Raw genomic sequence first — 144,179 nt, forward strand, 5'->3', positions numbered from 1 at the left:
CATAGCACCACAGTAGTATGTAGCTGAGTCCCCTGACTCTGTCTTGGAGATGGTCAGGTTAAAGCTGTCAACTCCTTTCTTCACACTCAGGTGTTTAGTCTCAGTGAAATCCTTGGTAAAGTTGTTGAAGTAAAAATATTGTCCACTGGAAAGCGTCGATGTCATGAGAAGGGGTTTTTGTCCAAGAGTCTGCTTGAACCAAACAACATCGGTATTCACATCAGTTGGCCAAAAGCAAGTGATGTTCACACTAGCTCCCCGGTGAGTAACCATCACTGGGTTTGGTTGAACAATGTCCTTGGTTAATGCACAAACTGTAAATCCAAACAAACATGGATCAAAGATCAAGATAAAGACTGAAAAACATCTAAAATACTTGCTTCAAAGTAATTCAAATGGATTCGAAATGCCAATAATATATAGATTGTTTTAAAGGATCTAAATAAAAATGTCTTACCGGAGTTGGCATAAAACAAAAAGATTGCCCAATGTCTGATCATCATTGTAACATCAATCCTTTCTGCACTGTATAGAATGAGGTTCTGACAACGGGGCACCTTTTATATGATGACACTTTACATAGCTTTTATACAGTGTAGGAGGGAACTCTGAAACAAGAGATTGTATTGGCTGTCTGAACAAGAATAAAAAGTACTGTCTAGCAAATATGTCGTCTGGTTACCACAGTTTGAGCAAATAGTGGCTTGATACAGCTGGTCACTTATTTGGGAAATTTTACTTTTATTACATACCAGTTCTCTTATGATGTTTGGACAAACAGTGTGCCTCTGATACTGATTCCATCCCAACCCAGCCCAGCCCAGCTCAAAGGTTAAATGAATACATAGTATGTTTTTAGTCTGTCTGACACCTAACTCATACCAAAGACTAAAAATGGGGACCGATAAGCTTTGCTAATTAAATCAAAATCAAATTCACTTGTCACATGTCACATGCTTCGCAAACTAAAAGTGAAATGCTTACTTGTGGACTCTTCCCAACAATGCAGAGAGAACATTTGTTAAATAATAGAAAATTATAGCATGAGGAATAGATACACAATGACTAACGATAACTTGGCTATATCCACGGGGTACCACTACCGAGTCGATGTGCAGGGTTACGAGGTAATTGAGATAGGTATGTACATATAGGTAGCAATAAATTGACTAGGCATCAGAATAGAAAATAAACAGTGACAGCAGCATATGTGATGAGTCAAAAGAGCGTGAAGCAAATAGTCTGGGTAGCTATTGGTTAACTATTTATCTAAGTATTTAGCAGTCTTATTGCTTGGAGGTAGAAGCTGTTTGGGGTCCTGTTGGTTCCAGACTTTGTGCATCGGTACCGCTTATCATGCAATAGCAGAGAGAACAGTATGACTTGGGTGGCTGGAGTCTTTGACCATTTTAGGGCCTTCCTCTGGGCCTGTTATAGAGGCCCTGGATTGCATGGAGCTCGGCCCCAGTGATTTACCCTTGCGGTCGAATGCCAAGCAGTTGCCATACCAAGCGGTGATGCAGCCATTCAAGATGCCCTCCTGAGGGGGAAGAGGTGTTGTTGTGCCCTCTTCACGACGGTGTTGGTGTGTGTGGAACATGGGAAAAATTGTGTTTGACCCGACACAATGGTATTTTACTGTAAAAAACTGAGAACAGACTGTGCGGGTTTTGACATTATCGATCATAGTCTGCTGCTGGAAAAATGTAAGTGTTATGGATTTACAGCCCTGCTATATTGTGGATGAAGAGTTACCTGTCTAACAGAACACTGAGAGTGTTCTTTAATGGAAGCCTCTCCAACATAATCCAGGTAAAATTAGGAATTCCACAGTGCATCTGTCTAGGCCCCTTACTTTGTTCAAACTTTACTAATGACATGCCACTGGCTTTGAGTAAAGACTGTATGCGGATGACTCAACACTATACCCGCCAGCTACTACAGCGAGTGAACTCACTGTAACACTTAACAAAGAGCTGCAGTTGGTTTCAGAATGGGTGGCAAGGAATAAGTTAGTCCTAATTATTTCAAAAACTTAAAGCATTGTATTTTGGACAAATCATTCACTAAACCCTAAAACTCAAATAATTCTTCTAATAAATAGTGTGGAAATTTAGCAACTTGAAGTGACTTAACTCCTTGGAATACCCCTGGATTGTCAACTGTCATTGTCAAAACAGTAGCTAAGATGGGGAGAAGTCTGTCCATAATAAAGCACTGCTCTGCCTTTTTAACAACACTATCAACAAGGCAGGTCCTACAGTCCCTAGTTTTGTCGCACCTGGACTACTGTTCAGTCATGTGATCAGGTGCCACAAAGAGGGACCTAGGAAAATTACAATTGGCTTAGAATAGGGCAGCGCGGCAGGCCCTTATTAAATGTACACGTAGAGCTAACATTAATAAAATGCATGTAAATCTCTCATGGCTCAAAGTGGTGGAGAGATTGACTACATCACTAATTGTTTTTGTAAGAAGTGTTGATATGTTGAATGCACCGAGGTGTCTATTTAAACTTCAGGGATACAGCTCGGACAATCATGCATATCCCACATATCTACACAATCTACACAAGTATAGAACAGAGTATGGTGCGCAGTACTACGTAGAGCCATGACTACATGGAACTCTTTTCAACATCAAGTAACTGATACAAGCAGTAGAATCAGATTTAAAAAAACAGAATAAAAATAAACCTTATGGAACATCTGGGACTGTAAAGAGACGCACACACACAAGCACACACGAACGCTTACACATACACATGATAGGGTGTGTTTCAGGCACTCTACACACACGTACACATGGATTTTGTATTGTAGATACAGTGGGGAGAACAAGTATTTGATACACTGCCGATTTTGCAGGTTTTCCTACTTACAAAGCATGTAGAGGTCTGTAATTTTTATCATAGGTACACTTCAACTGTGAGAGACGGAATCTAAAACAAAAATCCAGAAAATCACATTGTATGATTTTTAAGTAATTCATTTGCATTTTATTGCATGACATAAGTATTTGATCACCTACCAACCAGTAAGAATTCCGGTTCTCACAGACCTGTTAGTTTTTCTTTAAGAAGCCCTCCTGTTCTCCACTCATTACCTGTATTAACTGCACCTGTTTGAACTCGTTACCTGTATAAAAGACACCTGTCCACACACTCAATCAAACAGATGCCAACCTCTCCACAATGGCCAAGACCAGAGAGCTGTGTAAGGATATCAGGACAAATTGTAGACCTGCACAAGGCTGGGATGGGCTACAGGACTACGGTCAATCACCCTCGGTGATTGACCGGCACCCTCAATCACCCTCAATCACCCTCAATCACCCATTGATGCCCCACGACGTGAGATCTTGCATGGAGCATGCAAGATCTCACGTCGTGGGGCATCAATGATCATGAGGAAGTTGAGGGATCAGCCCAGAACTACACGGCAGGACCTGGTCAATGACCTGAAGAGAGCTCGGACCACAGTCTCAAAGAAAACCATTAGTAACACATTACGCCGTCATGGATTAAAATCCTGCAGCGCACGCAAGGTCCCCCTGCTCAAGCCAGCGCATGTCCATGCCCATCTGAAGTTTGCCAATGACCATCTGGATGATCCAGAGGAGGACTGGGAGAAGGTAATGTTGTCTGATGAGACAAAAATATAGCTTTTTGGTCTAAACTCCACTCGCCGTGTTTGGAGGAAGAAGAAGGATGAGTACAACCCCAAGAACACCATCCCAACCGTGAAGCATGGAGGTCAGGGAGAGGTTGAACATGGCAGTGAATACACTTGCCAGCTGGTCAGCGCATGCTCTGGTAATCCGTCTGGACCTGCTGCCTTTTGAATGTTAACCTGTTCAAAGGACTTACTCACATCAGCTACGGAGAGCATGATCACACAGTCGTCCGGGACAGCTGGTGCTCTAATGCATGGTTCAGTGTTGCTTGCCTCGAAGTGAGCAGATATTTAACTCGTCTGGAAGGCTTGGACAAACTGGACAGTTTGCAGCTGGCTTTCCCTTTGTAATCTGTGATAGTTTTCAAATCCTGCCACATCCGACGAGCGTAAGAACCGGTGTAGTAGGATTCGATCTTGGTCCAGTATTGATGCTTTGCCTGTTTGATGTTTAGTCAAAGGGCATAGCAAGATTTCTTATAAGCATCCGGATTAGTGTCCCTCGGATTTAGCTCATTGCAGATGTTACCTCTAATCCATGGTTGGGATACATACGGTCACTGTGGGGACGACATCCTCGATGCACTTATTAATGAAGCCGGTGACTGATGTAGTAAACATATTCAAGTCTGTGCTAGCGAAACAGTCCTTTAGTTTAGAATCAGCTTCATCGGACCACTTCCATATTAGGGGTGCCACTGGTACTTCCTGTTTGAGTTGATGCTTGTAAGAAGTGTTACTTTCCCCAGTTTCTGTGTTGTGGTTTGTGTATTTGTATGTGTTTGTTTCAGGATGGCTTCCTGAAATTCTCCCCAAGCAGCTGATTGGTCGGCCCTCATTGATGATTGGAGAGCTGACCCCGCCCCCTCGTCAGGACGCAGCTGTCTTCAATTACCAACTCCTTCTGAAGCTATTTAAGCCAGAGTTCTGTTGCTCAGAAGGGAGAGGATGCTGATAGCTGAGGGTTATCCTATGTTGGTTGTTCCAGAGATGAGTGTGTCCTGTGATGATTATTGCTGGGGAGCTTATTTTATGTCCTGTCTTGGTTGTTGCAGAGAATAGAGCTGATGGGTAAATTCTGTGTTAGTTGTCGTTCAGAGTTTTGTTAAGTATTGTGTGGCCGCTGCTTCTGAGGTATGTGTGTGCCAATAGGATGCAGTGGTTTTGATTATTGAAATTGTTTGTGTTATTCTGTTTCATTTGTTCCCAGGGGGGAAGGGGAAGGCACCTAGGGAGTGCTTAGGCAAGAGGCCTGCGGGCATACATAACCCGTAGTATTTACTGTCTATACACACTAGGTAAGACCTGGGCGGACCACCCCCTGTATGTTGGTTAGTGCACCAGGTGGTGCTAGTTAGGTAAGTAGTGGGTAGGCAGGTAAGGTAGGAGAGGGGGCTTAGATATTTACTATCTTTGCTTTTGATCCGTCCAGCCCCTTTTCCCCAAAATAACCGTGTGATGGAATAAATTCCCTTTAAACGGTACTTATCTCTGCCTTTCATCCTTACTCACGCCTACAATGACCATATACTTTTACTCCACAGGGCGTTGCGTTGTAGCAGGGTGTTGCGTTCCCTCTTCGGGCCTCCCTCAGGTGGTCAGGGTAGGTAACAACAAATCTGCCACACTGTCACGCTGTGTCACACTGTCACGGATTACGAGTATTATGCTCCTTCAGTCTTCCAGGCCTTCATCATCGAAGTGCTTCGGTACATGCTGGGATGGGGTGTAGTGGTCTATATAGACAACATTTTGGTCTATTCTGCTGACTAGCATGTCTCGTTGGTCAGGTCTGTGCTGGAAAGATTGTTGGAGCAGGATCTATATGTTAAACAAGAGACATGTTTGTTTTTCCAGCGGTCTGTGTCTTTTTGGGCTTCATCATATCCACGGAGGGAGTGGAGATGGAGGAGCAACGTGTCAGCGCAGTCAGGTCAAGGCCCATCCCCAACTCCGTGAAAGCAGTCCAACGATTCCTGGGGTTCGCCAACTATTTCCGGAGGTTCATCCGGGGCTTCAGCACGGTGATCGTGCCTCTTACCTCCCTGCTGAGAGGAGGTCCCCAGCGGCTTCTTTGGATGGCGGATGCGGAAATGGCGTTTGAGACGCTGAAGGCACGTTTCACCACTGCTCCTGTGTTGGTACATCCCTACTAGAGGTCGACCGATTATGATTTTTCGATATCGATAATTGGAGGACAAAAAAGCCGATACTGATTAATCAGACGAATTTTATAAAATGTATTTGTAATAATGATAATTACAACAATACTGAATGAACACTTATTTTAACCTAATATAATACATCAATAAAAATCAATTTAGCCTCAAATAATTCCATTTGGTTTAAATAATGCAAAAACAAAGTGTTGGAGTGGTAAAAGTGCAATATGTGCCATGTAAAAAAGCTAACGTTTGAGTTCCTTGCACAGAACATATGAAAGTTGGTGGTTCCTTTTAACATGAGACTTCAATATTCCAAGGTAAGAGGTTTTAGGTTGTAGTTAATATAGTATTTATAGGACTATTTCTCTCTATACTATTTGTATTTCATATACCTTTGACTATTGGATGTTCTTATAGGCACTACAGTATTGCCAGTGCAACAGTATAGCGTCCGTCCCTCTCCTCGCTCCTACCTGGGCTCGAACCAGGAACACATCGACAACAGCCACACTCGAAGCAGCATTACCCATCGCTCCACAAAAGCCAGAGCAAGGGGAATAACTACTCCAAGTCTCAGAGCGAGTGATGTTTTAAACGCTATTAGCGCACACCCAGCTAACTAGCTAGTCATTTCACATCGGTTACACCAGCAATTAGGCTGATAGGCTTGAAGTCATAAACAGCGCTGTGATAGCGAAGAGCTGCTGGCAAAACGCACGAAAGTGCTGTTTGAATGAATGCTTATGAGCCTGCTGCTGCCCACCATCGCTCAGTCAGACTGCTCTATCAAATCATGGACTTAATTATAACAATAACACATAGAAATACGAGCCTTTGGTCATTAATATGGTCGAATCCGGAAACTATCATTTCGAAAACAAAACGTTTATTATTTCAGTGAAATACGGAACCGTTCAGTATTTTATCTAACGGGTGGCATCCATAAGTCTAAATATTCTTGTTACATTGCACAACCTTCAATGTTATGTCATAATTACGTAAAATTCTAGCAAATTAGTTCGCAATGAGCCAGGCTGCACAAACTGTTGCATATACCCTGACTCTGCGTGCAATGAACGCAAGAGAAATGACACAATTTCACCTGGTTAATATTGCCTGCTAACCTGGATTTCTTTTAGCTAAATATGCAGGTTTAAAAATATACACTTCTGTGTATTGATTTTAAGGAAGGCATTGGTGTTTATGGTTAGGTACAGTCGTCCAACGATTGTGCTTTTTTTTTTTTTTTTTCGCAAATCCTTCCTGAACATACGCAGACAAAGCAACACGCCTAACGTCCCGAAAAAAATTCAATAATCTAATAAAACTATATTGAAAAAACATACTTTACGATGATATTGTCACATGTATCAAATAAAATCAAAGCCGGAGATATTAGTCGTCTATAACGACAGCTGTACAGAAGGCAAAACCAGGTCCCTTCACGCGCTCTCCAGAAAACAGGAAACTGGTGACACGTCATACAAAGAGCATTTATTCGACCCCAGATCAAGTTATACACTCCATTTCTTCTCTCACTGCCTGTCGACATCTAGTGGAAGACGTATGAAGTGCATGTATACTGATATATATGAAGGACATTTATAGGCAGGCCCTAGAACAGAGCATCGATTTCAGATTTTCCACTTCCTGTCAGGAAGTGTGCTACAAAATGAGTTCTGTTTTACTCACAGATATAATTCAAACGGTTTTAGAAACTAGAGAGTGTTTTCTATCCAATAGTAATAATAATATGCATATTGTACGAGCAAGAATTGAGTACGAGGCCGTTTGAAATTGGCACCTTTTATCCGGCTACTCAATACTGCCCCTGCAGCCCAAACAGGATAACTAAATATATAGAGTCTGTTTTAAAAATGACTGTTTTGCTTTGGCTGTAAACTGTCAGGGGCATCATGAACAGCAAGTAAAGATAGAGAGAGCAACAGTGACACCACATAGACATCCTGCTGAAACCACATGGAGACACAGAGAGTAGGTAGGACGGTCCTGTGTGCACAAAGCCAGCATGCACACCTGACCAAAATGTAGATACGACCTCATATTGTGCTTACAGAAGACTGCAGAGTACCTGGGAATTTGTTCACTGTGTGGGGGTGGGGGTGAGTGACATGCTATTAACACAACCAAAAGAGGACAACACATTACAGAGGAGAGATGATTTGACACAATAGGTTGACTCCCATTCTTATTCAACTTCTCCCTGGAACTCAATACAACATTACACACAAACACCAGTCATAGAGATCACTTTTCTATCCATTTTATTTTGAGTGATTGTTTTGCTCCAATTTATAACATAGTAGATGTTCGTAGTAATAATCTAGAGATGACGATTACCTAGCCTGTTTGATGCATGTTACTCTATGATGCTGAAATGGATTCATAACCTGTAATTGATGTGTAAGCATGTAAATATTACCTTGTTACAGAGTTTGACATTTTGAACCTTTTGACAACTTCAAAAAGTTGCTGAAACTCTATTGTTGAACCAGTCATGAGGACTTCCATGTATACTCCTGCTCCATTGAAAGATAATATAATTGCAATACTTCAATGTGCACATTAAATACATTAAAACTGCTCAATTACAATGTGCACATTGTCATACTTGAATTATTATTTTCAACATTATCAACTGTAACATACTCAGCTACAAAGTCTATTTTTCAGGCTTTGTTCAGGCTTTCCTCATGAAGAGAGTGAGTTGTGCTCTTAGTGACATGGATGTTTGTGGTTTAGATGCACTGAGGTGTGTGAAGACAGTGTGTGGTGAGGATTGATGGCCATTTCTATGGTTTAGAGATGAGTTAAGCTGAGTGGAAAATCTATTTAGGGCCGTCAGAACACCACAGAGATCAGATAAAGGATACAGCTGAAAAGAGAGTTTTAGAAAAGCTTTGTTATATTGAGCATAAGCCGTATATGGTTGTTGCACACTGAATCTGTGGGTGAAATAATCAGCACCTCACAACCCTGAGCTGCACACTCCACTCCCCTTCCCCCATGACCGTCCGGAACCTACGAGTCTAGCGGGTACCATAAACCTGCCTCTCAAACTCTCTCTGACCTGTATGACCTGTGCCCTGACAGGTTGTTAGGGAGGTTATTAGGGGGTCGGACAGCTGCCCATCTTCTTGACGATGGAGGTCACACAATACTTGCACTCTACCTCCATCAGTGGCAGAGAGCAACATCTCTGTCTCTACCCATCAACAACTGGACTCAATAACATCTATCTGGGCTTGTGGGATGGTGTGCGTGCACAGTGAGTTATGTGATATTTGTTGCTTGTTCTTCATAGTTAGTTACAATTGTTGTATGCTGCCTTTGTGTATAGCTGTATTGTAATGTGTAGGTAGCATATACATTTTCATACAGTCCTTCCCTTTTTAATAGCCTTGATGCTCTACTTGTGCTATTCGATAGTAGTGTGTTCCGTGGATTCATTACCACTGTTTAGAACCACTACCATTCCTCTACCTTTCCCACTTTTTATTCCCATGTACATTCCTATGTCCATCTCCATATTCATATTCTCCAGTCTTTCTCACTTTTTATTCCCATGTACATTCCTATGTCCATCTCCATATTCATATTCTCCAGTGTGTGTAAATACATTTCCTGTGTGTGTCAACTCTTGGACTGGCTTATTCCCCTCTAACTGGGGGCGGTGTCAGTGGGTCAAAAACCAGTAGAATACTGGTTCACTCTCTTTCACCACTGTTCTGTCCTGCCGATGTATTGAAAAAGCAGCTAGATTTTTATTTACCTTGTCCTTGTCAAAATCAAATCAAATTTTATTTGTCACATACACATGGTTAGCAGATGTTAATGCGAGTTTAGCGAAATGCTTTTGCTTCTAGCTCCGACAGTGCAGTAATATCTAACAAGTAATCCAACAATTCCACAACAACTACCTTTTACACACAATGTAAAGGGATGGAATAAGAATATGTACATATAAATATATGATTGAGCGATGGCTGAGCGGCATTGGCAAGTTAGCAATAGATGGTATAAAAAAATAGTATATACATATGAGCTGGGTAATGTAAGATATGTTAATATTATTAAAGTGGCATTATTTAAAGTGACAAGTAATCCATTTATTAAAGTGGCCAATGATTTGAGTCTGTATGTGTCACAATTCCAATGGTGAAATGAAGGAGTCAGGTGCAGAGAGCAGGGTAGTACTGAGCAAGTGGAATTTATTATTTCAACCAGAAATAATCTATGAGACGGCTACGCCACACAAGAAAGGGCGCGTCAAAAAATACAGTCCAACATAAATTAGGACAGAATCCACTATACAAAATCACCACCACAACAAACAGAATAACAAGCCCGCACAAAAGTCGGCGGGCCAACTGGGTTTAAATAACACCCTAACCCTAAACACAAAACAGGTGTAACCAATTAGACAAACCTAAATGAAAACAGAAAAGGGGATCGGTGGCAGCTAGTAGGCCGGAGACGACGACCGCCGAGCGCCGCCCGAACGGGAAGAGGCACCATCCTCGGCGGGATTCGTAACAGTATGTAGGCAACAGCCTCTCTCTGTTAGTGATGGCTGTTTAACAGTCTGATGGCCTTGAGATATAAGCTGTTTTTCAGTCTCTCGGTCCCAGTTTTGATGCACCTGTACTGACCTCACCCTCTGGATGGTAGCGGGGTGATCCGGCAGTGGCTTGGATGGTTATTGTCCTTGATGATCTTTTTGGCCTTCCTGTGACATTGGGTGCTGTAGCTGTCCTGGAGGGCAGGTAGTTTTCCCCCAGTGATGCATTGTGCAGATTGCACCACCTTCTGGAGAGCCTTGCGGTTGTGGGTGGTGCAGTTGCCATACCAGGAGGTGATACAGCTCGACAGGATGCTCTCTATTGTGCATCTGTAGAAATTTGTGAGGGTTTTAGGTGACAAGCCAAATTTCTTCAGCATCCTGAGGTTGAAGAGGCGCTGTTGCGCCTTCTACACCACACTGTCTGTGTGGGTGGACCATTTCAGGTTGTCAGTGATGTGTACGCCGAGGATCTTAAAACTTTCCACCTTCACCACTACTGTCCCGTCGATATGGATTGGGGTTGCTCCCTCTGCTGTTTCCTGAAGTCCTCGATCATCTCCTTTGTTTTGTTGACATTGAGTGAGAGATTGTTTTCCTGACATCACACTCCGAGTGCCCTCAGCTCCTCCCTGTAGGCTGTCTCATTGTTGTTGGTAATCAAGCCCACTACTGTTGTGTCGTCTACAAATTTGATGATTGAGTAGGAGGCGTCATGGCCATGCAGTCATGGGTGAACATGTCTATATAGGATATGTCTATATAGAAATATAGGATATTACAGTTCTTCAGATCACTTTGATAGGCTAGTCTCGAACGGAGCTCATTCAGTTTCTTCTCCAGTGACAGCACCTTCGTAACTAGAACGGAGGGTAGAAGTGGTTTATCCACTCTTTGACGTAGTCTTGCAGGCATCCTGCACGCCAGCGTCTATATTTGGGTCGCCTCGTCCGTCTTCAAGTGTCGAGATGTGGGCCTGGTCCTGGATAATCAATATGGTTTCGCCTCCGACTCATTGAAGTAGAAGTCCTCATCCAAATTGAGGCTAGTGACAGCTGTTCTGATGTCCAGAAGCTCTTTTAATCATAGGAAACCATGGTGGAAACATCATGTACAAGAAAAAGTTAAGATCTGCTCCAAAAAAAATTAAAAATAGCACAATTGGTCGCTCCAGCGCCATTCCACATAAACATCCGCATTATGCACTCAGTATTATGGAAATAGATTGTGGATAAGGAAATGTGATAGACTACAGTCCTGTCAAGGGGGTGTACTTGTACATCAAGCTGCCTCCTGCTACAGAAACAGGATATAGGTTGTGGTTCCTATGAGCTGTTCTGGCTCGCAAAAGCCAAGGCTCATGCTAGGCTACCTTCTTTTGACAACTAACTAGAACACCTCCTGTCTTCAGAGTCGATAATGAAAGGGGCTGTGCTTTTTTACTGATAGGTTCTCCCCTTTATCTTTCTCACTCAAACACCCACATGGACAGCCACACACAACCCCATGTGTCTACTATGATACAAGGGTGCCCTACGTCTTTGAAAGAAAACGAAAACAATTTTGACCGGGACATTCAACAGTTACTGAAAAACAGCAACCCAGCTTTACGTGTTTACTAGTCTGTGACCAACTGACAGCCAAAGAGTTGACACACAGGAACTTTATTCACACGCCCAGGAGATGTACATGGGGATGGAAAGTGGGAAAGGTTGTGGTTCTGTAGAAGGAATTAAAATGCAATCAATATACTGTAAATACGATATTACAAGAGCTGTAGTAAACAGTAATACAGGAATGTATAAATGGCATATAATCCCTGAAAATGTTTACAGGCCACAAACTGTACAGAGGCAGCATACATAATGCAACAATAGCTAACTATTAAGAACAATATAGACATGTCCCACAACTCACTTCGTGCATGCACACCATCCCACATATCAAAAGAGATATGAGTGTGTCCAGCTTTTGTTTTGAAGGACAGAGATGATCTTGCTGCTATTTCTGTTACTGTTGAAGGAGACTGAGAGGGGGAGACAGGAATTTGGGATCTGGGACCCAAGATGACTGCCTGTGATCGGCTGACACCATGGTGTGATAAAGCACCTGGCAACCATGACCCCTAGCAACCAATCGGTTTGGCTAGGGCCAGAGGTGTGAGGGGCCAGTTTATGACCCATAGCCTAGCCTGCCAGGCTCCGGAGGGGAGGGGAGGCTACTGCAGGAGTTAGAAAGTTAAAGAGTTTGTCCCTGGGAGAGGGCTCTGAGAATAATATGATGGGCTACGAGTCAACAGCAGGGAATTTGTAACAGTTACAATACTCCAGGTGACCCATACCTGGGTGGGTAGGGCTCGTGGCTGTAACCTGGATACACATTCTACTCTGCGCTCTGTAAACTAATGATTACAGTTTAAGAATTTACAAAACCTTTGAACTTGTATATAATAAGATACTTTGTTGGTCTGCTTGGCAGTGGTCTGTGCTTCTAATTGTCATGGGCGTGAACAACGAAGAATAAGAACAACTGACTGACACCACATACAGTAGACTTCCTGCTGAAAACCACACACTGTGCACAGGGGCTTCAGTCCTATCCAAAGCGTAGTGATGGTGTCGTTTTGAGCTCACAGTAAACCAAGTGTTCAGGTACCTGTGAACAGCTCACTGAGTGCATGATGCGTGGGTGGGTTTAGCATGGTAGCAGTAGGTTGTTTCTTTCAGAAGCCCTCTATACAAACATTCATACAGACATACTGTATGTACAGAAGACAAGAGAAGGAAAAATTCAATTCAAATTGGTGTCAGTTGTTTAAGTTGTTGACACAGCATGCTGTAGAATGGTCTTGTAAGTAATTATCTTGAAGGTTTTACTTGTTTGTTGGTTTATGGTTGTCTCACCACTCTGGACAGACCTGGGTTAAATAGTAGACTATCTGTTTTCGCACACTTTCTTTAGGTGCACTTGATTTATCTGGCCTCCATTGCGCCGGTCAAGCTAAACAAGTGTACCTAAAGAATTGGAAAGGAAACTAACACTATTTTGACCATGTCATTCAACAGTTACAATACTCCAGACGACCAATAGGCGGTCTGTAGTGCACAGAGCATGTCTTGTCTTGTCATCTACAGTATAAGGGTGAACAGGGGTGGAGCGTCATGAGTATATGTGGGGGAAATACCTACAGAATGAATCAAGTACATTTTAGTCAGTCTTACATTCCCTGTATATCATTTACAGAATCATGCACTAACTCCTGAGAGTGCATGGCTGACATGACACCCCAGCTTAACTAATAAATGTGACACATTTTATCTAGTCTGTTTCACTCTGTGGTTAGTGTTGTTCTCATAGGAAGCAATCTATCAGAAGGAGGCTCCTCCTCTATTGGTCTCCTTCTGAAGTAGTCTTATAAGACTTGTCTGATTCAGAATGCACTGAAAGTTCTCCCATGACATCATCATAAATTGTCCCTTCTCCCTGAGCCCATAGATCTAGAATAGATGGTGTCACACATGACACAGTTAACTCAGAGAGTTCAAATAGGGTTCATCAGCAGTTCTTTGTGGTTTGTAACTGATTTCAGATAACTAAATATATAGAGTCTGTTTTAAAAATAGCTGTTTTGCTGTGGATGTAAGCTGTCAGGGCCAACATGATCAAAAAGTAAAGATATTGAGAACAACATTGACACCACAGACATCCTGCTGAAAACCACATAGAGACACAGAGAGCAGGTTGGAGGGTCCCGTGTGCTTACAGCAGCCAGCAGGCCCTCCCACCAAATGTAGATGCAACCTCATCTTGTGCTTACAGAAGACTGCAAAGTACCTGTGAAACTGTTCACTGTGTGGGGGTGGGTGTGCGTGACATGCTATCAACACAACTAAAAGAATACGTTAGAGAGGAGAGAGGACTTGAATAAATAGGTTGTCTCCCATACTTATTCAACTACTCCCTGGAACTCAATACAAAACCACACCAAACACGAGTCATTGTCTCCGTCATATACAGTAGAGAGCACTCTGCTACCCATTTTATTTTGAGTGATTGTTTTGCTCCAATTTATAACGTAGTTGATGTTAGCAGTAACGATGCAGTGATGATGACTACCTAGCCTGTTTGATGCATGTTATTCCATGATGCTGAAACTGATTCATAACCTGTAATTGATGTATAAGCATTTAAATATTACCTTGTCATAGAATCTAACATTTTAAACATTTTGACAACTTCTAAAAGTTGCTACAACTCTTTATTGTTGATCCAGTCATGAGGACTTCCGTGTATACTGCTGCTCCCTATTGAAATTTAGTAGAATTGCAATACTTCAATGTCCACATAAAATAAATACACCGTTGGTAGATTATTTATTAAAACTGCTCTGTTACAGTGTGCACATTGTCATATTTGAATAATTTTTTTCAACATTATCAACTGTAATATACTCAGCTATGACATTTATTTTTCGTTCAGGATTTTCTCATGAAGAGAGTGAGTTGTGCTCTTACTGACATGGATGTTTGTGGTTTTGATGCACTGAGGTGTGTGAAGACAGTGTGTGGTGAGTACTGATGGTCATTGCTGGGAGTTTGAGATGAGTTAAGATGAGTGGTTAATCTATTTAGGGCCGTCATAACACCACAGAGATCTGATACAGGATACAGCTTAAAAAGAGTTTTAGAAAAGCTTTGTTAAAACACATGAAATTCTCTCGATTACCAAAGCCAAACATTTTGAATTGCCTGCGGTTAAAGTGAACATATATAAGGACTCCCACATCACTGTAGTCAGCTGCTACAGACCGCTCTCGGCTTGGGGAGACGCACCAAACTCTCTTTCTGATGTCCTGCACAAGCTAAATGACTCTGAATTCATTATTTTAGGAGATTTGAACTGGGACATGCTTACATCTGTATCAGACTATTTTAAAGAACTGTGTCACTCTCTGAATCTCACTCAATTAATTAATGCGCCTACAAGACCAAATCCCAGAGCACCTAACAAATCAACGCTATTGGACATTATTCTAACGAATACCCATCACAAATACACATCGGCTGGGATATTCTGTAATGATGTCAGTGATCACTGTGCAATTGCTTGTGTTAGAAATACAAACATGACCAAAGCCAAACACATTTTTAAAAGACATTTTAGACAGTTTGATGAGCAAGCATTCTTACATGATCTGTACCGTATAATTGACAGAGTAAGTCTGATTCCCGACACTGCCCGGGACTATTTTTATATGAAATTTGTGTCGATTTGTGATAAGCATGCCCCTGTGAAGACATTTAGAATCAGAGGAAGGGACAATCCCTGGATTTCAGATAACTTGGCAGAATTAATTAGAAAGATAAATATATCTTGGGCTCAAGCTAGACATACAAAACAGGGCTCCGGGCAGCCGAGCGGAAATGGAGGAAAACTCGCCTCCCTGCGGACCTGGCATCCTTTCACTCCCTCCTCTCTACATTTTCCTCTTCTGTCTCTGCTGCTAAAGCCACTTTCTACCACTCTAAATTCCAAGCATCTGCCTCTAACCCTAGGAAGCTCTTTGCCACCTTCTCCTCCCTCCTGAATCTTCCTCCCCCCCCCCTCCTCCCTCTCTGCGGATGACTTCGTCAACCATTTTGCAAAGAAGGTCGACGACATCCGATCCTCGTTTGCTAAGTCAAACGACACCGCTGGTTCTGCTCACACTGCCCTACCCTGTGCTTTGACCTCTTTCTCCCCTCTCTCTCCAGATGAAATCTCGCGTCTTGTGACGGCCGGCCGCCCAACAACCTGCCCGCTTGACCCTATCCCCTCCTCTCTTCTCCAGACCATTTCCGGAGACCTTCTCCCTTACCTCACCTCGCTCATCAACTCATCCTTGACCGCTGGCTACGTCCCTTCCGTCTTCAAGAGAGCGAGAGTTGCACCCCTTCTGAAAAAACCCGCCCTCGATCCCTCCGATGTCAACAACTACAGACCAGTATCCCTTCTTTCTTTTCTCTCCAAAACTCTTGAACGTGCCGTCCTTGGCCAGCTCTCCTGCGATCTCTCTAAGAATGACCATCTGGATCGAAATCAGTCAGGTTTCAAGACTAGTCATTCAACTGAGACTGCTCTTCTCTGTGTCACGGAGGCGCTCCGCACTGCTAAAGCTAACTCTCTCTCCTCTGCTCTCATCCTTCTAGACCTATCGGCTGCCTTTGATACTGTGAACCATCAGATCCTCCTCTCCACCCTCTCCGAGTTGGGCATCTCCGGCGCGGCCCACGCTTGGATTGCGTCCTACCTGACAGGTCGCTCCTACCAGGTGGCGTGGCGAGAATCTGTCTCCGCACCACGTGCTCTTACCACTGGTGTCCCCCAGGGCTCTGTTCTAGGCCCTCTCCTATTCTCGCTATACACCAAGTCACTTGGCTCTGTCATATCCTCACATGGTCTCTCCTATCATTGCTATGCAGACGACACACAATTAATCTTCTCCTTTCCCCCTTCTGATAACCAGGTGGCGAATCGCATCTCTGCATGTCTGGCAGACATATCAGTGTGGATGACGGATCACCACCTCAAGCTGAACCTCGGCAAGACGGAGCTGCTCTTCCTCCCGGGGAAGGACTGCCCGTTCCATGATCTCGCCATCACGGTTGACAACTCCATTGTGTCCTCCTCCCAGAGTGCTAAGAACCTTGGCGTGATCCTGGACAACACCCTGTCGTTCTCAACTAACATCAAGGCGGTGACCCGTTCCTGTAGGTTCATGCTCTACAACATTCGCAGAGTACGACCCTGCCTCACACAGGAAGCGGCGCAGGTCCTAATCCAGGCACTTGTCATCTCCCGTCTGGATTACTGCAACTCGCTGTTGGCTGGGCTCCCTGCCTGTGCCATTAAACCCCTATAACTCATCCAGAACGCCGCAGCCCGTCTGGTGTTCAACCTTCCCAAGTTCTCTCACGTCACCCCGCTCCTCCGCTCTCTCCACTGGCTTCCAGTTGAAGCTCGCATCCGCTACAAGACCATGGTGCTTGCCTACAGAGCTGTGAGGGGAACGGCACCTCCGTACCTTCAGGCTCTGATCAGGCCCTACACCCAAACAAGGGCACTGCGTTCATCCACCTCTGGCCTGCTCGCCTCCCTACCTCTGAGGAAGTACAGTTCCCGCTCAGCCCAGTCAAAACTGTTCGCTGCTCTGGCACCCCAATGGTGGAACAAACTCCCTCACGACGCCAGGACAGCGGAGTCAATCACCACCTTCCGGAGACACCTGAAACCCCACCTCTTTAAGGAATACCTAGGATAGGATAAAGTAATCCTTCTACCCCCCCCCCCCCCCCCCCTTAACAGATTTAGATGCACTATTGTAAAGTGGTTGTTCCACTGGATATCATAAGGTGAATGCACCAATTTGTAAGTCGCTCTGGATAAGAGCGTCTGCTAAATGACTTAAATGTAAATGTAAATGTAAATGTAAATGTTCCTGTTGACTGGGCCTCCTTCAGAGCACTAAAAACAAATGCACAGGATTGACCAGGAAGTCCAAATCAGATTACTATTTAAATGCAGTCACAGAGAACCTAAAACAACCCTAAGAGGTTCTGGAAGCTAATCAAATCAGTGTCAGGTTCTAATGTATCCTCTGGCCTTCCTGACCATTTAATGATGGATTCTAATGAAGTGAAGGATGAAGCAGATATTGTAGGGTTTTTTAACAAGCATATCTGCTGGTTCAGTTTTTGATAATGGTGGAGCCCAGGCCTCTAATGTAAGCTCTGTTACAGCCAACTATGATATAGGTCCTCATGTGAACAATTTTAACTTTGAGCCTGTTTCTTATACTGAGGTCTGTAAAGCACTAAAGGCTATAGACACTAAAACGTCTGCAGGTCCAGACAGCCTGGATCCCTACCTCTTAAAGATAGCAGCTGGTATTATTACTGAACCTGTGGCTCACATTTTCAACTTGAGTCTCTTGACCAATTCCATACCCAGCATTTGGAAATCAGCTTATGTCCTTCCTCTGCTGAAGGGTGGAGATCCCTCAGATGTTAATAACTATCGTCCTATCTCTAAACTCCCTATCCTGGCCAATGTCTATGAATCCCTAGTGAACACACAATTAAAAACGTCTTAATTGAAAAGAACATACTGAGCGGTGTTCAGTCTGGCTTTAGATTGGGGCACAGCACCACAACTGCAGCAGTGGCAGTGGCACACGACATCATTAATGCACTTGATAAAAAGCAACATTGTGCTGCTCTGTTTGTGTATTTATCAAATGCCTTTGATTCAGTTGACCATAAATTGTTGCTAGGTAGACTCAGAAACATTGGCCTCAGTGAAGATGGCAGTAAATTGGTTTAGGAACTAACTTTCTGGCAGAACACAATGTGTATATACTGACAATCACAAGTCTAGCTTTCTTGAGATTAATAGAGGTGTGCCCCAGGGATCCATTTTAGCTGCTGTGTTGTTCTCAATTTTTATTAATGATTTGGAAAATGGGATGCAACCAGCAAAGTTACATCTACAGTATATACAGATGATACAGTCATATATTCATGTGCTCCTTCTCTGGATCAGGCTGTTGAAGAGCTCCAGACCTCTTTTCAGTCACTACAGGCCTCCCTTTATGGTCTGAAACTGGTCTTGAATGTACAAAAAACTAAATTCATGACCTTTACCAGAGCAAGAACTCTGCCAGAGAATGTTAGCATTGTCACATCTGGTGGATCCATTGAAAAAGTGTCATCCTACAAATACCTAGATGTCCTTTAAAACTTCTTATGGCTGCAGGGGGCGTATTGAAAAACTGGAAAATATGTGCCCATTTTCAAACGGCCTCTTAATCAATTTTTGCTCTTACAATATGCATATTATTACTACTATTGGATAGAAAACAGTCTCTAGTTTCTAAAAACGTTTGAATTATTTCTCTAAGTGGAACAGAACTATTTTTACAGCCCATTTCCTATCCGGAAGTGAGATTTCCAACATCGATGTCTCTCTTCAAGACCTTGTCTATAAAAGGGCATGTCACTTAGGACTGTAGAAACACGTCATACGCCTTCCCCTGGGTGTCATGCGGAAGTGAGAGCAGAAAGGACTTGAATATCTCGTCCAGGGTTTGAACACAACCTCTTGGAGTGAGACTTGCGCACTTTATTTTTTTTTTCTGGGCGCGAAGTAGGACCTGTACTCGGCTCCTGGAAAACGCTCGTTAAAGGTGAATATGACCTCCGGCTTCGATTTTATTTGATACATGTCACAATATCATCCTAAAGTATGTTTTTTCAATATAGTTTAATTATATTATTGAAATTATTCTGGACTTTAGACGTGATGCGACGCAAGAATTTTGTCAAGATGGAGAGGTTAGCGTCGCACTGCCAGTGTGCTTGCTAATTCAAGAGGGAAATCGTTCGTTCTGGATCGAAATAAAGACGTTTCTGAACAAAGGACCCCTTGGAGAACATTCTGATGGAAGATCAACAAAGATAAGGACCCAATTTGGGATGCTTTTTCATATATCTGTCGAACTGTGCTATGCTACCGTTCGACTAGAATCAATGCTGCTGTGTGCTAGCTAATGTAGTAAGCTAATATAACGATATATTGTGTTTTCGCTGTAAAACACTTCAAAAATCGGAAATATTGGCTCTTTTCACAAGATCTTTGTCTTTCATTAGCTATCCACCATATATTTTTCTGAAATGTTTTATGATGTGTAATTAGTAGTTGACGTTGGTGTCTGTATTTTCTCTGGCTACTCCCGTGCGATTTCTGACTGTTGCTATGATGGTAGCAGTAATGTAAAACTGATTTATAGCTAAAATATGCACATTTTTTGAACAAAACATAGATTTATTGTGTAACATGTTATAGGACTGTCATCTGAGGTAGTTTTTTCTAGGTTATTTAGGTTGGTTCTAGGTTAGTTAGGTTGGCTTGTGCATGCTACTTGCATCCTACTTGTGCTGTGAAAAATGTCTGTCCTCTTTTTTATTTGGTGGTGAGCTAACATAAATATATGTGGTGTTTTCTCTGTAAAACATTTAAAAAATCGGACATGTTGGCTGGATTGACAAGATGTTTATCTTTCAAATGCTGTATTGGACTTGTTAATGTGTGAAAGTTAAATATTTAAAAAAAATAGATTTTGAATTTCGCGCCCTGCACTTGAGCTGGATGTTGTCATAAGTGTACCGATGTCGGGACAGCCCGCCTAACAGGTTAAAGTTCATGTGGATAATCTTGTGACAAAGCTTAAATTTAAATTGTTTTTTTTTTTTCGTAATAAGGCTTGCTTCCCACTTATGGCTAGAAAAAGGCTTGTTCAGGCCACTTTTCTCTCTGTAATCGATTATGGTGACTTGTTGTATATGCATGCAACCTCCTCCGTCTTACAGATACTGGACTCTGTTTATCATGCATCCTTGCGCTTTATTACAAATGCCAAGTCACTCACCCACCATTGCACATTGTACCAAATGGTAGGTTGGACCTCACTTTATATGCACAGAAAGATACATTTGTATGTTCACCTACAAAGCCCTTTTGGGTAAACTCCCTCTTTACCTCTGTAGTCTGGTCTCCTTCACCACCATCAGTTACCATATCCAGTCTGCTAGGTGGTTGCTACTGAAAGTCCCCAGGACATTCACAGTATGAGGCAAGACTGCCTTCTCTTCTTGTGCACCAGACGCATGGAAGAATCTACAATCCATGGTTCATCAAGATATGTTAATGCCACTGAATAAATGTAAATTATTGATGGGAGACTCTGTTAGAGGAGTGTAAATGCCTTTTTTAGGCTGGATCATGTTGTTGTATGTTTTAATTATGTAATGTATTGATTGTTGCTGCTTTCTTGAAGAGGTATCCCAGTAGAAAAAAAGACTGGGTCTCAATGGGCTTTTCCTGGTTAAATAAGGTTAAATAAATAATGTATATTATCTGTGTTTCAGGTTTGGTTATCTCTCTCTCTCCACACCACTCTCTACCTCTCTCTCTCTCTCTGTTCTCTTCACACCACTCTCCCTTTCAATTCAAGGGCTTTACTGGCATGGGACACATATGTTAACATTGCCAAAGCAAGTGAAGAAGATAATAAACAATAAAAATTAACAGTAAATATTACACTCACAGAAGTTCCAAAAGAATAAAGACATTTCAAATGACATATAGCCTTTGATTCATTTGACCATGAATTGTTGCTAGCTAGACTAGATGAATCTCTCTCTCTTTCTCTCTCTCTCTCTCTCTCTCTCTTTCTCTCTGTCTCTCTGTCTCAGTCTCTCTCTCTCTCTCTGCGCACCTTAACCACACACTCTCTTCTCACCAATCAGGCCCCACATCTCTTTCCATCCATACTGACAGACTATAAATACCTGACCAAAACCAAAACCGAACTACCCCAGGCTCTAGACTAGATGTGTGCACAACGTGGGAGGAGTACAAATAAAGACAAACATTTATCTACTGTTGTTATCATAATACAGTTGAATTTAATTGAATGCATCATGTACAATGATACTGTATGTTGGACACCTGAGGTTTGGGACACCTGCACACCACCATCTTCTCTTTAGTACAATAACCATACTTTAGTGCCCTATGTTCAAAAGACCATAAATGTGTTGAGCACTTGTAGGCCTACTTCAGTCATAGTGCATCCTTGATGTATTTGCATGCAGAGTGAATCCATCCATAAACAAAAAACCTACTGCTGTAATGTTGAGTGAACAGAGGCAGGTGCCAATCCTCTCTGCAGGCTCACATCTGATGCATTCACTGCAGACGCAACATCCTCGGCCTGTGGTCAGTGTCAACTCGCTGGTGTGAACAGGGATGGAAAACAACACACACCTCATACAAAGATCTCTGTGGTCCAACGTTTCCACTCAACAACTAAACAAACTGACATCATGCCTCCACACATTTGGCTTGAACTTTTTTTTTCTTAGGTACTTTTGAGTTCAAAACCTCTTCTGTTACTGTGACATTGAGAGTTTGTTATGGTTTGCTACCAATGCAGTTTGATTTGCACGCATATACTTTGTCTCACTGTGTTTCTAAGGCCTGTGATAAGCCTTGTCACTTTTTCAATGTCACTATTTCTGCTGGACAGAGGGATTCTGAGGAGGTTGATAACCAACCCTCAGGTCCAACACTTTCAGACCATAGTTTTCACACTTTTCAGGTAGGTAGGGCCATGCACTCTGTTTGCTTATAGATAACAAAACCGTTACCAACCAAATGACAAGTGTGCTTCTGAAATGGCACCCTATGGTCCCTGGTCAAAAGAAGTGCCTCTGGTCAAAGGTAGTGCACTATATAGGGAACGAGGTCCCATTTTGGATGCAACCAAGGTCTCCGTCCTCACCCTCTGCACCAAACCCTCTGTCTGAATCATACACACATCACATTTATATGCAGACCACAACCTGTTGTTGTCATGAAACATTGTCTGACAATGTTAACAAAATACTTTCTCTTAAATGTAATTTAAAATGTAATCTATGTAATCCCCAAAAGTAGTAATTTATCATGAGAGGGCCATAAACAATAATTAGTAATGCTGCATACTCCAAGAAAGGTTAAAATATCACCTTTCTGGTAAAAATAGTTATATATTGCTTAGTCACTTTTGAGGACAAAAGCTCAAGAAACAGTACAAATATGACAAAAATGTGAAAATATGAAATATTGCATGACATCAATCAAGTTTATTTTATATAGCCCTTCGTACATCAGCTAATATCTCGAAGTGCTGTACAGAAACCCAGCCTAAAACCCCAAACAGCTAGCAATGCAGGTGTAGAAGCACGGTGGCTAGGAAAAACTCCCTAGAAAGGCCAAAACCTAGGAAGAAACCTAGAGAGGAACCAGGCTATGAGGGGTGGCCAGTCCTCTTCTGGCTGTGCCGGGTGGAGATTATAACAGAACTATGCCAAGATGTTCAAAAATGTTCATAAGTGACAAGCATGGTCAAATAATAATCATGAATAATTTTCAGTTGGCTTTTCATAGCCGATCATTAAGAGTTGAAAAACAACAGGTCTGGGACAGGTGGCGGTTCCATAACCGCAGGCAGAACAGTTGAAACTGGAATAGCAGCAAGGCCAGGCGGACTGGGGACAGCAAGGAGTCATCATGCCCGGTAGTCCTGACGTATGGTCCTAGGGCTCAGGTCCTCCGAGAGAAAGAAAGAGAGAAGGAGAAAATTAGAGAGAGCCAAGATTTTCAAAATGTTCATAAATGACAAGCATGGTCAAATAATAATCAGGAATAAATGTCAGTTGGCTTTTCATAGCCGATCATTAAGAGTTGAAAACAGCAGGTCTGGGACAGGTAGGGGTTCCGTAACTGCAGGCAGAACAGTTGAAACTGGAATAGCAGCAAGGCCAGGCGGACTGGGGACAGCAAGGAGTCATCATGCCCGGTAGTCCTGACGTATGGTCCTAGGGCTCAGGTTCTCAGAGAGAGAGAAAGAAAGAGAGAACGAGAGAATTAGAGAGAGCATACTTAAATTCACACAGGACACTGGATAAGACAGGAGAAGTACTCCAGGTATAACCAACTGACCCTAGCCCCCCGACACATAAACTACTGCAGCATAAATACTGGAGGCTGAGACAGGAGCGGTCAGGAGACACTGTGGCCCCATCCGAAGATACCCCCGGACAGGGCCAAACAGGAAGGATATAACCCCACCCACTTTGCCAAAGCACAGCCCCCGCACCACTAGAGGGATATCTTCAACCACCAACTTACAATCCTGAGACAAGGCCGAGTATAGCCCACAAAGATCTCCACCACAGCACAAACCAAGGGGGGGCGCCAACCCAGACAGGAAGATCACGTCAGTAACTCAACCCACTCAAGTGACGCACCCCTCCTAGGGACGGCATGAAAGAGCACCAGTAAGCCAGTGACTCAGCCCCTGTAATAGGGTTAGAGGCAGAGAATCCCAGTGGAGAGAGGGGAACCGGCCAGGCAGAGACAGCAAGGGCGGTTCGTTGCTCCAGAGCCTTTCCGTTCACCTTCACACTCCTGGGCCAGACTACACTCAATCATATGACCTACTGAAGAGATAAGTCTTCAGTAAAGACTTAAAGGTTGAGACCGAGTCTGCGTCTCTCACATGGGTAGGCAGACTGTTCCATAAAAATTGAGATCTATAGGAGAAAGCCCTGCCTCCCGCTGTTTGCTTAGAAATTCTAGGGACAATTAGGAGGCCTGCGTCTTGTGACCGTAGCGTACGTATAGGTATGTACGGCAGGACCAACTCGGAAAGATAGGTAGGAGCAAGCCCATGTAACGCTTTATAGGTTAACAGTAAAACCTTGAAATCAGCCCTTGCCTTAACAGGAAGCCAGTGTAGGGAAGCTAGCACTGGAGTAATATGATCAAATTTCTTGGTTCTAGTCAGGATTCTAGCAGCCGTATTTAGCACTAACTGAAGTTTATTTAGTGCTTTATCCGGGTAGCCGGAAAGTAGAGCATTGCAGTAGTCTAACCTAGAAGTAACAAATGCATGGATTAATTTTTCTGCATCATTTTTGGACAGAACATTTCTGATTTTTGCAATGTTACGTAGATGGAAAAAAGCTGTCCTTGAAACAGTCTTGATATGTTCGTCAAAAGAGAGATCAGGGTCAAGAGTAACGCCGAGGTCCTTCACAGTTTTATTTGAGACGACTTTACAACCATCAAGATGAATTGTCAGATTTAACAGAAGATCTCTTTGTTTCTTGGGACCTAGAACAAGCATCTCTGTTTTGTCCAAGTTTAAAAGTAGAAAGTTTTCAGCCATCCACTTCCTTATGTCTGAGACACAGGCTTCTAGCGAGGGCAATTTTGGGGCTTCACCATGTTTCATTGAAATGTACAGCTTTTTTTCTATTCTATTCTATTCTATTCTATTTTTCTATTTCTATTTTTCTATATTTTCTATTCAACAAAACTGTATGAGTAAGGCTTGAAAATACTTTCTAAATATAGTATAATTAAATTATAAAACCACTAACTATAGATTTAAACTTCCTTATAACTGTAAAATACATATTTGTATGTTTAGTGAACTCGCCTTTCATCTCATACTAATCTTGTCCATCTATGACAAACAGAAAGTGTTTTTTGTTTAAAAATATATTAATTATTTTAGATGAATGGCTATAAATCGATCTCTTAATGTGCTATAGTGAAGAAACCATTCTCTCCTGCTGCGCTGTGATGTAGGGTTCAGCCAGGAGTTGATGGACAGTCGGAAGAGCAAATTAAATGGTGGGAGGGACATCCCAGCTTTGAGTGGTTTCAGAACTCACATCATAAGTCACACTAAAATATACTACTGTATCCGTGGGAACCAGGGTTATTGCTCAATGCAAGACATTTTTATCTATGGTGTCCACAGGTTGATTTATAAGCTAAAATGTTGGTCGGTCGGAACCGGGACCAGAACCAAGCAGGTCCCCTAAACATGGACTTTTATCACATGATGTCAGACAAATATCAGAATGCTTTCAATAACTTGATAAAGTATTGAGAGGATACAATAATTAAGGAGATGTCTATATACAGTGCCTTCGGAAAGTATTCAGAACCCTTGACTTTACCCACATTTTGTTACGTTACAGCTTTATTCTAAAATTGATATATATATTTTTTCCCTTATCAATCAACACACAATACCCCATAATGACAAGCAAAAGCAGGTAATTTTTTGTTGTTATTGCTAAATATCACATTTACATAAGTATTCAGACCCTTTTCTCAAGACTTTGTTGAAGCACCTTTGGCAGCGATTACAGCAACGAGTCTTCTTGGGTGTGACACTACCAGCTTGGCACACCTGTATTTTGGGAGATTCTCTCATTCTTCTCTCAATTAGTGTGAGATTGAGGGCATTTCACTTAGATTGTAGGACTTCCGTGGTGTTAAGCATATCCCAGTTTAGGTCACCTAACAGAACAAACTCTGAAGATAGATGGGGGGCAATCAATTCACATATGGTGTCCAGGGCACAGCTGGGAGCTGAGGGGGGTCTATAACAGGCGGCGGCAGTGAGAGACTTATTTCTGGAGAGAATAATATCTTTCTGTGTTAAATATATGTCCAAAAAACCTAAAGCTTTCTTATATCTCATAGATATAGGACAGACACTTCAAAACCTTATTCTTTTTATCTCCATTCATAAATCTGTAATTCAATGCGCCTCAATGGACTATAGCAGTAAAGGCCACATTCAATATTTTTTCAAATACTTTATTCGTTTTTGATACCTAAAGGGTTCTAAAGTTCAAAATCAAATAGGTAACTGATCCATGGTATGACCATCTTAAAACAATTCCATATGTTATCTTAGTAGAACCCCCCCCTCCACCACAACGGCTTAGTCTCTGAGATGTTTTAAACTGCTTGGGAAGACATTCACTGGCATTTGTCATACTCATGAATAATGTTACTGATATGTTTATTAAATTACACTTCTATGAGTGTGTAGATAGGAGCCTGCCAATCATAATCAAGCCATATTATCATAAACACTTACATTCAGGAACTGAAATGTGGACAAGAATATATACGCATTTGGTGTCCATATCTCTCAATCACTACTAAGGCGATAGCTTTCTGAAGAAAACGGAAAGTGTACTCATGTAGCATGAGGATAGAAAAAGATCAGAGGGGAGGGTTGAACTGTCCTGTTCCGTGTCTTTACTAATGTCACAGCAGCCAATCAGGCCTGTGGACCATCTCTCCAGTCAGGTATAAAAAGACAGCCATAACCTCTTGACTCTCACTCTTATCTGACACACAGGACGACAAAAGGACATGCTATTCACAGAAGATGACGATGACAAAACTGTGTCTCATAATCTCTCTTTTATTTAGAGCAGGTAAGACATTGTGTGGACAAGATTTTTAAAAAATTCTGGTGGAATAAGGGTACATAATGTTACGGACCTGTAAACGCATGAATCTGATGTGTAGACTTTGATTGACATAAAACATGTCTTTTTTTCAGTGTTGTCCATTGGTATCATTACTCAGTCTGATCTTTTGAAGACCTTCATCCCTGGAGACACTGTTGATTTGAAATGCTTCATCTCTGGGACTGGCGGAGACTACTACAACTGGTTCAAACTAACAGTAGGACAAGCTCCAGCGATGATAGTATCTCTTTACCTTGACTCAAAAGATCCAACACTTTACGGGGAGTTTGACAACAATCCTCGGTTTTCTGCAGAGAAGAACGGAGACAGTTTTGTGCTGACCATTTCAAATGCCAAGCCATCGGATGTGGGGATGTATTACTGTGCTGCACGTGATTATGATGGCATGATCTTTGGAAATGGTATATTTCTGATGCATAAAGGTGAGTAACACAGAAGTTAATATGGAATGTTACTGTCTCAGTGGCTTTGCATATGGAAATTGTGAATTTCATTTGTAATTAGAAGTTCATTAGGACTTTGGTTTTATTGAGTAAAAGGTGCAGGGTCCAGGAACCATCATCTTACTCAGCAGTCTGTGTCTGAGTCAGTCCAGCCAGGAGACTCTGTGACTCTGAACTGTACAGTACACACTAAGACCTGTTCAGGAGATCACAGTGTCTATTGGTTCAGACATGGCTCAGGAGAATCCCGTCCAGGAATCATTTACACACATGGAGACAGGAGTGATCAGTGTGAGAAGAGCCCTGAGGCTGGGTCTCCTACACAGAGCTGTGTCTACAACCTCCCCAAGAGGAACATCAGTCTCTCTGATGCTGGGACTTACTACTGTGCTGTGGCCTTATGTGGGGAGATACTGTTTGGAAACGGGACCAAGCTGGAGATCAATGGTAAGTGATACGTCTTTACAGTTTTTGTTTATATCTTTGTTTAATCTACTGTGTCCAACTACATACAGTACAAGTTATTTATATCACATGAGAAAATGTTTTCCCAGACATTTACGGAGACCCTCTTCTCTTGGTGTACTGCTTGAGCTCAGCATTGGGTCTCTCGTTTATCCTGATAATTTTCCTTGGTTACATCATGTACAAGATGAACAAGAGAAAGTGTCTGCAGTATAGAGGTAAGAGATATCCAAATTAAATGAACTAATGATGTATGTAGCAGGTAAAGTCCTTCATTGAAGTTGCTCTTCTTTGACATCACCAGATGTAGAGTGGGGCAAAAAAGTATTTAGTCAGCCACCAATTGTGCAAGTTCTCCCACTTAAAAAGATTGAAGATGAAACGTGGCTGGGTCTTTCAGCATGACAATGATCCCAAACACACCGCTCGGGCAACGAAGGAGTGGGTTCGTAAGAAGCATTTCAAGGTCCTGGAGTGGCCTAGCCAGTCTCCAGATCTCAACCCCATAGAAAATCTTTGGAGGGAGTTGAAAGTCCGTGTTGCCCAGCAAAAGCCCCAAAACATCACCGCTCTAGAGGAGATCTGCATGGAGGAATGGGCCAAAATACCAGCAACAGTGTGTGAAAACCTTGTGAAGACTTACAGAAAACGTTTGACCTCTGTCATTGCCAACAAAGGGTATATAACAAAGTATTGAGGTAAACTTTTGTTATTGACCAAATACTTATTTTCCACCATACTTTGCAAATAAATTCATAAAAAATCCTACAATGTGATTTTTTCTGGATTTCTTTTCTCATTTTGTCTGTCATAGTTGAAGTGTACCTATGATGAAAATTACAGGCCTCTCTCATCTTTTTAAGTGGGAGAACATGCACAATTGGTGGCTGACTAAATACTTTTTTGCCCCACTGTATCTGTAATGGAATGAGAAGTCGTATCTTTATATTTTCTGTCTTTCTTTTTAGGACCCGTCTCTCAGACAAGAAGTCCAGCAGTCTCTTATTCAGATACAGGGGTAAGTCAAATTCATAATATTTTCTATTACTATGTAAAAAAAAAAGATTTAATAATAACGTGTAGTCATATTCTCCCTCCATTTTGTAATTGTTCTTCACAGGCCCACGATGCAGACAGTCTCCATTATGTAGCTCTGAATCTGAGCAACAATCAGAACAGGTCTAGAAGACAGAGAAGCAACATGGAGGAAGAGACGGTGGTCATGTACTCTGGGATCAGACAGTAGAACTGGATGAATGAAACAGTTGTCCTTTCATATCAGATAGCTCTTTAACTTGCCCTAACTTCATTAGCTTTGTATTGCTTCAGTAAAATGTGTTGAAATCAGTGGTCATAGTTTTTCAAGTGTAATATAAAGTGCAAATAGAAAAATAAAACATTTCCATCTGTTAAACCAAATTAATTTGAATAAGTTGAACTCAATGCATTCTGTTCACACACCTCTGTGGTCATAGTGGATGGTGTTACAGTGACTTTCCACCATTGGAAACTAACCTTTCATAGACCTTTAACCCAGGAAGACTGACCTGCAGCAACACACTGCACTCTACTTTTCCTCTCAGGGCCACCGTACTGTTCATACCCCTGAGTGCAACAATGGTCTCTAAACACAGAGCTTACAATGTAAAGGTCAATGTCTTTACATTTATGTGAAGTCAGGTAGTCCCTTGCATCATGTTACAGTAAATAACGTAGACCTCTTTCAACATAATTACTCATAGTGAAAGTGGCACAACAGCCCACACCACAGAAGGAGAACAGGCCAGTTATAGTGTAGGAGGTTTTCTTCTTTGTTTTCTCTTTAAGACATAGGCCTAATGATTGCATGCCACACACCCCCTCACATACACAGCAACATATTTACATGTACTCTGCGGTCTGCTATGAACAAAACATTAAGCTGTAGCTATCTACACTTTGGTAAGGCCTGTTGGCCTTTTGCACAGGACCCTCTCTGTCTTACTCTCTCTCCCTCTGTCTCTGTCTCTTTCTGTCTCTCTTCATGTGGTTTCAGCAGGATCTCAGTGGTGTCAGTCAGTTGTATGACATACTCTTTTACTCTTCATGTTGCCCTTTTTATCAACAATATAACACTATTTTTACGAGGCATCTAGTTAATTATACATAGTCGACTGAAATCTGTATAAAAACACAATGAACTATTTATTAGGTCATTTGACCTAGACATCTGAAGTCCGTAGTTAAACACAAACCGTGGTTTGAAGTGTGATGTAAAGTATCATCATCATCTGGGCCAAGAAGAAAGAGCCTCCTTCTAATTATATAATGGGAGGGATTTTATCTGTCAATACATTACAGAATAAATAGTATTTGAGGTATTGTTGTTTAAGTAAAGACTATTGACATGTTTTCTGTTTCTCTGTGTTACTATGTGACTGTGTGGAAGTGATAGAGGCCCTAGAGGATGACAGTGTCATAACATGTGGCCAACCAGGTCCCAACTACTGTATGACTCCCATGGACCACAATGGCAAGAAAAACATTAAGTAAAGGATCCACTGACTCTTGCTGTTGTGTCTCTTATTTTGGGTGGACAAGCCCTCTGTTGGCCAGCTGCAGTACATAGTATTGTAGACAGTATGAGCTGTAGTTAGACCTAATAAAGCATAAATCCACAGTAGTCACATTGTTAAAAAAATTAAACTGAACATCAACATATTCAAACTTGCTATGTGATAAAGTTGTTGGGCAACACAGAATCAAGCTGTACAACAACATAAGAGGACAGTGTTGGTTCCATTCATGGTCTACTGGGCGGCCTACCGAGTGTTCAGCCAATCAGATTTGACCATCAAAATTAGACGGTACCTGAGATGAACCAATGAACGCAAACGCAAGTTTCCATTCTTTTCTGTGGAGAGACTGCATTTTACACAGGTCAGTCTCGTCCCGTGAAAGCAGGATAAATACACTACTCACATTTCTTTTGATATGGAAAGCATGTCAATAACATCTAGCTCAATTGACTAATGTTATACAAGTTCTCTATACATGTAAAGTGCTCACTATAGGCATTTGGTAAATGTAATAAATGCAGTAACTATAGTGTTTTTTTCAGGTGCATCTCAAACACCAGATCTTGTTCAGTCCACTTCTTCCCAGAAAGCAGAGCTTGGAGGCAATGTGACTATTGAATGTCACATAACTAGTGAAAACATAAACTACATGCTATGGTACAAACTCACCACTGGCATGGTGCTTCAGTACATCGCTAAATGCTCTAAGTACCTGGGTGATGTCCTATTCAACAATTAATTTGATGGCTGATTGACTGTGATGGCAGGCAAAACCACATTTCACCTCAAAATTTCTGCCACAAAGGGACCTTGGGACCTACCATTGTGGGAATATTTTCTTGAAACACATGCTCGTTGATGATGGAACCATGTTAATGCTGACAGGTGAAAATATTACAAATACTCCACCTTTTATTATTATTTATATTTGATTAGTCATTTTCCATAACCATGCTTTTTTGTGATCTACCATTCTTAGGCACAAAGTCAAAACGCAATACACAATGAGACGTGCGCAAGAGAACACAGTGTCTGTTGGTTCAGACATGGCTCAGGAGAATCCCATCCCATCTAGGAATCATTTACACCCATGGAGACAGGAGTAATCAGTGTAAGAAGAGCCCTGAGGCGGGGTCTCCTACACAGAGATGTGTTTACACCCTCCCCAAGAGGAGCCTCAGCCTCTCTGATGCTGGGACTTACTACTGTGCTGTGGCCTCATGTTGGGAGATACTGTTCGGGAACAGGACTAGGCTGAAGATCAAGGGTAGGTGATACATCTTATATCTTTGTTCATATCTATTGTATAATCTACTGTGTAAAACTGTATACAGTACTAGTTATTTAGATCACATAAGAAAATGTGCAATCATCCTGTAAGGCGTGTGTAACTGGTGGCAGGGAAGTCAGACGCAGGAGAGCAGAATAGGTAATAGCCGGAGCAGTTTAATTGTAAAACCAACGGCATATTGAAATAAATAAACATGGGTACAAAACCCGATGCACACCAGTAACATGTGCACAAGAACTTACAATAAACCATTCCACACAAAGACATGGGGGAACAGAGGGTTAAATACACAAACAATAAATTAGGGAAACTGAAACCACTGTGTAGGAAAACAAGACAAAACAAATGGAAAATGAAAAATGGATCGACGATGGCTAGAAGACCGGTGACGCCGACCGCCGAACACCGCCCGAACAAGGAGAGGAAACGACTTCGGTGGAAGTCGTGACACATCCATAGTTACTTTACTTCAATCATCATATTAATTTTCCCAGACAATGGTGCAGACCCTCTCCTCTTTGTTTACTGCCTGACCTCAGCACTGGGTCTCTCGTTTATCCTGATCATTGTCCTTGGTAGCATCATGTACAAGATGAAGAAAAGAAAGTGTCTGCAGTGTAGAGGTAAGTGAAGTCCATATAAAATAAATGAATATTGTATGTAGCAGGTGTCACGTTCCTGACCTGTTTTCTGTTATTTTTGTATGTGTTTAGTTGGTCAGGGCGTGAGTTGGGGTGGGCATTCTATGTTTTGTGTTTCTATGTTTAGGTCATTTGTAATTAGCCTTATATGGTTCTCAATCAGGGACAGGTGTTTGACGTTTCCTCTGATTGAGAACCATATAAAGGTAGGCTGTTCACACTGTTTGTTTGTGGGTGATTGTCTTCTGTGTCTGTGTATGTTGCACCACACGGGACTGTTTCGGTTTGTTTGTTCGTTTGTTGTAGTCTGTACCTGTTCGTGCGTTCTTCGTGTTATATGTAAGTTCTCATAGTTCAGGTCTGTCTACGTTCGTTTGTTATTTTGTAGTTTGTTGAAGTGTTTTCGGTTTTTCGTCTTTTCTTTAATAAACTTCATTATGTCCACTTTCCACGCTGCGCTTTGGTCCAATCCCTACTCCTCCTCTTCTTCCGAAGAGGAGGAGGACAACCGTTACAGCAGGTAAATTCCTTTTTAGAAGTCGCTCTTCTTTGATATCACCAGATGTATCTGTAATGGAAGAAGCAGTTGTATCTTTATATTTCTGTCTTTCTTTTCAGGATCTGTCTCAGACAAGAAGTCCAGGACTCTTTTCTTCAGATACAGGGGTAAGCAGAATTCCTGATGTTGTATTACCATAAAAACATATAGTAATATTCCTCACCATTTTATAATTGTTCTTCACAGGCCCAAGATGCAGACAGTCTCCATTATGTAGCTCTGAATCTGGAAACAAGAAGAACAGGTCTAGAAGACAGAGAAGCAACATGGAGGATGAGATGTTGTACTCTGGGATCAGACATTAGAACTGGATGAATGACAGCCTTAATTGTTAACTTCATTGGCTGTAACTGTAATGAATTAGGTGCATTGCTTCTCTGCCAAACTCATTTGACAATTACTTTCTTGTGAGAAGATACATGAAGCATTTAACAATAATCAGAACAAAAGTGTAACATATATGCTGGGAGTCGGAAAGTAAGTTCAGGTGGTGAGTTTAATAATAAACGGAACATAGAACAATATAACAAACACGAGTAGCGTATAGACATGAAACACATAGTCAACACTTTAATTTTATTTAACCTTTATTTAACTAGGCAAGTCAGGTAAGAGCTGTCTGTGGAATGGAACTAAAGGAGTGACAGACATAGGGGAGGTAATCAGTGAAGTGATGGAGTCCAGGTGTGCCTAATGATGAATGCCAGCTGGGCGTAATGATGAAGGCCAGGACCGGTGGTTCCTAAACCTGCGAGAGTAGACATGACAAAAGGAAGGTATTTATTTAGGCCAGACTCAGGCATCTTTATGTTGCAGTGATGAACCGTGTTTTTCTCTTCTCATGCCACTAACATCCGCTCACACACACAGCAACCTATTTACATGTACTCTGGTGTCATTTCTTAATTAAGAAGAACATTAGACATGGTAGTATGCCTTTAATTAGTAAACAAGAAGCGGTTTCAAGTGTTTTAAATGTTTTGTCATTTTTCTTTTAGCGGGTACCCCTTCTCAGCAAAGCCAGAATGTGAAGCCTCACGCCAACACATCAGACCAACAGGTTAGCAGGATGAGACAGGGATAGAGTATTGAAGAAAAAGATTACAGCATTAGATTTGACCCATAATCTGAATTCTCTGAGTCCTAAACGGTGATAATGACGCCCTGAACTATACTGCCCTGTAGTTCAGTGACAAGAAGAGTACCAAGCCCAGGAGACGGTGGAGAGAACAGAGGAAGAAACCATCAACTCTGGTGTGAGTCATCAAGACAGTATGTGACATATGAGGGTTCTTCAATTAGCATCATTCTAAATTAAGCCCCGCCCCTCTGAACTCCACATTGATCTTGACAGAGCCAGCATGAACTGACTATTATATACATTTCTCATTTATTGTAGGATGTTATTGCAGGGGCCTAGCTATGCCTAACATAAATGTAAAAACTGTCAGATGCTGAGCATAATTGTCCAGCAAGTGTGAAAGCTGATACTAGGATGATTTCAGAAGTCTCAAATCCTTTGCAATAGTGGTTGAGGTTGACTGACTGTTTAATGATTTTTGCAAATGTCTGAATTCTTCCTTTTGATGATATTAGTTGTATCATGGAACTCTGTAACCTGCCTTTATGCTTGTGTGATATTTCAATAAACATGTTTTTATTTCCTAGTTTAATGACTTGCCCAATTCTTACCACTTCTTTGCACCAGTTATCAAAGGATCACATCTTTGTTTTGTCAAAAAGGTGCCAACCTCACCAGAGTTCACTTCCGCCTGAAAGCTTGAATTGCCTTCTTCAGACATGAAGTGAGAAATACACAGTGGCTTTACATTGTATGTCAAAGAGGACATATGTACCAGTAGTCTCAGCCACCGACCCAAATGATGAAAAAATACAAACCAGTAACTCTGACTTTACATCATTTGAAGGGCTGCTCTAACTATGGTATGCCACAGGATACATGTTAGATTGTAGCTTTTATCAGATGTTTTATGCCTGTTCAGACAGCCAATAAAATCACTTAGTTCACTGTTTCCACCTAAAAGGTGCCCTGTTGTCAGACACACACACTATACAGTTCAGAAAGGACATTAACATGATGATTATATATTGGACAATCTTTTTGTTTTAAGCCAATTTGGGTAAGTAAGTAATATTAATATGGTTCCTTTTATGTTTTATGTCATGGTCTTTTTCATTCTTTTGAATGACTATGTAGTCTGAATAATGATAATAATGTATAATTCTGTACTATAACTTTGTCTGATTTATTTTGTTTGTTTGTTTCACAGGTTGTGCACTTAACACGGATGAAATCCAACCAGACCCTTTGATAGTTACACAACTGGGACAAAGTGTATCTCTCACTTGCTTTTGTCGATCTCATTTGATCAGAGTCTCTTGGTACAAGCAAACTGTTGGACAGAAGCCTCTTCTCATGGCATCATCATATTATGAGACTGAAAATAGTTTTTATTTCAAAAACTTTACCGAGGACTTTACTGAGACTAAAAGTTTGAGTGTGAAGAGAGGATTTGACAGCTGTAACCTGACCATCTCCAAGACAAAGTCAGGGGACTCAGCTACATACTACTGTGTTAGTTTGTCAGCGAAGGGAAGTCAAATTTGGAGAAGGAACTGTTTTAATTGTCAAAGGTAACTTAAGTTGCTTTAAAAATGTTGGTACTGAAGTGTGTTCATATAATGCTAAAATAATTAATCAAGCAATAAAGAATGTACAAACCATGATCTTATTCACTCTCATCAGATTCAGGGTCCAACAGCATGTCTGTGCTCCAGCAGCCTGTGTCTGAGTCAGTCCAGCCAGGAGACTCTGTGACTCTGAATTGTACAATACACACTGAGACCTGTGCAGGAAAACACAGTGTCTATTGGTTCAGACATGGCTCAGGAATATCCCATCCAGGAATAATTTACACCCATGGAGACAGGAGTGATCAGTGTGAGAAGAGCCCTGAGGCTGGGTCTCCTACACAGAGCTGTGTCTACAACCTCCCCAAGAGGAACCTCAGCCTCTCTGACTTACTATTGCGCTGTGGCCTCATGTGGGGAGATGCTGTTTGGGAACGGGACCAAGCTGGACGTTGACTGTTAGTGATATTTCTGACATTTCTAAAATGTTTCTAACATTGTACGCCTGGATGAACAAAATGTCCTGAATCTCCTCTGTCACTGTCTGTTTTTCCACAGATGGTTGTAAGGAGGACCAGGTTCTCTTGGTGTACTGTTTGGGTGTAGCGTTGGCTCTTTGTGTCATCATCATCATTGTCCTTGGTTGAGTTACGTACAAGATGACCAAGAAAACCTCTCTGCTGTCCAGAGGTAAACGTTGTCATTGCCCACAATATATGATTAAACTGTTGGTGCAGTGTAAAGTGCATTTTGAAAGTATTCACACCCCTTGACTGTTTCGACATGTTGTTACGTTACAGCCTTATTAAAAAATTCCCATAATGACAATGTGAAAAAAGTTTTTTAGAAATGTTTGCACATTTTTATTTATTTAATACAGAAATACCTTATTTACATAAGTATTCCGACCCTTGGCTATTTGACTCAAAATTGAGCTCAGGTGCATCATGTTTCCATTGATCATCCTTCAGATGTTTGTACAACTTGATTGGAGTCCACCTCTGTTAAAGGAATTGTCCGTAGAGTTCCGAGACAGGATTGTGTGAAGGCACAGATCTGGAAAAGGGTACCAAAACATTTCTGCAGCATTGAAGGTCCCAAAGAACACAGTGGCTGTCATAATTCTTAAATGGAAGAAGTTTGGAACCACCAATACCCTTCCTATAGCTTACCGCCCGGCCAAACTGAGCAATCGGGGGAGAAGTGCCTTGGTCAGGGAGGTGAACAAGAACGCGATGGTCACTCTGACAGAGCTCCAGAATTCCTCTGTACAGATGGGATAACCTTCCAGAACCATCTCTGCAGCACTCCACCAATCAGGCCTTTATGGTAGAGTGTGCAGATGGGAGAACCTTCCAGAACGACAACCATCTCTGCAGCACTCCACCAATCAGGCCTTTATGGTAGATTGGCCAGATGGAAGCCACTCCTTAGTACAAGGCACATGAATGCCCGCTTGGAGTTTGACAAAAGCCACCAAAATACTTTCAGACCACGAGAAACAAGATTGTCTGGTCTGATGAAACCAAGATTGAAGTCTTTGGCCTGAATGTCAAGTGTCACGTCTGGAGGAAACCTGGCACCATCCCTACTGTGAAGCATGGGGGTAGCAGCATCATGCTGTGGGGATGTTTTTCAGCGGCAGGGACTGGGAGACTAGTCAGGATCGAGGGAAAGATGAACGGTGCAAAGTACAGAGAGTTCCTATATGAAAACCTGCTCCAGAGCCCTCAGGACCGCATACTTGGGCGAAGGTTCACCTTCCAACAGGGCAACGACCCTAAGCACACAACCGAGACAACGCAGGAGTGGCTTCAGGACAAGTCTCGGAATGTCCTTGAGTGGTCCAGCCAGAGCCCGGACATGAATCCGATCGAAAATCTCTGGAGAGCCATAAAAATAGCTGTGCAGCAATGCTCCCCATCCGACCTGACATATTTTGAGAGGACCTGCAGAAGAGAGTTGGAGAAACTCCCCAAATACAGGTGTGCCAAGCTTGTAGTGTCATACCCAAGAAGACTTGAGCCTCTAATCATTGCCAAAGATACTTGAAAGTACTGAGTAAAGGGTCTGAATACTTATGTAAATGTTATATTTCAGATAAAATATAAACTGTTTTTGCTTTGTCATTACAGTATGTGGTATTGTGTAGATTGATCAGGGAAAGAACAAGGTAATCTATTTTAGAATGAGGCTGTAACGTAACAAATTGTGGAAAATGTCAAGTGGTCTGAAGATATTCCAAATGCACTGCACATTACGTTTTAGTCATGAAATTGGGTTATTTTATTGTGTGATGATGATGATGATTCCTTCATGTTTGTCTAAAAGGAACGCACCCTCAGCCAAGTGGTCCGACAATCCACAGTTATCATAACCAGGTATGCAGATCTTATGACGTTGATGTAAACAAATGATCAGGTCATTTCCTGATGTCTTTGAAATTTGTTTTGCTATTCCTCTTAGGATCAAGAAGATGATGACACACTCACATCGGTCCATTATGCTGCTCTGAATGTCATCCACAAGAAGCCAAAGACCCAGAGACAGAGGAGCACCTTGGAGAGAGACACTGTGTACTCTGGGCTGAGGTGCCAAAACATGGACTGAAATGTCAACTTTTACTCCTTAAAGACTTGCATCGCTTTTTCTGTTACACACTGTGTTTTTATTATTATAATTGTGTTTCAATTGCTTGTATTCTGTCAAACTCCTTTTTACATTACTGTTGTGCATTTTAGATCAAATAAAGCATGAATTCACTGTAATTTAGATGTATTGTTTGATTTTCTCTCATATTCTTCAAGTTAAATTGGTATGTTTGCAGGGACATTGCACCCTGATTACATGATGTGCATATAAGCATGCATAGAGTTAATTCTATTGACTATCACTTTCAGTTGTCTCAAAGCTCTATTTTTTATGCTGTATACTGCATCACATATCTGTGGTGTTCTGACAGCCTTAAATATATGTTCCACTCAGCTTAACTCATCTCTAACCCCCAGCAATGACAGTTAATCCTCACCACACACTGTCTTCACACACCTCAGTGCATCAAAACCACAAAATAATATGTCACTAAGATCACAACTCACTCTTTAATGATAAAAGCCTGAACTAATAATAGACTTCTTAGCTGAGTATATTTTGAAGAGAGCTGATATTGTTGAAAATATAATTCAAATATCACTACGTACACATTGTAACTGAGACGTTTTGACAAACAATACAAAATGTTAATATGCATTTGTTCAGGTTGAAGTACTGCACTTAATTTCTCTTTCAATAGGGTGTAGCAGTGTACATGGAAGTCCAGATAACTCCCTTAACAGTAGAGTTGGCAGCAACTTTTAGAATTGTCAACATTTTCAAAATGTTCACTAAGAATTGTTGAAAACGTACTTTCCTGTGATATTTCACGTGTGTAACAGTGGTGGAAAAAGTACCCAATTTTCATACTTGAGTAAAAGTCAAGATACCTTAATAGAAAATTACTAAAAGTGAAAGTCACCCAGTAAAATACTACTTGAGTAAAAGTCTAAAAGTATTTGGTTTTTAAAAATATTTAAGTGTCAAAAGTAAATGTAATTGCTAAAATATGCAATTAAGTATGCAATTAAGTATCAAAGGTTAATATATAAAATTGTTCACATTCCTAATATTCAGCAAACCAGACGGCACCATTATCTTGTATTTTTTATTTATTTACGGATAGCCAGGGGCACACGTCAACACTCAGACATAATTTATGAATGAAGCATGTGTGTTTAGTGAGTCCACCAGATCAGAAGCAGTAGAGATGACCAGGGATGTTCTCTTGATAAGTGCGTGAAATTTCCTGTCCTGCTAAGCATGCAAAATGTAACGAGTACTTTTGGGTGTCGGGAAAAAGTATGGAGCAAAAAGTATATTATTTTCTTTAGGAATGTAGTGAAGTAAAAGTAAAAGTTGTCAAAAATATAAATAGTAAAGTACAGATACCCCAAAAAACAACTTAACTAGTAATTTAAAGTAGTTTTACTTAAATCACCTTACACCACTGATGTGTAGTCATAATATCTGTCAACAAAGGCCCAACAAAGACACTGTGGTGCTGTTAAGAATCTATAACAAGGTAATATATACATTTATTACTTACATATTACACGTCTGTATCATGTTATAAATCCATTTCAGAATAATAGTCACATGCATCAAACAGTCTAGTTAGTCATCATCACTGGATCATTACTACTAACATCAACTAAGTTATTATAAAGTGTAGCTTAGTTACCAGGAGGAGCCACACAGACACTCAAAATAAAATGGGTAGCAGAGTGATATTTAAATGACGAAGACAATGACTCATGTGTTTGTGTGTAGTTTTGTATTGAGTTCCAGGGAGTAGTTGAATAGGTATCGGAGACAACCTATTTATTCAAGTAATCTCTCCTCTGTAATGTGTATTTTAGTAGTGTTGATAGCATGCCACTCACACCCACCCCCACACAACAAGTTCACAGGTACTCTGCGGTCTTCTGTAAGCACAAGACGAGTCCGTATCTACATTTTGGTCAGGTGGGCCTGCTGGCTTTGTGCACACAGGACCCTGCTAACTGTCTCTGTGTCTCTGTGTCTATGTTTTTCAGCAGGATGTCTATGTGGTGTCACTGTTGTTCTCACTATCTTTGTTTGTTGTTCATGTTGCCACTGACAACTTACAGTCACAGCAAAACAGTTATTTATTAAACTGACTGTAATATTTATTTAGTTATCTGAAATCTGTTACAAACCACAAAGAACTGCTAATGAACCCTATTTGAACTCTCTGAGTTAAGCATCTCTTGTGTGATACAGCACCATCTATTCTAACTTATGGTCCATGGGGAGGGGCCATTTTGTGATGATGTAATGGAAGAACTTTCACTAAATGTTCAAACAGACATGTCTTGTGAAGCACAAAGACAACTGCAGGTTCCTCTGTCAGAATGAGACCAAAGAGGAAGATCCTCCTGATAGATTGCTTCCTTTTAGAACCACAATAACCACAGAGTAAATCAGACTAGATGAAGTGTGTCACTAGATGGTTGGCTGGGGTGTCCAATCAGGTATGGCACTCTCAAGTGTTACACTTAGTGAATGTTTCAGTGAATGATATACAATCAATGTAAGACTGACATGAAATGTACTTGTTTCATTGTGTAGGTGTTTACCCCACATGGTCAACACTTGTACATACAAGGGCTCCCGAGAGGCGCAGCGGTCTAAGGCACTGCATCTCAGTGCAAGAGGCTTCACTGCAGTCCCTGGTTCGAATCCAGGCTGCATCACAACCGGCCATAGGGTCCCGTAGGGCGGCGCGCAATTGTCCCAGCGTCGCCAGATTTGGCCGGGGAAGGCTGTCATTGTAAATCAGTATTTGTTTTTAACTGACTTGCCTAGTTAAATAAAGCTGTGGTGTAAAGCTTGCCGCCATTGGAACCTGGAGCAATGGAAACGTGTTCTATTAATTACTGTTCTCTATCTGGCAGTCCGACGGACGAATCTGGGTTTGGCGGATGCCAGGAGAACGCTACCTGCTTGAATACATAGTGCCAACTGTAAAGTTTGGTGGAGGAGGAATAATGGTCTGGGGTTGTTTTTCATGGTTCAGGCTAAGCCCCTTAGTTCCAGTGAAGGGAAATCTTAATGCTACAGCATACAATGAAATTCTAGACGATTCTGTGCTTGTAACAGTTCCAATGGTGGACTTGAAAGAGTCAGGTGCAGAGAGCAGGGTAATCTCAATCGAGTGGATTTATTATTTCACCCAGAAATAATCACATAAACGGCGACGCCACACAAACAACGGGCGCGTCAAAATACTGTCCAATAAAAGTAGGACTGAAATCCACTATACGAAACACCACCAACACAAACAGAAAAACAAGCCCGCACAAAAGTCGGCGGGCCAACTGGGTTTAAATACCCCCTACCCTAAACACAAAACAGGTGATACAAATTAGACTAACTCAAAAGAAAACAGAAAAGGGGATCGGTGGCAGCTAGTAGACCGGAGACGACGACCGCCGAGCGCCGCCCGAACGGGAAGAGGCACCATCCTCGGCGGGATTCGTAACAGTACCCCCCTCCCGACGCGCGGCTCCCGCAGCGCACCGACCCCGGCCTCGAGGACGACCCGGAGGGCGAGGAGCAGGGCGATCCGGATGGAGGCGGTGAAAGTCCCTCAAGAGGGACGGATCCAAAATGTCCCCCACCGGTACCCAGCATCTCTCCTCCGGACCGTACCCCTCCCAGTCCACGAGGTACTGCAGGCCCCTCACCCGGCGTCTTGAGTCCAGAATGGCTCGTATCCTATACGCCGGGGACCCCTCGATGTCGAGAGGGGGAGGAGGGACCTCCGGTACCTCACCTTCCTGCAGGGGACCAGCTACCACCGGCCTGAGGAGAGACACATGAAACGAGGGGTTAATACGATAGTAAGAGGGAAGTTGTAACCTATAACACACCTCGTTTATCCTCCTCAGGACTTTAAATGGCCCCACACACTGCGGCCCCAGCTTCCGGCAGGGCAGGCGGAGGGGCAGGTTGCGACGTCTGTGAAGGAGCTGGTGTAGATGTCGGGATACCACTCCTCTCCCATCGCTCCATCCTCTCCATCATCATGTCCATCGCCGACCCAATCCGATGGAGAACGGCGGTGTGATGAAGGACACGCTCCTCCATCGATGGAAGAGGGGTGGTTGCTGCTTCTGCTGACTCCATGAGTGGTGTGGGCTTCTGTAACAGTTCCAATGGTGGACATGAAAGAGTCAGGTGCAGAGAGCAGGGTAATCTCAATCGAGTGGATTTATTATTTCACCCAGAAATAATCACATAAACGGCGACGCCACACAAACAACGGGCGCGTCAAAATACTGTCCAATAAAAGTAGGACTGAAATCCACTATACGAAACACCACCAACACAAACAGAAAAACAAGCCCGCACAAAAGTCGGCGGGCCAACTGGGTTTAAATACCCCCTAACCTAAACACAAAACAGGTGATACAAATTAGACAAACTCAAAAGAAAACAGAAAAGGGGATCGGTGGCAGCTAGTAGACCGGAGACGACGACCGCCGAGCGCCGCCCGAACGGGAAGAGGCACCATCCTCGGCGGGATTCGTAACAGTGCTTCCAACTTTGTGGAAACAGTTTGGGGAAGGCCCTTTCCTGTTTTAGCATGACAATGCCCCTGTGCACAAAGCGAGGTCCATACAGAAATGGTTTGTCGAGATCGGTGTGGAAGAACTTGACTGGCCTCCACAGACACCTGAACTCAACCCCTCGAACACTTTTGGGATGAATTGGAACGCCGACTGTGAGCCTGGTCTAATCACCCAACATCAGTGCACGACCTCACTAATGCTCTTGTGGCTGAATGGAATCAAGTCCCCGCTGCAATTTTCCAGCATCTAGTGGAAAGCCTTCACAGAAGAGTGGAGGCTGTTATAGCAGCAAAGAGTGGCCAACTCCATATTAATGCCCAGGATTTTGTAATGAGATGTTCGACAAGCAGGTATCCACAAACTTTTGGTCATGTAATGTAATTATTAATTTGTGGTATCAACTACTGCCCATAGCAATATATTGGAGTGATACTGTATACACTGAATAAACCAAATATTAGGAACACCTTCCTAATATTGGCTGTATGTCCTTTGTGTGGTGGACCATTATTGATACGCACAGGAAACTGTTGAGCATGAAAAACCCAGCAGCATTGCAATTGTTGACACAAACCGGTGTGCCTGGCACCTACTACCATACCCCGTTCAAAGGCACTTAAGTCTTTTGTCTTTCCTATTCGCCCTCTGAATCACACAATCCATGTCTCAATTGTTTCAAGGCTTAAGAACCCTTCTTTAACCTGTCTTTTTCCCTTCATCTGACCTGATTGAAGTGGATTTAACAAGTGACATCAATAAGGGATCATAGCTTTCACCTGGTCAGCCTCTGTCATTTAAAGAGCAATTTTATTATTTCATGTTGTGACGTTGATCCACAGATGAGAATCCTGGTCTTTTCTCCATCATAAGAACTGGAATTCTCCTCTGCTGTCTGATCATCTTAATCATCGTCTACACCACCAGGAAATAGATACAGCTAAGACCATTGTCAATAGACTAGAGATGGGTTTTGGAGTGAAGTAGGGCACACTGTATCAACGCTGTACATTGCAAATTGAATAATTGAGATTGCTTAGTTGCTCTTTTTTACATTTGAAAAATATTAGCCTGCAACTTCTAATTCAATTGATCATCATCATCCTTGCTTATACTGTATGTGTTAATTGATTGAACTGCTCTCCTGAAATCCCTGTGTTCAGAATGTGCCTTCTTGCATTAATAAATATATATTTTAACAACTGATACAGACTAAAATAGAATTCTTCTATCTCTTAGTTTCTGTACATAAAGTATGTCAGTATGTTTGTTTGTGCTGAGGGCTTCTGCAGAGACAACCTACTGTTTCCATGCTAAACCCACCATCACATCATGCACTCAGTGACCTGTTTACAGGTACCTGAACACTTTGGTCTAATGTGAGCTCAAAATGACGCTGTCTCTGCTTTGGACAGGCCTGGTTGGCCTTGACGCACTATGTAGTTTCAGCAGGATGTCTATGTGGTGTCAGGGTGTTTTCTCTCATGTTTACATTGTTAATCACGACCATGACAATTAGAAACACAGTCCACTGACATACTGCATGCTATATAGCCTCTATGTTATCACATGGGCCAGTTTCCCAGACACAGATTATGACTAGTCCTGGACTAAAAAGCATGTTCATGTTCATTCTTGAACTACGATAATTGATTTAAAGTAGAAGTTGTATTCATGTATACTAGGCTACAGCTAAGAGCCCTACCAACCCAGGTACACCCCTGACCCCTGACCCCTACTAAACTGGCAGGTGTTACACTTCAGATAGAGCATGATTCTGTGAATGATAGTGAACGAGACTGACATACAATAGACTTGTTTCATCCTGTAAGTGATTCCCCCATATACACTCATGATGCTCCATCCCTGTTCCTCATGGTACATATCAAGTTATGTTCTATGTATAACAGTCCTCCTATAGGTCATCAGGAGAACTGTAACTGTTGCATGGGGTGGGGCCAAGTCTATCACAGTATAGCACTATGACAGCATAAATTTGATACTAGAGCATAGAGGTACATTCTGTAATGTATGCTTGAAAATGTTCTGCATGCTTACCAAACAGTATTACTTTAAACTAATTTTACTGATGGACATTTATATATCTCTTTCCACAGTGAAACCTCAGGATTAGACATCTTTGTCCAGACAGTGCTTTCAATTTACACCATGTTCATCAAGACACCAATAACTGTGATTCACCCAACCTGCACAAAATATTATATAAAGTAATAATTGGTCCACTTTAAACATTGATTATATGAGTGATTTTCAGTTATGCAGACCATGGTGGGCTGAATAAGGCATTTACAAAAATGACGCACACGTCCAGTCCAACCAATCACCAATAAGCCCATTGTAGAAGTGTTCTGTACATACTGTATGTCTGTATGAATGTTTGTCCGGAGGGTTTCTGCAGAGACAACCTACTGTTACCATGCTAAACCCACCCACTCATCATGCACTCAGTGAGCTGTTCACAGGTACCTGAACACTTTGATCTGCTGTGAGCTCAAGACAAGGCTGTCTCTTTGCTTTGTACAGGCCTGGTTGACCTCTCACTCACTATGTGGTTCCAGAAGGATGTCTATGTGGTGTCAGTCAGTTACTTTCTTTGTCCGTTGTTCACACCCATCACTATTAGAAACACAGATCCACAGACATACTGCATGCCATGTAGACTAAGACAGTATCTTATCACTTACAAGATCATAGGTTTTATTAAGTAATTGAACTGTAATCATTAGTTTACAGAGTGTGGAGTAGAAGGTGTATCCAGGCTACAGCCAAGAGTCCTAACCACCCAGGTAGACGTCTAGACCCTACTGAACTCTAACGTGTTATACTTCATGTTTCTGTGAAATAGTGAAAGTAAGACTGACATAAAATAGAGTTGCTTCATCCTGTAAGTGTTTCCCCCGTATACACTCATTATGCAACAGCCCTATTCATCCTGTATATAAGTATCAAGTCATGTTCTATGAATAACAGTCCTCCTATAGGTCATTAGGAGAACAGTAACTGCTACATGTGGTGGAACCAAAGATATCTAAGGCACACAATTGATGTTGATACCAAGAGCATACAGGTACATATCATGTATGCTTAAAAAATACAAAATGTACAAACTACTATTTAAAAAACAATAACAACCCTTTTAACATCAGCTGATGTCACAAAGTCCTGTACAGAAAATTATGATTGCCAAAAAAGAAAAATGATTGTTGTGAAATAGATAATTAACAAAAGTGAATTGAACAATAAAAAAGTCCCTTTTTTTGTGGCAACAGGTCACAAATATTGCTGCTGTAATTGCACACTGTGGTATTTTGCCCTAAATATATAGGAATTTATCAAAATTAGATTTGTTTCAAAATCTTTGTGGGGGAAATAATCTGAGGGAAATATGTTTCTCTAATATGGTCATGCATTTGGCAGAAGGTTAGGAAGTGCAGCTCTGTTTCCACCTCATTTTGTGGGCAGTGCGCACATAGTCTGTCTTCTCTTGAGGGCCAGGTCTGCCTTCCTTTCTCAATAGCAAGGCTATGCTCACTGAGTCTGTACATAGTCAGATTTTTGTTCAGGTATTCTGCCACTGTGTACGCTCTGTTTGGGGCCAAATAGCATTCTTGTTTGCTCTGTTTTTTTGTAAATTCTTTCCCATGTGTCAAGTAATTATCTTTTTGTTTTCTCATGATTTGGTTGGGTCTAATTGTGTTGTTGTCCTGGGTCTCTGCGGGGTCTGTTTGTGTTTGTGAACAGAGCCCCAGGACCAGCTTCCTTAGAGGGTTCTTCTCTCTAGGTGATGGCTTTATTATGGAATGTCTGGGAATTGATTGCTTTTTGGTGGATGTAGAATCGAATTGCTCTTTTCTGGATTTTGATAGTTAGCGGGTAATTCAGCTCTGCATGCATTATTTGGTGGTTTACGTTGTACACAGAGGATATTTTTGCAGAATTCTGCATGCAGAGTCTCAATTTGGTGTTTGTCCCATTTTGTGTATTCTTGGTTGGTGAGCGGACCCCAGACCTCACAACCATAAAGGGCAATGGGTTCTATAACTGATTCAAGTATTTTTAGCCAGATCCCAAATGGTATGTCAAATGTTATGTTCCTTTTGATGGCATAGAAAGCCCTTCTTGCCTTGTGTCTCAGATGGTTCACAGCTTTGTGGAAGTTACCTCTGGCGCTGATGTTAAGGCCGAGGTATGTATAGTTTTTTGTGTGCTCTAGGGCAACGGTGTGTAGATGGATCATCACACTCTGCCTGATATTTCCACTTCTCAGAAAGATGGGTAGGTCCAGCTTTTATACTACTGTGCTTTTATACTAAATTTGAAGACACCCAGGAACTTTATTGATGCAATTCATATTTGTCTTTGTGTGTATTCTATCTGCGGTACAATCCTCAGCCATGCGCCTTGTGTCAGCCAACATAGGAGACACAGTGACTTTGCACTGCTCCCATGAAGGCAACTTGGCATTGCACTTCTTGTGGTTCAAGAAAACCTTGGGTGATAGTCCTCAGCTTACAAGTATGACAATAATGCTACATTACACAATGAATTTAAAGGCAACCTTTACTTCTCAGTGCAAAGTGGCAAAGTAATAAAACACCTAAGGATCTCAGACGTGCATCTCTCACATTCAGCAACATTTTACTGTGGGAGTTCTTATTCCAACAAGGTGGAATTTGGAGAAGGATCCATTCTTACTGTTAATCTACCGCTTCTCTCTCCCGGATCCGGGATCCTCCTCATCAAAAAAGCTGACTAGCATAGCCTAGCCTAACGGGACAGAGATATCATATAATATAATTTCATGAAATCACAAGTCCAATACAGCAAATGAAAGATAAACATCTTGTGAATCCAGCCATCATTTCCGATTTTTAAAATGTTTTACAGCGAAAACACAATATGTATTTATATTAGCTAACCACAATAGCCAAATACACAACGGCATATTTTCACCATGTTTCCACCGCATAGGTAGCTTTCACAAAACCCACAAATAGAGATAAATTTAATCACTATCCTTGAACAACTTCATCAGATGACAGTCTTATAACATCATGTTATACAATACATTTATGTTTTGTTCGAAAATGTGCATATTTATAGCTACAAATCCTGGTTTTACATTGCAGCCACCATCACAAATAGCACCAAAGCAGCCAGAATAATTACAGAGAGCAATGTGAAATACTAAAATACTCATCATAAAACATTTATGAAAAATACATGCTGTACAGCAAATGAAAGATAAACATCTTGTGAATCCAGCCAATATTTCCGATTTTTTAAGTGTTTTACAGCGAAAACACAATATAGAATTATATTAGCTCACTACAATAGCCAAACACATAACGCCATTTACTCCCCGCCAAAATAGCTTTCACAAAACCGACAAAATAGAGATAAAATTAATCACTAACCTTGAACAACTTCATCAGATGACAGTCTTATAACATCATGTTATACAATACATTTATGTTTTGTTCGAAAATGTGCATATTTAGAGCTGCAAATCGTGGTTATACATTGTGAATACGTAGCAACAATTCACCAGAATGTCCGGAGATATTTTGGACACTCACCTAATCTGACCAAAGAACTCATCATAAACTTTACATAAAAATACTTGTTGTATGGCAAATGAAAGATACACTGGTTCTTAATGCAACCACTGTGTTAGATTTTTAAAAATAACTTTACCACAACATACAGCATGCGTTATTGTGAGACAGCGCTCACCTATTCTCCGCGGTGTTGGAGTCAACATATTACACAGAGATACGAAATAACATCATAAATGTCTTACTTTTGCTGTTCTTCCATCAGAATGTTGTGCAAGGAGTTCTAGGTCCAGAATAAATCGTTGTTTGGTTTTAGAATGTCCATTTCTTCTGTCGAATTAGCAACTTTGGCTAGCCATGTGGGGCGAACATGCCCATCATCTCTTGACGCATGGAGCGAAAAATTCCAAAATTCCCAATAAACGTTGAATAAACTGATCAAACTCGGTTGAAAAATCCTACTTTATGATGTTTTTCTCATATGTATCAAATTAAATCAGAGCCGGAGCAATTCGCCGTGTACCGAACGCTCTTCAGAAGACAATGTCGAGTTCCCCCGCTCGCCGTCGAAAACTGACAAAATACCGGACTTGCCACTCCAAAAGCTCTTATTCGGCCTCACATCAAGCTAGACACCCCATTCAACCTTCTACTGCCTGTTGACATCTAGTGGAAGGCGTATGAAGTGCATACATATCGATACATAAAAGCCAGTTGAATAGGCAGGCCCTGACACAGAGCCTCGTTTTCAGATTTTTCACTTCCTGTATGGAAGTTTGCTGCCAAATGAGTTCTGTTTTACTCACAGATATAATTCAAACAGTTTTAGAAACTTGAGAGTGTTTTCTATCCAATAGTAATAATAATATGCATATTGTATGATCTAGAACAGAGTACGAGGACGTTTAATTTGGGCACGATTTTTTCCAAAGTGAAAACAGCGCCCCCCTATTCACAAGATTAAAGGTACAAAATCTGAATTTAGAGAGTGTAACGCTCGTCTTCGGGTGAAAGAGAGGAGGACCAAAGCGCAGCGTGGTAAGTGTTCATGATGATGAATTTTAATGCTAATCCAACAAACAGAACACTACAAAATACAAAACAACAAACGAAGTGAACAAACGAACGAAACAGTACCGTGTGGCAAACAAACACTGACACGGCAACAAACACACACAACTCAAAAGTGAAACTCAGGCTACCTAAGTATGATTCTCAATCAGGGACAACGATTGACAGCTGCCACTGATTGAGAATCATACCAGGCCGAACTCAAAACCCCAACATAGAAAAACACACATACACTACCCACCCCAACTCACACCCTGACCATACTAAAACAAAGAAAACACAAAAGAACTATGGTCAGAACGTGACAGAGAGAAGATAACTAGAAACGAATGTTCCGAAACTAATCTTCAGCATTTTTGCACTTTACGTTTTGGATATTCAATGTCTTAATTAAATGTGAGGTATTCACACAATCAAACATTACTGTCGCTTAAGTTTTCAATAAATGTTGAGTTAGGACACAAAATAGGAAACACATTTGCTGACGTAAAAACCTTTTCGTTCAGCGTCCGGAAACACAACCTTTGTTCAGCAGTCTGTGTCTGAGGCAGTCCAGCCAGGAGACTCTCTGACTCTGAACTGTACAATAGACTCTGAGACCTGTGCAGGAGAACACAGTATCTATTGGTTCAGACATGGCTCAGGAGAATCCCGTCCAGGAATAATTTACACCCATGGAGACAGGAGTGATTGGTATGGGAAGAGTCCAGAGGCTTGTCCTCCTACACAGAGTTGTGTCTACAACCTCCCCAAGAGGAACCGAGTTACTACAAAGCTGTGTCCTAATGTGGGGAGATACTGTTTTGAAACGGGACCAAGCTGGACATCAAGGGTAGGTGAAATATCTTACATTTCTGTTTATATCTATTGTTTAAAAATACTGTGTCAAAATGTACACAGTTGTAGTTATTTACATCACATTAGAAAATGTCCAATAATTTTCCAGGACAATGGTGCAGACTCTCTTCTCTTGCCTGAGCTCAGCATTGGGTCTCTTGTTTATCCTGCTCATTGTCCTTGGTAGCATTATGTACAAGACGAGCAAGAGAAAGTGTCTGCAGTGTAGAGGTAAGTGAAGTCCATAACAAATAAATGAATGATGTATGTAGCAGGTAAAGTCCTTCATAGAAGTTGCTCTTCTTTCATATCACCAGATGTATCTGTAATGGAAGAAGGAGTTGTATCTTTATCTTTTCTGTCTTCCTTTTCGGGACCCGTCTCTCAGACAAGAGGTCCTGCAGTCTCTTCTTCAGATACAGGGGTAAGTAGAATTCCTGATGTTGTATTATCATAAAAAGAAGTGTGAAAGGGGTTACAATAAAATAATAATTTTCTCCTTAATTTTATAATTGTTCCTCATGGGCCTAAGATGCAGACAGTTTCCATTATGTAGCTCTGAATCTGAGAAACAAGAAGAACAGGTCTAGAAGACAGAGAAGCAACATGGAGGAAGAGACGGTGTACTCTGGGATCAGATAGTAAAACTGGATGATTGACATAACTGTTAACTTTATTCACTGTGACTGTAATGAATAAGTTGCATTGTTTCTCTGCCAAACTCATTTGACAATGACTACCTTGTGATATGATAAACAAAGCATTTAACAATAATCAAGACAAAGGAAGTTGAAGGTATTTATTTGGGCCTTACTCAAAAAAAATGTATGTTGCAGTGATGAACAGCATTTTATCTTCTCATGCCACTAGCACCCCTCACACACACAGTAACCTATTTCCAGGTACTCTGATGTCATTTCTTAATTAAGAAGAAAATAAGACACGGTAGTATGCCTTTAAATGAGTAAACAAGAAGAGGTTTCAAGTGTTTTAAATGTTTTGTAATTTGTGTTTTAGATTTGAATGCTTCTCAGCAAAGCCAGTGTAGGAATCCTCATGCCAACACATCAGACCAACAAGTTAGCAGAATTGTTGTATCAAGAGTGAGACTGGATAAGAGTATTAAAGCTAAATATTACAGCATTAGATTTGAGTCTGACTTGAGTGAGTTTGTGTTTCATCCCCATAGCGCCACGGTGACAATTATGACCTGAACTATAGTGCTCTGAAGATCACTGACAAGAAGGGTACTGAGCCCAGGAGACAGAGGAGAGAACAAAGAGAACAGAGAGAGGAAGAAACCATCTACTCTGGTGTGAGTCATCAAGACAGGATGTGACATGTAAGGGTCATCCAATCAGCATCATTCTAAGTTAAGTCCCACCCCTCCTCTGAAATCAACTTTGATCTTGACTGTTCCAGTTAGAACTGGCTATTATTTACATTTCTCATTTGCTGTAGGATGCCTTTGCAAGAGCCTAGCTTTGCCTAATTTAAATGTAAAATAACTAATTTGCTGACCCTAATTGTCCTGCAAGTGTGAAAGCTGATACTAGGATGGTTTCAGAAGTCTCAAATCCTCAGCAATAGCGGCTGAGGTTGACTTGGTTTTGTAGAAGTGTACAACAAAATGTATATCATGATTTTGCAAATGTCTGAAGTCTTCATTTTCATGATAATGGTTGTAACACGGAATTCTATAACCTGCCCTTATACTTGTGTGATACATCAATAAACATGTTTTTATTTCCTAATTTAATGACTTGCCCAATTCTTAACAATTATTTGCACCAGGTATCAAAGGATCAAATCTTTATTTTGTCAAAAAGGTGCCAACCTCACCAGAGTTCACTTCCTCCTGACAGCTTGAACTGCCTTCTTCAGACATGAAGTGAGAAATACAATGTAAACCCCATGTGTATGTCAAAGAGGACATATGTACCAGTAGTCTCAGCCACCGACCCAAATTATGAAAAAATACAAACCAGTAACTCTGATTTACATCATTTGAAGGGCTGCTCTAACTATGGTATGCCACAGGACACATGTTAGATTGTAGTTTTTATCACATGTTTTGTGCCTGTTCAGACAGCCAATAATATCACTCTGTTCAGAGTTTCCGCCTTCTTCATAATGATTAACCAATGAGTGTCATCATATAAAAGGTGCCCTGTTGTCAGACCCACACACTATACAGTGCAGAAAGGACATTAAAATGATGATTATATATTGGACAATATTTTTGTTTTACAGCAATTTGGGTAAGTAAGACTTATTAATACGGTTCCTTTTGCTTTTTTATGTCATGGTCTTTTTCATCAATTTGAATGACTATGTAGTCTGAATAATGATAATAATGTATAATTCTGTACTATAACTTGTCTTTTATTTATTTAGTTTGTTTGCTTCACAGGTTGTGCACTTAACAAGGATGTAATCCAACCAGACCCTCTGATAGTTACACAACTGGGACAAAGTGTATCTCTCACTTGCTTTTGTCAATGTGATTTGAGGATCAGAGTCTCTTGGTTCAAGCAAACTGTTGGACAGAAGCCTCTTCTCATGGCATCATCATATTATCACACTAAAAATAGTTTTTATTTTACCAAGGACTTTAATGAGACTGAACGTTTGAGTGTGAAGAGAGGTGTTGACAGCTTTAACCTGACCATCTCCAAGACAGAGTCAGGGGACTCAGCTACATACTACTGTGGTGCTATGGATGCGGGCGAAGTCACATTTGGAGAAGGAACTGTTTTAATTGTCAAAGGTAACTTAAGTCGCTACCTAATGTGTGTTCATATAATGCTAAATTAATGAATCTAGCAAAAAATTGGAATGTACACACCATGATCTCACTCACTCTCTTCAGATTCAGAGTCCAACAGCATGTCTGTACTCCAGCAGCCTGTGTCTGAGTCAGTCCAGCCAGGAGACTCTGTGACTCTGAACTGTGCAATACACACTGAGACCTGTGCAGGAGAACACAGTGTCTATTGGTTCAGACATGGCTCAGGAGAATCCCGTCCAGGAATCCTTTACACCCATGGAGACAGGAGAGATCAGTGTGAGAAGAGCCCTGAGGCTGGGTCTCCTACACAGAGCTGTGTCTACAACCTCCACAAGGGGAAAGTCAGCCTCTCTGATGCTGGGACTTACTACTGTGCTGTGGCCGCATGTGGGGAGATACTGTTCGGGAACGGGACCAAGCTGGATGTTGACCGTAAATAATCATTCTGATATGTTCTGATATTCTTTCATGGTGCTGTGAATAAACTCAATGTCTGGTGTAGCAAAATGTCCTGAATCTCCTCTATCACTGTCTGTATTTCCACAGATGGTTGTAAGGAGGACCAGGTTCTCTTGGTGTACTGTCTGGGTGTAGCGTTGGCTCTTTGTGTCATCCTCATCATTGTCCTTGGTTGTGTTATGTATAAGATGACCAAGAAAACCTCTCTGCTGTGCAGCGGTAAGCGTTATCATCGTGCACAATATATGATTAAGCTGTTGGTGCAGTATACGATACGTTTTAGTCATGAAACTGATTGTATGATGATGATGATGATTCCGTCATGTGTTTTTCTAAAAGGAACGCAACCTCAGACAAGTGGTCTGGCAGTCGCCAGTTCTCATAACCAGGTATGCAGACCATAAAGATATATAACATTTTTGGATGAACTGTAAACAGATCCTTCTATCAAAATATCAGGTCATTTCCTGATGTCTTTGGAATTTGTTTTGCTATTCCTCTTAGGATCAAGAAGATGACACACTAACATCAGTCCATTACGCTGCTCTGAATGTCATCCACAAGAAGCCAAAAACCCAGCGACAGAGGAGCACCATGGAGAGAGACACTGTGTACTCTGGTGTGAGGTGCCAAAACATGGACTGAAACATCAACTTTTGCTCTTTAATAATGTGCATTGATTGTTTTGTTTTCTACACTATATGAATAACTATGGCTTTTTCATTGTGTGTTACAATTTGTTGTATTCTGTTCAAGCTCCTTTTAATAACTTTTCATGTTCAAAATTGTGCACTCTCCTCAAACAATAGCATGGTATTCTTTCACTGTAATAACTACTGTAAATTGGACAGTGCAGTTAGATAAACAAGAATGTAACCTTTCTGCCAGTATCAGATACGTCTATGTCCTGGGAATTTTTCCTGTTACTTATAACTTCATGCTAATCGCATTAGCCTATGTTAGCTCAACCGTCCCGTGGAAGGGTCACCGATCCCGAATTAAAACCTCTTAAGGATTACCCCGTTTTCTTTCAATTTTCGCCTAAAATAACATACCCAAATCTAACTGCCTGTAGCTCAGGCCCTGAAGCAAGGATATGCATATTCTTGGTACCATTTGAAAGGAAACACTTTGACGTTTATGGAAGTGTGAACGGAATGTAGTAGAATATAACGCAATAGATCTGGTAAAAGATAATACAAAGAAAAAAACAACTGTTCTTTTGTATTTTTTTTGTACCATCATCTTTGAAATGCAAGAGAAAGGCCATAATGTATTATTCCAGCCCAAGGACAATTTAGATTTTGGCCACTAAATGGCATTAGTGTATGAGCAAAGTTTTAGACTGATCCAATGAACCATTGTATTTCTGTTAAAAATGTTGTATCTAGATTGCCCAAATGTGCCTAATTTGTTTATTAACATTGGTGTGGTTGAGCATTTTAGAGTAGATCCAATAAAACATTAAAGTGCTTTCATATAGAGACATTGTTTGGGTTGCATTCATATTTGTCTCAGTTCTTAAATTTCACCCACAGATTCAGTGTACAACAACTTGGGCTTGCGCTCAAAGTCACAAAGCTCTTTTTAGTTGCATAATGGACTGTAAATATGCATCTATTGACTGGTGTTTAAGTTTGTCTGAAACTATTTTTTAGATGTATCCTGAAAACATCTCTGTGGTGTTCTGAATGCCTTAAATAGATTTAACACTCAGCTCAACTCATCTCTAACCTCCAGCAATGACTGTCAGTCCTCATCACGTGCTCTCTACACACACCTCAGTTCATCTAAACCACAAACAACCATGTCACTCTCTTCATGAGAAAAGCCTGAACTAAAAATAAAAATCTTAGCTGAATATAATTTGAACAGTATATTGTTGTGAGACTGATTTCAAGTATGACAATGTACACATTGTGATTTAGCAGTTTTCAGAAACCGTTGACAAAATGTGAACGTATAAGTCTACCTTGCAGGACTGCAATTCATTTATCTTTCAATAGGGAGCAGCAGTGTATATTGAAGTTCCTGTGACTGCTTCACCAGTAGAGTCGCATACATTTTTAGAAGTTGTGAAAATGTTCAAAATGTTGACTCGTTGAAAACGTACTTTCCTGTGATAGTTTGTGTCTAGCTGAAATAGTTGTCAAACAAGTGCCCAATTAACACAACGTGTGGCTGTTAATAATCTAAAACAAGGTAATATAGTTAGTACATGCTTATTAGAAGTATATAACATGTTTCAAACCCATTTCCGCATCATGTATTCACATGCCTCAAACAGGCCTGGCATTCTACATCACTGGATCAATACTACTAACATCAACTAAGTTATTATAAAGTGTAGCTTAGTTACCAGGAGGAGCCACACAATCACTAAAAATAAAACTGGTAGTAGAGTGATCTCTATATGACGAAGACAATGACAAATGTCTACGTGTAGTTTTTTTTAAATGGAGTTCCAGGGAGTGGTTGAATAAGAATGGGAGACAACCTATTTACACCCACCCCCACACAGTGAACAGTTTCACAGGTACTCTGCAGTCTTCTGTAAGCCCAAGACAAGGCCGTATCTACGCTTTGGTCAGGTGGGCCTGCTGGCTTTGTGCACACAGTACCCTGATACCTGCTCTCTGTGTCTCTGTGTCTCTATGTGGTTTCAGCAGAATGTCTGTGTGGTGTCACTGTTGTTCTCACTGTCTTTACTTGTTGTTCATGTTGCCCCTGACAGTTTACAGCCACAACAAAGCAGTTATTTATTAAACTGACTATAACATATATTTAGTTATCTGAAATCAGTTACAAACCACAAAGAACTGCTGATGAACCCTATTTGAACTCTCTGTGTTAACTGTCTTATGTGTGATACGGCACCATCTATTCTAGATCTATGGGCTCAGGGGGAGGGGTGAGTTTATGATGATGTCATGGGAGAACTTTCAGTACATTCTCAATCAGACATGTCTTGTGCAGCACAAAAACTACTGCAGGTTCCTCTGTCAGAAGGAGAACAATAGAGGAGGATCCTCCTTTTAAAAGATTGCTTCCTATAAGAACCACACTAACAGGAGAGAAAAACAGAGTGGATCAAATGTGTCATGTACTGGTTGGCTGGTTGACTGGTGTCCAATCAGACATGCACTTTCAGGTGTTACACATCAGTCAGTGCATGTTTCTGTGAAGGATATAGAGGGAATGAGACTGACATACAATATACTTTTTTCATTCTGTTGGTGTTTTCCCATACGCACTCTGCTCTTCCCCCATTCAACTTTATACTGTACACGGCAAGACATGTTCTAGACACAACAGACCTTCTACTGGTCATCTGGAGTATTGTAACTGTTGAATGACCAGCTGGACAAATAATATTTGTTTTCTTTCAAATACTTAATGTACACTTATATCAAAGAAGACATGTATTACAAAGACAAAGTACTACAGAGACATAATGTACTTAAAAGAGACATGCACTGTGCAGTGGCACTACTGAGGTTAATTAGAGGATCTGGGCTGACATAAAAAAAGGGCAAAAATATAGCTATGCCATATTTAAAAGGGCATTAGTAACCAACAAAGGTCTGAAATTAATAGGCCATGCTATTGCCACACTAATAATACTATTTAATGTTGGAGGCCTAAGATGAAAAACATGAGCCAAAAATGGAGGTTGTATACAGTATGCTGTGGGTGAAAAACTTACTACATTTCTGATTCATTTTACCTCTGGGCTAGGCTGGGTTGGGATGGGCTCAGTATCAGAGGCACTAGAGAGGGGAATAGGATCCTTTACTGTTTGTCCAAACATCAAAAGAAAATTGCTCTTAATAAGTTTAATTTCACAAATCAATAAGCAGTGTATCAAGCCACCATTTAATCAGCTTGATCTAATAACTCTGACTTGATTGTCTTCTTTAAAAGTCTGTCTGGGCTGCTCAAACTGTTGTAAACACACTTGCTAGACTGTAGCTTTTATTCCTGTTCAGACAGCCAATAGAGTCTCTCAGTTCAGTGTTCCCTCCTACTATATAGCGGCTACATGTAAAGTGTCATCATAAAAAAGGTGCCCCGTTGTCAGACCCCCACACTATACAATGCAGAACGGATTGGCATTACAATGAAGATATGACATTGGACAATGGTTTTGTTTTACGCCAATTTCGATAAGTAAGTAAGAATTTTAAAAGTGGAAGCTTTTTCAAATAATTTCATGCCATAGTATAGTGAATTCATTTACATTAGTTGTTATAGTATGAGTATGGAAAGTATAATGAGATGTACTGTCTTTATAATGGGTAGAAATTATTTTTGATCCATTTATATTTGTATATTTTTACAGTTTGTGCATTGACTATGGACATTGTTCAACCAGACCCTGGGATTTGTACTGAGATGGGAGGTACTGTGTCTCTCCCTTGCTTTTGTTAATCTGATATGATGACCTATGTTGCTTGGTTAAAGCAGACCTTTGGAGAGAAACGTCTTCTGAAAGCATCATCATTTCACCACGCTCAAGAGAGTTCAAATGTCTACAACTTTACCAAGGACTTTAACGAGACTAAACGTCTGAGTGTGAAGAGACAAGACGGTAGCTTTAACCTGACATTCTCCAAGATAGAGTTAGGAGGCTCTGTACATACTACTGTGGTGCAATGTTAGTGGGCAAAAGCAATGTTTAATTGCTTTAATTGTCCAAGGTAACTTCATTTCCTTCCCTAATTTCAGGTTTTTCATTTTGCAACATAAAATTCAAATAAATTGGCAATAAATAAAAATAGCAGGAAAATACAATTTACACACAATGATCTTACTCTGTCACCCTCTTCAGAAGTCTGTCAGAGTAAGTCCAACCAGGAGACTCTGTGACTGAACTGTAGAATACACACTGAGACCTTTGGAGGAAAGCACAGTGTCTATTGGTTCAGACATTGCTCAGGAGAATCCCATCCAGGAATCATTTACACCCATAGAGACAGTAGTGATCCGTGGGAGAAGAGCCTTGAGCCTGGGTGTCCTACATAGCAGTGCATTCAGGAAGTATTCAGACCCCTTGAATTTTTTGACATTTCGTTACGTTACAGCCTTATTCTAAAATTGACTAAATGTGTTTTTCCCTCATCAATCTAAACACAATACCCCACAATGACAAAGCAAAAATAGGATTCTAGGAATGTTTGCACATTTTAATGTGAAATATCAACATTTTAGTATTTTAGTAACATTACACGTAGTACTTTCTTGAAGCACTTTTGGCAGTGATTACAGCCTCAGGTCTTCTTGGGTATGACGCTACAAGCTTGGCACAACTGTATTTTGGGAGTATCTCCCATTCTTCTCTGCAGATCCTTTCAAGTTCTGTCAGGTTGGATGGACAGCTATTTTCAAGTATCTCCAGAGATGTTCGACAGAGTTCAAGTTCAGGCTTTGGCTGGGCCACTCAAGGACAGGTCCTGAGCGTTCTGGAGTAGGTTTTCATCAATGATCTCTCTGTACTTTGCTCCGTTCATCTTTCCCTCATTCCTGACTAGTCTCCCAGTCCCTGCCACTGAAAAATATTCCCCACAGCATGAATCTGCCACCACCGTGATTCACCGTAGGGTTGGTATTGGCCTGGTGATGAGCGGAGACTGGTTTCCTCCAGACGTGACGCTTGGCATTCAAGCCAAAAAATTCAATCTTGATTTCACCAGACCAGAGAATCTTGTTTGTCGTGCTCTGTGAGTATTTTAGGTTTCTTCTGGCAAACTCCAAGTGGGCTGTCAAGTGCATGTTACTGAGGAGTGGCTTCCGTCTGGCCACTACCATAAAGGACTGATTGGTGGAGTGCTGCAGAGATGGTTTTCCTTCTCCCATCTCCACAGAGGAACTCTGGAGCTCTGTCAGAGTGACCATCGGGTTCTTGGTCACCTCCCTGACCATAGCCCTTCTTCCCTGATTGCTCAGTTTAGCCGGGTGGCCAGCTCTAAGAAGAGTATTGGTGGTTCCAAACTTCTTCCAATTAAGAATGATGGAGGCCACTGTTCTTGGGGACCTTGGATACTACAGATATTTTTTGGTACGCTTCCCCAGATCTGTGCCTCAACAATGCTGCCTCGGAGCTCTATGGACAAGTCCTTCGACCTCATGGCTTTGTTTTTGCTCTGACATGCATTGTCAACTGTGGGACCTTATATAGACAGGTGTGTGCCTTTCCAAATCATGTCCAATCAATTGAATGTACTACAGGTGGACTCCAATCAAGTCTTAGAAACATCTCAATGATGATCAATGGAAACAGGATGCACCTGAGCTCAATTTCAAGTTTCATAGCAAATAAGGTATTATGGTTTTTAATTTTTAATACATTTGCAAACACTTCTAAAAACCTGTTTTTGCTTTGTCATTATGGGTATTGTGTGTAGATTGATGAGGGAAAACAATTATTTAATCAATTTTAGAGTATGGCTTTAACGTAACAAAATGTGGAAAAAGGGAAGGGGTCTGAACACTTTCCGGAAGCACTATAGGGCTTTGTCACTTTATATAACTGTGAAGAGATAGTAGATCCTCAACTTTTAAGCCAACATCACCAGTCTATGGGTAAAAGTGTTTGAGAAGAAATTGTCATGTTTTGTCATTGATTATCATGTCTTGTCCCTGTGCTTCCCTTCTATTCGTTTCCCTCTGCTGGTCTTATTAGGTTCTTTTCCTCTTTCTATCCCTCTCTCTCCCCCTCCCTCTCTCCCTCTCTCGCTCTCTCTCTCTATCGTTCCGTTCCTGCTCCCAGCTGTTCCTCATTCTCCTAACTACCTCATTTACTCTTTCACACCTGTCCCCTATTTTGCCCTCTGATTAGAGTCCCTATTTCTCCCTCTGTTTTCCGCTTCTGTCCTTGTCGGATCCTTGTTTGATGTTTGCTGTTCTGTGTCCTTGTTCCGCCCTGTCGTGTTTTTGCCTTCTTCAGATGCTGCGTGTGAGCAGGTGTCTATGTCAGCTACGGCCTGTGCCTTCCCGAAGCGACCTGCAGTCTGTGGTCGCGTCTCCAGTCGTTCCTCTCTACTGACGAGAGGATTTCAGTTTTCCTGTTTTGGATTTACCTAAGATAATATCCAGGAGTATCGTGTTTTGTTAAGACTGGAATAAAGACTCTGTTTCTATTAAGTCGCTTTTGGGTCCTCATTCACCAGCATAACAGAAATAGTAGAAAATAATTTTAAAGTACTGTATATTTGTTTTTTAAGTTTCAGATCTGTTTGGTGATCAGAGTAAGCTTATTTTTGTCATCATTCTATCTTGCCTGACAACTACTGTGATTCTGAGTGTGATTGTCAACCTTTTCCTCTTCGTGAGAAGGATGTGGTCACGATGTGAACACTGTGCAGGTACAGTAAAAGTCTTCATACTAATAGCAATAGTAATAATAGTTATAGATCATAAAGAAGAGTGAAGGCTAGCCCTCCTCTTATCACTTCCCTCTCTGGACATTGTTTTCATTTCACAAGCCTACTTTATTTTGAAGCAGAAAATATGACATACATAGTATGTTTCAAGTGTTTTGAATATTTTGTTATTAATCTTTTAGCAGGGACCCCTTCTCAGCAAAGCCAGTATGGGAAGCCTTATGCCATCACCTCAGTCCAACAGGTTAGCAGAATTGCTCTACCGAGAGTGAGACTTGATAAGAGTATTAAAGCAAACTATTACAGCATTAGATTTTACCCAGGGTCTGAATTGAGTGAGTCTGTGTTTCATCTCCATAGCTCCACAGTCACGATGATGGCCTGAACTACACTGCCCTGATGTTCACTGAAAAGAAGAGTACCAAGCCCAGGAGACAGAGGAGAGAACAGAGAGAAGAAGAAACAGTCCTCCAATCAGTATCACAGGCGGCCAGTGTCACTTTAATTGGGGAGGACGGGCTCATAGTAATGGCTAGAACTGAATAAATGGAATGCTATTGAACACATCAAACATATGGATACCATTCCATTCACTCCATTCCAGCTATTGTTATTAGCTCCCCTAAGCAGCCTCATGTGATCAGCATAATTCTAAGTTAAGCCCCATCCCTCCTCTGAATTCCACTTTGATCTTGACTGTGTCCGTGTGACCTGGCTATTTTGTACACTTCTGATTTGCTGTAGAATGCCATTGCAAGGGCCTAGCTTCACCACAATTTTCCCCAAAGTGTGAAAGCTGATACTAGGATGGTTTCAGAAGTCTCAAATCCTCATCAATAGTAGCTGAGGTTGACTGCCTGGATACATTTGTTTTGTAGAAGTGTACAACACAATGTATATAATGATTTTCAAATGTCTGAACTCTTCCTTTTCATGATAATAGTTGTAATATGGAACTCTGTAACCTGCCTTTATGCTTGTGTGATATTTCAATAAACATGTTTTTATTTCCTACTTTTAATGACTTGCCCAATTCTTATCACTTATTTGCACCAGGTACCAAATGATCACATCTTTATTTTGTCAAAAAGGTGCCAACCTCACCAGAGTTCACTTCCTCCTGAAAGCTTGAACTGCCTTCTACAGACATGAAGTGAGAAATACAATGTAAACCCCCGTGTATGTCAAAGAGGACATATGTACCAGTCTCAGCCACCGACCCAAATGTCCTTGGTTGTGTTTTGTATAAGATGATGAAGAAAACCTCTCTGCTGTACAGAGGTAAGCGTCATCATCGTGCACAATATATGATTAAACTGTTGGTGCAATATTATTACATGTTTTAGTCATTAAAATGGGTTAATGAATTGCATAATGATGATGATGATGATTCCACCATGTGTTTGTCTTAAAGGAACGCACCCTCAGTCAAGTTCTCCATCTGTCCCCAGTTCTCATAACCAGGTAGACAGACATAACACTTGTCCAGCTGCTGCTGATTCAATGTATTTTTTCTACATTAAAATAGGTATTTACCTAAAGTATATACCTATTTTATATATATTTTATTTGTGTTATTCCTCTCAGGATCAAGATGTTGACACACTCCATTACGCTGCTCTGAACGTCGTCCACAAGAAAGTGAAGACTGGGAGACAGAGGAGCGCCGTGGAGAGAGACACTGTTTACTCTGGTGTGAGACGCCAAAACATGGACTGAAACGTAGACTTTTGGTCTTTAATAACCTGCATTGATTTGTTGATTTGTACACTCTATGTATAACTATGGCTTTTTCATTCTGTGTTACAATTATATTCTGTCAAGCTTTGAACATTGATTCTGTTGTGCATTTTAGATCAAATTAAACTGTTGATCAACTGTTTCATATAGAGATATTGTTTGATTTGATATTTTTCCTGTCCTTAAATTTCACCCACTGATTCAGTTTGCAAGAACCATATTAGGCTGATGCTCAATGTAACAAAGCTATTTTTGGTTGCATAATGCACTGTGAATATGCATCTATTGACTGGTGTTTTAGTTTGTCTGAAACTCTTTTTTAAATGTATCCTGAAAACATCTCTGTTGTGTTTTGAATACCTTAAATAGATTTAAAACTCAGCAAAACTCATCTCTAACCCCCAGCAATGACATTCAGTCCTCACCAAGTACTCTAAACCACAAACATCCATGTCACTAAGAGTACAACTCACTCTCTTCATGAGAAAAGCCTTGCAGTAAAAATAAACATATTATTTTAATTTCACATTTATTTAACCAGGTAGGCTAGTTGAGAACAAGTTCTCATTTACAACTGCGACCTGGCCAAGATAAAGCAAAGCAGTGCGACACAAACAACAACACAGAGTTACACATGGAATAAACAAACATACAGTCAATAACACAATAGAAAAAGAGTCTATATACAGTGTGTGCAAATGAGGTAAGATAAGGGAGGTAGGCAATAAATAGGCCATAGTGGCAAAATAATTACAATTTAGCAATTAAACACTGGAGTGATAGATGTGCAGAAGATGAATGTGCAAGTAGAGATACTGGGGTGCAAAGGAGCAAAAAAAGCAACAACAGTATGGGGATGAGGTAGTTGGATGGCTATTTACAGATGAGCTATGTACAGGTGCAGTGATTTGTGAGCTTCTCTGACAGCTGGTGCTTAAAGTTAGTGTGGGAGATATGAGTCTCCAGCTTCAGTGATTTTTGCAATTCGTTCCAGTCAATGGCAGCAGAGAACTGGAAGGAAAGGCGGCCAAAGGAGGAATTGGCTTTGGGGGTGACCAGTAAAATATACATGCTTGAGCTCGTGCTAAAGGTGGGTGCTACTATGGTGACCAGTGAGCTGAGAGAAAGCGGGGCTTTACCTAGCAAAGACGTATAGATGATCTGGAGCCAGTGGGTTTGACCTGGAGCCAGTGGGAAGTTTGTGTGGAGGTTAGTTAACACAGTGTCCAAAGAAGGGCCAGAAGTATACAGAATGGTATCATCTGCGTAGAGGTGGATCAGAGAATCACCAGCAGCAAGAGCAACATCATTGATGTATACAGAGAAGAGAGTTGGCCCGAGAATTGAACCGTGTGGCACCCCCATAGAGACTGCAAGAGGTCCGGACAACAGGCCTGCCGATTTGACACACTGAACTCTATCAGAGAAGTAGTTGGTGAACCAGGTGAGGCAATCATTTGAGAAACCAAGGCTGTTGAGTCTGCCAATAAGAATGTGGTGATTGATAGAGTCGAAGGCCTTGGCCAGGTCTATGAATACAGCTGCACAGTATTGTCTCTTAATGATGGAGGTTATGTTATCGTTTAGGACCTTGAGCGTGGCTGAGGTACACCCATGACCAGCTCTGAAACCATATTGCATAGCGGAGAAGGTACGGTGGGATTCGAAATGGTCGATAATCTGTTTGTTGCCTTGGCTTTCGAAGACCTTAGAAAGGCAGGGTAGGATAGATATAGGTCTTTAGCAAGTTTGGTCTAGAGTATCTCCCCCTTTGAAGAGGGGGATGACCGTTGCAGCTTTCCAATCTTTGAGAATCTCAGACGATACGAAAGAGAGGTTGAACAGGCTAGTAATAGAGGTTGCAACCATTTCGGCAGATCATTTTAAAAACAGAGGGTCCAGATTGTCTAGCCCGACTGATTTGTAGGGGTCCAGGTTTTGCAGTTCTTTAAGAACATCAGCTATCTGGATTTGGAACATCACTAAGCTAAGGACCCTGGGACTAAACACCTCCCTCTGCAACTGGATTCTGGACTTCCTGACAGGTCGACCCCAGGTGGTAATGGTAGGCAACATCACATCTGCTATGCTGATCCTCAACACGGGGGCCCCTCGGGTGTGCATGCTTATTCCCCTCTTGTACTCCCTGTTCACCCATGACTGCGTGGCCAACCACGACTCCAATACCATCACTAAGTTTGCTGACGGCCTGATCACTGACAACGATGAGACAGCCTATAGGGAGGAGATCAGAGACCTGGCAGTGTGGTCCCAGGACAACAACCTCTCCCTCAACGTCAGCAAGACAAAGGAGATGATCGTGGACTACAGGAAAAGGAGGGCAGAACACACCCCCCATTCACATCGACAGGGCTGTGGTGGAGCCGGTCGAGAGTTTCAAGTTCGTTGGTGTCCATATCACCAACAAACGATCATGGTCCAAGAACACCAAGAGATTTGTGATAAGGGCACGATAATGCCTTTTACCCTTCAGGAGACTGAAAAGATTTGGCATGGGTTCCTAGATCCTCAAAAAGTTATGCAGCTGCACCATCGAGAGCATCTGACTGGTTGCATCACCTCCTGCTATGGCAACTGCTAGGCATCCGATCGTAATGGCGTTACCATCCAGGACCTATATAAAAAGACTCCAGTCACCCAAGTCAGTGTTCTCTCTGCTACTGCACGGCAAGAAGTAACAGAGTCTAGGTCCAAAAGACTCCTTAACTTTTTCGACCCCCAAGCAATAAGACTGCTGAACAATGAATCAAATGGCCACCCCCCTTTTATGTTTACACCGCTGCTACTCGCTGTTTATTATCTATACATGGTCACTTTACCCATACCTAAATGTTCAAATTACCTCGACCAACCTGTACCCCTGCACATTGACTCTGTACCAGTACCTCCTGTATATAGCCTCATTATTGTTATTTTAGAGTGTGGTTTTTTTTCTTCTGAAAACTGCATTGTTGGATAAGGGCCTGTGACTAAGCATTGCACGGTAAGGTCTACACCTGCTGTATTCAGTGAATGTGAAAAACTTGATTTGATTATGTGACTGCTCCACCACTAGAGTCGCAGCAAAATAAAAAAATTGTGAAAATGTTCAAATTTTTCACTATTTCAACAAAGAATTGTTGAAAACGTACTTTCCTGTGATAGCTCATGTGTGTAGTCATAATATCTGTCAATAAAGGCCCAACAAAGACACTGTGTGGCTGTGAAGAATCTATAACAAGGTAATATATACATTTATTACTTACATATTACACATCTGTATCATGTTATAAATCCATTTCAGAATAATAGAGTCACTTGTATCAAACAGGCTAGGTAGTCATCATCAGTGGATCATTACTACTAACATCAACTAAGTTATTATAAAGTATAGCTTAGTTACCAGGAGGAGCCACACAATCATTCTAAATAAAATGGGTAGCAGAGTGGTCTCTACTGTATATGACGAAAGACAATGACTCGTGTTTGTGTGTAGTTTTGTATTGAGTTCCAGGGAGTAGTTGAATAGGTATGGGAGACAACCTGTTTATTCAAGTCCTCTCTCTGCACTGTGTTGTCCTCTTTTAGTTGTGTTGATAGCATGTCACTCACACCCACCCCCACACAGTGAACAAATTCACAGTACTCTGCAGTCTGCTGTAAGCCCAAGACGAGTCCATATCTATGCTTTGGTCAGGTGGGTCTGGTGGCTTTGTGCACATAGGACCCTCCTACCTGCTCTCTGTGTCTCTATGTCTCTATGTGGTTTTCAGCAGGATGTCTGTGTGGTGTCACTGTTGTTCTCAATGTCTTTACTTGTTGTTCATGTTGCCCCTGACAGCTTACATCCACAACAAAACAGTTATTTATACAACTGACTCTAATATATATATTTAGTTATCTGAAATCAGTTACAAACCACAAATAACTGCTAATGAACCCTATCTGAACCCTCTAAGTTAAGCACCTCATGTATGATGCAGCACCATCTATTCTAACTTGTGGTCCAGGGGGGAGGGGCAATTTGGTGATAATTGCATGTGAGAACGTTCAGTACATTCTCAAACAGACATGTCTTGTGAAGCACAAAAAGTCAACTGCAGGTTCCTCTGTCAGAATGAGACCAATAGAGGAGGATCCTCCTTCTGATAGATTCCTTTTAGAACCACATTAAGCACAGACTAACAGACTAGATAAAGTGTGTCACATTAGCTGGTTGTCTGGGGTGTCCAATCAGGCATGCACTATCAGGTGTTATACTTAGTGAATGTTTCTGTAAACGATATACTAGGATTGTAAGACTGACATAAAATGTACATGTTTCATTGTGTAGGTGTTTACCCCACTCATCTTCAAACGTGTACATATACTGTATATACAAAAGTATGTGGACACCCCTTCAAATTAGTGGATTTGGCTGTTTCAGCCATACACGTTGCTGACAGGTTTATAAAATCTAGCACACAGCCATGCAATCTCCATAGACAAACATTGGCAGAGTTGCCTAGGTCAACTGTAAGTGATGTTATTGTGAGGTTGAAACATCTAGGAGCAACAACGACTCAGCCGAGAAGTGGTAGGCCCCACAAGCTCACAGAACGGGACCACTGAGTGCTGATGCGCATAGCGCATAAAAATACACTGCTCAAAAAAATAAAGGGAACACTTAAACAACACAATGTAACTCCAAGTCAATCACACTTCTGTGAAATCAAACTGTCCACTTAGGAAGCAACACTGATTGACAATAAATTTCACATGCTGTTGTGCAAATGGAATAGTCAAAAGGTGGAAATTATAGGCAATTAGCAAGACACCCCCAATAAAGGAGTGATTCTGCAGGTGGTGACCACAGACCACTTCTCAGTTCCTATGCTTCCGGGCTGATGTTTTGGTCACTTTAGAATGCTGGCGGTGCTTTCACTCTAGTGGTAGCATGAGACGGAGTCTACAACCCACACAAGTGGCTCAGGTAGTGCAGCTCATCCAGGATGGCACATCAATGCGAGCTGTGGCAAGAAGGTTTGCTGTGTCTGTCAGCGTAGTGTCCAGAGCATGGAGGCGCTACCAGGAGACAGGCCAGTACATCAGGAGACGTGGAGGAGGCCGTAGGAGGGCAACAACCCAGCAGCAGGACCGCTACCTCCGCCTTTGTGCAAGGAGGAGCACTGCCAGAGCCCTGCAAAATGACCTCCAGCAGGCCACAAATGTGCCTGCACAAATGTGCCCACCTTTTGCCCATCAGAACAGCCTCAATTCATCTGTGCATGCACTCTACAAGGTGTCGAAAGCATCCACAGGGATGCTGGCCCATGTTGACTCCAATTTATCCCATAGTTGTCTCAAGTTGGCTGGATGTCCTATGGGTGGTGGACCATTCTTGATGCACACAGGACACTGTTAGACATGAAAAACCCATAATCATTGCAGTTCTTGACACAAACCGGTGCTCCTGGCACCTAGTACCATACCTCTTCAGAGGCACATACATCTTTTGTTTTTCCCATTCACCCTCTGAATCACACAATCCATGTCTAAATTGTCTCAAGGCTTAAGAATCCTTCTTTAACCTGTCTAGTCCCCTTCATCTACCCTGATTGAACTGGATTTATTAACAAGTGACATCAATAAGGGATCATAGCATTCACCTGGTCAGTCTATGTTATGGAAAGAGCAATTTTATGGTTTCAGATTGTGATGTTGATCCACAGATGATAATCCTGGTCCTAATTTCCATCATAAGAACTGGAATTCTCCTCTGCTGTCTGATCATCATAATCATCGTCTATATCACCAGGAAATAGTGTCACGCCCTGACCATAGTTTGCTGTGTATGTTTCTATGTTTTGTTTGGTCAGGGTGTGATCTGAGTGGGCATTCTATGTTGTTTGTCTAGTTTGTCTATTTCTATGTGTTTGGCCTGATATGGTTCTCAATCAGAGGCAGGTGTTTGTTGTTGTCTCTGATTGGGAGCCATATTTAGGTAGCCTGTTTTGTATTGTGGGTTGTGGGTGATTGTTCCTGTTTCTGTGTTTGTTCACCATACGGGACTGTTTCGTGTTCGTTAGTTCATTCGTTATTTTGTTTGTTTGTTTCAAGTATTCTAAATAAATATGAATACTCACCACGCTGCGTATTGGTCCGATATCTCCTACTCCTCCTCAGACGAGGAGGACGAAGAATTCCGTTACAAATAGAGAAAGCTAAGACCAGTGTCAATAGATTATAGATGGGTTTTGAAGTAAAGTAGGAGATACTGTATCATCGCTATGCATTACAAATTATTATTTATAGAGATTGCTTAGTTGCTTGTGGTGCATTTGAAAAATATTAGCCTGCAACTTCTAATTCAATTGATCATCATCATCCTTCATTATGCTGTATATGTTAATTGATTGAACTGATCTCCTGAAATCCCTGTATACAGAACACACCTTCTTATTGCATTAATTTTGCATTGTTTAATCTATTTCAGCAACTGATATGGAAAAAAACGTATTCCAACTTATTCCAAACTTATTCCATCTCATAGTTTGCCTGTATGAATGTTTGTCCCCAGGGTTTCTGCAGAGACAACCTACCGTTACCATACTAACCCCACCCACGCATCACGCACTCATTGAGCTGTTCACAGGTACCTGAACACTTTGATCTGTTGTGAGCTCAAGACAAGGCTGTCTCTTTGCTTTGTAAAGGCCTGGTTGACCTCTCACTCACTATGTGGTTCCAGAAGGATGTCTATGTGGTGTCAGTCAGTTACTCTCTTTAGTCGTTGTTCACACCCATCACAATTAGAAACACAGATCCACAGACATACTGCATGCCATGTAGACTAACACAGTATCTTATCACTTACAAGATCATAGGTTTTATCAATTCTTGAACTGTAATCATTAGTTTAGTGTAGAGTAGAAGGTGTATCCAGGCTACAGCCAAGAGCACTACCCACCCAGTTACAAACCCTGACTCCTACTAAACTCTCAGGTGTTACACTTAATGTTTCTGTGAATGATAGTGAAAGTAAGACTGACCAAGTTTATTCACCCAATGGGTTAAACAGCTGCAAAGACAAAGACATGTTCCCACCAGCACAAGTATTTATACCCCCCCCCCCCCCCTTTAGGTGGAGTCTCTTCTTTTTCTCAAACACTACATCTTTGTTGCTAGGCAGGAAGTTAAGTTACGTGTGTAATAAACTGTTCCTTCTCCCTTCATGTGACCTTACCTGACCTCGGCCCACATTCTTCACTAATCCACAGCTATCCACCCTTATGAGTGACTGCAACCATGTGATTGCCTTTTCCCTTGCTTAGTAACTTTTCAGGCCCATGTCACTTATCTACCCTCAATTGACCGCACCATATACATTCCTCCTACATATAACCAACCAACACTTCTGGTGTAGCAAGTATTTGAAATTACAACCCAACAGAAGACACCCAGGTACTTTGATGATACAATTCATATTTGTCTTAGTGTGTATTCTAGCTGTGGTACAATCCTCAGTCATGCGCCTTGTGTCCACAATGAATTTAATAGCAACCCTCGATTCTCAGTGCAAATTAGCAGAGGAAAAGAACACCTAATGATCTCAGACACGCAGCTCTCAGATTCAGCAACATATTACTGTGGGAGTTCTTATTCCAACAAGGTAGAATTTAGAGTGAAAATAAATAAAAACTAATGTTCTGCAACTAGAACCTTGATAATTTTTGCACTTTACGTTTTGGAAATACAAGGTCTTAATTAAATGTGAGGTATTTGCAAAATCAGACATCAATGAAGCTTAAGTTTTCAACAAATGTTGAGTTCGGACACAAAATAGGAAACACTTTTACTGACATCAAAACCTTTTTGTCAGGTTCTGCATCCAGAAACCCAACTGTTGTACAACAACCTGTTTCTGAGTCAGTCCAGCCAGGAGACTCTGTGACTCTGAACTGTACAATACACACTGAGACCTGTGCAGGAGAACACAGTGTCTATTGGTTCAGACATGGCTCAGGAGAATCCCATCCAGGAATCATTTACACCCATGGAGACAGGAGTGATCAGTGTGAGAAGAGCCCTGAGGCTGGGTCTCCTACACGGATCTGTGTCTACAACCTCCCCAAGAGGAACCTTAGCCTCTCTGATGCTGGGACTTACTACTGTGCTGTGGCCTCCTGTGGGGAGATACTGTTCGGGAACGGGACCAAGCTGGACATCGAAGGTAAGGTGTGCATAACCACACATTTTCTCTCAAATTGTGGGAAATATCAATATGTAATTATATTTCTTTCAATTCGTATTAGATTTCAAATATAACTTGTATATCTAATTTTCATGCCAAAATCACTGAGGATTAAAGAATAATAGAAAATAATCAAGCCTTGTTTTTTTTACTTTCAGACCTGTTGGGTGATCAGAGTAATCTTAGTAATAATAGTAATAATAGTTATAGATCATTAAGTAGGGTGAAGGCTCGCCCTCCTTTTATCACTTCCCTCTCTGGCCTACTGTCACGATCTTTCAAGATCGAACCCAGAAGCAGACCAGGACAAGGAGCGTAGGAAGAAGGTGAGTATTTATTTACAATAAAATGTGAAAAGGTAGATATATCCAGATGGCGTAGCGGCCAGCGGTGGTGAATAGATGAGAAGAAATAGGTGAGTCCAATGTAGTAGTAGAATCCTCTGTCAACCAGGCGGGAATGGAGTGAATGATCCAGGTGAGTAACTGAAGGCAAAACAAACGGAGGTAAGTTCAAGGCAAGCAATACGTAAATGAAAACAAAACAAATACTATCCAACTGGAGTCTGGTACTCAGGCACAACATACTGTTAATGGCTAACGATCCGGCAGGGAATGGAAGTCAGGTCAGAGCTTTTGAAGGGTAGAGATGATGATCAGGACAGGTGTGCAGATTACTGATGGGAAACAGGTGCGGGTGAACATCAATCTCCCAATGAGCTAATTCGCCCGGCAACCAGACAGGGTGCGTTCCAGGACACCTGAAACACACTCCAGGACAGACACACAGGCAAACCCAGACTCAGGAAGCGGGATTCGTGACAGTACCCCCCCTCCGACGAACGCCACCGGGCGGACTACCTGGAGCGCCAGGATGGAGGCGGTAGAAGTCACGAAGCAGGTCGTCATCCAGAATCTGACGCCGAGGAATCCAACTCCTCTCCTCTGGACCATAACCTTCCCAATCCACTAGATACTGGTACCCTCGACCCCGCCGTCTGGAGTCCATGATGCGGCGCACCGTGTAGACAGGACCACCTCCGATCATCCGAGGAGGGGGAGGACGAGGAGGAGGAGGCAACAGAGGACTGAGGTGAACCGGCTTGAGACAGGAGACATGAAAAGTGGGATGCACTCTAAGTGTTGCAGGCAACTTGAGTCGAACCACCACAGGATTTATGATTCTCTCCACTACAAACGGACCAATAAACTTCGGTGACAACTTCCTTGACTCCGTCCGTAGAGGAAGATCCCGTGTAGCCAACCAAACCTTATCTCCAACCGTATAAGCTGGGGCAGGAATACGGCGACGGTTCGCCTGGATCTGATACCGGTCAGAAACTCTAAGGAGAGCCTTCCTGGCCCGATGCCAGGTCCGGTGGCAACGACGAATGTGGGTCTGGACAGAGGGAACCGAGAGATCCCTCTCCTGAGAAGGAAACAAAGGAGGTTGGTATCCGTAAAGGCATTGGAAGGGGGACATCCCCGTGGCAGATGAAGGAAGGGTATTATGGGCATACTCAACCCAGGGTAATTGAGATGACCAAGAGGTGGGATCAGAGGAGACAAGACAACGCAGCGTGGACTCCATCTTCTGGTTGGCTCTCTCCGCCTGACCATTAGATTGTGGGTGAAATCCAGAAGTGAGACTGACTGTAGCTCCAATGGCCAAACAGAAGGATTTCCAGACAGCAGAGGTAAACTGAGGACCACGGTCAGAAACAATGTCACTGGGCAATCCGTGAACCCTGAAAACCTCCCTAACCAGGATCTCGGACGTCTCCGTAGCCGATGGAAGCTTGGAGAGAGGAACAAAATGAGCAAACTTGCTGAATCTGTCCACAATGGTCAGAATGACCGTGTTCCCAACAGAAGGGGGCAATCCCGTGACAAAATCCAGGGCCAGATGCGACCAAGGTCGCCGAGGAATAAGTAGGGGGTGAAGAAGCCCAGAGCTGGGCCGATTGGTACTCTTGTTCTGGGCACAAACAGGACATGCGGCAACAAACCTCCGGGTATCTTCTCCCATGGCAGGCCACCAAAAACGTCTGCGCAGTAGTGCCATAGTCCGAGCAACGCCAGGGTGACAAGCTATCTTGCTGGCGTGGGACCACTGAAGGACAGCAGAACGGACCGACTCGGGTACGAACAACCGACCGGGTGGACCGTTACCGGGGCCGGGCTGCGTCCGAAGGGCCGCCATCACATCCTCCTCTATCCTCCATGTAACGGCTCCCACGACCACATTCTGGGGAAGAATCGTCTCAGTCTTGACCCCACTCTCCTCCGTCTTAGAGAACATCCGGGACAGGGCGTCCGCCTTCCCGTTCTTCGACCCAGGTCGGAACGTCAGGGAAAAATTGAAACGTCCAAAAAACAAAGCCCACCTGGCCTGACGGGCGTTGAGACGTTTAGCCGATTGTACGTAAGCCAGATTCTTGTGGTCAGTCCAAACCACAAACGGTTGCTCCGCTCCCTCCAACCAGTGACGCCACTCCTCCAAGGCAAGCTTCACAGCGAGAAGCTCCCGGTTACCCACATCGTAGTTTCTTTCAGCTGGAGAAAGACGACCAGAGTAGAAAGCGCAGGGATGGAGTTTACCGTCAGTGGAGCTACGCTGGGACAGGATGGCGCCCACACCCACATCAGAAGCATCCACCTCCACAACGAACTGACGGGAAGTGTCAGGTTGAGAGAGAATCGGGGCGTTGGTGAATCGGCTCTTCAAGTCCAGAAATGCTCGGTCTGCCTCAGGAGTCCAACAGAACTTTCTGGTGCAAGACGTCAGGGCAGTTAAAGGTGCAGCCACCCGGCTGTAGTCACGGATAAACCTCCGATAAAAATTTGCAAACCCCAGGAATCTCTGGAGCTGCAATCTTGTACCGGGCTGGACCCAATCCCGAACCGCCCGAACCTTCTCTTGGTCCATCTTGATCTCTCCCCTGGATATGATGTACCCGAGGAAGGACGTTGTGTGGGCGTGAAAATCACACTTCTCAGCCTTCACGAACAGCCGGTTCTCCAATAACCGCTGCAGGACCTGCTTGACATGCAGAACGTGGCTAGAAAGCTCCTTTGAGAAGATGAGGATATCATCCAGGTAAACGAACACAAAAATACCAATCATATCTCTCAGAACGTCATTCACCATACTTTGGAACACAGCCGGAGCGTTGGTCAGTCCAAACGGCATCACCTGGTACTCAAAATGTCCCATCGGAGTATTGAACCCAGTCAACCACTCGTCCCCCTCCTTGATCCGAACCAAATGATAAGCATTACGTAAATCAAGCTTCGTAAAAACCGTAGCACCCTGTAAGGAATCGAAAGCCGAGCTCATCAAGGGCAGGGGATACTTGTTCTTAACCGTAATATCATTCAAACCCCGATAATCAATACACGGTCGAAGAGAGCCATCCTTCTTGCTCACAAAAAAAAATCCTGCTCCCAAAGGTGATGACGATGGCCGAATGAGACCTGTAGCTAGAGACTCCTTGATGTAGGTCTCCAAGGCCTCACGTTCCGGTCGAGAGATACTGTATAACCGTCCCTTGGGAAAGGCAGATCCAGGAAACAGATTAATCGCACAATCATAAGGTCGGTGGGGAGGAAGGGACAGAGCCTTCTGTTTACTGAATACCTCACCCAACTCGTGATATGTTTCTGGAACCAGGGACAAATCAGGAGGAGCAGAGTCACTGACCTGACTGGAAACAGCAGGAGAACAGGCAGTCCTAAGGCAGTTAGCATGACACTCAATGCTCCAACTAGTTACCTTCCCTGTCACCCAATCAAACGAGGGATTGTGTTCCTTCAGCCAGGGGTAACCAAGAACCAGAGGAACATGGGGCGAGGACAAAATGAAGAAAGAGATAAACTCTGAATGATTTCCCGACACCAACATCTTAACCGGTTCAGTCCTCATAGTGATCCGTGCCAGACTACTGCCGTTCAGAGTGGTTGCTTCAATGGCTTCCGGCAATTGCTCCTTGGAAAGCCCCAGCTGTTCCACCAAGTCGGCATCCATAAAGCTGCCATCGGCACCTGAATCGATAAAAGCGTTCATGTCAAAACTCTGATCCTTATTCATAAGGGTCGCAGGAAAACGGGGTCTGACAAGATCCTTGAGAGATTGAAACTGGCTCGCTAAAATTCCTCCCAAAACTAGCGAGCCGGGCAGTTTAACGGGCGCTGTGGACAAGCGGAGATGTAATGTCCCGATCTACCACAGTAGAAACCGCTATTGGTCTCACGTCTGCGTTGACGCTCCTCCTTAGTTAGCCCGTGTCACCCCACTTGCATTGGTTCAGAATCTGGTGGCAAGACCCCTCCACTAATCCCGTGTGGAGAATAATGCTCAATACGTCCTGGTTCACCTCCTGAACCGAATGGTAACCGAGTTGCAGATTGATTGGATGGGCCCCACTGCTTCTCCCTCCTTCTCTCTCGGACTCTATTATCTACCCGAATAGATAAAGCGACCAAGCTGTCCAGGTCACTAGGCTCTGGATAAGATATCAGCTCGTCCTTAAGTTCCTCTGACAAGCCCTTGTAAAAAACCGCTTGTAGTGACTCCTCATTCCAACCACTCTCCACAGCCAATGTCCTGAACTCAATCATAAAATCTGCCACACTGCGATCTCCTTGGCGAAGAGAGAACAAACGTTTAGCTGCGTCCTTACCTCGGACTGGATGATCAAAAAGCTTTCTCATCTCTCCCGTGAACTCCTGATATGAAGCCGTGCAGGTTCCCTGTCGTTCCCAAACGGCTGAAGCCCATTCCAGAGCTCTTCCACGCAACAGTTCAATAACAAAGGCTATCCTAGCCTTGTCAGTGGCGTAAGAATGGGGCTGTAGATCAAACACTAACCCACACTGCATAAGAAACGAACGGCATTTTCCCAAATCCCCTTCATATTTATCAGGCGTCGGTACCTTGGGTTCACGGAATGACACCGCTCCAGACACGGCAGGTGAGATGGGTGAAACCGGTGGTGAATGAATCGCCGGCAAACTGAGCTGATCCTGGATTTGTGTCAAGCTAGCAGATAAGTTCTGGATCGAACTCGCTATCTCCTGTAGCGCCGTATTGTGTTGTCCCAATGTCTTCCCCTGCTGGGTAATGGCATGGCAAACGGAGTCCAGGTCCGCTGGGTTCATTACTGGCCGGATCGTTCTGTCACGATCTTTCAAGATCGAACCCAGAAGCAGACCAGGACAAGGAGCGTAGGAAGAAGGTGAGTATTTATTTACAATAAAATGTGAAAAGGTAGATATATCCAGATGGCGTAGCGGCCAGCGGTGGTGAATAGATGAGAAGAAATAGGTGAGTCCAATGTAGTAGTAGAATCCTCTGTCAACCAGGCGGGAATGGAGTGAATGATCCAGGTGAGTAACTGAAGGCAAAACAAACGGAGGTAAGTTCAAGGCAAGCAATACGTAAATGAAAACAACAAAACAAATACTATCCAACTGGAGTCTGGTACTCAGGCACAACATACTGTTCATGGCTAACGATCCGGCAGGGAATGGAAGTCAGGTCAGAGCTTTTGAAGGGTAGAGATGATGATCAGGACAGGTGTGCAGATTACTGATGGGAAACAGGTGCGGGTGAACATCAATCTCCCAATGAGCTAATTCGCCCGGCAACCAGACAGGGTGCGTTCCAGGACACCTGAAACACACTCCAGGACAGACACACAGGCAAACCCAGACTCAGGAAGCGGGATTCGTGACACCTACTTCATTTTGAAGTAGAAAATATGACATTCACAGCAGTATGTGTTTTTATTAGTAAACATGAAAAGGCTTCCAATATATTGAATGTTTTGACGTTTTCCTTTTAGCAGGGACCCCTTTTCAACAAAGCCACTATGGGAATCCTCATTCCAACACCTCAGACCAACAAGTTAGCAGGATCAATTGTACTGTATTAAGAGTGAGTCTGGAGAAGTTTGTTAAAGCAAAAGATTACAGCATTAGATTTGACCCAGAGTCTGATTTGAGTGAGTCTGTGTTTCATCCCCACAGCTCCACGGTGACGATGATGGCCTGAACTATGCTGCCCTGATGTTCACTGAAAAGAAGAGTACCAAGCCCAGGAGACAGAGGAGAGAACAGAGAGAGGAAGAAACCATCTACTCTGGTGTGAGTCATCAAGTCAGGATGTGACAGTCCTCCAATCAGCATCATTTTAAGTTGAGCCCTACTGACCTCCACTTTGACCTTGACTGTGTCTGTGTGACTTGGCTGTTTTGTACTTTCCTCATTTGTTGTAAAATGTAATAGTCGGGCCAAGCTGAAGAGACAGTCACTGCATTGGCATACTCTCCTAATATCAATGTAGAATCATTCAGATGCAGACCATAATTGTCCAGCAAGTGTGAAAGCTGATACTAGGATGGTTTCAGAAGTCTCAAATCCTCATCAATAGTAGCTGAGGTTGACTGCCTGGATACATCTGTTTTTACAAAAAGAAGTTTAGCACAAATTGCTGTACGTTTAATTTGCAAATGTCTGAACTCTTCCTTTCGATGATAATGGTTGTAACATGGAACTCTGTAACCTGCCTTTATGCTTGCCAAATTCTTACCACTTATTTGTACGAGGTAATCTTATTAGTGCTTTGTGAAGATCGTTGAAAAAATGACAAATAAATCCCACTTTGTAACACAATAAAAATGAAGACATCCAATGTTAGTGTAGACTTTCTATAGGCGTTGTATGTGCTACTAGTCTCAGAAACCAACTCAAATAATGAAAAAATACAAAGCAGTAACTCTGACTTTACACCATTTGAAGATAAATATCACAACTTTTTGAAAGCGTAAGCATATCAAAGAGAAACTCATCATTGATTCATCAATGAATACAGACTGTATCAAATCAAATGTATTTATAAAGCCCTTCTTACATCAGCTGATATCTCAAAGTGCTGTACAGAAACCCAGCCTAAAACCCCAAACAGCAAGCAATGCAGGTGTAGAAGCACGGCGGCTAGGAAAAACTCCCTAGAAAGGCCAGAACCTTGGAAGAAACCAAGAGAGAAACCAGGCTATGAGGGGTGTCCAGTCCTCTTCTGGCTGTGCTGTGTGGAGATTATAACAGTACATGGCTAAGACGTTCAAATGTTCATACATGACCAGAAGTGTCAAATAATAATAATCACAGTGGATGTTGAGGGTGCAACAGGTCAGCACCTCGGGAGTAAATGTCAGTTGGCTTTTCATAGCTGATCATTCAGAGTATCTCTACCGCTCCTGCTGATTTTAGAGAGTTGAAAACAGCAGGTCTGGAACAGGTAGCACGTCCGGTGAACAGGTCCGGGTTCCATAGCCGCAGGCAGAACAGTTGAAACTGGAGCAGCAGCACAGCCAGGTGGACTGGGGACAGCAAGGAGTCATCAGGCCAGGTAGTCCTGAGGCATGGTCCTCCGAGAAAGAGAGAGAAAGAAAGAATTGGAGAGAGCATTCTTAAATTCTAATAAGACAGGAGAAATACTCCAGATATAACAGACTGACCCTAGCCCCCCGACACATAAACTATTGCAGCATAAATACTGGAGGCTGAGACAGGAGGGGTCGGGAGACACTGTGGCCCCGTCCGACGATACCCCCGGACAGGGCCAAATAGGCAGGATATAACCCCACACACTTTTCCAAAGCACAGCCCCCACATCCCTAGAGGGATATCTTCAACCACCAACTTACCATCCTGAGACAAGGCCGAGTTTAGCCCACAAAGATCTCCGCCATGGCACAACCCAAGTTGGGGCACCAACCCAGACAGGAAGATCATGTCAGTGACTCAACCAACTCAAGTGACGCACCCCTCCTAGGGACGGCATGGAAGAGCACCAGTAAGCCAGTGACGCAGCCCCTATAATAGGGTTAGAGGCAGAGAATCCCAGTGGAGAGAGGGGAACCGGCCAGGCAGAGACAGCAAAGGCGGATCGTTGCTCCAGTGCCTTTCCGTTCACCTTCACACTCCTGGGCCAGACTACACTCAATCATAGGACCAACTGAAGAGATGAGTCTTCAGTAAAAACTTAAAAGTTGAGACCGAGCCTGCGTCTGTCACAAGGGTAGGCAGACCATTCCATAAAAATGGAGCTGCCTCCAGCTGTTTGCTTAGAAATTCTAGGGACAGTTAGAAGGCCTGCGTCTGTGACCGTAGCGTACATGTAGGTATGTATGGCAGGACCAAATCGGAAAGATATAGGTAGAAGCAAACCCATGTAATGCTTTGTAAGTTAGCAGTAAAACCTTGAAATCAGCCCTTGCCTTAAAAGGAAGCCAGTGTAGAGATGCCAACACTGGAGTAATATGATCAAATTTTGGAGTTCTAGTCAAGATTCTAGCAGCCGTGTTTAGCACTAACTGAAGTTTATTTAGTGCTTTATCCGGGTAGCCGGAAAGTAGAGCATTGCAGTAGTCTAACCTAGAAGTGACAAAAGAATGGATACATTTTTCTGGATAATTTTTGGACAGAAAGTTTGATTTTTGCAATGTTACGTTGATGGAAAAAAACTGTCCTTGAAACAATCTTGATATGTTCGTCAAAAGAAAGATCAGGGTCCAGAGTAACGCCAAGGTCCTTCAGGGCTTTCTTTGAGACGACTGTACAACCATCAAGATAAATTGTCAACAGAAGATCTCCTTGTTTCTTGGGACCTAGAACAAGCATCTCTGTTTTGTCCGAGTTTAAAAGTAGAACATTTGCAGCCATCCACTTCCTTTTGTCTGAAACACAGGCTTCCAGCGAGGGCAATTTTGGGGCTTCGCCATGTTTCATCGAAATGTACAGCGGTGTGTCATCTGCATAGCAGTGAAAGTTAACATTATGTTTTCCCGAATGACATCACCAAGAGGTAAAATATATAGTGAAAACAATAGTGGTCTTAAAAAGGAACCTTGAGGAACACTGAAATTTACAGTTGATTGGTCAGAGAACAAACCATCCACAGAGACAAACTGATATCTTTCCCACAGATAAGATCTAAACCAGGCCAGAACTTGTCCGTGTAGACCAATTTGGGTTTCCAATCTCTCCAAAAGAATGTGGTGATTGATGGTATCAAAAGCAGCACTATGGTCTAGGAGCACGAGGACAGATGCAGAGCCTCGGTCTGACGCCATTAAAAGGTCATTTACCACCTTCACAAGTGCAGTCTCAGTGCTATGATGGGGAATAAAACCAGACTGAAGCGTTTTGTATACATTGTTTGTCTTCAGGAAGACAGTGAGTTGCCGCACAACAGCTTTTTCCCAAAAAATTGAGAGGAATGTGAGATTCGATATAGGCCGATAGTTGTTTATATTTTCTGCGTCAAGGTTTGGCTTTTTCAAGAGATGCTTTATTACTGCCACCTTTAGTGAGTTTGGTACACATCCGGTGGATAGAGAGCCGTTTATTATGTTCAACATAGTAGGGCCAAGCACAGGAAGCAGCTCTTTCAGTAGTTTAGTTGGAATAGGGTCCAGTATGCAGCTTGAAGGATTAGAGGCCATGATTATTTTCATCATTGTGTCAAGAGATATAGTACTAAAACACTTGAGTGTCTCCCTTGATCCTACGTCCTGGCAGAGTTGTGCAGACTCCGGACAACTGAGCTTTGGAGGAATATGCAGATTTAAAGAGGAATCCGTAATTTGCTTTCTAATTATCATGATGTTTTCCTCAAAAAAGTTCATGAATTTATCACTGCTGAAGTGAAAGCCATCCTCTCTTGGGGAATCCTGCTTTTTAGTTAGCTTTGCGACAGAATCAAAAATACATTTTGGATTGTTCTTATTTTCCTCAATTAAGTTGTACAAATAGGATGATCGAGCAGCAGTGAGGGCTCTTCGATACTGCCCCGTTACTGTCTTTCCAAGCTAGTTGAAAGACTTCCAGTTTGGTGTGGCGCCATTGCCTTTCCAATTTTCTAGAAGCTTGATTCAGAGCTCGGGTATTTTCTGTATACCAGGGAGCTAGTTTCTTATGACAAATGTTTTTGGTTTTTAGGGATGCGACTGCATCTAGTGTATTGCTCAAGGTTAAATTGAGTTCCTCAGTTAGGTGGTTAACTGAATGTTTGTACTTTGACGTCCTTGGGTAGGCGGAGGGAGTCTGGAAGGGCATCTAGGAATCTTTGGGTTGTCCGAGAATTTATAGCACGACTTTTGATGATCCTTGGTTGGGGTCTGAGCAGATAATTTGTTGCGATTGCAAACGTAATAAAATGGTGGTCCGACAGTCCAGGGTTATGAGGAAAAATATTAAGATCCACAACATTTATTCCACAGGACAAAACTAGGTCCAGAGTATGACTGTGGTAGTGAGTAAGTCCGGAGACATGTTGGACAAAACCCATTGAGTCGATGACGGCTCCGAAAGCCTTTTGGAGTGGGTCTGTGGACTTTTCCATGTGAATATTAAAAAAATGTAAATTAGAATATTATCTGCCATGACTAGAAGGTCCAATAGGAATTCAGGGAACTCACTGAGGAACGCTGTATATGGCCAAGGAGACCTGTAAACAGTAGCTGTAAAAAGTGATTGAGTAGGCTGCATAGATTTCATGACTAGAAGCTCAAAAGACAAAAACGTTGTTCTGTAACTGTATGTAAGTTGGGAATCCTGTCTAAGAATCATTTACACTTATGGAGACAGTAGTGATCAGTGTGAGAAGAGCCCTGAGGCTGGATCTCCTACACAGAGCTGTGTCTACAACCTCCCCAAGAGGAACCTCAGCCTCTCTGATTCTGGGCCTTATAACTGTGCTGTTGCCTCATGTGGGGAGATATTATTTGGGAATGGGACCAAGCTGGACATTGACCGTAATATTATATTATATATAATATTTCTGACATTTCTGAAAATCTCAAACATACTTTCACATTGCTGTGAGTAAATTGCTTGTATGGTTGAACAACATTTCCTGAATCTCCTCTATCACTGTCTGTATTTCCACAGATGGTTGTAAGGAGGACCAGGTTCTCTTGGTGTACTGCCTGGGTGTAGCGTTGGCTCTTTGTGTCATCCTCATCATTGTCCTTGGTTGTGTTATGTATAAGATGACCAAGAATACATCTTTGCTGTGCAGAGGTAAGCGTTATCATTGCCCACAATATATATAGAATGGTGCCGGAGAGGATGGCTGACGTTTTACGTGTTCCTAACCAACTGTGTTATTTTGTTTGTTTTTTTGCGTTGTATGTAACTTGTTTTTTAAATGATTTTGTACAAAATGTTGCTGCTACCGTCTCTTCTGACCAAAAATTGTTTCTGGACATCAGAACAGCGATTACTCACCACTGTAACGATAGTCGTATAGAGGAGAAGGAGAAGACCAAGGTGCAGTGTGGTAAGTATTCATAATTCCTTTTAATGAATACGAATATTAGAACAAAACAACAAAAACGATAAATGAACAGTTCTGCAAGGTGACATACACTAAACAGAAAACAATCACCCACAACTCAAAGTGGGAAAACAGGCTACCTAAATTTGGTTCTCAATCAGAGACAACGATAGACAGCTGCCTCTGATTGAGAACCACACACGGCCAAACACAAAGAAATAGACAACATTGAACACCAGACATAGAATGCCCACCCAAACCCACGCCCTTACCAACTAAAATAGAGACATAAAAAGGATCTCTACGGTCAGGGAGTGACAGTACCCCCCCCCCCCCCAAAGGTGCGGACTCCGGCCGCAAAACCTGAACCTGTAGGGGAGGGTCTGGGTGGCATTTCACCACGGCAGCGGCTCTGGTGCGGGACGTGGACCCCGCTCCACCTTAGTCTTGGCCCACTTAGGTGGCGCCTCTGGAGTGGGGACCCTTACCGCCGACCCCGGACAGGAGGGTGACTCTGGCTGCTCCGGACAGGAGAGCGACTCTGGCTGCTCCGGACAGAAGGGAGACTCTGGCTGCTCCGGACAGGAGGGAGACTCTGGCTGCTCCGGACAGGAGAAGGAGCCTCCAGCGGACACGCTGTTTTAGTCATGAAAATGGGTTAATTCATTGTATGATGATGATGATGATGATGACGATGATGATTCCACCATGTGTTCGTCTACAGGAACGTACCCCTCAGTCAAGTACTACTTCAGTCCCCATTTCTCATCACCAGGAAGACAGACATAACACTTGTCCAGCTGCTGCTGATTGAATGTATTTTTTCTTCCTTCAAATATGAAAATAGGCATTTACCTATAGGTGTTGTTGCACTATAAATACTTTTGTCTGATGAACACTTATTTTTGTTATTCCTCTCAGGATCAAGATGCTGACACAATCCATGACGCCACAAGAAAGTAAACGCCCGGAGACAGAAGGTCGGCATGCAGAGGGACACTGTTTACTCTGGAGTGAGATGACAAAACATGGACAGAAACGTAGACCTTTGCTCTTTAATAACTTGCATTGATTTTGTGTTTTCTACACTATATGTATAACTATGGCTTTTCATTGTAGGTTACAATTACTTGTATTCTGTCAAGCTCCTTTTAACATTAATACTGTTGTGCCTTTTAGATCAAATTAAACGTTCAACTGCTTTCATATAGAGATATTGTTTGATTTGATTTTTTCTCTGTCCTTAAATTTCATCCACAGATTCAGTGTGCAACAACCATATTAGGCTGATGCTCAATGTAACAAAGCTATATTTGGTTGCATAATGCAATGTGAATATGCATCTATTGACTAGTGTTTTAGTTTGTCTCAAACTCTTTTTTAACTGTATCCTGAAAACATCTCTGTGGTGTTCTGAATACCCTAAATAGATTTAACACTCAGCTAAACTCATCTCTAACCTCCAGCAATGACTGTCAGTCCTCACCATGTGCTCTCTACGCACACCTCAGTGCATCTAAACCACAAACAACCATGTCATTAAGAGCACAACTCACTCTCTTCATGAGAAAAGCCTGAACTAAAAATACAAATATTATAATTTGAACAGTATATTGTTGAGAGACTGATTTAAATATGAAGTGCAGATTGTGATTTGGCCGTTTTCAGAAACCGTTGACAAAATCTTAACGTATAATTCCAAATTGCAGGATTGCAATTCATTTATCTTTCAATAGGGAGCAGCAGTGTTTATGGAAGTCCCCTGTGGCAGCTTCACCAGTAGAGTCACAGCAACTTTTAGAAGTAAAGAAAATGTTCAAATTGTTTACAAATTTTATAAAGAATCGTTGAAAACGTACTATCCTGTGATAGTTGATGTGTGTAGTCATAATATCTGTCAACAAAGGCCCAACAAAGACACTGTGTGGCTGTGAAGAATCTATAACAAGGTAATATATACATTTATTACTTACATATTACACATCTGTATCATGTTATAAATCCATTTCAGAATAATAGTCACATGCATCAAACAGTCTAGTTAGTCATCATCACTGGATCATTACTACTAACATCAACTAAGTTATTATTAAGTGTAGCTTAGTTACCAGGAGGAGCCACACAATCATTCTAAATAAAATGGGTAGCAGAGTGCTCTCTATATGACGAAGACAATGACTCATGTTTGTGTGTAGTTTTGTATTGAGTTCCAGGGAGTAGTTGAATAAGTATGGGAGACAACCTGTTTATTCAAATCATCTCTCCTCTGTAATGTGTTGTCCTCTTTTAGTTGTGTTGATAGCATGTCACTCACACCCCACACAACAAGTTCACAGGTACTCTGCAGTCTTCTCTAAGCCCAAGACGAGGCTTGGGCTTCCATATCTACGCTTTGGTCAGGTGGGCCTGCTGGCTTTGTGCACACAGGACCCTGCTAACTGTCTCTGTGTCTCTATGTGGTTTTCAGCAGGATGTCTATGTGGTGTCACTGTTGTTCTCACTGTCTTTACTTGTTGTTTATGTTGCCCCTGACAGCTTACAGCCACAACAAAACAGTTATTTATTAAACTGACTGAAATATATATTTAGTTATCTGAAATCAGTTACAAACCACAAATAACTGCTAATGAACCCTATCTGAACCCTCTAAGTTAAGCACCTCATGTATGATGCAGCACCATCTATTCTAACTTGTAGTCCAGGGGGGAGGGGCAATTTGTGATGATGTCATGGAAGAACTTTCAGTACATTCTCAAACAGACATGTCTTGTGAAGCACAAAAACTAATGCAGGTTCCTCTGTCTGAATGAGACCAATAGAGGAGGATCCTCCTTCTGATAAATTGCTTCCTTTTAGAACCACACTAACCACAGAGTAAAACAGACTAGATAAAGTGTGTCACATTAGCTGAGTGGCTGGGGTATCCAATCAGGCATGCACTATCAGGTGTTACACTTAGTGAATGTTTCTGTGAATGATATACAAGGAATGGAAGACTGACACGTACTTGTTTCATTATGTAGGTGTTTACACTTCTCATGTTCACTCTTGTACATACACTATATATACAAAAGTATGTGGACAGTATGGTGGAACAAATGCAAGATTATTTTATAATTCTTCTATTGCATCAAATGGTTGTGTTATGCAACAGAATAGAGTATTCTTATAACTATTGTGTGTGTGTTCTACTGAGGATGGGCCTCTGGGAGATAACACTGACAGGAGATTTACAATGTCTTTTGGGTGATAAAACCTGAAGAGCATTCCAGAGCATGAGTTAATGTTTCTGTTATATATGGTACCAGGGAGAGATGGTTCCAGTTTGGAGTCGGAGGGCCAGACACTGGTCTATACAATGAAAACTGTTGACCCAGCAGATACTGTCTGCTATGTATTATATCTTTCATACAAATCTTAACCTTGTGACCCATTCTATATATCTATTGTTTGTCATGTAGGTTGAAAAAGGTGCATCTTGCCTATAAAATACCTTTGTACTTTTGTCTCAGGGCTGTCAACGAATCATTTGATTGTGAATCGTCGACCAGCCATGACCAGCCATCATTATCGTAGAGCACTCAATCGATTCACTTTATATGTTTGCATTGTATTGACCTGCTCCCTTATTAATAAGTGATTAAAGATTTAATTTAAGTACAACTCTGACTTGTGTGATAAGTTTGTCTCTCCTCATTTGATAGTAAAGAAATTAACCACAACAGCCTTTCAAATGAATGGATTTGGCTATTTCAGCCACTGAGCCTTACTAAAGAGCTCAGTGACTTCCAACGTGGCACCATCATTGGATGCCACCTTTCCAACAAGTCAGTTAGTCAAATTTCTCCCCTATTAGAGCTGGCTCGATCCACTGTAAGTGCTGTTATTGTGAAGTTGAAACATCTAGGAGCAACAATGCTCAGCCGCTGTGTGGTAGGCCACACAAGCTCACAGAACGGGACCGCCAGGTGCTGATGCGCATAGTGCTTAAAAATCGTCTGTCCTCAGTTGCAACACTCACTACCGAGTTCAAAACAGCCTCTGGAAGCAGTCAGCACCCGACGTTAGCCCAAGAACTGTTCGTCGGGAGCTTCATGTAATGGATTTTCATGCCACGCTTCGGCTGGAGTTGTGTAAAGCTTGCAGCCATTGGACTCTGGAACAGTGGAAACACGTGCTCTGTAGTGATTAACCACGCTTCACTATCTGGCATTCCAACGGACTAATCTGCGTTTGGCGGATGCCAGGAGAACGCTAAATGCCCCAATTTATAGTGCCAACTGTACAGTTTTGTGGAGGAGGAAAAATGGTCCGGGTCTGTTTGTCATGGTTCGGGATAGGTCCTTTAGTTCCAGTGAAGGGAAATCTTAACGCTACAGCATACAATAACATTCTAGATTATTCTGTGCTTCCAACTTTGTGGCAAAAGTTTGGGGAAGGCCCTTTCCTATTTCAGCATGACAATGCCAATGTGCACAAAAAGATGTCCATACAGAAATTGTTTTTCGAGATAGTTGTGTGGAAGAACTTGACTGGCCTGCACAGAGATCTGATCTCAACCCCATCAAACAGCTTTGAGAGGAATTGGAACGCCGACTGCGAGCCAGGCCTAATCGCCCAACATCAGATTACCAAACTTCAATAATGCTCTTGTGGCTGAATGGAAGCAAGTCCAAGCAGCAATGTTCCAACATCTAGTGGAAAACCTTCCCAGAAGTGTGGAAGCTGTTATAGCATCAAAGGGGTCACCAACTCAATAATAATGGCCATGATTTTGGAATTAGATATTTGACAAACAGGTGACCACATACCTTTGGCAATGTAGTTTAATTATTGATTTGCAGTATCGGCTACCGCCAATAGCAATATAGTGGAGTGATACAGTATACACTGAGTATACCAAATATTAGGAACACCTTCCTAATATTTAGATGCGCACCCCCCCCCCCCCCCCGCCCCTTTTGCCCTCAGAACAGCCTCAATTCTTCTCTGCATGGACTCTAGAAGGTGTCGAAAGCCTTCCACAGGGATGCTGGCCCATGTTGAATCCAATGCTTCCCACAGTTGTGTCAAGTTGGCCGGATGTCCTTTGGGTGGTGGACCATTCTTCATACACATAGGAAATTGTTGAGTGTGAAAAGCACAAATCTTGACACAAACCGATGCGCCTGGCACCCACCACCGTACCCCGTTCAAAGGCACTTACATCTTTTGTCTTTCCTAATCACCCTCTGAATCACACAATTCATGTCTCAATTATCTTCAGGCCTAAAAATCCTTCTTTAACTTGTGTTTGACCTGACACAATGGTATTTTATGGTATTTTACTGTAAAAAACTGAGAACAGACTGTGCGGGTTTTGACATTATCGATCATAGTCTGCTGCTGGAAAAATGTAAGTGTTATGGATTTACAGCCCTGCTATATTGTGGATGAAGAGTTACCTGTCTAACAGAACACTGAGAGTGTTCTTTAATGGAAGCCTCTCCAACATAATCCAGGTAAAATTAGGAATTCCACAGTGCATCTGTCTAGGCCCCTTACTTTGTTCAAACTTTACTAATGACATGCCACTGGCTTTGAGTAAAGACTGTATGCGGATGACTCAACACTATACCCGCCAGCTACTACAGCGAGTGAACTCACTGTAACACTTAACAAAGAGCTGCAGTTGGTTTCAGAATGGGTGGCAAGGAATAAGTTAGTCCTAATTATTTCAAAAACTTAAAGCATTGTATTTTGGACAAATCATTCACTAAACCCTAAAACTCAAATAATTCTTCTAATAAATAATGTGGAAATTTAGCAACTTGAAGTGACTTAACTCCTTGGAATACCCCTGGATTGTCAACTGTCATTGTCAAAACAGTAGCTAAGATGGGGAGAAGTCTGTCCATAATAAAGCACTGCTCTGCCTTTTTAACAACACTATCAACAAGGCAGGTCCTACAGTCCCTAGTTTTGTCGCACCTGGACTACTGTTCAGTCATGTGATCAGGTGCCACAAAGAGGGACCTAGGAAAATTACAATTGGCTTAGAATAGGGCAGCGCGGCAGGCCCTTATTAAATGTACACGTAGAGCTAACATTAATAAAATGCATGTAAATCTCTCATGGCTCAAAGTGGTGGAGAGATTGACTACATCACTAATTGTTTTTGTAAGAAGTGTTGATATGTTGAATGCACCGAGGTGTCTATCTAAACTAGTTCTTAATGCAATCGCCATGTTAGAATTCTAAAAATAACTTCATTACGATATGCAGTTTACGTTATGGCGAGAGCGTGCCCAAAACCTGGCCGCAAACTACTAGTACAACATGTTCGACAGATATATGAAATAACATCATAAAATGGGTCCTACTTTTGACGATCTTCCATCAGAATGTTGTACAAGGGGTCCTTTGTCCAGAACAATCGTTGTTTGGATTTAGAATGTCCTCTTCTCCAGTCAATTAGCACGGAAAGCTAGCAAAGTAGCGCGAAGCTCTCCTTCCTGAACATACGCAGACAAAGCAACACGCCTAACGTCCCGAAAAAATTTCAATAATCTAATAAAACTATATTGAAAAAACATACTTTACGATGATATTGTCACATGTATCAAATAAAATCAAAGCCGGAGATATTAGTCGTCTATAACGACAGCTGTACAGAAGGCAAAACCAGGTCCCTTCACGCGCTCTCCAGAAAACAGGAAACTGGTGACACGTCATACAAAGAGCATTTATTCGACCCCAGATCAAGTTATACACTCCATTTCTTCTCTCACTGCCTGTCGACATCTAGTGGAAGACGTATGAAGTGCATGTATACTGATATATATGAAGGACATTTATAGGCAGGCCCTAGAACAGAGCATCGATTTCAGATTTTCCACTTCCTGTCAGGAAGTGTGCTACAAAATGAGTTCTGTTTTACTCACAGATATAATTCAAACGGTTTTAGAAACTAGAGAGTGTTTTCTATCCAATAGTAATAATAATATGCATATTGTACGAGCAAGAATTGAGTACGAGGCCGTTTGAAATTGGCACCTTTTATCCGGCTACTCAATACTGCCCCTGCAGCCCAAACAGGATAACTAAATATATAGAGTCTGTTTTAAAAATGACTGTTTTGCTTTGGCTGTAAACTGTCAGGGGCATCATGAACAGCAAGTAAAGATAGAGAGAGCAACAGTGACACCACATAGACATCCTGCTGAAACCACATGGAGACACAGAGAGTAGGTAGGACGGTCCTGTGTGCACAAAGCCAGCATGCACACCTGACCAAAATGTAGATACGACCTCATCTTGTGCTTACAGAAGACTGCAGAGTACCTGGGAATTTGTTCACTGTGTGGGGGTGGGGGTGAGTGACATGCTATTAACACAACCAAAAGAGGACAACACATTACAGAGGAGAGATGATTTGACACAATAGGTTGACTCCCATTCTTATTCAACTTCTCCCTGGAACTCAATACAACATTACACACAAACACCAGTCATAGAGATCACTTTTCTATCCATTTTATTTTGAGTGATTGTTTTGCTCCAATTTATAACATAGTAGATGTTCGTAGTAATAATCTAGAGATGACGATTACCTAGCCTGTTTGATGCATGTTACTCTATGATGCTGAAATGGATTCATAACCTGTAATTGATGTGTAAGCATGTAAATATTACCTTGTTACAGAGTTTGACATTTTGAACCTTTTGACAACTTCAAAAAGTTGCTGAAACTCTATTGTTGAACCAGTCATGAGGACTTCCATGTATACTCCTGCTCCATTGAAAGATAATATAATTGCAATACTTCAATGTGCACATTAAATACATTAAAACTGCTCAATTACAATGTGCACATTGTCATACTTGAATTATTATTTTCAACATTATCAACTGTAACATACTCAGCTACAAAGTCTATTTTTCAGGCTTTGTTCAGGCTTTCCTCATGAAGAGAGTGAGTTGTGCTCTTAGTGACATGGATGTTTGTGGTTTAGATGCACTGAGGTGTGTGAAGACAGTGTGTGGTGAGGATTGATGGCCATTTCTATGGTTTAGAGATGAGTTAAGCTGAGTGGAAAATCTATTTAGGGCCGTCAGAACACCACAGAGATCAGATAAAGGATACAGCTGAAAAGAGAGTTTTAGAAAAGCTTTGTTATATTGAGCATAAGCCGTATATGGTTGTTGCACACTGAATCTGTGGGTGAAATAATCAGCACCTCACAACCCTGAGCTGCACACTCCACTCCCCTTCCCCCATGACCGTCCGGAACCTACGAGTCTAGCGGGTACCATAAACCTGCCTCTCAAACTCTCTCTGACCTGTATGACCTGTGCCCTGACAGGTTGTTAGGGAGGTTATTAGGGGGTCGGACAGCTGCCCATCTTCTTGACGATGGAGGTCACACAATACTTGCACTCTACCTCCATCAGTGGCAGAGAGCAACATCTCTGTCTCTACCCATCAACAACTGGACTCAATAACATCTATCTGGGCTTGTGGGATGGTGTGCGTGCACAGTGAGTTATGTGATATTTGTTGCTTGTTCTTCATAGTTAGTTACAATTGTTGTATGCTGCCTTTGTGTATAGCTGTATTGTAATGTGTAGGTAGCATATACATTTTCATACAGTCCTTCCCTTTTTAATAGCCTTGATGCTCTACTTGTGCTATTCGATAGTAGTGTGTTCCGTGGATTCATTACCACTGTTTAGAACCACTACCATTCCTCTACCTTTCCCACTTTTTATTCCCATGTACATTCCTATGTCCATCTCCATATTCATATTCTCCAGTCTTTCTCACTTTTTATTCCCATGTACATTCCTATGTCCATCTCCATATTCATATTCTCCAGTGTGTGTAAATACATTTCCTGTGTGTGTCAACTCTTGGACTGGCTTATTCCCCTCTAACTGGGGGCGGTGTCAGTGAGTGGGTCAAAAACCAGTAGAATACTGGTTCACTCTCTTTCACCACTGTTCTGTCCTGCCGATGTATTGAAAAAGCAGCTAGATTTTTATTTACCTTGTCCTTGTCAAAATCAAATCAAATTTTATTTGTCACATACACATGGTTAGCAGATGTTAATGCGAGTTTAGCGAAATGCTTTTGCTTCTAGCTCCGACAGTGCAGTAATATCTAACAAGTAATCCAACAATTCCACAACAACTACCTTTTACACACAATGTAAAGGGATGGAATAAGAATATGTACATATAAATATATGATTGAGCGATGGCTGAGCGGCATTGGCAAGTTAGCAATAGATGGTATAAAAAAATAGTATATACATATGAGCTGGGTAATGTAAGATATGTTAATATTATTAAAGTGGCATTATTTAAAGTGACAAGTAATCCATTTATTAAAGTGGCCAATGATTTGAGTCTGTATGTGTCACAATTCCAATGGTGAAATGAAGGAGTCAGGTGCAGAGAGCAGGGTAGTACTGAGCAAGTGGAATTTATTATTTCAACCAGAAATAATCTATGAGACGGCTACGCCACACAAGAAAGGGCGCGTCAAAAAATACAGTCCAACATAAATTAGGACAGAATCCACTATACAAAATCACCACCACAACAAACAGAATAACAAGCCCGCACAAAAGTCGGCGGGCCAACTGGGTTTAAATAACACCCTAACCCTAAACACAAAACAGGTGTAACCAATTAGACAAACCTAAATGAAAACAGAAAAGGGGATCGGTGGCAGCTAGTAGGCCGGAGACGACGACCGCCGAGCGCCGCCCGAACGGGAAGAGGCACCATCCTCGGCGGGATTCGTAACAGTATGTAGGCAACAGCCTCTCTCTGTTAGTGATGGCTGTTTAACAGTCTGATGGCCTTGAGATATAAGCTGTTTTTCAGTCTCTCGGTCCCAGTTTTGATGCACCTGTACTGACCTCACCCTCTGGATGGTAGCGGGGTGATCCGGCAGTGGCTTGGATGGTTATTGTCCTTGATGATCTTTTTGGCCTTCCTGTGACATTGGGTGCTGTAGCTGTCCTGGAGGGCAGGTAGTTTTCCCCCAGTGATGCATTGTGCAGATTGCACCACCTTCTGGAGAGCCTTGCGGTTGTGGGTGGTGCAGTTGCCATACCAGGAGGTGATACAGCTCGACAGGATGCTCTCTATTGTGCATCTGTAGAAATTTGTGAGGGTTTTAGGTGACAAGCCAAATTTCTTCAGCATCCTGAGGTTGAAGAGGCGCTGTTGCGCCTTCTACACCACACTGTCTGTGTGGGTGGACCATTTCAGGTTGTCAGTGATGTGTACGCCGAGGATCTTAAAACTTTCCACCTTCACCACTACTGTCCCGTCGATATGGATTGGGGTTGCTCCCTCTGCTGTTTCCTGAAGTCCTCGATCATCTCCTTTGTTTTGTTGACATTGAGTGAGAGATTGTTTTCCTGACATCACACTCCGAGTGCCCTCAGCTCCTCCCTGTAGGCTGTCTCATTGTTGTTGGTAATCAAGCCCACTACTGTTGTGTCGTCTACAAATTTGATGATTGAGTAGGAGGCGTCATGGCCATGCAGTCATGGGTGAACATGTCTATATAGGATATGTCTATATAGAAATATAGGATATTACAGTTCTTCAGATCACTTTGATAGGCTAGTCTCGAACGGAGCTCATTCAGTTTCTTCTCCAGTGACAGCACCTTCGTAACTAGAACGGAGGGTAGAAGTGGTTTATCCACTCTTTGACGTAGTCTTGCAGGCATCCTGCACGCCAGCGTCTATATTTGGGTCGCCTCGTCCGTCTTCAAGTGTCGAGATGTGGGCCTGGTCCTGGATAATCAATATGGTTTCGCCTCCGACTCATTGAAGTAGAAGTCCTCATCCAAATTGAGGCTAGTGACAGCTGTTCTGATGTCCAGAAGCTCTTTTAATCATAGGAAACCATGGTGGAAACATCATGTACAAGAAAAAGTTAAGATCTGCTCCAAAAAAAATTAAAAATAGCACAATTGGTCGCTCCAGCGCCATTCCACATAAACATCCGCATTATGCACTCAGTATTATGGAAATAGATTGTGGATAAGGAAATGTGATAGACTACAGTCCTGTCAAGGGGGTGTACTTGTACATCAAGCTGCCTCCTGCTACAGAAACAGGATATAGGTTGTGGTTCCTATGAGCTGTTCTGGCTCGCAAAAGCCAAGGCTCATGCTAGGCTACCTCCTTTTGACAACTAACTAGAACACCTCCTGTCTTCAGAGTCGATAATGAAAGGGGCTGTGCTTTTTTACTGATAGGTTCTCCCCTTTATCTTTCTCACTCAAACACCCACATGGACAGCCACACACAACCCCATGTGTCTACTATGATACAAGGGTGCCCTACGTCTTTGAAAGAAAACGAAAACAATTTTGACCGGGACATTCAACAGTTACTGAAAAACAGCAACCCAGCTTTACGTGTTTACTAGTCTGTGACCAACTGACAGCCAAAGAGTTGACACACAGGAACTTTATTCACACGCCCAGGAGATGTACATGGGGATGGAAAGTGGGAAAGGTTGTGGTTCTGTAGAAGGAATTAAAATGCAATCAATATACTGTAAATACGATATTACAAGAGCTGTAGTAAACAGTAATACAGGAATGTATAAATGGCATATAATCCCTGAAAATGTTTACAGGCCACAAACTGTACAGAGGCAGCATACATAATGCAACAATAGCTAACTATTAAGAACAATATAGACATGTCCCACAACTCACTTCGTGCATGCACACCATCCCACATATCAAAAGAGATATGAGTGAGTCCAGCTTTTGTTTTGAAGGACAGAGATGATCTTGCTGCTATTTCTGTTACTGTTGAAGGAGACTGAGAGGGGGAGACAGGAATTTGGGATCTGGGACCCAAGATGACTGCCTGTGATCGGCTGACACCATGGTGTGATAAAGCACCTGGCAACCATGACCCCTAGCAACCAATCGGTTTGGCTAGGGCCAGAGGTGTGAGGGGCCAGTTTATGACCCATAGCCTAGCCTGCCAGGCTCCGGAGGGGAGGGGAGGCTACTGCAGGAGTTAGAAAGTTAAAGAGTTTGTCCCTGGGAGAGGGCTCTGAGAATAATATGATGGGCTACGAGTCAACAGCAGGGAATTTGTAACAATTACAATACTCCAGGTGACCCATACCTGGGTGGGTAGGGCTCGTGGCTGTAACCTGGATACACATTCTACTCTGCGCTCTGTAAACTAATGATTACAGTTTAAGAATTTACAAAACCTTTGAACTTGTATATAATAAGATACTTTGTTGGTCTGCTTGGCAGTGGTCTGTGCTTCTAATTGTCATGGGCGTGAACAACGAAGAATAAGAACAACTGACTGACACCACATACAGTAGACTTCCTGCTGAAAACCACACACTGTGCACAGGGGCTTCAGTCCTATCCAAAGCGTAGTGATGGTGTCGTTTTGAGCTCACAGTAAACCAAGTGTTCAGGTACCTGTGAACAGCTCACTGAGTGCATGATGCGTGGGTGGGTTTAGCATGGTAGCAGTAGGTTGTTTCTTTCAGAAGCCCTCTATACAAACATTCATACAGACATACTGTATGTACAGAAGACAAGAGAAGGAAAAATTCAATTCAAATTGGTGTCAGTTGTTTAAGTTGTTGACACAGCATGCTGTAGAATGGTCTTGTAAGTAATTATCTTGAAGGTTTTACTTGTTTGTTGGTTTATGGTTGTCTCACCACTCTGGACAGACCTGGGTTAAATAGTAGACTATCTGTTTTCGCACACTTTCTTTAGGTGCACTTGATTTATCTGGCCTCCATTGCGCCGGTCAAGCTAAACAAGTGTACCTAAAGAATTGGAAAGGAAACTAACACTATTTTGACCATGTCATTCAACAGTTACAATACTCCAGACGACCAATAGGCGGTCTGTAGTGCACAGAGCATGTCTTGTCTTGTCATCTACAGTATAAGGGTGAACAGGGGTGGAGCGTCATGAGTATATGTGGGGGAAATACCTACAGAATGAATCAAGTACATTTTAGTCAGTCTTACATTCCCTGTATATCATTTACAGAATCATGCACTAACTCCTGAGAGTGCATGGCTGACATGACACCCCAGCTTAACTAATAAATGTGACACATTTTATCTAGTCTGTTTCACTCTGTGGTTAGTGTTGTTCTCATAGGAAGCAATCTATCAGAAGGAGGCTCCTCCTCTATTGGTCTCCTTCTGAAGTAGTCTTATAAGACTTGTCTGATTCAGAATGCACTGAAAGTTCTCCCATGACATCATCATAAATTGTCCCTTCTCCCTGAGCCCATAGATCTAGAATAGATGGTGTCACACATGACACAGTTAACTCAGAGAGTTCAAATAGGGTTCATCAGCAGTTCTTTGTGGTTTGTAACTGATTTCAGATAACTAAATATATAGAGTCTGTTTTAAAAATAGCTGTTTTGCTGTGGATGTAAGCTGTCAGGGCCAACATGATCAAAAAGTAAAGATATTGAGAACAACATTGACACCACAGACATCCTGCTGAAAACCACATAGAGACACAGAGAGCAGGTTGGAGGGTCCCGTGTGCTTACAGCAGCCAGCAGGCCCTCCCACCAAATGTAGATGCAACCTCATCTTGTGCTTACAGAAGACTGCAAAGTACCTGTGAAACTGTTCACTGTGTGGGGGTGGGTGTGCGTGACATGCTATCAACACAACTAAAAGAATACGTTAGAGAGGAGAGAGGACTTGAATAAATAGGTTGTCTCCCATACTTATTCAACTACTCCCTGGAACTCAATACAAAACCACACCAAACACGAGTCATTGTCTCCGTCATATACAGTAGAGAGCACTCTGCTACCCATTTTATTTTGAGTGATTGTTTTGCTCCAATTTATAACGTAGTTGATGTTAGCAGTAACGATGCAGTGATGATGACTACCTAGCCTGTTTGATGCATGTTATTCCATGATGCTGAAACTGATTCATAACCTGTAATTGATGTATAAGCATTTAAATATTACCTTGTCATAGAATCTAACATTTTAAACATTTTGACAACTTCTAAAAGTTGCTACAACTCTTTATTGTTGATCCAGTCATGAGGACTTCCGTGTATACTGCTGCTCCCTATTGAAATTTAGTAGAATTGCAATACTTCAATGTCCACATAAAATAAATACACCGTTGGTAGATTATTTATTAAAACTGCTCTGTTACAGTGTGCACATTGTCATATTTGAATAATTTTTTTCAACATTATCAACTGTAATATACTCAGCTATGACATTTATTTTTCGTTCAGGATTTTCTCATGAAGAGAGTGAGTTGTGCTCTTACTGACATGGATGTTTGTGGTTTTGATGCACTGAGGTGTGTGAAGACAGTGTGTGGTGAGTACTGATGGTCATTGCTGGGAGTTTGAGATGAGTTAAGATGAGTGGTTAATCTATTTAGGGCCGTCATAACACCACAGAGATCTGATACAGGATACAGCTTAAAAAGAGTTTTAGAAAAGCTTTGTTAAAACACATGAAATTCTCTCGATTACCAAAGCCAAACATTTTGAATTGCCTGCGGTTAAAGTGAACATATATAAGGACTCCCACATCACTGTAGTCAGCTGCTACAGACCGCTCTCGGCTTGGGGAGACGCACCAAACTCTCTTTCTGATGTCCTGCACAAGCTAAATGACTCTGAATTCATTATTTTAGGAGATTTGAACTGGGACATGCTTACATCTGTATCAGACTATTTTAAAGAACTGTGTCACTCTCTGAATCTCACTCAATTAATTAATGCGCCTACAAGACCAAATCCCAGAGCACCTAACAAATCAACGCTATTGGACATTATTCTAACGAATACCCATCACAAATACACATCGGCTGGGATATTCTGTAATGATGTCAGTGATCACTGTGCAATTGCTTGTGTTAGAAATACAAACATGACCAAAGCCAAACACATTTTTAAAAGACATTTTAGACAGTTTGATGAGCAAGCATTCTTACATGATCTGTACCGTATAATTGACAGAGTAAGTCTGATTCCCGACACTGCCCGGGACTATTTTTATATGAAATTTGTGTCGATTTGTGATAAGCATGCCCCTGTGAAGACATTTAGAATCAGAGGAAGGGACAATCCCTGGATTTCAGATAACTTGGCAGAATTAATTAGAAAGATAAATATATCTTGGGCTCAAGCTAGACATACAAAACAGGGCTCCGGGCAGCCGAGCGGAAATGGAGGAAAACTCGCCTCCCTGCGGACCTGGCATCCTTTCACTCCCTCCTCTCTACATTTTCCTCTTCTGTCTCTGCTGCTAAAGCCACTTTCTACCACTCTAAATTCCAAGCATCTGCCTCTAACCCTAGGAAGCTCTTTGCCACCTTCTCCTCCCTCCTGAATCTTCCTCCCCCCCCCCTCCTCCCTCTCTGCGGATGACTTCGTCAACCATTTTGCAAAGAAGGTCGACGACATCCGATCCTCGTTTGCTAAGTCAAACGACACCGCTGGTTCTGCTCACACTGCCCTACCCTGTGCTTTGACCTCTTTCTCCCCTCTCTCTCCAGATGAAATCTCGCGTCTTGTGACGGCCGGCCGCCCAACAACCTGCCCGCTTGACCCTATCCCCTCCTCTCTTCTCCAGACCATTTCCGGAGACCTTCTCCCTTACCTCACCTCGCTCATCAACTCATCCTTGACCGCTGGCTACGTCCCTTCCGTCTTCAAGAGAGCGAGAGTTGCACCCCTTCTGAAAAAACCCGCCCTCGATCCCTCCGATGTCAACAACTACAGACCAGTATCCCTTCTTTCTTTTCTCTCCAAAACTCTTGAACGTGCCGTCCTTGGCCAGCTCTCCTGCGATCTCTCTAAGAATGACCATCTGGATCGAAATCAGTCAGGTTTCAAGACTAGTCATTCAACTGAGACTGCTCTTCTCTGTGTCACGGAGGCGCTCCGCACTGCTAAAGCTAACTCTCTCTCCTCTGCTCTCATCCTTCTAGACCTATCGGCTGCCTTTGATACTGTGAACCATCAGATCCTCCTCTCCACCCTCTCCGAGTTGGGCATCTCCGGCGCGGCCCACGCTTGGATTGCGTCCTACCTGACAGGTCGCTCCTACCAGGTGGCGTGGCGAGAATCTGTCTCCGCACCACGTGCTCTTACCACTGGTGTCCCCCAGGGCTCTGTTCTAGGCCCTCTCCTATTCTCGCTATACACCAAGTCACTTGGCTCTGTCATATCCTCACATGGTCTCTCCTATCATTGCTATGCAGACGACACACAATTAATCTTCTCCTTTCCCCCTTCTGATAACCAGGTGGCGAATCGCATCTCTGCATGTCTGGCAGACATATCAGTGTGGATGACGGATCACCACCTCAAGCTGAACCTCGGCAAGACGGAGCTGCTCTTCCTCCCGGGGAAGGACTGCCCGTTCCATGATCTCGCCATCACGGTTGACAACTCCATTGTGTCCTCCTCCCAGAGTGCTAAGAACCTTGGCGTGATCCTGGACAACACCCTGTCGTTCTCAACTAACATCAAGGCGGTGACCCGTTCCTGTAGGTTCATGCTCTACAACATTCGCAGAGTACGACCCTGCCTCACACAGGAAGCGGCGCAGGTCCTAATCCAGGCACTTGTCATCTCCCGTCTGGATTACTGCAACTCGCTGTTGGCTGGGCTCCCTGCCTGTGCCATTAAACCCCTATAACTCATCCAGAACGCCGCAGCCCGTCTGGTGTTCAACCTTCCCAAGTTCTCTCACGTCACCCCGCTCCTCCGCTCTCTCCACTGGCTTCCAGTTGAAGCTCGCATCCGCTACAAGACCATGGTGCTTGCCTACAGAGCTGTGAGGGGAACGGCACCTCCGTACCTTCAGGCTCTGATCAGGCCCTACACCCAAACAAGGGCACTGCGTTCATCCACCTCTGGCCTGCTCGCCTCCCTACCTCTGAGGAAGTACAGTTCCCGCTCAGCCCAGTCAAAACTGTTCGCTGCTCTGGCACCCCAATGGTGGAACAAACTCCCTCACGACGCCAGGACAGCGGAGTCAATCACCACCTTCCGGAGACACCTGAAACCCCACCTCTTTAAGGAATACCTAGGATAGGATAAAGTAATCCTTCTACCCCCCCCCCCCCCCCCCCCCCTTAACAGATTTAGATGCACTATTGTAAAGTGGTTGTTCCACTGGATATCATAAGGTGAATGCACCAATTTGTAAGTCGCTCTGGATAAGAGCGTCTGCTAAATGACTTAAATGTAAATGTAAATGTAAATGTAAATGTTCCTGTTGACTGGGCCTCCTTCAGAGCACTAAAAACAAATGCACAGGATTGACCAGGAAGTCCAAATCAGATTACTATTTAAATGCAGTCACAGAGAACCTAAAACAACCCTAAGAGGTTCTGGAAGCTAATCAAATCAGTGTCAGGTTCTAATGTATCCTCTGGCCTTCCTGACCATTTAATGATGGATTCTAATGAAGTGAAGGATGAAGCAGATATTGTAGGGTTTTTTAACAAGCATATCTGCTGGTTCAGTTTTTGATAATGGTGGAGCCCAGGCCTCTAATGTAAGCTCTGTTACAGCCAACTATGATATAGGTCCTCATGTGAACAATTTTAACTTTGAGCCTGTTTCTTATACTGAGGTCTGTAAAGCACTAAAGGCTATAGACACTAAAACGTCTGCAGGTCCAGACAGCCTGGATCCCTACCTCTTAAAGATAGCAGCTGGTATTATTACTGAACCTGTGGCTCACATTTTCAACTTGAGTCTCTTGACCAATTCCATACCCAGCATTTGGAAATCAGCTTATGTCCTTCCTCTGCTGAAGGGTGGAGATCCCTCAGATGTTAATAACTATCGTCCTATCTCTAAACTCCCTATCCTGGCCAATGTCTATGAATCCCTAGTGAACACACAATTAAAAACGTCTTAATTGAAAAGAACATACTGAGCGGTGTTCAGTCTGGCTTTAGATTGGGGCACAGCACCACAACTGCAGCAGTGGCAGTGGCACACGACATCATTAATGCACTTGATAAAAAGCAACATTGTGCTGCTCTGTTTGTGTATTTATCAAATGCCTTTGATTCAGTTGACCATAAATTGTTGCTAGGTAGACTCAGAAACATTGGCCTCAGTGAAGATGGCAGTAAATTGGTTTAGGAACTAACTTTCTGGCAGAACACAATGTGTATATACTGACAATCACAAGTCTAGCTTTCTTGAGATTAATAGAGGTGTGCCCCAGGGATCCATTTTAGCTGCTGTGTTGTTCTCAATTTTTATTAATGATTTGGAAAATGGGATGCAACCAGCAAAGTTACATCTACAGTATATACAGATGATACAGTCATATATTCATGTGCTCCTTCTCTGGATCAGGCTGTTGAAGAGCTCCAGACCTCTTTTCAGTCACTACAGGCCTCCCTTTATGGTCTGAAACTGGTCTTGAATGTACAAAAAACTAAATTCATGACCTTTACCAGAGCAAGAACTCTGCCAGAGAATGTTAGCATTGTCACATCTGGTGGATCCATTGAAAAAGTGTCATCCTACAAATACCTAGATGTCCTTTAAAACTTCTTATGGCTGCAGGGGGCGTATTGAAAAACTGGAAAATATGTGCCCATTTTCAAACGGCCTCTTAATCAATTTTTGCTCTTACAATATGCATATTATTACTACTATTGGATAGAAAACAGTCTCTAGTTTCTAAAAACGTTTGAATTATTTCTCTAAGTGGAACAGAACTATTTTTACAGCCCATTTCCTATCCGGAAGTGAGATTTCCAACATCGATGTCTCTCTTCAAGACCTTGTCTATAAAAGGGCATGTCACTTAGGACTGTAGAAACACGTCATACGCCTTCCCCTGGGTGTCATGCGGAAGTGAGAGCAGAAAGGACTTGAATATCTCGTCCAGGGTTTGAACACAACCTCTTGGAGTGAGACTTGCGCACTTTATTTTTTTTTTCTGGGCGCGAAGTAGGACCTGTACTCGGCTCCTGGAAAACGCTCGTTAAAGGTGAATATGACCTCCGGCTTCGATTTTATTTGATACATGTCACAATATCATCCTAAAGTATGTTTTTTCAATATAGTTTAATTATATTATTGAAATTATTCTGGACTTTAGACGTGATGCGACGCAAGAATTTTGTCAAGATGGAGAGGTTAGCGTCGCACTGCCAGTGTGCTTGCTAATTCAAGAGGGAAATCGTTCGTTCTGGATCGAAATAAAGACGTTTCTGAACAAAGGACCCCTTGGAGAACATTCTGATGGAAGATCAACAAAGATAAGGACCCAATTTGGGATGCTTTTTCATATATCTGTCGAACTGTGCTATGCTACCGTTCGACTAGAATCAATGCTGCTGTGTGCTAGCTAATGTAGTAAGCTAATATAACGATATATTGTGTTTTCGCTGTAAAACACTTCAAAAATCGGAAATATTGGCTCTTTTCACAAGATCTTTGTCTTTCATTAGCTATCCACCATATATTTTTCTGAAATGTTTTATGATGTGTAATTAGTAGTTGACGTTGGTGTCTGTATTTTCTCTGGCTACTCCCGTGCGATTTCTGACTGTTGCTATGATGGTAGCAGTAATGTAAAACTGATTTATAGCTAAAATATGCACATTTTTTGAACAAAACATAGATTTATTGTGTAACATGTTATAGGACTGTCATCTGAGGTAGTTTTTTCTAGGTTATTTAGGTTGGTTCTAGGTTAGTTAGGTTGGCTTGTGCATGCTACTTGCATCCTACTTGTGCTGTGAAAAATGTCTGTCCTCTTTTTTATTTGGTGGTGAGCTAACATAAATATATGTGGTGTTTTCTCTGTAAAACATTTAAAAAATCGGACATGTTGGCTGGATTGACAAGATGTTTATCTTTCAAATGCTGTATTGGACTTGTTAATGTGTGAAAGTTAAATATTTAAAAAAAATAGATTTTGAATTTCGCGCCCTGCACTTGAGCTGGATGTTGTCATAAGTGTACCGATGTCGGGACAGCCCGCCTAACAGGTTAAAGTTCATGTGGATAATCTTGTGACAAAGCTTAAATTTAAATTGTTTTTTTTTTTTTTCGTAATAAGGCTTGCTTCCCACTTATGGCTAGAAAAAGGCTTGTTCAGGCCACTTTTCTCTCTGTAATCGATTATGGTGACTTGTTGTATATGCATGCAACCTCCTCCGTCTTACAGATACTGGACTCTGTTTATCATGCATCCTTGCGCTTTATTACAAATGCCAAGTCACTCACCCACCATTGCACATTGTACCAAATGGTAGGTTGGACCTCACTTTATATGCACAGAAAGATACATTTGTATGTTCACCTACAAAGCCCTTTTGGGTAAACTCCCTCTTTACCTCTGTAGTCTGGTCTCCTTCACCACCATCAGTTACCATATCCAGTCTGCTAGGTGGTTGCTACTGAAAGTCCCCAGGACATTCACAGTATGAGGCAAGACTGCCTTCTCTTCTTGTGCACCAGACGCATGGAAGAATCTACAATCCATGGTTCATCAAGATATGTTAATGCCACTGAATAAATGTAAATTATTGATGGGAGACTCTGTTAGAGGAGTGTAAATGCCTTTTTTAGGCTGGATCATGTTGTTGTATGTTTTAATTATGTAATGTATTGATTGTTGCTGCTTTCTTGAAGAGGTATCCCAGTAGAAAAAAAGACTGGGTCTCAATGGGCTTTTCCTGGTTAAATAAGGTTAAATAAATAATGTATATTATCTGTGTTTCAGGTTTGGTTATCTCTCTCTCTCCACACCACTCTCTACCTCTCTCTCTCTCTCTGTTCTCTTCACACCACTCTCCCTTTCAATTCAAGGGCTTTACTGGCATGGGACACATATGTTAACATTGCCAAAGCAAGTGAAGAAGATAATAAACAATAAAAATTAACAGTAAATATTACACTCACAGAAGTTCCAAAAGAATAAAGACATTTCAAATGACATATAGCCTTTGATTCATTTGACCATGAATTGTTGCTAGCTAGACTAGATGAATCTCTCTCTCTTTCTCTCTCTCTCTCTCTCTCTCTCTCTCTTTCTCTCTGTCTCTCTGTCTCAGTCTCTCTCTCTCTCTCTGCGTACCTTAACCACACACTCTCTTCTCACCAATCAGGCCCCACATCTCTTTCCATCCATACTGACAGACTATAAATACCTGACCAAAACCAAAACCGAACTACCCCAGGCTCTAGACTAGATGTGTGCACAACGTGGGAGGAGTACAAATAAAGACAAACATTTATCTACTGTTGTTATCATAATACAGTTGAATTTAATTGAATGCATCATGTACAATGATACTGTATGTTGGACACCTGAGGTTTGGGACACCTGCACACCACCATCTTCTCTTTAGTACAATAACCATACTTTAGTGCCCTATGTTCAAAAGACCATAAATGTGTTGAGCACTTGTAGGCCTACTTCAGTCATAGTGCATCCTTGATGTATTTGCATGCAGAGTGAATCCATCCATAAACAAAAAACCTACTGCTGTAATGTTGAGTGAACAGAGGCAGGTGCCAATCCTCTCTGCAGGCTCACATCTGATGCATTCACTGCAGACGCAACATCCTCGGCCTGTGGTCAGTGTCAACTCGCTGGTGTGAACAGGGATGGAAAACAACACACACCTCATACAAAGATCTCTGTGGTCCAACGTTTCCACTCAACAACTAAACAAACTGACATCATGCCTCCACACATTTGGCTTGAACTTTTTTTTTCTTAGGTACTTTTGAGTTCAAAACCTCTTCTGTTACTGTGACATTGAGAGTTTGTTATGGTTTGCTACCAATGCAGTTTGATTTGCACGCATATACTTTGTCTCACTGTGTTTCTAAGGCCTGTGATAAGCCTTGTCACTTTTTCAATGTCACTATTTCTGCTGGACAGAGGGATTCTGAGGAGGTTGATAACCAACCCTCAGGTCCAACACTTTCAGACCATAGTTTTCACACTTTTCAGGTAGGTAGGGCCATGCACTCTGTTTGCTTATAGATAACAAAACCGTTACCAACCAAATGACAAGTGTGCTTCTGAAATGGCACCCTATGGTCCCTGGTCAAAAGAAGTGCCTCTGGTCAAAGGTAGTGCACTATATAGGGAACGAGGTCCCATTTTGGATGCAACCAAGGTCTCCGTCCTCACCCTCTGCACCAAACCCTCTGTCTGAATCATACACACATCACATTTATATGCAGACCACAACCTGTTGTTGTCATGAAACATTGTCTGACAATGTTAACAAAATACTTTCTCTTAAATGTAATTTAAAATGTAATCTATGTAATCCCCAAAAGTAGTAATTTATCATGAGAGGGCCATAAACAATAATTAGTAATGCTGCATACTCCAAGAAAGGTTAAAATATCACCTTTCTGGTAAAAATAGTTATATATTGCTTAGTCACTTTTGAGGACAAAAGCTCAAGAAACAGTACAAATATGACAAAAATGTGAAAATATGAAATATTGCATGACATCAATCAAGTTTATTTTATATAGCCCTTCGTACATCAGCTAATATCTCGAAGTGCTGTACAGAAACCCAGCCTAAAACCCCAAACAGCTAGCAATGCAGGTGTAGAAGCACGGTGGCTAGGAAAAACTCCCTAGAAAGGCCAAAACCTAGGAAGAAACCTAGAGAGGAACCAGGCTATGAGGGGTGGCCAGTCCTCTTCTGGCTGTGCCGGGTGGAGATTATAACAGAACTATGCCAAGATGTTCAAAAATGTTCATAAGTGACAAGCATGGTCAAATAATAATCATGAATAATTTTCAGTTGGCTTTTCATAGCCGATCATTAAGAGTTGAAAAACAACAGGTCTGGGACAGGTGGCGGTTCCATAACCGCAGGCAGAACAGTTGAAACTGGAATAGCAGCAAGGCCAGGCGGACTGGGGACAGCAAGGAGTCATCATGCCCGGTAGTCCTGACGTATGGTCCTAGGGCTCAGGTCCTCCGAGAGAAAGAAAGAGAGAAGGAGAAAATTAGAGAGAGCCAAGATTTTCAAAATGTTCATAAATGACAAGCATGGTCAAATAATAATCAGGAATAAATGTCAGTTGGCTTTTCATAGCCGATCATTAAGAGTTGAAAACAGCAGGTCTGGGACAGGTAGGGGTTCCGTAACTGCAGGCAGAACAGTTGAAACTGGAATAGCAGCAAGGCCAGGCGGACTGGGGACAGCAAGGAGTCATCATGCCCGGTAGTCCTGACGTATGGTCCTAGGGCTCAGGTTCTCAGAGAGAGAGAAAGAAAGAGAGAACGAGAGAATTAGAGAGAGCATACTTAAATTCACACAGGACACTGGATAAGACAGGAGAAGTACTCCAGGTATAACCAACTGACCCTAGCCCCCCGACACATAAACTACTGCAGCATAAATACTGGAGGCTGAGACAGGAGCGGTCAGGAGACACTGTGGCCCCATCCGAAGATACCCCCGGACAGGGCCAAACAGGAAGGATATAACCCCACCCACTTTGCCAAAGCACAGCCCCCGCACCACTAGAGGGATATCTTCAACCACCAACTTACAATCCTGAGACAAGGCCGAGTATAGCCCACAAAGATCTCCACCACAGCACAAACCAAGGGGGGGCGCCAACCCAGACAGGAAGATCACGTCAGTAACTCAACCCACTCAAGTGACGCACCCCTCCTAGGGACGGCATGAAAGAGCACCAGTAAGCCAGTGACTCAGCCCCTGTAATAGGGTTAGAGGCAGAGAATCCCAGTGGAGAGAGGGGAACCGGCCAGGCAGAGACAGCAAGGGCGGTTCGTTGCTCCAGAGCCTTTCCGTTCACCTTCACACTCCTGGGCCAGACTACACTCAATCATATGACCTACTGAAGAGATAAGTCTTCAGTAAAGACTTAAAGGTTGAGACCGAGTCTGCGTCTCTCACATGGGTAGGCAGACTGTTCCATAAAAATTGAGATCTATAGGAGAAAGCCCTGCCTCCCGCTGTTTGCTTAGAAATTCTAGGGACAATTAGGAGGCCTGCGTCTTGTGACCGTAGCGTACGTATAGGTATGTACGGCAGGACCAACTCGGAAAGATAGGTAGGAGCAAGCCCATGTAACGCTTTATAGGTTAACAGTAAAACCTTGAAATCAGCCCTTGCCTTAACAGGAAGCCAGTGTAGGGAAGCTAGCACTGGAGTAATATGATCAAATTTCTTGGTTCTAGTCAGGATTCTAGCAGCCGTATTTAGCACTAACTGAAGTTTATTTAGTGCTTTATCCGGGTAGCCGGAAAGTAGAGCATTGCAGTAGTCTAACCTAGAAGTAACAAATGCATGGATTAATTTTTCTGCATCATTTTTGGACAGAACATTTCTGATTTTTGCAATGTTACGTAGATGGAAAAAAGCTGTCCTTGAAACAGTCTTGATATGTTCGTCAAAAGAGAGATCAGGGTCAAGAGTAACGCCGAGGTCCTTCACAGTTTTATTTGAGACGACTTTACAACCATCAAGATGAATTGTCAGATTTAACAGAAGATCTCTTTGTTTCTTGGGACCTAGAACAAGCATCTCTGTTTTGTCCAAGTTTAAAAGTAGAAAGTTTTCAGCCATCCACTTCCTTATGTCTGAGACACAGGCTTCTAGCGAGGGCAATTTTGGGGCTTCACCATGTTTCATTGAAATGTACAGCTTTTTTTCTATTCTATTCTATTCTATTCTATTTTTCTATTTCTATTTTTCTATATTTTCTATTCAACAAAACTGTATGAGTAAGGCTTGAAAATACTTTCTAAATATAGTATAATTAAATTATAAAACCACTAACTATAGATTTAAACTTCCTTATAACTGTAAAATACATATTTGTATGTTTAGTGAACTCGCCTTTCATCTCATACTAATCTTGTCCATCTATGACAAACAGAAAGTGTTTTTTGTTTAAAAATATATTAATTATTTTAGATGAATGGCTATAAATCGATCTCTTAATGTGCTATAGTGAAGAAACCATTCTCTCCTGCTGCGCTGTGATGTAGGGTTCAGCCAGGAGTTGATGGACAGTCGGAAGAGCAAATTAAATGGTGGGAGGGACATCCCAGCTTTGAGTGGTTTCAGAACTCACATCATAAGTCACACTAAAATATACTACTGTATCCGTGGGAACCAGGGTTATTGCTCAATGCAAGACATTTTTATCTATGGTGTCCACAGGTTGATTTATAAGCTAAAATGTTGGTCGGTCGGAACCGGGACCAGAACCAAGCAGGTCCCCTAAACATGGACTTTTATCACATGATGTCAGACAAATATCAGAATGCTTTCAATAACTTGATAAAGTATTGAGAGGATACAATAATTAAGGAGATGTCTATATACAGTGCCTTCGGAAAGTATTCAGAACCCTTGACTTTACCCACATTTTGTTACGTTACAGCTTTATTCTAAAATTGATATATATATTTTTTCCCTTATCAATCAACACACAATACCCCATAATGACAAGCAAAAGCAGGTAATTTTTTGTTGTTATTGCTAAATATCACATTTACATAAGTATTCAGACCCTTTTCTCAAGACTTTGTTGAAGCACCTTTGGCAGCGATTACAGCAACGAGTCTTCTTGGGTGTGACACTACCAGCTTGGCACACCTGTATTTTGGGAGATTCTCTCATTCTTCTCTCAATTAGTGTGAGATTGAGGGCATTTCACTTAGATTGTAGGACTTCCGTGGTGTTAAGCATATCCCAGTTTAGGTCACCTAACAGAACAAACTCTGAAGATAGATGGGGGGCAATCAATTCACATATGGTGTCCAGGGCACAGCTGGGAGCTGAGGGGGGTCTATAACAGGCGGCGGCAGTGAGAGACTTATTTCTGGAGAGAATAATATCTTTCTGTGTTAAATATATGTCCAAAAAACCTAAAGCTTTCTTATATCTCATAGATATAGGACAGACACTTCAAAACCTTATTCTTTTTATCTCCATTCATAAATCTGTAATTCAATGCGCCTCAATGGACTATAGCAGTAAAGGCCACATTCAATATTTTTTCAAATACTTTATTCGTTTTTGATACCTAAAGGGTTCTAAAGTTCAAAATCAAATAGGTAACTGATCCATGGTATGACCATCTTAAAACAATTCCATATGTTATCTTAGTAGAACCCCCCCCTCCACCACAACGGCTTAGTCTCTGAGATGTTTTAAACTGCTTGGGAAGACATTCACTGGCATTTGTCATACTCATGAATAATGTTACTGATATGTTTATTAAATTACACTTCTATGAGTGTGTAGATAGGAGCCTGCCAATCATAATCAAGCCATATTATCATAAACACTTACATTCAGGAACTGAAATGTGGACAAGAATATATACGCATTTGGTGTCCATATCTCTCAATCACTACTAAGGCGATAGCTTTCTGAAGAAAACGGAAAGTGTACTCATGTAGCATGAGGATAGAAAAAGATCAGAGGGGAGGGTTGAACTGTCCTGTTCCGTGTCTTTACTAATGTCACAGCAGCCAATCAGGCCTGTGGACCATCTCTCCAGTCAGGTATAAAAAGACAGCCATAACCTCTTGACTCTCACTCTTATCTGACACACAGGACGACAAAAGGACATGCTATTCACAGAAGATGACGATGACAAAACTGTGTCTCATAATCTCTCTTTTATTTAGAGCAGGTAAGACATTGTGTGGACAAGATTTAAAAAAAATTCTGGTGGAATAAGGGTACATAATGTTACGGACCTGTAAACGCATGAATCTGATGTGTAGACTTTGATTGACATAAAACATGTCTTTTTTTCAGTGTTGTCCATTGGTATCATTACTCAGTCTGATCTTTTGAAGACCTTCATCCCTGGAGACACTGTTGATTTGAAATGCTTCATCTCTGGGACTGGCGGAGACTACTACAACTGGTTCAAACTAAGAGTAGGACAAGCTCCAGCGATGATAGTATCTCTTTACCTTGACTCAAAAGATCCAACACTCTACGGGGAGTTTGACAACAATCCTCGGTTTTCTGCAGAGAAGAACGGAGACAGTTTTGTGCTGACCATTTCAAATGCCAAGCCATCGGATGTGGGGATGTATTACTGTGCTGCACGTGATTATGAGGGCATGATCTTTGGAAATGGTATATTTCTGATGCATAATGGTGAGTAACACAGAAGTTAATATGGAATGTTACTGTCTCAGTGGCTTTGCATATGGAAATTGTGAATTTCATTTGTAATTAGAAGTTCATTAGGACTTTGGTTTTATTGAGTAAAAGGTGCAGGGTCCAGGAACCATCATCTTACTCAGCAGTCTGTGTCTGAGTCAGTCCAGCCAGGAGACTCTGTGACTCTGAACTGTACAATACACACTAAGACCTGTTCAGGAGATCACAGTGTCTATTGGTTCAGACATGGCTCAGGAGAATCCCATCCAGGAATCATTTACACACATGGAGACAGGAGTGATCAGTGTGAGAAGAGCCCTGAGGCTGCGTCTCCTACACAGAGCTGTGTCTACAACCTCCCCAAGAGGAACATCAGCCTCTCTGATGCTGGGACTTACTACTGTGCTGTGGCCTTATGTGGGGAGATACTGTTTGGAAACGGGACCAAGCTGGAGATCAATGGTAAGTGATACGTCTTTACAGTTTTTGTTTATATCTATTGTTTAATCTACTGTGTCCAACTACATACAGTACAAGTTATTTATATCACATGAGAAAATGTTTTCCCAGACATTTACGGAGACCCTCTTCTCTTGGTGTACTGCTTGAGCTCAGCATTGGGTCTCTCGTTTATCCTGATAATTTTCCTTGGTTACATCATGTACAAGATGAACAAGAGAAAGTGTCTGCAGTATAGAGGTAAGAGATATCCAAATTAAATGAACTAATGATGTATGTAGCAGGTAAAGTCCTTCATTGAAGTTGCTCTTCTTTGACATCACCAGATGTACAGTGGGGCAAAAAAGTATTTAGTCAGCCACCAATTGTGCAAGTTCTCCCACTTAAAAAGATTGAAGATGAAACGTGGCTGGGTCTTTCAGCATGACAATGATCCCAAACACACCGCCCGGGCAACGAAGGAGTGGCTTCGTAAGAAGCATTTCAAGGTCCTGGAGTGGCCTAGCCAGTCTCCAGATCTCAACCCCATAGAAAATCTTTGGAGGGAGTTGAAAGTCCGTGTTGCCCAGCAACAGCCCCAAAACATCACTGCTCTAGAGGAGATCTGCATGGAGGAATGGGCCAAAATACCAGCAACAGTGTGTGAAAACCTTGTGAAGACTTACAGAAAACGTTTGACCTCTGTCATTGCCAACAAAGGGTATATAACAAAGTATTGAGATAAACTTTTGTTATTGACCAAATACTTATTTTCCACCATACTTTGCAAATAAATTCATTAAAAATCCTACAATGTGATTTTCTGGATTTTTTTTCTCATTTTGTCTGTCATAGTTGAAGTGTACCTATGATGAAAATTACAGGCCTCTCTCATCTTTTTAAGTGGGAGAACTTGCACAATTGGTGGCTGACTAAATACTTTTTTGCCCCACTGTATCTGTAATGGAATGAGAAGTCGTATCTTTATATTTTCTGTCTTTCTTTTCAGGACCCCTCTCTCAGACAAGAAGTCCAGCAGTCTCTTATTCAGATACAGGGGTAAGTAAAATTCATAATATTTTCTATTACTATGTAAAAAAAAAAAGATTTAATAATAACGTGTAGTCATATTCTCCCTCCATTTTGTAATTGTTCTTCACAGGCCCACGATGCAGACAGTCTCCATTATGTAGCTCTGAATCTGAGCAACAATAAGAACAGGTCTAGAAGACAGAGAAGCAACAAGGAGGAAGATACAGTGTACTCTGGGATCAGACAGTAGAACTGGATGAATGAAACAGTTGTCCTTTCATATCAGATAGCTCTTTAACTTGCTCTAACTTCATTAGCTTTGTATGAATGCTTCAGTAAAATGTGTTGAAATCAGTGGTCATAGTTTTTCAAGTGTAATATAAAGTGCAAATAGAAAAATAAAACATTTCCATCTGTTAAACCAAATTAATTTGAATAAGTTGAACTCAATGCATTTTGATCACACACCTCTGTGGTCATAGTGGAGGGTGTTACAGTGACTTTCCACCATTGGAAACTAACCTTTCATAGACCTTTAACCCAGGAAGACGGACCTGCAGCAACACACTGCACTATACTTTTCCTCTCAGGGCCACCGTACTGTTCATACCCCTGAGTGCAACAATGGTCTCTAAACACAGAGCTTACAATGTAAAGGTCAATGTCTTTACATTTATGTGAAGTCAGGTAGTCCCTTGCATCATGTTACAGTACAAAACGTAGGCCCCTTTCAACATAATTACTCATAGTGAAAGTGGCACAACAGCCCACACCACAAATGGAGGACAGGCCAGTTATAGTGTAGGAGGTTTTCTTCTTTGTTTTCTCTTTAAGACATAGGCCTAATGATTGCATGCCACACACCCCCTCACATACACAGCAACATATTTACATGTACTCTGCGGTCTGCTATGAACAAAACATTAAGCTGTAGCTATCTACACTTTGGTAAGGCCTGTTGGCCTTTTGCACAGGACCCTCTCTGTCTTACTCTCTCTCCCTCTGTCTCTGTCTCTTTCTGTCTCTCTTCATGTGGTTTCAGCAGGATGTCTCAGGGGTGTCAGTCAGTTGTATGACATACTCTTTTACTCTTCATGTTGCCCTTTTTATCAACAATAGAACACTATTTTTATGAGGCATCTAGTTAATTATACATAGTCTACTGAAATCTGTATAAAAACACAATTAACTATTTATTAGGTCATTTGACCTAGACATCTGAAGTCCGTAGTTAAACACAAACCGTGGTTTGAAGTGTGATGTAAAGTATCATCATCATCTGGGCCAAGAAGAAAGAGCCTCCTTCTAATTATATAATGGGAGGGATTTTATCTGTCAATACATTACAGAATAAATAGTATATGAGGTGTTGTTGGTTAAGTAAAGACTATTGACATGTTTTCTGTTTCTCTGTGTTACTATGTGACTGTGTGGAAGTGATAGAGGCCCTAGAGGATGACAGTGTCATAACATGTGGCCAACCAGGTCCCAACTACTGTATGACTCCCATGGACCACAATGGCAAGAAAAACATGAAGTAAAGGATCCACTGCCTCTTGCTGTTGTGTCTCTTATTTTGGGTGGACAAGCCCTCTGTTGGCCAGCTGCAGTACATAGTATTGCAGACAGTATGAGCTGTAGTTAGACCTAATAAAGGATAAATCCACAGTAGTCACATTGTTTAAAAAATAAAACTGAAAATCGACATATTCAAACTTGCTATGTGATAAAGTTGTTGGGCAACACAGAATCAAGCTGTACAACAACATAAGAGGACAGTGTTGGTTCCATTCATGGTCTACTGGGCGGCCTACCGAGTGTTCAGCCAATCAGATTTGACCATCAAAATCAGACGGTACCTGAGATGAACCAATGAACGCAAACGCAAGTTTCCATTATTTTCTGTGGAGAGACTGCATTTTACACAGGTCAGTCTCGTCCCGTGAAAGCAGGATGAATACACTACTCACATTTCTTTTGATATGGAAAGCATGTCAATAACATCTAGCTCAATTGACTAATGTTATACAAGTTCTCTATACATTTAAAGTGCTCACTATAGGCATTTGGTAAATGTAATAAATGCAGTAAATATAGTGTTTTTTTCAGGTGCATCTCAAACACCAGATCTTGTTCAGCCCACTTCTTCCCAGAAAGCAGAGCTGGGAGGCAATGTGACTATTGAATGCCACATAACTAGTGAAAACATAAACTACATGCTATGGTACAAACTCACCACTGGCATGGTGCTTCAGTACATCGCTAAATGCTCTAAGTACCTGGGTGATGTCCTATTCAACAATTAATTTGATGGCTGATTGACTGTGATGGCAGGCAAAACCACATTTCACCTCAACATTTCTGCCACAAAGGGACCTTGGGACCTACCATTGTGGGAATATTTTCTTGAAACACATGCTCGTTGATGATGGAACCATGTTAATGCTGACAGGTGAAAATATTACAAATACTCTACCTTTTATTATTATTTATATTTTATTAGTCATTTTCCATAACCATGCTTTTTTGTGATCTACCATTCTTAGGCACAAAGTCAAAACGCAATACACAATGAGACGTGCGCAAGAGAACACAGTGTCTGTTGGTTCAGACATGGCTCAGGAGAATCCCATCCAGGAATCATTTACACCCATGGAGACAGGAGTGATCAGTGTGAGAAGAGCCCTGAGGCTGGGTCTCCTACACAGAGATGTGTCTACAACCTCCCCAAGAGGAACCTCAGCCTTTCTGATGCCGGGACTTACTACTGTGCTGTGGCCTCATGTGGGGAGATGCTGTTTGGGAACGGGACCAAGCTGGAAATGGACTGTTAGTGATATTTCTGACATTTCTAAAATGTTTCTAACATTGTACGCCTGGTGGAGCAAAATGTCCTGAATCTCCTCTATCACTGTCTGTTTTTCCACAGATGGTTGTAAGGAGGACCAGGTTCTCTTGGTGTACTGTCTGGGTGTAACGTTGGCTCTTTGTGTCATCATCATCATTGTCCTTGGTTGTGTTACGTACAAGATTACCAAGAAAACCTCTCTGCTGTCCAGAGGTAAACGTTGTCATTGCCCACAATATATGATTAAACTGTTGGTGCAGTGTAAAGTGCATTTTGAAAGTATTCACACCCCTTGACTGTTTCGACATGTTGTTACATTACAGCCTTATTAAAAAAATCCCATAATGACAATGTGAAAAAAGGTTTTTAGAAATGTTTGCAAATGTGTATTTATTTAATACAGAAATACCTTATTTACAATAAGTATTCAGACCAAAATTGAGCTCAGGTGCATCATGTTTCCATTGATCATCCTTGAGATGTTTGTACAACTTGATTGGAGTCCACCTCTGTTAAAGGAATTGTCCGTAGAGTTCCGAGACAGGATTGTGTGAAGGCACAGATCTGGAAAAGGGTACCAAAACATTTCTGCAGCATTGAAGGTCCCAAAGAACACAGTGGCTGTCATAATTCTTAAATGGAAGAAGTTTGGAACCACCAATACCCTTCCTATAGCTTACCGCCCGGCCAAACAGAGCAATCGGGGGAGAAGTGCCTTGGTCAGGGAGGTGAACAAGAACCCGATGGTCACTCTGACAGAGCCAATTCCTCTGTGCAGATGGGATAACCTTCCAGAACCATCTCTGCAGCACTCCACCAATCAGGCCTTTATGGTAGAGTGTGCAGATGGGAGAACCTTCCAGAACGACAACCATCTCTGCAGCACTCCACCAATCAGGCCTTTATGGTAGATTGGCCAGATGGAAGCCACTCCTTAGTACGAGGCACATGAATGCCCGCTTGGAGTTTGACAAAAGCCACCAAAATACTTTCAGACCACGAGAAACAAGATTGTCTGGTCTGATGAAACCAAGATTGAACTCTTTGGCCTGAATGTCAAGTGTCACGTCTGGAGGAAACCTGGCACCATCCCTACTGTGAAGCATGGGGGTAGCAGCATCATGCTGTGGGGATGTTTTTCAACGGCAGGGACTGGGAGACTAGTCAGGATCGAGGGAAAGATGAACGGTGCAAAGAACAGAGAGTTCCTATATGAAAACCTGCTCCAGAGCCCTCAGGACCTCATACTTGGGCGAAGGTTCACCTTCCAACAGGGCGACCCTAAGCACACAACCGAGACAACGCAGGAGTGGCTTCAGGACAAGTCTCGGAATGTCCTTGAGTGGTCCAGCCAGTGCCCGGACATGAATCCGATCGAAAATGTCTGGAGAGCCATAAAAATAGCTGTGCAGCAATGCTCCCCATCCGACCTGACATATTTTGAGAGGACCGGCAGAAGAGAGTTGGAGAAACTCCCCAAATACAGGTGTGCCAAGCTTGTAGTGTCATACCCAAGAAGACTTGAGCCTCTAATCATTGCCAAAGATACTTGAAAGTACTGAGTAAAGGGTCTGAATACTTATGTAAATGTTATATTTCAGATAAAATATAAACTGTTTTTGCTTTGTCATTACAGTATGTGGTATTGTGTAGATTGATCAGGGAAAGAACAAGGTAATCTATTTTAGAATGAGGCTGTAACGTAACAAATTGTGGAAAATGTGAAGTGGTCTGAAGATATTCCAAATGCACTGCACATTACGTTTTAGTCATGAAATTGGGTTATTTTATTGCGTGATGATGATGATGATTCCTTCATGTTTGTCTAAAAGGAACGCACCCTCAGCCAAGTGGTCCGACAATCCACAGTTATCATAACCAGGTATGCAGATCTTATGACGTTGATGTAAACAAATGATCAGGTCATTTCCTGATGTCTTTGGAATTTGTTTAGCTATTTCTCTTAGGATCAAAAACATGATGACACACTAACGTCAGTCCATTACGCTGCTCTGAATGTCATCCACAAGAAGCCAAAGACCCAGAGACAGAGTATCGCCATGGAGAGAGACACGGTGTACTCTGGGGTGAGATGCCAAAACATGGACTGAAAGATATGACAAGATAAGACTTGCATTGCTTTTTCTGTTACACAGTGTGTTTTTATCATTATAATTGTGTTACAATTTCTTGTATTCTGTCTAACTCTTTTTTACATTACTGTTGGCAATTTTATGTCAAATAAAACTTTAATTCACTGCAATGTGGATGTTTTGTTTGATTTTCTCTCATAATCTTCAAGTTAAACTGGTCAGTTTGCAGGGACATTGCACCCTGATTACATGATGTGCATAATAGCATGCATAGAGTTAATTCTATTGACTATCACCTTCAGTTGTCTCAAAACTCAATTTTTTAAGCTGTATCCTGTATCACATATCTGTGGTATTCTGATGGCCCTAAATAGATTTAACACTCAGCTTAACTCATCTCTATCCCCCAGTAATGACCGTCATTCCTCACCACACACTGTCTTCACACACCTCAGTGCATCAAAACCACAAACATCCATGTCACTAAGATCACTACTCACTCTCACTCTCAACTCAATAAAAATAGACTTCTTAGCTAAGTGTATTTTGCAGAGAGCTGATATTGTTGATAATTCACTCAAAATATGACAATGTACACATTGTAACTGAGACGTTTTCACAAACAACACAAAATGTGAATATGCATATGTGAAGGTTGAAGTACAGGAACTTAATATCTCTTTCAATGGGGTGCAGCAGTGTACGTGGAAGTCCCCATAACTGCCTGAACAGTAGAGTTGGCAGCAATTTTAAGAGTTGTCAAAATGTTCAATTTGTTCACAAAGAATCGTAGAAAAAGTACTTTCCTGTGATAGTTGATGTGTGTAGTCATATTATTTGTCAGCAAAGTCCCAACAAAGACACTGTGTGGGTTTTAAGAATCTATAACAAGGTAATTTATCCATTTATTACTTACATATTACACATCTGTATCATGTTATAAATCCTTTTCAGAATCATAGAGTCACATGCATCAAACAGGCTAGTTAGTCATCATCACTAGATTATTACTACTAACATCAACTAAGTTATTATAAAGTGTAGATTAGTTACCAGGAGGAGCCACACAATCATTCAAAATAAAACTGGTTGTAGAGTGATCTGTATAACAAAGACACTCATGTTTATGTGTAGTTTTGTATTGTGTTCCAGGGAGTAATTGAATAAGTATGTGAGACAAACTATTTATCAATTAATCTCTCCTCTGTAATGTGTTGTCCTGTTTTATTTGTGTTGATAGCATGCCACTCACACCCACCCCCACACAACAAGTTCACATGTAAATGCAGTCTTCCATAAACCCAAGACGAGGCCGTATCTAAGCATTGGTCATGTGGGCCTGCTGACTTTGTGCAGACAGGACCCTCCTACCTGCTCTCTGTGTCTCTAAGTGGTTTTCAGCAGGATGTCTATGTGGCGTCGCTGTTGATCTCACAATCTTTACATTTTGCAGCCACAGCCAAAAAAGTTATTTGTTACACTGTCTATTTAGTTATCTGAAATCAGTTACAAACCACAAAGAACTGCTGATGAACCCTATTTGAACTCTGAGTTAACTGTCTTATGTGTGATACAGCACCATTTATTCTAGATCTATGGGCTCAGGGGGAAGGGACAATTTATGATGACGTCATGGGAGAACTTTTCAGTGCATTCTGAATTAGACAAGTCTTGTAAGACTACTGCAGGATTCTCTGTCAGAAGGAGACCAATAGAGGATGATTACTTCCTATGAGAACAACACTAACCAGAGAGTGATACAGAATAGAAATAGCATGTCACATGTATTAGTTAGGCTGGTGTGTCCAATCAGTCATGGAACTCTCAGCTTTACACTTCAGTTAGTGGATGTTTCTGTGTATGATATACAGGGAACGAGACTGACATAAATTTGACTTGTTTCACTCTGTAGGTGTTTCCCCCATATACACTCACATTGCTCTACCCCTACATGTCAACACATGTTAAATGCACAACAGACCTCCTATGGACCATCAGGAGTACTGTGTTAGGTTCTAATTTCTGGGACAGTAAATCAGACGGACTCCAAGAAAAACTCAAGCTGAATTTATTCACCACACTGGGTGTTGCAGTTGCAAAAGCACACCTACATGTCACAGACGCATATATATTTATACCTTACGACTAAGCTCTGTTGCTGGGCAGGAACTGAGTCTGTTCCTCCCATTGATGTTATTGTGTCCCAGCCTGTCGAGTCCAGAACCTTCATGTAACGCTCGTCGTTGGAATGAGGTGAGGACCAAAGCGCAGCGTGGTAAGTGTTCATCATTATATTTATTAAACAGAGAACACCAAAAAAATAACAAAGGAGAACGAAACGCAACAGTTCTGTCAGGTGACAGAAACACAGAACAGAAAATAATATAATCACCCACAACACACAATGACAAACAGCCTACCTAAATATGGCTCCCAATCAGAGACAACGACTGACACCTGCCTCTGATTGAGAACCATACTAGGCCAAACACATAGAAAAGGAAAATAGAACAAAACATAGAAAAAACAACATAGAATGCCCACCCCAACTCACGCCCTGAACTAAAATAAAAACATAACAAAGGAACTAAGGTCAGAACGTGACAGTACCCCCCCCCCCCCCCCCCCTCCAACGGTGCGGACTCCGGCCGCAAAACCTGAACCTATAGGGGAGGGTCTGGGTGGGCATTTACCGCGGTGGCGGCTCTGGAGCGGGACGAGGACCCCACACCACCATAGTCTCGGCCCACTTCTGTGACACCTTAGGAGCGGCGACCCTCGTCACCGACCCTGGATTGGAGACCCTAGTAAAGGGCATCACTGGACTGAGGGGCGCCTCGGGACTGACTAGCGCCTCCGTGACTGACGGACGCCTCTGGACTGACGGGCGCCTCTGGACTGACGGGCGGCTCCTGACTGAAGGGCGGTTCAGGCGGCTCCTGACTGAAGGGCGGTTCAGGCGGCTCCTGACTGAAGGGCGGCTCAGGCGCCTCCGGACTGAAGGGCGGCTCAGGCGCCTCCGGACTGAAGGGCGGCTCAGGCGCCTCCGGACTGAAGGGCGGCTCAGGCGGCTCAGGACAGACGGGCGGCTCAGGCGGCTCAGGACAGATGGGAGCACCTGTAGGGAGGAGACGGAGAGACAGCCTGGAGCGTGGGGCTGCCACAGGACCCACCAGGCTGGGGAGACCTACAGGAGGCCTGGTGCTTGGAGGAGGCACCAGAGGACCAGGCTGTGGGGGAGCACTGGAGCTCTGGTGCGCAGCCTTGGCACCACTCCCCCAGGCTGGATGACTACTCTAGCCCGGACCCTCCAGAGTGCAGACACAGGTTGAACCGGGCTGTGGGTGAGCACTGGAGATCTGGTGCATACTATGCGCACCTCCCCCTTAGGCTCAATTCCCACATTCGCCCGGCACGAGCGGAGCGCAGGCATAGGGCGCACTGCACCCTCCCAGCGCCCCGGAGAAACAGCACGCAGAGCCGGCGCAGGATACCCTGGACCGAAACGGCGTACCGGAGACCAGACACGCTGAGCAGGCACAATACGCCCTGGCTGGATGCCCACACTCGCATGACACTTTCGAGGGGCTGTCCTATAGCGCACCGGGCTATGGGCACGTACTGGCGACACCGTGCGCTTAACCGCATAACACGGTGCCTGACCAGTAACGCGCTGCTTACAATAAACACGAGGAGTGGGCTCATGTCTCCAACCTGACTCTGCCACACTCCCCATGTCCCCCCCCATTTTATGGGGGGGCTGCCTCTCGTACCTGTAGCGCTGCCGTGCTGCCTCCTCATATCGCCGCCGCTCAGCTTTCGCTGCCTCCAGCTCTGCCTTGGGGCGGCGATATTCCCCAGCCTGTGCCCAGGGTCCTTTACCGTCCAAAATCTCCTCCCATGTCCAGGAGTCCAGAACTCGCTGCTGCCCGATACCACGCTGCTTGGTCCTTGGTTGGTGGGTGATTCTGTAACGCTCGTTGTTGGAATGAGGTGAAGACCAAAGCGCAGCGTGGTAAGTGTTCATCATTATATTTATTAAACAGAGAACACTAAACAAAATAACAAAGGAAAAATAATATAATCACCCACAACACACAATGACAAACAGGCTACCTAAATATGGCTCCCAATCAGAGCCAACGACTGACACCTGCCTCTGATTGAGAACCATACTAGGCCAAACACATAGAAAAGGAAAATAGAACAAAACATAGAAAAAACAACATAGCATGCCCACCCCAACTCACGCCCTGACCAAACTAAAATAAAGACATAACAAAGGAACTAAGGTCAGAACGTGACACTTCATACTCCTCTGTGCCTTTCACATGTCTTCTTATCAGTCAGAAGAGACCTTGAGTAATTGGGAATACCAGTGCCGATTTTAGCACAATAGCGGTGACAAACGGTGCCCACAAACTGTTAGGGCCGACATAAAGCTGTCCAAACACCATACCAATGCTACACCTGGCTATCAGCGGAGCCTTGTCTGGCAGCAAAACAGTTAATTCAGCCTTTACTGCCTTTTAAAAAAACAGAGCTGATATGGCTGACTTGCTTCAACAAATGTGGTTTCTACTGACAATTGAGATGTACAAACTATGGCATAAAGGGACGACAAGCGGATAAGAGGCAATCCGTAATTTCGATTAAGAGATTAATGAGCGAGCTAGGACGGACGTAACTATAACAAATATAACTATTTGTTCAGCACTTTTGAAATGTAGAGCAACAGAATTCAGAACATGGGCCATTCTTACAGTGTTCTCCCTGTACACCAAGTCAAAACCGTAGGATAAATAAAAGGGGCATATACTGTAATTAAGAGGTGAAAATAGACCAAATTATTAGGCTGAGGCACATGGGCTACTAACAGTTTACTACACAACATACACTTTGTATTACTTTCTTAGCTACAGTATACCTATCTCCCTGACATGTTACATAATTTATGCAGCAACATACAAGCCATTTTTGCATTCACCTGTTGTGCTGTGCTCACTTGAACAGGAAGGTGGCGCGACGGTCCTTCGTGGGCAAATTTTGTCATCAAACCTTGTCATCAAAGTCAGGCATTCTCTGGAATTATGGTGCTTTCAAGACAACTAGGAACTCGGGAAAAAAAGGTTGAATCATGATGACATCAGTGAACTTCAAGTCGTAGCTCTAGAATAAGGCTCAAGTTGGATGAAAATTCAAAACATATTTTCCCAGTTGTAGCTAATTTTTCACGAGTTCCCAGTTGTCTTGAACACCCTAAAGTCAGACTTTGCAGTTCCGAGTTAACAGTTGTTTTGAGCGTGGCACAAATCATCCTTCATTGACAGCATGGCCAATGTTGAATGTTTATCATTTTAAACTAGGAAAATAGACACTTAAACTTAGACTTGGGACCACACAGCCACAGCACTGAATGGAAGGCTAAAGACTGCTTTGCTATGCTTGCAGTTAGCCACTGATTCCTTCCAAACCACTCATTGTTGAATTTGCAATTTCCAACTTGTTTTGTAATGTTTATGTCCAATCGCCGATGATCACCGATTTTTTAAATCTATAATTTATCTTCATTATTTCTCTTCATATGACAAGGATTATTATTTATTTTTTTAAGTAGATTGTCGACTTGACTCATGATGATGACAGCTAGCTAAGATTTTGAAAGTCCAATCAATCCAATCCAATTCTTTGATAGGCACTTATAATGTAACTCTATGGCAGCACCCAAGGGGCTTGAATTTTCTAGCTCTACCCTTAGACTTGGCGGTGACTTAGTGTCCCATGAGTGACAGAACACTGAGCCAATCATGGCGCAACGCTTCATATTTTCTGCTGGCTTGCCCCACCACCACAGAAAGCACTGAGCTAGGCTGAAACACCTGCATATTGGAGCTGCCTTACTCAAAAAAACAAAAAAGTTTGTATGCAGCTTTATTAACTCAATGATATATATATATTTTTATATTGTTTGCAAATGGATTTGTGACACATATTAATGTAAAACTAACATGCAAATCAGGAAAGGCCAAAAAAATAAAAATAAATGTGGGGCTCAAATGTGGGGCTCTGCCACACCTGCCCTGAATGACGGTCAACACTGGGGAGTACATATTCCTATAGTCTACTGCAGTCCACCAGATATTTACAGCTTAAACCTAACACTACTTTCAATCTCTAAGAATAAAAAACTGTATATTCACAAAAAGAGAGTATAATGATATTAAACAGTAAATATATAAGACAATGTTATAGAACAGTAATTACGATCTATCAGACACACGGCTCCTGCTCAACCCCTATGGAATCATTCTTGCAATCAGCCTTTATTATTTCCCTCTGCCAAATACAATGCACATAGATCATTCAAATTGACCCATGACACGATAATTACTACTACTATGCTAATTATACAATTATTAACAGATTTAAACTGGCTCAAATCAAATAGTCTCTAACAACTTTGTTTTCTTTCAAATACTTTAATACAGTTGGCTTAGCTTGACCGGTGCAACGGAGGAAAGATAAATCAAACACACCTAAAGTAAGTGTGAGAAAACAAATGTGAGATTGGCCGATCATAAAATTCTGAGCGTTTCGCTCTTGGAGCATTCAAGAGCGCACACTGGACGCTCTGGCCAGCAGTCAAGCACCCAAGCTAACCGGCTAACGCTGGCTAGCTTGCTAGCTACTGCCAGCCACAAATGAGAGAACAGCTCACTCTGACAATTTTACTCGCCCTAGCAGAGCAGGTTAGGCTGTTATGTTATCCAGAGTGTTGGTGACTGCAAGTGTGTTTCTGGCAACATTTTAATTTAGCTTTTTTGTCAACATTTACTGACACCAGCCATATTCAATGGGTGTTGTTATTCTGTACTCTGGCACACTCAGACGAGAGTGCTCTGAAATCGGAGTGGATAGACAGAGAGAATTTTCAAGCTACGTTTATCGACAGTTGTCGCAGTGACATCATAAACATTCTATTGAAATAGTTACTTGTTTAGATATGTAGCTAGCTGGCTAAACAATTAACCATAATCCCAACTCATAATGTTACTGCCCTGCATGAATCTGCAGGTAGCTAACCAACCAGGAACAATGTTAGCTAGCTAAAATTAGGCTATAACTAGCAATGCAAATGGCTCTGAGATACAAATATTACTACACAGATCATACACATAATGTTAGCTAGCTAACAGTACACTTTAACTTGAAATGAAATCGACAATCTGACAAAATCAGAAACATGTAAAATCTGAAAATGTAGCGAGCTAGACTATGTTACCCATATACATGGAGAGACACTTCTCCCTCTGTCACGGATGCCATGGTTGCCCTTAGTTTGAAGATGTAATTTGGAGACAGGTGTTTTATAAAAAGGCCTTCTGTGTGTTCTCTTTTCAACTCCATCTGCATATTTGCAATTAAACGGCAGAATTTTCTCCATCTCCTTATATAAAATGCTCTAATTCCACTGATTTCAAAACTCGGTCCTCCCGAAAGTGGAGAGCAACACTTATGCAGTTCTACTACGCAATATATTATCTTTAAAAAAACATGCATTAGAAAGGATTACCTACACATACTGACCAGCTCAAATTATAGACAGAAACGTGCTACATAACAGACCAATCTGAAATCATCTCTCGGCATGTCCAGCCCACTCATTATCTCAGCCAGTCATGGCTAGCGGGAAGGTTGCCCCTTTTTCCATGGCTAAACCTACTAGGCTTGTAATTTAACAATTCTATTCATATTTACACATGGAATAGAAGTTTTTTATTAAGGCACATTAAAGTTCACATGTTCCAAAAGGCATTTCTAGCAAAAAAATTTGCCAGATAAAAATAAGTTCAAACGGCGCGCCTGTGAAGTAGTGACGCGCGACATACGCCTAGTTTCCTGAAACTAGTCACAAATAGCCTAGTATTTAAACCAAGGTCTGTCCAGAGTGGTGAGACAACCACAAACCATCAAACAAGTAAAACCTCAAGATAACTGCTTACAAGACCATTCTACAGCATCTTGCATCTGAGTCAGTCCAGCCAGTAGTCAGTGAGACTGTAGTTTTATTAATAGACCACAAATCTGTGGTCGTCAAAACTGTGGTCGTCTGAATGAGGCGTCGACAAAGAAGACACGGCCAGTTGAACCAATCACACAGTAAATGTTGCTCATTGTTGAAGTAATGTACACAGGTAGACTTTTTCCACTCAAGATGATCTCTTCAAAGATGGTGTCACTGTGGATAATATTTCAATTTCTCAAACAAATGTGTAAGTTGTACATATATAACTTACATAACTACTTATTTATTTTACCTTCATTTAACTAGGCAAGTCAGTTAAGAACAGATTCTTATTTACAATGATAGCCTACACCGGCCAAACCCGGACGACGCTGTACGCCACCCTATGGGACTCCCAATCACAGCCAATTGTGATACAGCTTGGAATCGAACCAGGGTGTCTGTAGTGACGCTTCTTGCACTGAGATGCAGTGCCTTAGACCGCTACAACACTCGGGAGCCCAATGTATCTATATCTATATATCTCTATTTATGGGATCTGCACCCTAAAAGAGGCATGGGCATATCAACATCATACACAGTTTGAGACAATTTGAGGCAATCAACACACAACAATTAAATGGTGGTACTTTAAGGTATTTAACTGCTAATATATTTGTAATACGTTTTAGTGTACTCTAGATCATGTTCTAACTGCAGCACAATCCTCACCGATACACCTTGTGTCAGCCAACGTTGGAGTTACAGTAACTTTGCATTGCTTCAAAGACGACAACACAAGAATTCAATTATTGTGGTACAAGCAAACATTGGGCGAATTTTCTCAAAACCTTTGTGATGCAACGTTTTACCATAGGTTTAAGGATAACCCTCATTTCTCAGTGCGAAGCAGAAAATGAATAAACCACCTGAGGATCTCAGACATGCAACTATCTGATTCAGCAACATACTACTGTGCAAATACTTAAAACAACATGGTGCACTTTGAAGATGGAGCCATTCTCACTGTAAAAGGTACAGAGAGAGTTCTTATTTTCAGGAATGATAAAATTTGTATTTTTCGATAAAAGGAGTAGAAGCATAGCTAAATGAATTAATCAATGTGGCAATATCATTATTCAACACATCAGGTAGGGATGTTCTAATTCAGTGGTATTCAACTCTTACACTACGAGATCCGGAGCTGTCACGCCCTGACCTTAGAGAGCCTTTTTATTCTCTATTTTGGTTAGGTCAGGGTGTGACTAGGGTGGGTACTCTAGTTTTTTGTATTTCTATGTTGGCCTGGTATGGTTCCCAATCAGAGGTAGCTGTCTATCGTTGTCTCTGATTGGGGATTATATTTAGGCAGCCTTTTTCCACCTGTTGTGTGTGGGATCTTGATTTTGTATTGTTGCTTTTTAGCCCTACAAGGATGTATGTTTCGTTTTGTTACTCTTTATTGTTTTGTTGCTGGTTCACATTATTAAAGATGATGAAACCATTCCACGCATGAGCCTGCTGGTTTTCTGTTCTACCACAAATCAAATCAATCATTAATTGCACGCACCTGGTGTTCCAGGTCCCAATCAGCCTGATTAGAGGGGAACAATGAAAAAAGCAGTGGAACTGCCTTGTTATTGATATTATGCTTCTTTTCAGGTTCATAGTCCAACAGCAAGACAGTTGTACAGCAGCCTGTGTCTGAATCAGTCCAGCTAGGAGACTCTGTGACACTGAACTGTACAATACACACTGAGACCTGTGCAGGAGAAGACTGTGTCTATTGGTTCAGACATGGCTCAGAAGAATCCCATCCAGGAATAATTTACACCCATGGAGACAGGAGTGATCAGTGTGAGAAGAGCCCTGAGGCTGGTTCTCCAACACAGAGCTGTGTCTACAACCTCCCCAAGAGGAGACTCAGCCTCTCTGATGCCGGGACTTACTACTGTGCTGTGGCCTCATGTGGGAAGATACTGTTTGAAAACGGGACCAAGCTGGACATTGAAGGTAGGTGACACATCTTACATTTTTGTTTATATCTTTTGGATACTCTACTGTGTAAAACTGTACACAGTACTAGTTATTTAGACCATATAAGAAAATGTGAAATCATCCATAGAGTACAGTACTTATATCCCCATATTTATTTCCACAGACAATGGAGCAGACCCACTTCTCTTGGTGTACTCTCTGATCCTGATCTTTGTCCTGACTTGCATAATTTACAATATGAAAAGAGAGCATGTTTGCTGTGCAGAGATAAGTGACTTATTCTTAGAAGATGCTTGTCACACCCTGATCTGTTTCACCTATCTTGTGCTTTGTCAATTAGCCTTTTAAAATGATCAACTTAGATTAGCTAACACAACGTGCCATTGGAACACAGGAGTGATGGTTGCTGATAATGGGACTCTGTACCCCTATGTAGATATTCCATTAAAAAATCAGCCGTTTCCAGCTACAATAGTCATTTACGACATTAACAATGTCTCCACTGTATTTCTGATCAATTTGATGTTATTTTAATGGACAAAAAATGTTGCTTCTTGTTGTTTCAAGGAAACTTCAAAATGACCCCAAACTTTTGAATGGTAGTGTACATTGAGGACTCTCTGGCTGCAGGGTTATTCTTTGTGGAGAATAAGGACAAAACCAAAACTCTGCGCCTGTGTATCGACTACCGGAGCATGAATGACATCACAGTTAATAACATTATCTGCTTCCACTCATCGCCTCGGCTTTCGAGCCTCTCCAGGGGGCTCCATCTTCTCCAAGTTGGACCTCCGGAACGCCTACCATCTGGTACGGATCCGGGAAGGGGACGAGTGGAAGACCACCTTTAACATGGCTAGCGGGAACTACGAATGCCTGGTGATGGCATTCGGACTGACCAACGCTCCTGCTGTGTTCCTGGCCCTGGTTAACAACATTCTCCGTGACATGTTGAACCGGTTCGTGTTCGTCTACCTCGATGACATCCTAATTTTTTCCCGCTCGACTCAAGCACATGTCCTCCATGTCCGACAAGTCCTCCAGCGTATTCTGGAGAACCAGCTGTTCATCAAAGCGGAGAACAGCGAATTCCATCGCTCCACTATCTCCTTCCTTGGATACATCACAGCTGCAGGCAAGATACAGATGGATCCTGGAAAGGTGATAGTGGTGGATTGGCCGCAACCCACCTCCAGAGTGCAGCTGCAATGCTTCCTGGGGTTTGCCAAATTTCTACCGCCGGTTCGTCCGGGGTTACAGCACCCTGGCTTCCCCCCTTTCAGCACTCTCCCAAGGTCCCATTCACGTGGTCTCCAGCTGCAGACTGGGGGTTCTTGGACCTCAAACACCAATTCACTACCGCCCCATCCTAATCCATCCAGATCTGTCCCGGCAGTTCGTGGTGGAGGTTGACACCTCAGAGGTCTGTCCGGTCCCAGCGTTCGGCCAAAGACCAAAAGCTGCATCCCTGTGTTTTTCATCATCTCAACACCACAGAAAGGAATTACGAGGGTAATCGAGAACTACTCGCAGTGAAGATGGTTTGGAGGAGTAGAGGCACTGGTTAGAGGGGGCGGAACACCCATTCATAGTATGGACAGATCACAAGAACCTGGAATACCTCTGCACCGCCAAGCGCCTCAACTCCAGGAAGGCTTGATGTGCCCTGCTATTCACTCGATTCAACTTCACCATCTCCTACCGCCTGTGGTCCAAGAATGTGAAGCCGGATGTGCTATCACGCCTCTATAGCCCCGCTGCTATGCCTTTGGACCCCGAGACCATACCCCCTACCTCTTGTCTCACGGCTGCACTCATCTGGGGTATAGAGAACCAGGTCTGTGAGGCGCAGCGTTCCTAGCCGAACCCCGGGCCGGCTCCCCGTTATTGTCTCGGGCAGAGGGTATGGCTGTCCACTCTGGATCTACCCCTCTGGGTGGAGTCTCACAAACTTTTCCCCCGTTTGATCAGCCCTTTCCCCATCTCTAAGATCCTTAGCCCCTCTACTGTTAATTTTCTGTTGCTCCGTACCCTCCATATACATCCCACTTGTCATGTATCAAGGATTAAACCGCTGTCTCACAGCCCTCTGTCTCCTCTTTCCACCCTGATCTGTTTCACCTGTCTTGTGCTTGTCTCCACTCCCCTCCAGGTGTCGCCCATTTCCCCCATTATCCCATGTGCATTTGTACCTGTGTTTTCTGTTTTTAGTTTGTCTTGTCTCGTTCAGCCTACCAGTGGTTTTTTTCCTGTAAACCTGTTCTCTCTAGTCCCGGTTATCAAATTCTTCCGGTTTTGACCATTCTGCCTGCCCTGACCCTGCCTGCCATTCTGTACCTTACTGACTCTGCCCTAGATTACGGACCTCTGCCTGCCCTTGTCCTGTCTTTTGCCTGCCCCCTGCTTTGTCAACTAACATCTGTGATTCGAACTGTCTGCATCTGGGTCTTATCCTGAGTTGTGATAATGCCCTTCTTTGATATCCCCATATACAGATGTAACAGTAGTGAGGGATTGTATCTTTATCTTTTCTGTGTCTCTTTTCAGGACCCGGCTCTCAAACAAGAGGTCCAGCCGGTCTCATCTTTGGATACAGGGGTAGAACTCCTTATATTTTGTATTACTATAAAAATATGAGAAAATGGTTCCATTTAATAATAATGTATAGTAACTAATATTCCCCACCATTTTATAATTGTTCTTCAAAGGCCAACGATGCAGACATTCTCCATTATATAGCTCTGAATCTGAGCAACAAGAAGAACAGGTCTAGAAGACAGAGAAGCAACATGGAGGAAGATACAGTGTACTCTGGGATCAGACAGTAGAACTGGATGAATGAAACAGTTGTCCTTTTATACCAGATAGCTCTTTAACTTGCCCTAACTTCATTAGCTTTGTATGAATGCTTCAGTAAAATGTGTTGAAATTAGTGGTCATAGTTGTAACAAGGTACAAATAATTGAATGCATTGCTTCTTGGTCAAACATTTGATTTGCAAGTAAAAGAAAGAATTTCCAACTCCAAAATGTATTTGAATAGCTCAATGCATTCTGCTCACACACCTCTGTGGTCATAGTGGAGAGTGTTGTAGTGACATTCCACTATTGGAAACTAACCTTTCATAGACCTTTAACACAGGAATACTAACCTGCAGCAATACACTGTACTCGACTTTGCCTCTCAGGGCCACCATACTGTTCAATGTCAAATCACATTTTATTGGTCACATAAACGTTATTTAGCAGATGTTATTGCGGGTGAAGCGAAATGCTTGTGCTTCTAGCTCCTATAGTGCAGTAATATCTAACAAATTACACAACATATGCCCAATACACACAAATCTAAGTCGGAATGAACTAGCACTATATACATATGGACGAGCGACGTCAGAGTGGAACAGACTAAAACACAGTAAAATAGTAGAGAATACAGCATATACATATTAAAGTGTTCCATTCCTTAAAGTGGCCAGTGATTTCTAGTCTATCCCTATAGACAGCAGCCTCTAATGTTCTAGTGATGGCTGTTTAACAGTCTCTCGGTCATGGCTTTGATGCACCTGTACTGACCTCGCCTTCTGGATGATAGTGGGGTGAACAGGCTGTGGCTCTGGTGATTGATGTCCTTGATGATCTTTTTGGCCTTCCTATGACATCGGGTGCTGTAGGTGTCCTGGAGCGCGGGTAGATTGCCCCAGGTAATGCGTTGGGCAGACTGCACCACCCTTTGGAGAGCCTTGCGGTTGCGGGCGGTGCAGTTGCCGTACCAGGCAGTGCGAGCTTAATGACAAGCCTCGAGCTTAATGACAAGCAAAATTTCATTAGCCTCCTGAGGTTGAAGAGGCTCTGTTGTGCCTTCTTCACCACACTGTCTGTGTGGGTGGTCCATTTCAGTTTGTCAGTGATGTCTACGCCAAGGAACTTGAAGCTTTCCACCTTTTTCACTGCTGTCCCGTCGATGTGGATAGGCGGGTGCTCCATCTGCTCTTTCCTGAAGTCCACGATCATCTCGTTTGTTTTGTTGACGTTGAGTGAAGTTGTTTTCCGGGCACCACACTCCGAGCCCTCACCTCCTCCCTGTAGGCTGTCTTGTCATCATTGGTAATCAAGCCTACTACTGTTGTGTTGTCTGGAAATTTGATGATTGAGTTGGAGGGGTGCTTGGCCACACAGTCATGAGTGAACAGGGAGTACAGGAGGGGGCTGAGCATGCACCCTTGTGGGGCCCCAGTTGTTGAGGAGCAGCAGAGTGAAGGTGATGTTTCCTACCTTCACCACCTGGGGGTGGTCTGTCGGGATGTCCAGTTCCCAGTTGCACAGGGCGGGGTTCAGACCCAGGGTCTCGACCTTACTGATGAACTTGGAGGGTACTATGGTGTTGAATGCTGAGCTATAGTCAATAAACAGCATTCTTACATAGGTATTCATCATGTCCAGATGGGATAGGACAGTGTGCAGAGTGATGGCGATTGCATCATCTGTGGATCTATTGGGGCGGTAAGCAAATTGAAGTGGGTCTAGGGTGGCAGGTAAGGTAGGTGATATGATCCTTGACTAGTCTCTCAAAGCACTTCATAATGACAGAGGTGAGTGCTACGGGGCGATAGTCATTAAGTTCAGTTACCTTTGCCTTCTTGGGTACAGGAACAATGGTGGCCATCTTGAAGCATGTGGGGACAGCAGACTGGGATAGGGAAAGATTGATTATGCCAGTAAACACACCAGCCAGCTGGTCTGCACATGCTCTGAGGACGAGGCTTGGGATGCCGTCTGGGCTGGCAGCCTTGTGGGGGTTAACACGTTTAAATGTTTTACTTACGTTGGCCACGGAGAAGAAGAGCCCACAGTCCTTAGTAGCAGGCCTGTCCGGAAGCAAGACGTCAGTCTCAGCGATGTGGCTGGTTTTCCTTTTGTAGTCTGTGATTGTCTGTAGTCCCTGCCACATACGTCTCGTGCCCGAGCCGTTGAATTGCGACTCCACTTGATCTCTATACTGACGTTTAGCTTGTTTGATTGCCTTGCGGAGTGAATAACTGCGCTGTTTATATTCTGCCATATTACCAGTCGCCTTGCCATGGCTTGCCACGGTAGCGTCCCACCTGGCCAACATCCAATGAAATTGCAGAGCGCAAAATTCAAAAATACTAATTTCAAGGTCACGGTTGGCTTGTGGGGTATCTTTCGTTTATTTGGCATGGGCTACGGCCAAATAGTAGCCTGTGCAAAGTTGGGTTAATAAACCGTCAAATCGTAAACTCAACCCTCTGTCTGGACAATTGTTCCTTTATGTTCTAGTCAGGTCATTACATTGGTGTCAGAAGTAAAAACGTTGATAAAAGGTAGCCAGCTAGCTAGCTGACTTCTGTGGCTAGCTACCGTCGGTGGGAATGGGGGTTGAAAATGCTTAGAGGAAATCCGAATGTGAAGGTGGAGGTAAGGGACATTTTTGGCCAAGGAGGTGCATGTGCATGGACGTCGGAAGATCTGGCTGAGGAGATCGCCAGGGTGTCGGAGCCCAGAGGCCGCTTGAGGGAGGACGTTAGAGTGATGGCGGCTGAAGCGGGCATGAGTCCTTCGTCGACTGTGCTTCACGCGGATTCTGGTGGGCGGACCGAAGGGGTGACGTCGACGCGGCGGGATGAGGAATCTGGGGCTCAGGATGTAAACAAACATGGCGGCGCCCAGTTCCCGGCTGCGTCCGTATCTGTTAAGACCCCGAAGTATTCCGGTAAGGCGGATTGGGAAGCTTTTCATGCTCAGTTTGAACTATTAGCTCATTTTAGGGGGTGGTCGAATGAAGATAGGGCAATGCAGTTGGCTTTATGCCTCATGGATGAAGCTCTGGCCTGTTTGATATTGATTAGCCCCGAGGACAGACATGACTATGGTGCTTTAGTGGGAGCGCTGAGGAGGCGCTATGGACAGTGTGTACAGCCCGGGCTACTGCGTTCCGAACTGAGTAATAGACGCAGGCAGCCTGGAGAGCCTCTACGGGTGCTAGCTAATGACATTGAGAGCCTCTCTCGGCGGGCATATGCTCACATGCCCCCCTCCGTGCAGAGCGACCTAGCACGGGACCAGTTCATACAGGCGCTCTCTCCTACGGAGCTGCGCATACAGACCCAGCTGACTCATCTTGAGTCATTGCAGATAGCCTTGGAGATGGCTTTGGAGAGGGAGCTGGTGTGGGCTGGGGCTTCAGCTGGGGCTTTGGTGGAGGTGCAGGGAGACAGACCCTCTGTGCGAGCTAGGGGGCAGAGCAGCCCGGAGCCGGAAAAGCGTGCATGGGTGGCTGAAATGACATAACTCATTCGTGCTGTGTCGCTACAGGCGGCACGAAACACACGCCCTGGTCCCAGGGTCTGCTGGGGTTGTGGCCAGCCAGGCCATCTGTGCCGAGATTGCCCCATGTCCCCCAGAGCTCAGGGAAACGGCTCGGGGTCCGCATAGACCGGGTAGTGCGGACCCCTGGCTTTCTATCCCAACCACCATCTTCTTCAGGAGGAGACCAAGGCTCCAAGCAAGGCTCCACTTCCCCCAGAAGCAGACGTGGGCAAGCGGATGGAGCCTGTTGTTGTGGTGGGCCGGACCTGTGTTGGGGACTTTGTCATGTCCCTGTCACTGTGGAGGGGGTGCCCTGCTCTGCGCTGGTGTACACTGGGTCCACAGTAACCCTGGTGAGGCCAGATATTGTGCCAGGTTGGACTCAGTGTGAGCCCACAACTGTGTAGCTCTGCACAGTCACAGGTGAGCTAGCACCCATGAAAGGGAAGGGAATAATGACTGACAGTAGGTGGCAGGTCTGTGCGTCATCCTGTGTGAGTGGCGGCTGTGCAGGACCCTTGTATACTGGGGTTGGACTTTCTTAGGAGCACAGGCTGCCAGTTAGACCTAAATGGGGGCACACTGAGCTTCCAGGGAGGGCCGGCAGTCACCATGGTCCCCCCCTAATGTCACATTCATTCAACCCAACAAACCCTTTACTCCAACAGTTAAAGCAGCAGAGACTCATGGCTGCCCCCCTCCCCCACATCTGTGTGTGACTTTTCCCCTGACCCCCTGTCACCTACGGCTGTGTGTTACATTCCCCCAGCTACCTCCACGACAAAGCCCTCTGTGAGCCCAGGCCGCACCCCCCCAGCCCAGCTACCCCAGATGGGAGAGGAGAGGACACTGTCTGCAGTGAGGGAGATATGGGGGAGGAACTGTGTTGGTCTTGACCCCGAGCTGCAGGAATGGTTGTGGCAGTTGCTGTTTGAATTCAGAGACAGCTTTGCTCTGAGTGAAGAAGAGGTGGGTCAGACTCATCTGGTGCAGCATGAGATCGACTCAGGTGATGCTCGACCCATCAAGATGCGTCCCCGCCGTATCCCGCTGGCACGCCAGGAGGCGGCAGACAAGGCTGTGTTGGAGATGCAGCGGGCGGACTTCATCGAGCCCTCAGACAGCCCATGGGCGGTGCCAGTCGTCATGGTTCCGAAGAAGGGGGGGCAAGCTGAGGTTCTGTGCGGACTACAGGCGGCTGAATGAGGTAACCAGGAAGGACTCATACCCCATACCACGTATTGATGAGTCGCTGGACCTGGTTAGGGGGTCCTCCTGGTTCTCCTCACTAGACCTCCGCAGTGGCTACTGGCAGGTGCCCCTCTCCCCAGAGGCCAGAGCTAAAACTGTGTTTTCCACTAACAGAGGACACTGGCAGTTCAAGGTCCTGTGGTTCGGCCTGTGCAACACTCCAGCTACTTTTGAGCGTTTGATGGACAGGGTGCTGGATGGCATCCCCCAACAGCAGTGTCTGGTATACCTCGATGACATCCTGGCCCATGGCAGCTCCTTCCAGTCAGCCCTGGTGGCGCTACGGCGTGTGCTGGAGCGGGTGGCTGCCGCAGGTCTGAAGCTCCACCCCGAGAAGTGCCACTTCATGAGGAGAGAGGAGTCCTTCTTGGGCCACCGAGTGGGGAAGGAGGGGATCAGCACCATGGAGGACAAGGTGGGGGCTGTCCGAGTCTGGCCCATCCCCACCGACCAGCATCAGTTGAAGAGCCCACAACGAGGCCGTATCTACATTTTGGTCAAGTAGGCCTGCTGGCTTTGTGCACACAGGACCCTCCTACCTGCTCTCTGTGTCTCTGTGTTTATGGTTTTCAGCAGGATATATATGTGGTGTCACTGTTGTTCTCACTATCTTTGTTTGTTGTTCATGTTGCCCCTGACAACTTACAGTCACAGCAAAACAGTTATTTATTAAATTGACTGTAATATTTATTTAGTTATCTGAAATCACAACCACAAAGAACTGCTAATGAACCCTATTTGAACTCTCTGAGTTAAGCATGTCATGTGTGATACAGCACCATCTATTCTAACTTATGGTCCATGGGGAGGGGCCATTTTGTGATGATGTCATGGAAGAACTTTCAGTACATTCTCAAACAGACATGTCTTGTGAAGCACAAAAACTACTGCAGGTTCCTCTGTCTGAATGAGACCAATAGAGGAGGATCCTCCTGATAGATCGCTTCCTTTTAGAACCACATTAACCACAGAGTAAATCAGACTAGATGAAGTGTGTCACTAGCTGGTTGGCTGGGGTGTCCAATCAGGTATGGCACTCAAGTGTTACACTTAGTGAATATTTCAGTGAATGATATACAATCAATGTAAGACTGACATGAAATGTACTTGTTTCATTGTGTAGGTGTTTATCCCACATGTTCACACTTGTACATTTGTACATCCACATCCAGTCCAACCAATCACAAATAAGCCCATTGTAGAAGTGTTCTGTACATACTGTATGTCTGTATGAATGTTTGTCCAGAGGGTTTCTGCAGAGACAACCTACTGTTACCATGCTAAACCCACCCACTCATCATGCACTCAGTGAGCTGTTCACAGGTACCTGAACACTTTGATCTGCTGTGAGCTCAAGACAAGGCTGTCTCTTTGCTTTGTACAGGCCTGGTTGACCTCTCACTCACTATGTGGTTCCAGAAGGATGTCTATGTGGTGTCAGTCAGTTACTCTCTTTGTCCGTTGTTCTCGCCCATCACAATTAGAAACACAGTTCCACAGATACACTGCATGCCATGTAGACTAAGACAGTATCTTATCACTTACAAGATCATAGGTTTTATTAAGTAATTGAACTGTAATCATTAGTTTACAGAGTGTAGAGTAGAAGGTGTATCCAGGCTACAGCCAAGAGCCCTACCCAGCCAGGTACACGTCTAGACCCTACTGAACTCTAACGTGTTATACTTCATGTTTCTGTGAAATAGTGAAAGTAAGACTGACATAAAATAGAGTTGCTTCATCCTGTAAGTGTTTCCCCCTTATACACTCATGATTCTCCACCCCTATTCATCCTGTACATAAGTATCAAGTCATGTTCTATGAATAACAGTCCTCCTATAGGTCATCAGGAGAACTGTAACTGCTGCATGTGGTGGAACCAAAGATATCTAAGGCACACAATTGATGTTGATACCAAGAGCATACAGGTACATATAATGTATGCTTAAAAAATACAAAATGTACAAACTACTATTTAAAAAACAACAACAACCTGTGATGGTAAATCAATCAATCAAATGTATTCATAAAGCCCTTTTAACATCAGCTGATGTCACAAAGTCCTGTACAGAAAATGATGATTGCCAAAAAAGAAAAATGGTTGTTGGATGATATTTGAATTGTTCTTACACAGACTGTCTATCCAGATAAGAGTTTTAACAGAGTATTAAACAGCATTCATCCAGCCAGTTGTTGCAAATGACTAGAATTGGAACTCTTTTAGCATTGATTATACAGAGTAAGTGATTCTCAGTTTACCTGTGAAGACCATGGTGGGCTGGATAAGGCATCAACAAAAATGACCTGTCCAGTTCAACCAGTCACCAAACAGCCCACTGTTGAAGTGTTGCCTACTTGGGTAGACTTCTTCCACTCAAGACACAGTTAGTAAAGAAGATGGCAACTTAATAGATGATCAATTCAATGTCAATTCAATTTTTAATTAAATTAAATTAAATTTAAAAGGGTTTATTGGCAAAGCAAGTGCCAAAGCAAGTGAAATAGATAATTAACAAAAGTGAATTAAACAATAAAAAAGTCCCTTTTTTGTGGCAACAGGTCACAAATATTGCTGCTGTAATTGCATACTGTGGTATTTCGCCCTAAATATATAGGAATTTATCAAAATTAGATTTTTTTTCAAAATCTTTGTGGGGGAAATAATCTGAGGGAAATATGTTTCTCTAATATGGTCATGCATTTGGCAGAGTGCAGCTCAGTTTCAGCTCAGTTTCCACCTCATTTTGTGGGCAGTGCGCACATAGTCTGTCTTCTCTTGAGGGCCAGGTCTGCCTTCCTTTCTCAATAGCAAGGCTATGCTCACTGAGTCTGTACATAGTCCGATTTTCTTAATTTTGGGTCAGTCACGGTGTTCTGCCACTGTGTACGCTCTGTTTGGGGCCAAATAGCATTCTTGTTTGCTCAGTTTTTTTGTAAATTCTTTCCCATATGTCAAGTAATTCTCTTTTTGTTTTCTCATGATTTGGTTGGGTCTAATTGTGTTGTTGTCCTGGGGCTCTGTGGGGTCTGTTTGTGTTTATGAACAAAGCCCCAGGACCAGCTTCCTTAGAGGGTTCTTCTCTCTAGGTGATGGCTTTATTATGGAATGTCTGGGAATTGATTGCTTTTTGGTGGATGTAGAATTGAATTGCTCTTTTCTGGATTTTGATAGTTAGCGGGTAATTCAGCTCTGTATGCATTATTTGGTGGTTTACGTTGTACACAGAGGATATTTTTGCAGAATTCTGCATGCAGTCTCAATTTGGTGTTTTTCCCATTTTTTGTATTCTTGGTTGGTGAGCGGACTCCAGACCTCACAACCATAAAGGGAAAGGTTTTCTATATCTGATTCAAGTATTTTTAGCCAGATCCTAAATGGTATGTCAAATGTTATGTTCCTTTTGATGGCATAGAAAGCCCTTCTTGACTTGTGTCTCAGATCGTTCACAGCTTTGTGGAAGTTACCTCTGGCGCTGATGTTTAGGCCGAGGTATGTATTGTGTTTTGTGTGCTCTAGGGCAACGGTGTCTAGATGGATCATCACACTCTGCCTGCTATTTCCACTTCTCAGAAAGATGGGTAGGTCCAGCTTTTATACTACTGTGCTTATAGGGGGTACACCCTAAATTTGAAGACACCCAGGAACTTTATTGATGCAATTCATAGTTGTCTTTGTGTGTATTCTATCTGCAGTACAATCCTCAGCCATGCGCCTTGTGTCAGCCAACATAGGAGACACAGTGACTTTGCACTGCTTCCATGAAGGCAACGTGTCACTGCACTTCTTGTGGTTCAAGAAAACCTTGGGTGATAGTCCTCAGCTTACAAGTATGACAATAATGCTACATTCCACAATGAATTTAAAGGCAACCTTCACTTCTCAGTGCAAAGTGGCAGAGGAATAAAACACCTAAGTATCTCAGACGAGCAGCTCTCACATTCAGCAACATTTTACTGTGGGAGTTCTTATTCCAATAAGGTGGAATTTAGAGAAGGATCCATTCTTACTGTTAAAGGTACAACATCTGAATTTAGAGAGAAGATAACTAGAAACTAATGTTCCGAAACTAATCTTCAGCATTTTTGCACTTTACGTTTTGGATATTCAATGTCTTAATTAAATGTGAGGTATTCGCACAATCATACATTACTGTCGCTTAAGTTTTCAGCGTCCGGAAACACAACCGTTGTTCAGCACTCTGTGTCTGAGTCAGTCCAGCCAGGAGACTCTGTGACTCTGAACTGTACAATACACCCTGAGACCTGTGCAGGAGAACACAGTGTCTATTGGTTCAGACATGTCTCAGGAGAATCCCATCCAGGAATCATTTACACCCATGGAGACAGGAGTGATTGATGTGGGAAGAGTCCAGAGGCTTGTCCTCTTACACAGAGTTGTGTCTACAACCTCCCCAAGAGGAACCTCAGCCTCTCTGATGCTGGGACTTACTACTGTGCTGTGACCTCCTTTGGGGAGATGCTGTTTGGGAACAGGACCAAGCTGGACATCAAGGGTAGGTGAAATATCTTACATTTCTGTTTATATCCATTGTTTAATCTACTGTGTCAAAATGTACATAGTTGTAGTTATTTACATCACATTAGAAAATGTCCAATAATTTTCCAGGACAATGGTGCAGACTCTCTTCTCTTAGTGTATTGCCTGAGCTCAGCATTGGGTCTCTCGTTTATCCTGATCATTGTCCTTGGTAGCATCATGTACAAGTTGAACAAGAGAAAGTGTCTGCAGTGTAGAGGTAAGTGAAGTCCATAACAAATAAATGAATGATGTATGTAGCAGGTAAAGTCCTTCATAGAAGTTGCTCTTCTTTCATATCACCAGATGTATCTGTAATGGAAGAAGGAGTTGTATCTTTATCTTTCCTGTCTTCCTTTTCGGGACCCGTCTCTCAGACAAGAGGTCCAGCAGTCTCTTCTTCAGATCCAGGGGTAAGTAGAATTCCTGATGTTGTATTATCATAAAAAGAAGTGTGAAAGGGGTTACAATAAAATAATAATTTTCTCCTTAATTTTATAATTGTTCCTCATGGGCCTAAGATGCAGACAGTTTCCATTATGTAGCTCTGAATCTGAGAAACAAGAAGAACAGGTCTAGAAGACAGAGAAGCAACATGTAGGAAGAGATGGTGTACTCTGGGATCAGACAGTAGAACTGGATGAATGACACAGCCTTAAATGTTAACTTTATTCACTGTGACTGTAATGAATAAGTTGCATTGTTTCTCTGCCAAACTCATTTGACAATGACTACCTTGTGATATGATAAACAAAGCATTTAACAATAATCAAGACAAAGGAAGTTGAAGGTATTTATTTGGGCCTTACTCAAAAAAAATGTGTGTTGCAGTGATGAACAGCATTTTATCTTCTCATGCCACTAGCACCCCTCACACACACAGTAACCTATTTCCAGGTACTCTGATGTCATTTCTTAAGTAAGAAGAAAATAAGACACGGTAGTATGCCTTTAAATGAGTAAACAAGAAGAGGTTTCAAGTGTTTTAAATGTTTTGTAATTTGTGTTTTAGATTTGAATGCTTCTCAGCAAAGCCAGTATAGGAATCCTCATGCCAACACATCATATCAACAAGTTAGCAGAATTGTTGTATCAAGAGTGAGACTGGATAAGAGTATTAAAGCTAAATATTACAGCATTAGATTTGAGTCTGACTTGAGTGAGTTTGTGTTTCATCCCCAAAGCGCCACGGTGACAATTATGACCTGAACTATACTGCTCTGAAGATCACTGACAAGAAGGGTACCAAGCCCAGGAGACAGAGGAGAGAACAGAGAGAACAGAGAGAGGAAGAAACCATCTACTCTGGTGTAAGTCATCAAGACAGGATGTGACATGTAAGGGTCATCCAATCAGCATCATTCTAAGTTAAGTCCCACCCCTCCTCTGAAATCAACTTTGATCTGGACTGTTCCAGTGTGAACTGGCTGTTATATACATTTCTCATTTGCTGTAGGATGCCTTTGCAAGAGCCTAGCTTTGCCTAATTTAAATGTAAAATAACTAATTTGCTGACCATAATTGTCCTGCAAGTGTGAAAGCTGATACCAAGATGGTTTCAGAAGTCTCAAATCTTCAGCAATAGCGGCTGAGGTTGACTTGGTTTTGTAGAAGTGTACAACAAAATGTATATCATGATTTTGCAAATGTCTGAAGTCTTCATTTTCATGATAATGGTTGTAACATGGAATTCTATAACCTGCCCTTATACTTGTGTGATACATCAATAAACATGTTTTTTTTTTTTTAGTTTACTGACTTGCCCAATTCTTAACAATTATTTGCACCAGGTATCAAAGGATCAAATCTTTATTTTGTCAAAAAGGTGCCAACCTCACCAGAGTTCACTTCCTCCTGAAAGCTTGAACTGCCTTCTAAAGACCTGAAGTGAGAAATACAATGTAAACCCCCAGTGTATGTCAAAGAGGACATATGTACCAGTAGTCTGAAAAAAATACAAACCAGTAACTCTGACTGTACATCATTTGAAGGGCTGCTCTAACTATGGTATGCAACAGGACACATGTTAGATTGTAGTTTTTATCACATGTTTTGTGCCTGTTCAGACAGCCAATAATATCACTCTGTTCAGAGTTTCCGCCTTCTTCATAATGATTACCTAATGAGTGTCATCATATAAAAGGTGCCCTGTTGTCAGACCCACACACTATACAGTGCAGAAAGGACATTAAAATGATGATTATATATTGGACAATCTTTTTGTTTTACGGCAATTTGGGTAAGTAAGACATATTAAAACGGTTCCTTTTGCTTTTTTATGTCAGTCTTTTTTCATCCATTTGAATGACTATGTAGTCTGAATAATGATAATAATGTATAAATCTGTACTATAACTTGTCTTTGATTTATTTAGTTTGTTTGCTTCACAGGTTGTGCACTTAACAAGGATGTAATCCAACCAGACCCTGTGATAGTTACACAACTGGGACAAAGTGTATCTCTCACTTGCTTTTGTCGATCTCATTTGATGGTCAGAGTATCTTGGTTCAAGCAAACTGTTGGACAGAAGCCTCTTCTCATGGCATCATCATATTATCGCACTAAAAATAGTTTTTATTTTACCAAGGACTTTAATGAGACTAAACGTTTAAGTGTGAAGAGAGGAGTTGACAGCTTTAACCTGACCATCTCCAAGACAGAGTCAGGGGACTCAGCTACATACTACTGTTGTGCTATGGAAGAGGGCGAACTCAAATTTGGAGAGGGAACTTTTTTAATTGTCAAAGGTAACTTAAGTCGCTACCTAATGTGTGTTCATATAATGCTAAATTAATGAATCTAGCAAAAAAATGGAATGTACACACCATGATCTTACTCACTCTCTTCAGATTCAGAGTCCAACAGCATGTATGTGCTCCAGCAGCCTGTGTCTGAGTCAGTCCAGCCAGGAGACTCTGTGTCTCTGAACTGTACATTACACACTGAGACCTGTGCAGGAGAACACAGTGTCTATTGGTTCAGACGTGGCTCAGGAGAATCCCGTCCAGGAATCATTTACACCCATGGAGACAGGAGTGATCAGTGTGAGAAGAGCCCTGAGGCTGCGTCTCCTACACAGAGCTGTGTCTACAACCTCCCCAAGAGGAACCTCAGCCTCTCTGATGCTGGGACTTACTACTGTGCTGTGGCCTTATGTGGGGAGATGTTGTTTGGGAAAGGGACCAAGCTGGATGTTGAAGGTAAGCTAAGCATAACAAAAATACACCACTACTTTTCTCTCAAATGTTTTGCAATATCAATATGTAAATATTTCACCATTAGTTGATAGTAGATTTCAGATGATTTAACTTTAATAGCTAACTTTTATGCCAAATGCATTGAGGAAAAAATAATTAGAGAAAATAATTTAGCCTTGTTTTTTAAGTTTCAGACCTGTTGGGTGATCAGAGTAATCTTCTTTTCCTCATCATTATATCTTGCCTGACAACTACTGTGATTCTGAGTGTGATTGTCAACATTATCCTCTGTGTGAGAATGAAGAGGTCACGATGTGAACACTGTGCAGGTACAGTAAAAGTCTTCATACTAATATTAACATTAATGATAGTTACAGCTCAAAAGAAGGGGGAAAGGCTCACCCACCCTTTACCACTTCCCTCTCTGGCCTACTTCATTTTGAATCTGAAAATATTACATTCACAGTAGTATGTCTTTTTATTAGTTAACAAGAAAAGGTTTTGAATATTTTGAATATTTTGACATTTGCCTTTTAGCGGGGACCCCTTTTCAACAAAGCCACTATGGGAATCCTCATTCCAACACCTCAGACCAACAGGTTAGCTGGATCAGTTCCACTGTATCAAGAGTGCGTCTGGATTAGCAAAAGAGTACAGCATTAGATTTGACCCAGAGTCTGAACTGAGTGAGTCTGTGTTTCATCCCCACAGCTCCACAGTGACGATGATGGCCTGAACTACGCTGCCCTGAAGTTCACTGACAAGAAGAGTACCAAGCCCAGGAGACAGAGGAGAGAACAGAGAGAGGAAGAAACCATCTACTCAGGTGTGAGTCATCAAGTCAGGATGTGACAGTCCTCCAATCAGCATCATTTTAAGTTCAGCCCTACTGACCTCCACTTTGACCTTGACTGTGTCTGTGTGACTTGGCTGTTTTGTACATTCCTCATTTGCTATAAAATGTAATAGTCGGGTCTAGCTGTAGAGAAAGTCACTGCATTGGCATATTCTCCTAATAACGACATAGAATCACTCAGATGCAGAGCATAATTGTCCAGCAAGTGTGAAAGCTGATAATAGGATGGTTTCAGAAGTCTCAAATACTCACCAATAGTAGCTGAGGTTGACTGACTCGATAAATTTGATTTTGTGGAAGTGTACAACAAAATGTATATAATGACTTTGCAAAGGTCTAGTTGTAACATGGAACTCTGTAACCTGCCTATATGCGTGTGATGGTTCAACAAACATGATTTTACTTCATATGTTTAATGACTTGCCCAATTCTTACCATTAATCGTATGTTTGAATTTCTTCCAATTTGACATGAGTGTATTGTGTAGATCGTTGACAAAAAATGACAATTAAATCCATTTGAATCCCACTTTGTGTCACAATAAAATGTGAAGAAACCCAATGTTAGTGTAGACTTTCTATAGGCATTGTATGTGCTACTAGTCTCAGAAACCAACTCAAATGATGTAAAAATACAAACCAGTAACTCTGACTTCATACCACTTGAAGATAAATAGCACTCCTTTGTGATAGCGTGAGCATTTTAGAGAGAATAGCATCATTGATTCATCTATGAATACATACTGTACTTGTATGTAAGGTAAGGCAATATTTTGACCTCACTTCCTCTTCAAACAACCCATGGATCCAACCTTAAAGTTGTGCCTCCTGTGGTGTATGTATATACACATTTCTGCTGATGCTGTCACTTCACTTTCTCTTGACCCTCATCTCAGTTGTTCTGTTACACCAGACCAGAGAGAGAGAGAAACGTTGAAGGATGTCCAGGTTGTGTCTTGTCCTGGTTATCATTGCAGTTTAACAACTTAACTTCTCCAGAGTAGGGGGCAGCATTTTCATATTTGGATGAAAAGCATACCCAAATTCAACTGCCAGCTACTCATCCCCAAGAGATAAGATATGCATATTATTAGTAGATTTGGATAGAAAACACTCTGAAGTTTCTAAAACTGTTTGAATCATGTCTGAAGAAATAACATAACTTATTTAGCAGGCAAAACCCCGAGGACAAACCATTCAGATTTTTTTTTTTGAGGTCACTCTCTTTTCAATGAATTTTCATTGTGAAACCAGATTTTTAAGCGAATTGCTTGCAGTCCCTACGTCTTCCACTGGATGTCAACAGTCCTGAGAAATAGGTTGAGGTTATTCCTTTGTGTAATGAAGAAATACGGCCATCTTGAAGTCGAGTCACTCCAGTTGTCCTGTTTGATTGAAGAGCATGTCCAGAAGGCATGCTACATTTGGTTTTAATGCTGTATTGAACACAGATCATCCCGTCTTCAATTTTATCGATTATTAACGTTAAAAAATACCTAAAGTTGTATTACAAAAGTAGTTTGAAATTTTTTGGCAAAGTTTACAGGTAACCTTTGAGATATTTTGTCATCACGTTTGAGTAAGTTGGAACCTGTGTTTTTCTGGATCAAACGCGCCAAATAAATGGACATTTTGGATATATATCGACGGAATTAATCGAACAAAAGGACCATTTGTGATGTTTATGGGACATATTGGAGTGCCAACAACAGAAGCTCGTCAAAGGTAAGGCATGAATTATATTTTTATTTCTGCGTTTTGTGTCGCGCCTGCAGGCTTG

The 144,179-nt window shown here is 42.4% G+C and overlaps 4 protein-coding genes and 4 pseudogenes across 4 annotated transcripts in view; 7 read left to right on the forward strand and 1 right to left on the reverse strand.

Moving 5' to 3' along the window:
* LOC120030254 overlaps window positions 1–500 on the reverse strand; it is a 1,717-nt gene extending 1,217 nt beyond the window's left edge. Inside the window, exons 1-2 of the mRNA XM_038975601.1 lie at window positions 458–500; window positions 1–314 (exon numbers count right to left, since the gene is read on the reverse strand). The exon at window positions 1–314 is cut by the window's left edge and continues 49 nt beyond it. Of these exons, the coding sequence (XP_038831529.1) occupies window positions 1–314; window positions 458–500 (357 nt within the window). The remainder of the gene's footprint in view (window positions 315–457) is intronic.
* Window positions 501–5,578: 5,078 nt separating this feature from the next.
* LOC120030255 lies at window positions 5,579–38,595 on the forward strand (annotated as a pseudogene).
* Window positions 38,596–40,452: 1,857 nt separating this feature from the next.
* Window positions 40,453–51,304, forward strand: LOC120030256 (annotated as a pseudogene).
* A 1,576-nt stretch (window positions 51,305–52,880) lies between these two features.
* On the forward strand, window positions 52,881–68,838 carry LOC120030258. Its single transcript, XM_038975602.1, has 9 exons — window positions 52,881–52,923; window positions 53,076–53,432; window positions 53,535–53,885; window positions 54,000–54,131; window positions 54,252–54,301; window positions 54,417–54,538; window positions 56,579–56,584; window positions 56,802–56,823; window positions 68,746–68,838. The coding sequence occupies exons 1-9, from the start codon at window positions 52,881–52,883 to the stop codon at window positions 68,836–68,838; spliced, it is 1,176 nt and encodes a 391-aa protein (XP_038831530.1).
* Window positions 68,839–69,752: 914 nt separating this feature from the next.
* LOC120030259 lies at window positions 69,753–118,464 on the forward strand. The gene is made up of 10 exons (XM_038975603.1): window positions 69,753–69,781; window positions 70,523–70,662; window positions 70,896–71,246; window positions 82,223–82,354; window positions 109,463–109,813; window positions 109,931–110,281; window positions 114,219–114,350; window positions 115,970–116,019; window positions 116,105–116,224; window positions 118,438–118,464. The coding sequence occupies exons 1-10, from the start codon at window positions 69,753–69,755 to the stop codon at window positions 118,462–118,464; spliced, it is 1,683 nt and encodes a 560-aa protein (XP_038831531.1).
* Window positions 118,465–124,415: 5,951 nt separating this feature from the next.
* On the forward strand, window positions 124,416–129,061 carry LOC120030260 (annotated as a pseudogene).
* Window positions 129,062–131,635: 2,574 nt separating this feature from the next.
* On the forward strand, window positions 131,636–138,768 carry LOC120030261 (annotated as a pseudogene).
* Window positions 138,769–140,543: 1,775 nt separating this feature from the next.
* Window positions 140,544–142,396, forward strand: LOC120030262. Its single transcript, XM_038975605.1, has 5 exons — window positions 140,544–140,586; window positions 140,738–141,094; window positions 141,197–141,547; window positions 142,082–142,143; window positions 142,256–142,396. Exons 1-5 carry the CDS (start codon window positions 140,544–140,546, stop codon window positions 142,394–142,396), a joined length of 954 nt encoding a protein of 317 aa, XP_038831533.1.
* Window positions 142,397–144,179: the final 1,783 nt, after the last annotated feature.

Source organism: Salvelinus namaycush, chromosome 36 (assembly GCF_016432855.1).
Source record: "Salvelinus namaycush isolate Seneca chromosome 36, SaNama_1.0, whole genome shotgun sequence".
Lineage (NCBI taxonomy): Eukaryota > Metazoa > Chordata > Actinopteri > Salmoniformes > Salmonidae > Salvelinus > Salvelinus namaycush.

Excerpts from the sequence above, each read along its gene's own strand:
- LOC120030258 (XM_038975602.1), top strand. The coding sequence starts at position 52,881 with ATGATTATATATTGGACAATATTTTTGTTTTACAGCAATTTGG. Across the intron at positions 54,302-54,416 it reads TCGCCAGTTCTCATAACCAG|GATCAAGAAGATGACACACT; the intron begins GTATGCAGACCA and ends TATTCCTCTTAG. Across the intron at positions 56,824-68,745 it reads CTATGGGCTCAGGGGGAGGG|ATGATAATCCTGGTCCTAAT; the intron begins GTGAGTTTATGA and ends GTTGATCCACAG.
- LOC120030259 (XM_038975603.1), top strand. The coding sequence starts at position 69,753 with ATGTGGTTCCAGAAGGATGTCTATGTGGT. Across the intron at positions 69,782-70,522 it reads CAGAAGGATGTCTATGTGGT|CTGTGGTACAATCCTCAGTC; the intron begins GTCAGTCAGTTA and ends TGTGTATTCTAG. Across the intron at positions 109,814-109,930 it reads TATATTTCTGATGCATAATG|GTGCAGGGTCCAGGAACCAT; the intron begins GTGAGTAACACA and ends ATTGAGTAAAAG.
- LOC120030262 (XM_038975605.1), top strand. The coding sequence starts at position 140,544 with ATGATTATATATTGGACAATCTTTTTGTTTTACGGCAATTTGG. Across the intron at positions 140,587-140,737 it reads TTTGTTTTACGGCAATTTGG|GTTGTGCACTTAACAAGGAT; the intron begins GTAAGTAAGACA and ends TTTGCTTCACAG. Across the intron at positions 141,548-142,081 it reads GACCAAGCTGGATGTTGAAG|CGGGGACCCCTTTTCAACAA; the intron begins GTAAGCTAAGCA and ends TTTGCCTTTTAG.